General features: G+C 36.4%; 4 protein-coding genes across 7 annotated transcripts; 1 reads left to right on the plus strand and 3 right to left on the minus strand.

Annotated features, from left to right (window-relative positions):
- Positions 1 to 20,007: 20,007 nt before the first annotated feature.
- foxo6a (forkhead box O6 a) lies at positions 20,008 to 51,565 on the minus strand. The gene is made up of 2 exons (XM_051130534.1): positions 50,711 to 51,565; positions 20,008 to 21,717 (listed from the first exon to the last, which is right to left on the minus strand). The coding sequence occupies exons 1-2, from the start codon at positions 51,134 to 51,136 to the stop codon at positions 20,308 to 20,310; spliced, it is 1,836 nt and encodes a 611-aa protein (XP_050986491.1). The 5' UTR covers positions 51,137 to 51,565; the 3' UTR covers positions 20,008 to 20,307.
- An 18,945-nt stretch (positions 51,566 to 70,510) lies between these two features.
- med18 (mediator of RNA polymerase II transcription, subunit 18 homolog (yeast)) lies at positions 70,511 to 72,235 on the minus strand. Its single transcript, XM_051130616.1, has 2 exons — positions 71,803 to 72,235; positions 70,511 to 71,211 (listed from the first exon to the last, which is right to left on the minus strand). The coding sequence occupies exons 1-2, from the start codon at positions 71,873 to 71,875 to the stop codon at positions 70,658 to 70,660; spliced, it is 627 nt and encodes a 208-aa protein (XP_050986573.1). The 5' UTR covers positions 71,876 to 72,235; the 3' UTR covers positions 70,511 to 70,657.
- A 1,299-nt stretch (positions 72,236 to 73,534) lies between these two features.
- Positions 73,535 to 104,310, plus strand: atg5 (ATG5 autophagy related 5 homolog (S. cerevisiae)). 3 transcript variants are annotated; one of them, XM_051131532.1, is made up of 8 exons: positions 73,535 to 73,633; positions 74,719 to 74,872; positions 74,963 to 75,090; positions 78,526 to 78,604; positions 78,680 to 78,842; positions 82,235 to 82,329; positions 88,130 to 88,247; positions 102,837 to 104,310. In XM_051131532.1, exons 2-8 carry the CDS (start codon positions 74,759 to 74,761, stop codon positions 102,971 to 102,973), a joined length of 834 nt encoding a protein of 277 aa, XP_050987489.1. In that variant the 5' UTR covers positions 73,535 to 73,633; positions 74,719 to 74,758; the 3' UTR covers positions 102,974 to 104,310. The 3 variants fall into 3 exon arrangements, with proteins under 3 accessions (XP_050987489.1, XP_050987490.1, XP_050987488.1); XM_051131533.1 differs by having other exon boundaries at positions 73,544 to 73,696; XM_051131531.1 differs by lacking the exon at positions 73,535 to 73,633 and adding an exon at positions 73,647 to 73,804.
- Positions 104,311 to 111,840: 7,530 nt separating this feature from the next.
- On the minus strand, positions 111,841 to 121,623 carry prdm1a (PR domain containing 1a, with ZNF domain). Of its 2 annotated transcripts, XM_051130359.1 has the most exons (7): positions 121,478 to 121,623; positions 119,770 to 120,021; positions 118,272 to 118,391; positions 116,922 to 117,174; positions 114,083 to 115,047; positions 113,849 to 113,977; positions 111,842 to 113,749 (listed from the first exon to the last, which is right to left on the minus strand). In XM_051130359.1, the coding sequence occupies exons 1-7, from the start codon at positions 121,502 to 121,504 to the stop codon at positions 113,162 to 113,164; spliced, it is 2,334 nt and encodes a 777-aa protein (XP_050986316.1). In that variant the 5' UTR covers positions 121,505 to 121,623; the 3' UTR covers positions 111,842 to 113,161. The 2 variants fall into 2 exon arrangements, with proteins under 2 accessions (XP_050986317.1, XP_050986316.1); XM_051130360.1 differs by lacking the exons at positions 118,272 to 118,391; positions 119,770 to 120,021; positions 121,478 to 121,623 and adding an exon at positions 117,590 to 117,720 and having other exon boundaries at positions 111,841 to 113,749.
- Positions 121,624 to 144,179: the final 22,556 nt, after the last annotated feature.

Raw genomic sequence — 144,179 nt, forward strand, 5'->3', positions numbered from 1 at the left:
CTGGCACTTCTGACTAACAGCCTGTAAGTACCTTTCATATTCAAAGAATTTGCTACTGACCATTCAAACGTGAGTTTTGAGCAGTGTAGAGCACTGCTTAATTTTTGTCGTTTCTACGATCACAAATGCAGACATGGTGCGGCGTTGCGACGTGACACATAAAAAGACCCTATAAGTCATTCAGTAATTATGTTTTTTTTCCACTGGATGCAACAAATGCCTCATTTATAATGGGTTTTATTGTTTTTGTCTTGTTGCATGGAGACACTGCATCACAACATGGTAAGGCCCATAACATTTCCATCATACGCTTGAGGAAATGTTGGCTAGAGCACACCACACTTTTCAAAACGATGCACTTTGTAAAAATCGGCACATTTCAGTAATGTACAGTATGCGGAAAGTAATGTGTTTTTTGAACCGTAAATCACATAAACACATTGCATTACTCCAAATACACAAAATTAAGTTCTTTTTAGCAACATCATATGACCCCTTTAATCTGTCATTTATTCAAAGTAACTATATTCACTGCTCCATTGCCTGTTAATGAACCACTGTTGTCTTCTCACCTACTTTCCATCTCTGAGCCTTGCATTCCATAACAGAAGATCAGACCAACACTGCAAGCAGTATTAACACTGCCAACATAAAGCAAACAGCAGTGACAAATCCATCTGGTATCGTTCCAGTCAAGGACTGTAATAACATTAAATTTAATGAAACAATCCTTACATTACCTCATTAACATGCTGTGCTCCCTTACCCAAGATGATCGTCCAATAGAGGTGTACTCTATGGAATTCTGTGAGCTATCTTCCACTGTCTACCTTGATGATGTGGTGTTAATGACAAGATTCCATGCGGGCCTGGAAGAACCACAATATTACAAGATGCCTTGGGATACCAACAATTGCACCTTGTGGCAATATACTGTGTACTCTATGCCAGGGGTTTTCAAACCTGTCCTGAAGGGGCCCCTGCCCTGCACATTTTGCAGGTCTCCCTTATCAGACACACCCAATTCAGGTCTTGCAGTCTCTACTAACGAGCTGATGATTTAAATCAAATCATCATGCAAAATGTGCAGGGCAGGGGGGCCTCCAGGACAGGTTTGAAAACCCCAGCTCTATGCCTCATGTTCAGCCGCTCTGCCTAAGTTAAATCACCACTTCTCTCTCCAGTCCTGGGGTGCCCAGAGTTCACTCCAGAGTCTGCTCTAGTCCTGGATCACCCAGACTCCACCTCAGAGTCCAGTCCAGTCCCAACACACCTAGAGGTCACTTAGGAGTCCACTCCAGGATCTGCTCAACTCGCAGAACCTCCAGGCCATGAAGCACAGTCCAGCAAAGTGTCCAGTTTGTCCTTGATGGCTACAACCATTTTTTGTGTGTGGGCGGCATACACGGAGACTGATCCTATCTCCAGAATGTCTAGTTCCCTTGTCATAGCCATGTCTCTGGCTTCCTCATCATGGTCACGGAGGCTGATCTTGCTTATTCCTCTACTCCTTTATCCCTGCCGTGGAAGCTGTTCCTTGCTCCCTCATATGTCACGTATGTCACGAGTGCACTGGTCCTCCTTTACTGCTCTCTATCTCCCTATTGACATGCATAGTAATAAAGACATATTTATGTTGAGATGTGGACTATATATATTGAAATTTGCAATTATATACTCAAGAATTATAAATATACATTCTGATTTACAATAATATAGCCAGAATAATAACTGTTTATTCAGAGTTTACATTTATATATTCAAACTTTCAACTATATTTTCGGATTTGTGCTGCGTTATTTCATTCTATACATTCTATACATGGTTCTATACATAAAGGATATACATGATTTACATTTATATATTCAGTTTTGTATCTGTATATTGCAATTTAAATGTGTATATTCAGAATTATAACTACATACTCAGAAAATACATTTATATAACTATATATTCAAATTTACTGCTATTTATATGTGACCCTGGACCACAAAACCAGTCTTAAGAAGCACGGGTATATTTGTAGCAATCGGCAAAAATACATTGTATGGGTCAGAATTTTCGATTTTTTTTTAAACCAAAAATCATTTGGATATTAAGCAATGATTATGTTCCATGAAGATATTTCACAATTGTCCTACCGTAAATACATCAAAACTTAATTTTTAATTAACTTTATTTATTCCAGACTCAAGGTCCATTAGCAAGAGACACAATACAAACCAGTACAATACACATTAAAAAAGACAGTTGTACCAATACTTCCGCATAGAGGACTGATATCTGTCATCAGTAAGTCTAGGATTTGACAACAACATTATGGTATTATTATGTGAATCATTCAGCCGACAAATAAATGTATACATCAAATTTCTCATTAAAGCTGGAAATGATTGTACTCTTGCCTTACAGAATAAATCACTTGCACTGCTCCATCTTGGGTTTTTTAGCAGGATTCTCATACATTATTGTATGCAACCTGAATCTTACATAGGCTATCTTTCCTAAACTTAACCCACAAAGGAGCAGTATAAAAAGATGTACAATATGCTCTAAAAAGGTTAATCTTTACCTGATCTGAATACATATAAAATTTTCTCACCAACATATTTGCTTGAGCAGCTGTAGTACATACATTTAAAACTTGCCCTGATAAATAAAAATCTGGGAAATTCAGATCTCTATGTTTTTTGGTTCTGTATATCATGGCAACACTCTTTTTTGTATTGTATTGCACACCATATCTAATCCCATAAATACAAAAAACAACCAGGTCATCAGCATACATATAATGATTAACTATGGTATTACCAAGCATACAACCAGTCCTACAGTCACTTAATTCTTCTGACAATTCATTCATATAGACATTAAAAAGTAGGCCTCCTTGCTGCACTCTATTACTTTCTCTAAATGTACCTGAGAGACAGTTACTCCACTTAATCTGCATACATTGATTAGTGTACCAATATGTCAAAATTCGTAATATGCTATTAGCCCCTTTGTCTTAGTTTACTGAACAGTTTTTGATGATTAACTCTATCGAAAGCTTTAGAATCATCAATAAAGCCAATTAAAACAGTTGAATTTTGTCTTTTATACAGTTCTATTACTTCCTTCAGAGCATATACACAGAAATCAGTACTATGGTGAGCCTTAAAGGCAAACTTTGCCAAAGATTGTCTGTGGTATCAAGATAAATGCCTAATCGGTCTAATAGGATTCTTTCAAAACCTTTGACACAACACTCGCTAAAGCAATGGGTCTATAATTATCCAAACTACCTACCTTGCCAGCCTTATCCTCAATAACTGGCAACATGGTTACTGACAACATAGACTCTGGAAGCAGCCCATGTATCATAAAACCAGTGAAACAAATCGCAAGAAGCACCACAAGCCTAGGGCTTGCAAGTTTCAGGTGTTCAGCTGGATTCAGGTGATCTAAGCCACTCATGTTTGAACTGAATTATTGCTTGATATACCTCATTTGTTGTAATACTCCCTGTATCCAAACTAGAGATTGCCTTCACTTTACATGGCTCACTCTTTACACAGTTAAACAGAGTAGAATAATGTTTTCTCCACAACTCTGCTATATTCTCATCTCCAGAAACACCCTCAATAGAGCATGGTAATATCACATTGCTCCTGTTTGTTAATCTTACGTCCTTCCAGAAAGCATTCACATTATTGCTAAGTAGATTTTCCGCCATTAAATCAGCTCTATCTTCATCTGTAAGTTTGGACCAATCTAATTTTGCCAAAGCAGCCCTCTTACACCCATAATTCATCTCAGGTAGACTTTCAAGCTCAACAAGCATTAAAAATGGTACATGATCAGATAGATTCCCCATATACAATTTTCATTGACTGTATAGTATCATGAGCATCAGCTGTACTAATACAATGATCAAGCCATGAAGTTGTATGCCAGGCTTCACTTATAAGTTTAACTGTCCATAGGTAACAACAATTTACTAGATAACTTAAAATTATTATCAACGCAGAAATGCATCATATGTTTAGCAAACATGGAATATTTGTCAGTAAGATCTGCATTCAAATCACCAACTACAAAAACACTTGCAAAATTATTTTCATTAATAAAAATTTAAATATTCGTCCTCATTTTGTTAAGATTTAGTTTAGTAATATGCATTGCTTAGAACTTCATTTGGACAAATTCAAAGGTGATTTTCTCAATATTTAGATTTTTTTTTTGTACTTTCAGATTACAGATATTAAAATAGTTGTATCTCAGCCAAATATTGTCCTGTCATAACAAACCGTACATCAGTGGAATGCTTATTTATTTTTCGAAAAATTGACACTTTTGAGTGGTTTTGTGGTCCTGGGTCACATATATTCTGATTTTGTGTTATTATAAATATACATTGTGAAATCACTGAATGTATTTGGACTTTGAATGTATTCAAATACATTAAATGTAACTATATATTCAGATTTATTGAAACATGACACTATACACGTTAATCAGCATGTAACCCTGGCCCTCCCCCTAAACCTACCGTTTGTCAATACAACACAAGATATAACAGACAGATACAACTACAGTCATAATTTATTCCAAAAATATTAATATTTCAAGTCTTCCGATGCAAAACGATTGTTTTGTGAGAGGAAAATACGCGTGCAAAGCTAGTGCAGTCTATCTGTGGCTGTGTACAAATTAATAAAATGCCGCCAGTCTAGCCTTGTTTGTCAAATGCTATTGGCTCTTGTGTGTCTTGTGACAGATTGCGTCATTCTACGGGAGTATCTTTTTGAATGAGATGTGAGCATGTTAACGGAGCAGGATCATTTTCAGCAATTAAAATCTTATGTTTTACTCTCTTCTTCACAAAAACATACTGTATGGCTTGAAAAGACTTTGTAATGCTTTTATACTGCTTGTTTATAATCAGTTTTTGAAATAAATACCTGTCACTGTACTTACATTTGCCTGTTACGTGTTTTATATTGTTCAGAAGTGAGTAGGTTTAGGGTAGGTGTGGGGTTAGCTGCTCCAATGAAAGTATGCATTTATCTAAAATTATTTCTATTTTTTACAAATGCATCCAAACCATTAAATTAGGACAAACAACTGCATGTCAAAAAATTATGCTAAAGGGGTACCTTGAGCAGCAAAAATTGAGGATAAGTGGTCCTGACCAACAACTGAAAACAATGGAGAACCCTGCACATCAAAAAAGGTGACGAGTGAGAACGTGTTGACAGCGTGTAATCATTTTTATTCATTTCTTTTTTCATGTTGTATTGCATGGACAATTTAGTAGGACTTAGTACTAAACCAACTTCTTCTTCTTCTTAAAGACTTAAAAGTCAACAGTTGGGAAATTATTGTCCTTCATGGACTGGAAAACATACAAAACTCATTTTTCTTTTTCTTCTTCTTCTACTTTTTTTTAAATATTATATGTTGACCAGTTACAGTTTTAATGCTTGCTTCACTCACTGATTGTGTACCTCCAGCTTTGTCATTCTCTTTATGTGTGTTTGTGTGTGTGTGTGTGTGTGTGTGTGCGTGTGTCATTCCTCTGTTTCCCCTCAGGATCTCATGTATAATGCATGTGGGTTCTCATGAATATGCTAATTTGGCAGAATGCAGGGAGAGGTGAGAGGGCTTCCCCTGTTCTTTGCTTGCATCCATCTGATGAGAGAGAAATGTGCGCGAGAGAAAACATGCTTCACATATACAAAGATGGGAAGAGGATGTGAAAAAGAGAAATGTGAGGAAAGGTATAAAAGGGTAGATAGCTTCTTGACATGAATAAATTACAAAACACTAGTCAACAATGAAAATAAGTAAATGAATAAGACATCTAAGGAAATAATTAAAGAATGCAGGTAAAATGTCTTGAAGGTATGAGCAAGGAATAAATTAAAATGCAATGGTTTTCTGACAGATCATGACTAAATAATGCACAAGTTCTGACTCACAGATAACAGTGAGAGTCACATATATTTAGGGCAGCAAAGTAGAAAAGTAAAGGAGAGATGAATATGAGGTAATAGAAAATGTGTTTAAGGGTTACACTACATTTTGATTGTCCACTTTAAACATACTATTAACTGTTAGTAACTTTGCCTCTAACTAACTCTAGTAAAGTATTAATAGACTGTTAGGTTATGGTTATGGTTAGTAGAATGGTAACACTTATATTATTAGGCTATACACTAATAAAGTACTTAGAAATCATTAACGATCTATTAGTTTGTAGTTAATTCATAGTTTATAAACCACAGTTAATACATTAACGGCCTATATATAAATAGTACGTTTTTCATTCAGTCGCTGTAATTGATTTAAAGCACTTAATTAATGACAGTTTAACGTAACCTAAATTGAAAACTATGGTTAATAAATTGTTAACGAAGTATTATCTAACTCTTAACATATGAGCTTATTCAACATTTTTTTAATCAGTGGCAATGAATGAAGAACTTACTATTTGTATAGAGTCTATTGCTGTATTAACTACAGCTTATAAACTATGAATTATCTATAAACTAATAGTTTACAAATTATTTGTAAGTACTTTATTAGTATACTTATAAAGTGTTACCAACAAGATAAGTTGATGTGCAAAATTAATTGTGCTTGAAAATGTAACTTACAGCATGTTTCACTCTTGTTCTTCTCCAGAGCGAGTAAATAAATAAATAATTCAGACAACTACTATGTGTTTATGACTTTTTTACACATTTACTGAACGGCATTCAACTCAGTCACATCACTGAGTGTTGCACCTAAAAACTTATCTGAACAATGAACAATGCCTGTTTTATGGTATTATAAGCACTTCCTAAGTCGTTTTGCCTCTTTAGGACAAATCGCTTGACGTATTCCCCACTTGTAAGTCACTTTGGATAAAAGCGTCTGCTAAATGAGTAAATGTAAATGTAAATAAATAAATTGACAACATACACATATGCATTCACGTGCATTCATAAAGTATGTTTTTGACTTAAAAGTCATATGTTTGCATAAGAGGCCACCATTTTTTATGGTTTTACCAACTAGATAACTTGTATGGATTATGAGAGTGTTCCAGCACTAATAACAAAGGAAATCCTATAGTGTTAAAACCAGTATCATTGCTGAAAATTAAGTTAATCACAATTATGTAGTCACTTTTAAAGCCCAGTCTTTAAAAATACATTTCCACAACATTTCTGTTTTTCACCCCTCAGTTTCTGAAACTGCCACAGTGTGTATAAATGTGTTGTGTAGTCTATTGCAACGCATTACACTGTAGAGACCATATGGAGGAAACACAGAGAGAAACAAGTGTCAAGAAGAGAAGTGTTCAGAAAGAGAAACCAGGGAAATAGATAGGGATAGAAGAGCAGAAGAAGGTAAGCAAGACATACATGTAGACATGCATGTTCACAAATACACACAAACCTTCAGGCAAGCATCTGAGAGTCAGATTGCTCACTATCTCTGGCTAAAGGTTGTTGGTGGCTGGCAGGCACTGAGAGTGACCTGGTACATGCTCACTGAGACACTGCAGATGGGCTACAGTGGAGGCTGTGAGAGATTGGGATGTGTGACCTTCAAAGATGAGAGATCAGCAACCTCAGGCAAATGTGAAAAGTCATTTTAAGTCATTTATTGTTAAACAAATAAATACAATACAGACATATATACATGCTTCATTTAATCTTAACAGTTATTGTTTCCCAGTTTTGGTGCATAATGCTAAATAAGAATAAATAATATATGCCATACAGTACATCTGCATTTACACATTTGTTACTGGTACAGTCACTGTCTATTGGTTGATAGGAAATGATGTGACAGAAAGATAATAATTAATTAAAAATAATAATTAAAAACAATTAAAGAATTAAAGAACTCATTATGTTATACGTTATGAAACCCTCATATAACTTTTTCTCTGTAGCTCTTTTAAAGAAAAGTCACCAAAACAGTAAAAATTAGTTATAGTAAAAATTTTAGATTGGAATTATATGGATATTTGTGGCTTCAACGACATTAAAAGCCTTATCCTGAGGAACATTATTCTGAGTTCTACAAAATGCAGTTGCATTAGTACAACGTACTGTAAGTGGATGTTCTGTAAGAGCTTATAGCTGCACATTTATTAGCCTCATTTATTAAATCACTAAATAAGTGTAGGTTAAACCCCAGAAAACAATAAACTTGTAAGAGAGACACACTGCTAAACCTCATCACATCCACTATCACACACTGCCCAACATGTATAACCATTTGCATAATATTTTTGATACAGCAGAAAAGTGCCGATCATTGGGCACAGTCATGGTGTCTGCAGGTTAAATCTGCCTGTGGGTGATGGATCAAACTTTCAATTTGATGCAAATCAATTATTTACACACCACACTGACTTATACTCACTCAACCATGCCCACTTTCAACCTCTTCTATATATGCCCCCGTCTATGGTCATCCTTAAACATGAAGAGCAGATATACCAATGTGTCTTTCAGTGGAGTCACTGGAGTGGGGCATGGTCCAAACAGAGGGTGAAGGTCTATCCCATGAAGTAATACTGGAGACTGATGACTGCCCATTTCCAAACACTCTGGTTTTTTGTATACTGTACTTAGTCTCTCTCATAGAGAGCTTATGGATAATGTAACAAACCAGATGCCCCTTCTCTCTGACCACACCCACAAAACGACTGCAAAACGACCCCCAACTCTCAAAAATGGAGAGAGGTTAGGAGAGTGTAGCAATAACCAGCCACATGGTGCAGCCTAGTGAAAACCCCCAAACCGAACAGAAGTGTCATGAATTCATGTAAATCAAATGGTGTGGTGAAGTCTTTTTTTAAATGGGATTAATGTGTTAAAAGAATCTGCCAATATCCCTTATTAAAATTCAGTGTTGAATAACTGATTGAGCAACCTGAGGCATCATGTATGCATCAACATTTAACTTCAAATTCGGATTCACTACAATTATCAGGCTGGCCTAGTCACTGCAGGATTCACCTATTAACTCTATATCTAACTTAGCTTTCAGTTCATCTTGGATTATGTGTTTCCAGCAGATATTGTTAATTATGGACCTGTACTTCAGGATGTGGGGTTGGGGGGGTGTCTTGATGTGAGAGACGATATCTGCAAATTTCTTCTACAATTGGGCTACCTCTGTGAGGTTGGGATGGGGAGAGGTGATCACCACAGGGGACTGGGGTGTTGGATTGGCTTTTACATTCACCTCCGGTTTGAGCTCTTCCACTTTACAAACACCATTGCCACCTTTCATGGTTTGAGGTAAGTGAGATGGTATAGACGGTTTCATCGGATGCACGTGTCTGGCCCGAAGTTAACTTCTGGTGTGTTTGTTTATCGGTCTGACTAGTGGATAGTAATATGGCACTCACTACAAATGCAGTTAAAGTTAAAGTTAAGTTGTGTCTCTGAAAGAAACTGACTGTCTTCAGAAACTTTTCGATGTCATTTCATCTTGCCTGTGATGAGCGATGATGCAGCATTTGTGAGCGTAGCGCTGCATTGTCTACAGAGGAAATCTCTATTTCTGCCACTTCAAAAGCACCTTTTGCTGGCAGAGAATAAATTTGCATTTTAAATCAGCCTGTCTGCTGTTTTCGTTCAGACCAAATCAAACAATGTTTTTACGCAGGTAACATGCAGACCAAAGTTGTAATAGTGAACTGGTATATACAGGGGAATTGCCGCCACACATAGTGTTTAAATCTGTGGGAAAGACAAGGGGTGACGGCAAGCATGTATCACCACTGTGTGAAGAGATGCTTGGCAGCCAGGCAAAACAGTTTTAACTTGATAGCTAATGTAATTTACTTGTTATTTATTTTGCTTGTTATCAGAAAAAATCTACTCTAGAGGGAGTCTGTTATTATTGATTCTTTGCCGAAATCTACCGGAAGTTACTGTAAGTTTTAAGCTACAGTAGTTCTTCTGTGTGTTCGGACCAGACAAGCTAGCCCTTATTCCCCAAGTGCTTTAGCACCCACGACCCTGATCCTGGTTCACCAGTTGTCCTTTCTTGCACCATTTACCATTCAATATAATGTCAAGTTGACGTTGGACGAGACGTTGGACAGACATTGAAATTTGGTTGAGAATGAAATTTCAGGTTGACGTCAGTATTTGATGTCAATTTGACGTTGACTTAACGTTGGATTTTGGTTACACAACCTAAAAACAACAAAATATCAACGTCAGCTGGCGTCGCTATTGGATATCAAATTAACAATGATATTAGCCAATGAATTGACATTGAATTTTGGTCACCTGACATTGCAAGTGAAATTTGTGTGCTTGCTGGGTGCTCTGACCCAGTCAACTAGCCATCACTACTTGGTCCTTGTTAAATGTAACTTGGAGAGGGAGACGAGAGGCAAGCGGATCCAAATGCAAGCTTTTATTGTGGCGAGACAGAGACATAGTGAAAACAGGCAGGGTCGGAACAATAGCAAACAGGTATAGCGAAGGCAAGACGTGGGGATAGTCCGTGCAGCAGGCGTGGGTCGATGAACGCCGAACGTAATCCAGGGGGACAAGGAAAAAGGGGTATTCCGTGAAACAAGCGAGAGGTCCACAAGGCAGGTGGCGAGACAGATGAAACAAGAAGGCCAGGCAAAAAGGTAAACACTGGGAGCTAGGGAACACACGCGAAACAACCATCGAGAACACCACAATACTCGGTAAGATACGAGGGGAAGTCCAAGGCTTATATAGAGCGTCTGATCAGTGCGATGGGTGATGGGAGATGTAGTCCGGGGTGTAGTACAACAGTCTGTGTGATGTGAAGTGTTCGTGGGAAGCACAGGTGACCTCTGGTGGCGGGCAGACCAGACAGGAATCTTAACAGTTAAAGTCACTTAGATCTTTTTGCTTGCCCGTTTCGTCCCACCGCTCTAGCCTGGATTCTCTCAAGGTTTCTTATTCTCCTGCTACAATATCAGTAATTTTAGACCAGTTCAATGACAAGTTATGTTCACTTAGGACAACCAATCATTATTCATTAATACTTTTTGAGAACTGTTAATTCTCTCTTAAAAAAAAAGTGACCTATATTTACATGTTTTATCTGGGTTCGACCACGATGTGTGCCCAAGAAACTGTGCCCACTGATATATGCTACACAAAAAAAAAAAAAAAAATTGTGGTTCCCAATCCTGATCCTGGAAAACCCCCAGGCCTGCACATTTTTGATGTCTCTCTTATCTGACACACACATTTGAGGTCTTGGATTTTTAACTAATGTGCTGATGATGAGTCAAATCAAGTGTTTTATTCACATCTAAAATGTAAAGTGCATGGGGTTCTCCAGGACCAGGATTGGGAACCACTGATTTATACCACTGTTTCATATTCCCATATTGCCCATCTTTCATTACCAGCATAGTTAAGAACTACTGTGTTAAAATATTAAGTCATTATTAACATAACAATATGAATTTCTGTAATGTTGCTTTGAAACTGCTGAAAAGTACCAGGTTCAATACAAATACCAAATGTATATTCAAAACCCAGGTTTATTGTTAGATTTACACTAAGTGCTTTCACCTAGTTTTTCAGTAAAAAGAAAAAAGGAAGAAAGAAAAAAAAAGAATATTCAGAGAATATTTCAACTAAAGTCCTGAAAAAAGTAACAGTTTAATACTGACTGTGTTAATATGGTATCCTTCAGCCCACGGCTAACAACGTCAATCCATTCATTTTGTACAGACTGTACAGTGGTAACTTTCTAGGTGGGATTGGGGTTTTGAAGAGGATGTTATCAGTACTTCAAAAGACATTTAATAGGTATTAAAAGCACCTAATTGGCATAAAAGGCAAAACTTGAGTGCCATCAGCAAAAGCTCAACCTCCCACAAAATATTTAATCTTTTATTTTGAAGCTTTTACAACTACAGATCACATTTACATTCTGTAGCTGCTAACCAATACTCAAAAACATTAAAAAAAACAAACAAAAAAACACAGTGCACTAATTAGACTCAAGATAAAACAGAAGATTTATTGCATCTCTCTCCTTCTCTAGGATCCCAGTAATCCTTAGGTTATTTTGGCTTGAATTACGTTTGCGGTAATGTTAAAGCTGCAGTCCGTAACTTTTGATCTGAAATCAGTTTTTGACTAAGTACATAACCAGCCAGTGTTCAAAACTTTTCTAAGGTAATCTAATTATCTAAGGCATACACCACATATGTAAACATAAAGGAGTCCTGGCTAGTAGGATATTTCGCATGTTAGGATGCTGCTGGCAATTTATCATTTTGATGACAGTAAACCAGGAAGGATTATGTGTTAATGAAATACATGTAAGGGACTGAAATTAGATTGTAGTTTTAAATGTGCATCTGACTACAGATACATGGGATTACACAAGATTTGTATTTCAAAGAGACAGTTAAGGAACATTAATTAGCTTTTTGGGTTAAAAGAACAATTATATTTTCCCCTGTCTAGATCCTTGCCTGGTTTAACTCATCTTGTCTGTTGGCTGCCTGCCCTGGATTTATCGCCTGTTTTAGTTACCCTTTGTCTTGCCACTTCGGACTCTGTTCACCCCTCCTTTGGACGTACAAACTTACAGATTGCAGCTTTAAGCATAAATATGTGACCCTGGACCACAAACCAGACATAATGGTTAATTTTTCAAAATTGAGATTTAGACATGATCTAAAAGCTGAATAAACTTTCCATTGATGTATGGTTTGTTAGGATAGGACAATATTTGTCCGAGATACAGCTATTTGAACATCTGGAATCTGAGGGTGCAAAAAATCAAAATATTGAGAAAATAGCCTTTAAAGTTGTCCAAATGAAGTTCTTAATAATGCATATTACTAATCAAAAATGAAGTTCTGATATATTTACAGTAGGAATTTTACAAAATATCTTCATGGAACATGATTTTTACTTAGTTTCGTAATGATTTTTGGCATAAAAGAAAAATCGATAATTTTGACCCATACAATGTATTTTTGGCTATGGCTACAAATATACCCCAGCAACTTAAGACTGGTTTTGTGGTCCAGGGTCACATTTTTTTTTTTTTTTTTGTTTTTAGATTTTAGATAGTAGGTAGTAGGTTTTTTTTTTATGTCAATAATTACACATTTCATGTCACATAATCATGTTTTCCAGCACATGTGATTTGGTACTTATCAGATGTAAGAAAGTAGTCAAAGGATAGTGGCAGACTCAGTACTCTTGATTCTCAGTTTTCTGAAATCCAGATACTTACACAGAATTTCAAGCACAAGCTTAATGAAACACATATGATAACGACACCAGTTAAGTACTTCTTGGCCAGAATAAGCTAAAATAGAAGGTACTTTGTCAAAAATGTTACTCTTCTCTCCCAGGTATAGGTCTATTCTAACTATTGTCTCAACTATCTGACTCTGCCCAGCCCCCAACTGTCACTTCATAAAATTCCCTCTTTCTCCTCTAGCTGTGGGAACAATGTGCACTGGCAGCTGTGTGGTGAAGGAGTCTAATGAGACGTCTATCGCCTCAGTCTAGACCGAAGCTTTCAGCTCAGGCCACTTACTGCAGGGGAGCACAGTCACACCTTGGGAATTTTTGAGAGCCTCAGCAATGGAAGTGACAGTTGGGCTGGTGTGTGTGGCAGAGGATGGTGAGAGTGCTCTGTATGTATGTGTGTTCTCCAGGGTAGGGAGATGTGAATAGAGTGTGTTAACATTGCTTAAGGACTCTGTCATAGATGCCTTCACACCACAGCTGGATCCTCGCAGACTAAGATGGGGTCTGTTACAAATCTTAGAAAACTGTCTTGCTGCTTACGGCCAACATAGCTAGATGTTTTCTAAAGGAGTATCATGAAATCTTATAAGTGACTGATTTGGAACACTCTGCAGGAACTCACAAAATGGTACTGCTTTGTTTGTTCACTGAGCTTGTCACAATGGATTCTGATGGCTTCTTTAAAGGATACATGTGATGTTGCCATAATTTTTTTGCCAAAATAATGATGCTGCATTATAAAATTATAGCAGCCTTCTTGTCATTGGTCAGCAATTAAAGCAAATAGTGTGTTACTGTACACTCAACATATCTATAGGGTGTAGAGTAACCCTGCTGTAGAACTGCTCAGTATTCGCAAGAGACATTTTTACTGCTTATTTTCTTCTTTTAATCAGAATCAGTCATTCAAAGGCTTCTCTTCTAATCTACCAGCGATGATTGTAAACACTCAAAGGTAATTAAGGAGTCTGGAGGAATAAAAAATGAACCATGAACCAAGGCAGAATAAATAATGAGAGGCTAAAAAAAAGAATGTGAAGACCAACCAAAAAGGACCAATTGTGCATAATTATTGTATATAATTATTGTACTCATTCAGTACCATTACATATGTCAGTACCATGGTATTACCATTACTAGGTACCGCCATAAACACAGTATATGTAAACAGAGACAAAAATGTAAAATATGAAGAAAAAAAAAATCTGGACATGCCTTATGTCTTAACAATCTGGACTACAACTGTAGTTGTAGTAAATTAAACAGTACCATATCACATCACCTTCGACCACAAAGACCATCTACACAGGGGAGGAAAAAATTATAAATTAGGTATGGACTTCTAGGAAATAAGGTTTCTTAAAGTGCCCCTATTATGGAATTACCTTTCATGCAGTGTGTAACACACAGTTATTGCCTCTCCAAAGAAAGAGTCAATTCCAAGTCATTTAAACGAGTCGTTTTTAAAACGAATTCCAAGCTGTTTCATATTGACGTCAACATGAAACATTAGCATATTGCCAGCCCACTTGTTGCGCATTCAGACCCAGGAAAACTTGAACCCCCCCTCCCTCAAACACTGTAGCGGATTCAAGTGGAGAGTAAATCATAGACTGTAAAAAAAAAGATGGATGATGCACCTTCACTCTCTTCCATTGAAGAAAAGTGAAGCCGCCAATGTCCCAATAGGCAGCGGACATATTGCACTGATTTGGGACCAGAGTCTGCACAGTAGTGAACTCAGGACTCGAGTCTGTGCAGTAGCAAGCGAAGTGAAGCTGCATCCCACCCACACACATGCAGAGTCGATTGCATACACACACCCCTAATTTGCCTGACTGCTCCAATTCTTGTCTGCTGATTGCCATACAAGACGCTTGTGTTAAAATAAGGTAAATATAACTCCAATCTCCTCCCGAAAATGTCTGTTGGTGCCTCAGGTCACTCAGAGAAGCTGTCAATCTCAGCTGTCAATCATGTCACACTCCCGTTTTTATAGCATTGCATAACTAACTAAAACCAAACTTATTTAAAAAATGAACACTTGAACTTACATTAGCGTGATAAAAACTAGATAAAATGACAAAAAAAATTTGAAGTGTAATTTATGTATATAGTGTGTCTCACGTCCCATTAAATTACATGGAGAGGGCAGGGTTTATGGCCTATAGTGGCAGTCGAAACGTTCTGGCTTCACTTGTGTGACACACTTGGGGTGAATCCAGTTAGGGTATGTCGAAAAACTCCCATCTTATTTTCTTATCTTTTCAAAATGGTCCTACTTTGATCCAGAGGTACCAACCCAGTGTTTACAAAGTGATCGTGCAAGGAGGGTCAAACACCCTTTATTAAAAAAAAGGTAAAATAACAATGTAGGATGATTTTAAAGTTGGAGGACAAAATGAGATGGGAGTTTTTTGACATACCCTAAGTGTCTTGAACCTGAGTGCACAGAGTACATGTGCGGATCGCAGAGGTAGACAAGAACAGCATTTGTGGTTAAAAAGTGTATAAATATTAATATTTTAAAGAAAATGACTGATCATTTTGCTAGATAAGACCCTTATTCCTCGGCTGGAATCATTAAGAACCCTTTGAGGCTGCATTTTTAACCTTTGAAGTCCACTATATGGAGAAAAATCTTGGAATGTTTTCTTCAAAAACCTTAATTTCTTCGACTGAAGAAAGAAATATCTTGGATGACATGGGGGTGTGTAAATTATCAGGAAATTTTTATTTTGAAAGTGGAGTAATTCTTTAAAAATAGTTGCTCTCATGTACTCTATAGCATGCAAAATACGTATTTAGTTGTGCATGTTGTGTTTGCTCTGCGCAGCTTGTAGGTCTCTAGATAACTGGCTAACAGCAATATCTGTTTGCTCGCAATTGTCTAGAAATGGGTTGATGAATAGTGAATGTTTGTTGTTGTTATTGCTTGGAGTTCTGATAAAGAATAGAGCAATACGTTGGTGTACAAACTGCAGTGCTTTATCAATACATTTGTTTTGGGCTAACGCATATACCATGGCTTTTTGGGTGTTTAATGTAATGGTGATGGGCGTTCCATTTCCAACATGCACTGCATGCAAATGAGGGGAAAAATGAATCGCTGAGCAAATCGTTTGGGAGTCATTGAGCAAATAAGATGAAAATAATAATAAAAAAGACAATAAAAGTGTTTTTTGACCTTGCATGCATATCAGGCTGTTGTTGAGGACTCCCAAAACCAAATTATGAACCTTTCATAATCCATAATAGGGGCACTTTAACACAGTTAGAAAAGCATCCATGAATAGGAACTTTTTTGAGGAACATCTTAAAATATTTTACGAGTCTATTCTAAAAAAAAAAAAAAGAAAAAAAGAAAAAAGTTTGAGACAGGGGAATTGTGACTTCCAATTAATCTGTGGCATCTGACCAGTAGTGTAACAAAGGCTATAATAACATTTCTTAGTAGCAGTGGCAGTTTTACTGAACATTATTTTATCAGAAGCTGCAACTGATGCAATGACTAGAGCAGCTTAATCCAAAATTATTATTATTATTTTTTTAATGAATGGGAAAATTGTTGAATACTTATCCCCTTACCCTAAACCTACCCCTCACACAAAACTTTATGCATTTTTAAATAAAAAAATATAGTAATTTCAAAAATTTCCTTCTGTATGATTTTCTAAACTGTTTTCCTCATAAGGACCAACAAAATGTCCCCATGTCCCCAAATGTAGGCTTTCATTGATTTCCATAAAACAGTAATTGTAAATTCACTTATAAAATAATGTCTCAATGCATTGGGAAGTCAGTGGTGACCAAACATGCCTATGTAGACAGTAGACAGCAAGCCACTTCAGTAGATTTCGCTTGTTACTTGTACTTGTCAGCAGGAACCGTGAAGCGTTGTATAGTAGTTTCTACACTGAATCATAGGAATTGCCCTCTCACTCTGTCTCACTTTTTCTATCTCTAGGGAGCTGTTGATTCTGGGTAATAACAGTAAGTAACATTAGACTGCTGTCTGGATAAAAGGACACTATTCCTCATACATACTAAAAGCACACATACCTTCTTTGTTCTGTGTTGCTGTTCTCCTCAGTGTTTAAATCTCTCTTTTGATTTAAATAACTCAATAATGAAAATAATCATTATCATCATTTGCTAATGCTTTAAATTCATACAGTGGGTGGACTTTGATTTGTGTGAGAAACAGCCTGAAATTTAACTCACAATTAAACCAAAGACAATTGGTTCTCATTTACAGTACCGGAGATGCAAGTGAGGTTTAGAGTTATGGCAGAGTGGAATATTTTCAGTGAATACCATTTTATGGACTACTTTTGTGATATCCATTCCACTGAATGAAGAAGAACAGTGTGAACGTTCTTCAAACCATTTTCTAAAAAAAAACCCTGGAACTACATGAGGGTGCAAATGCATAGAAAATTTTTGGTTTAACTTGTATTTTAACTAATTAATTTAACTTACAATGCATAATAAGCATAAAAGCTTAAGACCCAACACCATTCTCCTTTATACTAAGTTGTGCACTGCAGATGTGGTAGTACACTGTAAAATCATACAAAAGTGTAGGATGTTGGCTCATTAAGTAAGCTAACAGGATAAATAAACAAACTTCTTCATATATGTCTCTCAGCTTGTCCCATTTTCCTACATATCTGAGTCTTCCTCTTCTTGCTAGTGAGGGACTGACAGCATTGAGTCAATTAAAAGCACAAGTCTCTGGCAAAAAGGGAGGGACTAAAGTTCCCTAGTGAGAAGACAATATGGCTGTACTGAGAGACACACTCCCTCTGTGATTTCCTCAGACGGGAGTATGACAGCTGTGACCAAACTCCAGCTTCAGAGGAGATAACAAGCCTTATTAGATGCTCACCACCCCACCCCCATCAGCTGCATCTCTCTCTCTTTCTTTCTTTCTTTTTCTCTCTCTCTCTCTCTCTCTCTCTCTCACACACACACACAAACTACCTCATCTACTCCCTTTCACATCACATTCTATTCCATCCATTTTGTTAACCATATGAAAATAACCTATTTACAGTAACACCAGCTTCCTAATCATATGTGTCTACAATCTTGTACACACAGAGCTAATGTGCTTGTACTGTATTTAGTTATTCTTTCTATGATTTTAATTCTTTGAGTGGTGCATGTCGGTTTTACATACCCTACTGAATGATCACACATACTGACATACATATAAAATTATCTGAGCATCTCAAAGCCCTGAATTATTATTGCAAAGTAAAGAGAATACCAAACTCATTCAGCCATGTAACAGCATTATCTTATCATTTATTTAGCGGTCAACGGATGAAAACATTCTCTTAAAAAAGAAATAAGCAATGAAATCAATAAACATCTTTTAAAATCTTAAAAACTGTAATACAATATTCTCAATATATTGTTTGTACAAAATAAGAGTCAGAATACAGTGACAAAACAATGATTCTATTTCAAACACAGAAAGCAACATAAAGTATCAGGACACAGACAGAAAGAACCAGAAAGAGTCTCTCTGATACATCAGTTTCATAGACTGTTGTCATTTATCATTTGTCTATAACAGCATACCAGTAATTTAGGAACATCATAGAAGAGATTCATTTTATAATTTTGTGATGCAGTGAGCTGGAGCAACAGAATATGGTCTGTGCTTGTGGGTGTAAATCACAAGAAGTTAAACTGGCCAACAGATAAAAATCAAATTAACTAAAAAATTAAATAAACTAAAAAGTTCCTGCTGCCACAACACCTCAGTGGAGAATGGTGTTTAGACATGGGGAGATGGAGTTAGATAAGTAATGAAAGTATGTAATTAAATAAAACTGACCTTTAGACATAAGTGCAGACCCCACTGATTTTCCACCTGCTTTACTCAAGAGGACACGAGACAAGTTTGGGACAAAGAACGAGAATCAGTAATCACTAAAACTCCGCAAACACATGGCAGTATGTAGCACCCATAAGGAATAGTTGGAATGCAAACCCTCAGATCAGCAAAATAATTTTTTTAGCCAGAAATTTAGTATTTAACCTTTAATATCCCATGTGGTCGCTAAGTTGAAGAAATTAAAAGTAACATTATGTGACTCTGGACCACAAACCCAGTCTTAAGGAGTGTGGGTATATTTGCAGCAATAGCCAAAAAAATTGTATGGGTCAAAATTATTGACTTTTCTTTAATGCCAAAAATCATTAGGATATTAAGTATCAAGTTCCATTAAGATATTTTGTAAATTTCCTACCATAAATATATTAAAACTTAATTTTTGATTAGTAATAAGCATTGCTAAGAACTTTATTTGGACAACTTTAAAGGTGATTTTCTCAATTTTTTGATATTTTTGCACCCTCAGATTCCAGATTTTCAAATAGTTGTATCCTAACAAACTATGCATCAATGGAAGCTTATTTATTCAGTTTTCAGATGATGTATAAATCTCAATTTCAAAAAATGTACCCTTATGACTGGTTTTGTGGTCCAGGTTCACATATGTTACTTCTATGAGCTCAGAAGTTCGCTATGTTTCTGGTCTGGTCTGCTAGAGTGTCTTTCCAGGTATTTGCTACCTTTGAGCCCAAGCATTTCTCCTTTCTGAGGGCAAAATAACAAACATGGATTTGTTTGATGTAGTTAAAGTGCACAAGAATAGTTAACTGAAGATCAAAACAATGCTGGGTAACATAGCTTAGATTGTCATCATGGTTCAGTCATTGGGACTAAAGGACTTTCACTCACAGCAAATGGAACAAAGAGAAACTGTAAGGGACAAAGCAGTTTTCAATACATGGACACACAACATATAACATGGACATACAAGCAGTTATAAACAGACAACATAAATTCAAAGTCGGTTTTCAAAAGAGAGATTTTGATCGATTTGATTTCAGTGTCAGCACAGTGTATTCACCCTGAATTGTGGTGGAGTGTTGGGACCCCACTGCTGGCTGGCATGTAGGTAGTTATGTCTTAAGAAAAAATTCTTTAATGATCCTGTAGCATTTATCCGGGGACCCAGCTCTGTTTGCTGTGGCTCTGCTGTGTGCCTGTAAATCCAAATCCCATGCCCATTCCCTGTGCTAGTGAGGAATCAAAATTGAAATCAATCTCTTCTGCCGAGTCCATAATGTCATGTAAGAGTATAGACTCCATGTCACAATCCAGGCTACTGTAGAATACATCCATATCCAGGTCTGGTGGCAGCCGCTCATGTGGGTAGAGCTGATGGGAGTGGTGGTAGTTGTGGTAACCTGTCCCCGTTCCCGTCCCCTGAGGTTGGCGGTACAGTCCATATGCCATACTGTGCTGATGTGGATCTGTGTAAATGTAGGGATGGCGTTGTGGGTATGGAGCTGTAGCAAGGTGGCAGGTGTCCTGTGAGATGCCCTGCAGGCCTGCAGGGTTTGGGGGAAGCGTGGTGGATGCTGGAAGATGTGTGTTGACTGGAGGACTATATAGGTAAGGGGCTTTATGTATGTACGACTGCATGTGTCCATCACTAGGCTGAGAGTGGACAGATGCAGGCTGATGGTCTTGGCTTAAGCTTTGAATGATGTTGTGACTGTGAAATGGTTTCTCACTGTGATGCAGATCTCTGGATCCTGCACAATTACCTTGAGAAACCATCATTGAGTGGACCCTATTCTCTTTTCCAAGTATCATGTCCTTGACAAGGAACTGGGGTCCTATGGTCAGCAAACTCTGGAGAGTGCTTGTGCCCTTGTAGGCCTGCATACTACTGGTGTTCTCCTCAATAGTCTGCATGGAGGAATGGTGCTGAAGCATGCCGACATCTGGCTGGCCATAAACTGTCTCGCAGCTGGAGACCTGGCTCTTCATGTCACTGGTGTAGTGGTATGGAGGCTGTTTGTGACATGGGGATTGGTGCTGCTGGCAGCTAATTGTGGCTCTGAGATCTGCAGGACAGTGGGAAGCAGGTGAGTGGGCACTGGAGGGACTGGGGTACAGGCGTGGAGATGCCGAACAGGATATCCTCTCCGCTTCGGCTTCACCCAATTCCCCCTCGGCTAGTATGGGTGATAGACGACCACTAAGAGTTGAAGCTGAAGAGCTGCCAAGTGAATGGAGATCTGTCCAGGTATCAAACTCCTCCTTAACCACCACTCCAACTGTTCCAGATTTCCTACTGGGACTGCAATGCTCTGGAGAGCCACAGAACCCCAACAATGTCTCAGTACTCTGCTCTGTTTTCACAGCCATTTTCTTACGGTTCACTCGCCCTTTGCTCTTTAAGTGCTTGGCGCCATTTTCCACTGAGACAGCTCTACGGCGGGGAGATTTCCCCGGCTTCCCTCCATCAGGATTCAGCATCCACCAGGAACTCTTGCCAGTTCCTTCATTCTGCACACGGATGAAACGTGTGTGCAGGGACAAGTTGTGTCGAATGGAGTTCTGGAATTAAAAAAAGAACAACATAGTTACAACAAAAAACCCAACCAAAAGTTTTCCTATGCATTATTAGCTTTAAAAATCCAGACACGTTTGAACCAGTATTGCAGTAGCTGAACAATTTTATTCTTTAAGCAGTAGGATAGAATCAACACAGGAACACAGGAATCAAATCAAAAGTGTTTTAAGTATTCTTTTAGATGCTTAACAGCTAGGTATTCATTTTTATACTGGGAATTACAGGCACGATATGTACGTTTTTGCAGCTAGAGGGCGCATATTCAAAACAAACAAAGAACCAAAGGCATAGTTTGATGACGCCGTGATTGTGTGTGGAATCACGAGAGTTGTTGTCTTTATCCCCATAGCCGATGCAATCCATTGGGACTTGGGCATAAATCATGTTCATGGATGAGCTAATGTATTAAAGACTTAAGGTCACTGTAGTATAAAGCAGGCTGGGACTGAAAGTCACGGAGGTGAAGCAAGGACACTGGAGCGATTGCTAATAAAGGACGAGCGCGATACATGTCTCGAAAGCAGTGGAGCTTTTATTATGCCACAGTCGAGTGTTTCAGCTCCTTCCGGTTCCGTTTTATCATACTTAATACATTTGAGTGTGTTGAAAGTTTTGTTATAATGCTACTCTGTGCATTCATCACCTGTCTGATAAAATGCATAGCATATTAAAGGGGCTTTTGGGGTTTCCATGTTTTCTACAAAATAAAACCGGAAAATCGAGGGTGGATGACATTATTGGCAGGCGATGCAAGGACACGGTCTGTTACACTAGTTAAAATTGCTTATTTATCTGGATTTAAACACTCTTGGAAACATTTGGGATAATGTAAGTACATAAGTCAACAAAATATATAACACTGTTCTAGTGGTTTTTGGATATTTAAATTAAAAAAAAAAAAAACTTACATATTATGATTTTTATGATTCATATTAGCAGGTTCTGTTTCATTCATGTATTCTAAGTAACCTTGTATGTATAGCATGTGCTTGAGTACATCCTCAAAGAAACCAATTTGTGTGCAAAATAAATAAATAAAAAATTAACAGTATAGTAAGAGTATAGTATAATTTCCAGTATAGGCCAAATATACTATGACTTTTCTGTATATTTATCAGTATAATTAAGTATATCTCTAATAAATACATAGAAAGTAGACAACAAATTACAAGCTAGCCATATAAATGTGCAGTGTGTGCTGTAATAGGGTAGATGTTAACTAATCTCTGGCTCAAAGCTTTGGGCTCTTTCCAGCCTGAGAGAGGAAATCTCTTCCACCCTTACATCTCTTCATCTCAAATATTCATTCAAATATTCATTCATTGCTTTCTTTTTACCTCCAGGGTCAAATCAGATAGATAAGGCCTAATACACTTCTCAGACTCAGCGTCAATCAAGCATTAGAAATGTTTAGTGGAAAGCTTATATTCTTAAGTACTCTTAATAGGTCTTACTGAATATACTGACTCATTTTAAGGTAAAGTGTGTCATTTTGTGCAGTTTTGTGCAGCACCAAGCCAAATTGGGAGAGAAGAAGAGAGTTTTCCTAAACAGGTTCAAACAGGTTTTCAAACATTCTCTCCATCTTTCATCTTTCATCTTAGTCAGATAAACAAATAGTCCCATCTCAAATTTATGTAATTCATTGAACCAATATTATCTGATGAGTCACTCAAAAGCACAAAGCGATGCCACAGTGTTTACACTATTTAGGCTAATTAATCTACTAATGGCATAAAAATCAACATTTTTAAAAGCCAAGCTTGTCTAACAGAGTAAGAACAAACTGTGACATTTGTTTTAAAGGAAAAGAAAAAAAGGCGATACTAGAAAGGCCATTGTAAAGTCAATAAATCTGAGCCTCCCAGGGGCCTCTGAACCATTCACAATAGACCTGCAGGTGGTTTGTGAAATTGTGATAGAAATGCCAAAATAATAAATATATATAATTTAATAATTTTAAAACAAAATATTTAAAATAAATAAATAAATTACAAATATAACACTGGTTATTTTAAGTAAAGAATTAGGTCTCATTGAGGTGCATGATCTGACACAAAAGGTTTCCTAAGGTAACAATACAAGGAGAGTAGCCATGGAAACATGAAGAATAAAAGAAAAGAAAAAAGAAAAGAAGGAAAAAAGTTGTCTGTGGTGGTTTTGGACAGACAAACAGGGAACCTTATTATTGAGCTTCCGTAAAACAGGGCAATTTTCAGATGTTCATTATGTGCATTACACCTCTAGAAACTGAAAATAACTGCCATAACTATCTGATATTGCAAATAATTCTCCTGGGTATTACACATAATTCAAGGCTAATCCTTATTTACTAAATTGGGTGAATAACTCACTGCCAAGGCAAAGATTGTACTTATTAGAAGTGTATTACTCTGACAATGACTTTGATTATGCGTTAGATAATTAATGGTGGTTAACAGATCATTCAATAATGGGATATCTTGAATGTTCATTTAGACAACATGGGAGCAGCCCAGAGGTAAGATATCATGCAGTGTCTCTCTAAGGCATTTTATGTCTTGTATACTTTCTCCCACCCCACCATTTTTCTGTCCAGTAGAGAAGAACTGCTGGGAGAGCTAACTGGCATTGACACTGTGTCTGCTCCTGTTAGACAAGAGAAGAGAGGCTGTGTCAAAGGCTGTAAAGTCAACATTTCCACTTTCTGCAGCTCAACTAGAACACTTCCAGGGACTTTTAATTAACCACAGACTCATGGTACGCCCTGAGAGCACAAATGAACGAAATACTTCCTCTTTTGTAAAGAAATATGTTACATTTCAGAACTTACTCAGTCTCCTTCCCCAATGCTTTACAAGAGCAACATATCCTCATATCGATGTACAGTAACCTAAACTTTTAGCTCTAAAAACCAGGGTAACTTTTTTCAGAGAAAGTAAACCACAGAATCTCAGTGCTAAAGAACTAAAATTTTTCTACACATAAACATATGTGACCCTGGACCACAAAACCAGTCGTAAGGAGCACGGGTTTATTTGTAACAATAGCCAACAATACATTTTATGGGTCAAAATTATTTTTATATTACTTTTATACCAAAATTCATTAGGATATAATGTAAAGATCATGTATCAAAACTAAATATAATAAATTGATAAATATATCAAAACTTAATTTTTGATTAGTAATATATATTGCTAAGAACTTAATTTGGACAACTTTAAAGGAGAAGTCCATTTCCAGAACAAAAATTGACAGATAATGTACTCACCCCTTGTCATCCAAGATGTTCATGTCTTTCTTTCTTCAAATTATGTTTTTTGAGGTGAACATTTCAGGATTTTTCTCCATATAATGGAATACTATGGTGCCCCGAATTTGAACTTCCAAAACACAGTCTAAATGCAGCTTCAAACGGTTCCAAATGCGATCCCAGCTGAGGAAGAAGGGTCTTATATAGCGAAACGATTGGTTATTTTCATAAAAATAATACAATTTTTATACTTTTTAATGTCAAACGCTAGTCTTGTCTTACTCTGCCTGGACTGTTCTTTTCCGGGTCATGACAGTTAGGGTATGTTGAAAAATTCCCTTCTCATGTTCTCCCTCAACTTCAAAATCGTCTTATATCGCTGTTTTAACTTTTTTGCATGCTCACTTTGCAAAGACTGGGCCGGTACTTCTGCAGTGATGTAGGATGAATTTGAAATTATTTTTGAAGTTGAAGGAGAAAATATGATGGAGTTTTTTGACATACTCTAACTGAACCCCAGAAAAAACAGTCCAGGCAGAGTGAGACAAGACGAGTGTTTGCCATTAAAAAGTATAACATTTTTATTATTTTTATGAGAATAACAGATCATTTCACTAGACAACACGCTTCTTTCTCGGCTGGGATATTTTACAACCGCATTTGGGATGGTCTGAAGCCGCATTTAAACTGCATTTTGGAAGTTCAAAATCGGGGCACCATATCAGTCCATTATATGAAGAAAAATGCTGAAATGTTTCCCTCAAAAAACATAATTTCTTTATGACTGAAGAAAGAAAAACATGAACATCTTGGATGACAAGGGGGTAAGTACATTAGTACATTTTTGTTCTGGAAGTGGACTTCTCCTTTAACTAAGAGATGGGTGCTGTTAATGCACCACTCATACTACAAAAGATTTGTTGTGAGGATGAGAGAGCTGTTTCCCATTGAGAAAGCTAAAATCTTTGGATTTCCTCCCTTTCTTACTGTGTTAAGTAGATTGCTATAGGACAGTTGGAGCTTATTTCCCCAGTCTTGTTTGTGCATAATTGCTGATGAATCTCTCTGCTCCTCCTCTCTTTGCTCTAGGGAATGTGTCCCAGGGGTGAGGTCCAGATACTTACAAGCACCACCATGAGACTCTACCATCCTGACACCATTTGTCACCCATCTGTTTGCTCCAGCCACACCCAGCCTGCATGTTCATTATGCTGATCCCTTGATGCTGCCAATCTTCACTGACCTGCACACTAGCCTTCTAAATCACAGAGTGCTGCACTAATGTAAAGTAGTTTTGTGGGCTACCTGGTTGGTGTGTAGGATCACTCTCGTTTTCCAAAAAAAGTTTGAAAAAGAAAAAGATTCTTACAAGATATGTGCATCATGATAATTAATTTTAAAGCTTAATTACAGTTGCCAGATGTACAAGAGCTAAACGTAGGCTCTAAACAACGTCACATCCATTGGGCTTCTAAAACCTTTTTCCAGTCGTGATTAAAAAAGGTCAGATAAAACCCATTTCTAGACTATTAATAAAAATAATTGGTATATAAATATTTTTAAGGCCAAATTTACTAAACAAGTGGTAAACCACAATTCCATAAAAGCGGTGATGAGAAGGGAAAATGTTGTGGGTGATTTACTGACAAGGTGCACATTAAAGAACACAGAGCAATCTCAATTCCATAATGACCAGCGCAATCTACCAAGAGCAGCGCAAATCACCGCCTGCTTTAAAGGGTCATGAAACCCGGACTAATTTTAGCAGAGGTATTTGTGTTGCACATCATAGATGACAATGTTAGCATCTGTTAATTTTAATTGTTGGAGAAAACTGGTTAATTTTGAGCTTTTTTGTGCTATTTTCATTTTCCGGGTTTAAAATCTACATTGTGTTGATGTCACAGTTTGTGACGTGGTAACGAACTATAGTACTTCGATGACGCGTTGGTGTCTCATAATTATGGCTGTGTGTTCTTATCCTATGAGAAGATGTTTTGCCTAATTATTCATGACAGCGTGTGTTGATTTGCTATGACAGACACTTCAGGCTGTGAGATTGCATATATTAACTGAGAGAAACGTTCATGGATCAAAGGAGAGAGTTTGTTTTTGCTTGCTTTGTAAGAGTTCGGCACAAACGCGCTTCATTCATAAAGTGAGTGTAATAGCGATTTTTACAACTCCTTGACGCAACCCATCAAAAAGATTATAAACGTCACAAAATAAGCTAATAAATAAGCTAAAAGTTAATAGAGGTGCAACGGCGCATTCGTATGTTTTCAATACAGAGTGCAAATGGCTGTGCATTTACTTGTGTTGTTATCTCAATGGGAGGGAAATGAAACTGTCTGAACCGTCTGAATCCGAAGATGACTCTCTCCCCTCCTCCCCCTCCGCTCCGCAGCGCACCACACCCACTTTTGCAGCATTTTTTAAAACTGTGGTGAGAACTAACCAGTGTTGAAACAGGGGGGTTTCATGACCCTTTAAAGGAGAAGTCCACTTCCAAAACAAAGATTCACATATAATGTACTCACCCCCTTGTCATCCAAGATGTTCATGTCTTTCTTTCTTTCAGCATTTTTCTCCATATAATGGACTGATATGGTATATGTGACTTCAAACGATCCCAAATGCAGTTGTAAATGATCCCAGCCGAGGAAGAAGGGTCTTATCCAGCGAAACAGTCAGTTATTTTCATTTAAAAAATACAATTTAAATTATTTTTCTTCTCAAACACTCGTCTTGCCTTTCTCTCCATGAACTCTGTGTATTCTGACTCAAGACAGTTAGGGTATGTCGAAATACTCCAACCGTATTTTCTCCCTCAACTTCAAAAATCATTTCAAAATCATCCTACATCGCTGCAGAAGTTCTGACCCAGTCTTTGCAAAGTGAACATGCAAAGAAGATCAAACACCCTTAACAAAAAAGGTAAAACAGTGATATAGAATGATTTTGAAGTTCAGGGAGAACATGAGTTGGGGTTTTTTTAACATACCCTAACTGTCATGAACTGGAACAAAAACAACCAAGCAGAGTAAGACAAGGTGAGCGTTTGGCATTAAAAAGTATATAAATCGTATTTTTTAAAATAAAAATAACTGATCGTTTCGCTAGATAAGACCCTTCTTCCTCGGCTGGGATCATTTACAACTGCATTTGGGATCGTTTGAAGCCGTATTTAAACTGCATTTTGAAAGTTCAAAATCGGGGCAGCATACCAGTCCATTATATGAAGAAAAATGCTAAAATGTTTTCCTCAAAAAACATAATTTCTTTATGACTGAAGAAAGAAAGACATGAACATCTCAGATGACAAGGGGGTGAGTAAACTATTTGTAAATTCTTGTTCTGGAAGTGGAGTTGTTCTTTAAGACATGCTTTTTTTGGACGTTAAATAATGGTGCACATATCATCGAATTGACAAGCACAAAAATAATCTCCTCCCATAAATTTACTGATTGGAAGGGAAAGGTAAGTCGCAGAAATAACCGCATCCACGCCTTTTCAGCGCTAATTTCCAAACAATGTAATTAGCAAAAGAAAACAAGGATGTACATTCTTGACAGATTTCTGTGACATTCTCATTAAACCTTGACAGTTTATGTGAGATTTAAAGAGCAGGTCATATTGTTTTCAAAAAATATATTTTTTGCAGTTTGTAATGTAGCTATCCTTCAATGTAAATAGTATGCACTCAAACACTCAGAGTGTCAACTTTGAACCGCTTTAACGAGTCATCATATTTTCGAATCTTCTGCCTGTTACCAATATACGTCATTGGGTAACACATTTGCATAATCCCTGCATGCCCGCGAAATACAAACAGTCTGACATGCCCACAAACACTTCCGCTAGTTAGTGTGTTTACATCATGTTGAGAATATGCTGCACAGTGAAAGCAAGTTTGCCGATAGATGATAATGTGAAGAATCAGTGGTTAAAATTAGTTTTTTCCCCACGATACCATAGCAATACAATTCATACCACATACAAAGTTTAAACTTGCCACTAAGAAACATCCTGATCAAGTTGTAATATCGATGCCATTTTCTTAACCTTATAGCATCTTTGTAACCCTCTGGAGCAAAAAATTAATTATGGTAATGGACGTTTCATTTCCGACACAAATTGTATATGGAAAGACCAATCGCAACAGACTTGGCCAGCTGACCAATCAGAGCAGCGTAGGCTATTGAAGGGAGGGGTTTACAGACCTTGAGTTCAGAAATACTTTGAATTAACTGTTTCGAAATCATTGAAAAATGATTCTAATATTAAATGTATATTCCGAGAAAATTACAATGTTTTCTGACCTTAGATCAGTTGTTCTCAATCCTGGTCCTGGTGGCCCCCTGCTCTGCATAGTTTGCATTTCTTTGCATTTTAATACAACTGATTGAGATCATCAGCTCATTAGGAGAGAGATCCATGAGCTGAACTAATGAGCTGATGATCTCAGTCAGGTGTGTTAAATAAGGGAGAAATGCAAAATGTCCAGAGCAGGAAACCCCCAGGACTGGAACTGAGAACCACTGCCTTAGATGCATTTAAACCTGTTGTAGGGCACTCCAACAGAATATTAGGACACTTTAAAATACCATATGACCTGCTCTTTAAATAAAACTGGATATACAGTTTAATATAAATAAATGCAATACAATAATTCATGACAATAATTTCATGAAGTAGTATGGATCTTCAAATAATTATGAGATTATTAAATGATAAATCAATAATAAATAATTAATTATTTATATCTTCTCAAGAAATTAAGATGCACTTCGATTTTAATGTTTAAAGTGTTTTTAAATGAATTGCTGGCCACAGGAACATAATCCTGAGATACTTTATGTAGCCTATTATAATAAGGCTATAAAAATTATACAGTGTCCCTAAGGCACTAATAAAAAAGTGTGGTTAAGATTTAGCACTAGTTGCACACCAAACAGCCACATAATACAAACCGTTTAAAATCTTTTTTTCTGAATTGCATGGAACCATAATAATATTAACAGCCCTAGAAGAGAAATGTGCTCATTCCAGTGTCTGCTGAAGGGGTAATGGAAATGGTGGGTGATTCTTGGCTTGCTGTGTGTTAATTGCCATGAGCAGGCTGTGTTTCCCGCAGGAGCTGTGGGTGTGGGTGCTAGTCAGCGTGGGTTAGGTAGTTATAAATAGTGCCACCAGATTAGCCGAGCATCTGAGAAGCAGACAGGAGATCGGAAAAAAAACAGAATCCTGTGCCAGTTTGGCTCAGCCTTATGGGTGCGACCTGGGATCCCCCTGTCCACAGTCCACCAAAATTGTCTCAAAATACAATACGTCATAGTCATGTTCAGGATGTTCATCCATATACAGGATATCTCATTATCTCAGAAAAAAAGCAAAAGATGTCTGAATCTCAGACAAGCTCAAATTGTGAAATAACTATATTTCTGAGTAGCATGGTGGTAGTGGATCAGCTTTTCTTTTTGTTCCTGCATTCTGAATCTCAAGCTCAAATTGGAAATATAACTTCTGAGGATCACTGTTCCTGGATCAGAAAAAATGACGCCGCCGCCACTAAACCTAGTAACTCCATTGGCTCCTCAAATTGTCAGTCAAACCTCATTATTCCTCCCACCTCTGCCTCTCTTGTGAATGAAGTGTGGCGCGCAGTTTGGAGCATTGCAGTTTGTTTGCAGTCTGAAGGTAAATAAAGAACTGTTGATTGAATAAGTACAGCATTTTCTTTACTCAAGAAACATTTTTAATGGCTAATGTCTTTTTGTATTTGAGGAGCGGCGAAGAGTATCTTAATCTAGCATTTGTTGTCAACTCACAGTAAAATAGCTTGTGTAAAGCGCTGAATCTTTTATAAGATGATACTTTGGCCAAATAAAAAAAAAAAAAACTGAGCGCCCACACAGCGACAGAAACCTGTATAACCTGCAAGTTCATGAAAATGTAAATGCGATGCTGTACTAGTAGCAGCTCCATTTGATGTGGCGTTAATGACAGAAAAAAACATTAGCTGGTCAAAATCTTCATACTTGACCTTGATTTTGGTGAAATGTCAATAATATAATGACACACGCAACGATGCAAATAAACATAGTCCAAGTTATCTGTATGCATATATATCTGTATGGTAACACTATACAATAAGATTTCATTAATGTTTGCTAATGTATTAACTAACATGAGCTTATACAATGAACAGTACATTACAGTATTTATTAATCTTTGTTGATGTTAGGTAATGAAAATACATTTGTTCATTGGTAGTTCATGTTAGTTCACAGTGCATTCACTAATGTTATCGAACACAAATTTTGATTTTAATAATGCATTAGTAAGTGTTGAAATTAACATTAATAAATGCTGCATAAGTATTGTTCTTAGTTCATGTTAACTAATGTTAACTAATGAACCTTATTGTGAAGTGTTACCATTTATATAAATGTATCTGTTTACAATAAAGCCACAATACCAATTACCAATAGGAGATTTCAATTTTATTGATCACTGAGAGAACACTGACTTGGATTTGATGTTGGTTCAATACAAAAATAATATTTAATAGCTTAGATGTAGTAAACTACTTTTGCCATGTTGCTGTAGCTTAGCTTGCTGCATTTCTCAGGGCTGTAGCTTTAGTGTAGTGAAGCTTCAGTTAATGAAGAGTAACTGTTAGCTGCTAGTATGTACCTTTGAGGTACCAATATGCACCCCCCTGGGGTAAATACGGTGTACTAGCTTTTGTAACTTTATTTCTGACAGTGTAAGACAAATGCAGGCAGTTCTTTTCATATTTGCATAATCTTATTCACAGCAATAAGAATCTTATTTCCTTTAGTGTAAAGGTCATTGCACATCTAATCACAATTTAATGGACATAATTAACTATTTAATTATATAAAAGCAAATATGCGAGGTTTGTGTTTAGCATGGAAAATGGAGAATTATCAACATGATGTGCACTCTTCTGTATGTAAATGGGAAACTCTTGGATATTGTACACTTGTACATTTTTCTATGTTTGGAAAGACACTGAAAAGTACAGTACCAACAAAAACAGACAATATCAACATAAAAAATAACATTTAATGTATGAACAATCTTTATGAATACTTCTAGGAAGCATTGAAGAATAAGGAATTCAGCATATAATACTGAATTTATGGAAAGTAACACAGTTAATACATTCACCTACTTCAAAAGTGGAAATGAAAAATGAGGGTCCCCCTGTCCATGTGGACATTGACAGCTCCCATAAATAAATCAAGCTCAGACACTTTAAAGGCCACATTCAGGCTGTATGCCATGCCCCAGTCACGCTATGCAGAGTAATAACCCGCACACATATGCAAGCTTGGCACACTGGGCACACTTGGAGCTATACTACTAAGCGACCAGTTGCTAAGGAGACCCATGGGAAAGGGAGGGTTCTTGTTGCCATAGCAGCCTTTTCTTTTTCTCCCAACCAGTTTCCCATCCCCGTGGAAGTGACATGGGTGAGTTTTGGGGGGAGGGGCTGGGGGGATTCACTCATGCATGATGGGAGAAAGCAAAAGATGCAGGTTGCTTGACTTGACTAATAGCTGAGAAAGGAATGATTTTGGGATTTATTTCAAAGGGGTTAACTAGCATGTTAGGGATTACAACAGGCTAAAACATGGGCTAGATGAAATGTGTTGCAGTAAAGCAATCAATGATTCATTTGTGAGCATAACACTAGCTCTAAACTAATGAGCTTCTGACCTAAACGATTCCAGACTATTTTAAGGCGCGGCCATGATGGTAGACAGCAACATTATTTGCATGCACCCCTGTAGTTTTATGCTATGAGAATCATAATGTTAGATTAGGAAACATGCTAAATCCAAAACATGAATATTTAAACAGTAATGCTTTTTTGTTTGTTATGGAGCTGCTGTCTATGAAGTGCATTCCAAAACATTCACTCACACGTTTGGTGGCCTTTTGAAATGTGCATCTCAATAAATTATAATGTCGTGGAAAAGTTCATTTATTTCAGTAATTCAACTCAAATGGTGAAACTCGTGTATTAAATAAATTCAATGCACACAGACTGAAGTAATTTAAGTCTTTGGTTTCTTTAATTGTGATGATTTTGGCTCACATTTAACAAAAACCCACAATTCACTATCTCAACAAATTAGAATACTTTATAAGACCAATAAAAAACATTTTTAGTGAACTGTTGGCCTTCTGGAATGTATGTTCATTTACTGTATATGTACTCAATACTTGGTAGGGGCTCCTTTTGCTTTAATTACTGCCTCAATTCGGTGTGGCATGGAGGTGATCAGTCTGTGGCGCTGCTGAGGTGTTATGGAAGACCAGGTTTCTTTGACAGTGGCCTTCAGCTCATCTGCATTTTTGGTCTCTTATTTTGTCATTTTCCTCTTAACAATACCCCATAGATTCCCTATGGGGTTCAGGTCTGGTGAGTTTGCTGGCCAGTCAAGCACATTAACACCATGGTCATTTAACCAACTTTTGGTGCTTTTGGCGATGTGGACAGGTGCCAAATCCTGCTGGAAAATGAAATCAGCATCTTTAAAAAGCTGGTCAGCAGATTGTCTAAAATGGTCTAAAATTTATTGGTAAACGGGTGCAGTGAATTTGGTTTTCAAAAACCACAGTGGACCAACACCAGCAGATGACATTGCACCCCAAATCATCACAGACTGTGGAAACTTAACACTAGATTTCAAACAACTTTGGCTATAAGCTTCTCCACCCTTCCTCCAGACTCTAGGACCTTGGTTTCCAAATGAAATACAAAACTTGCTCTCATCTGACTCTCATCAAAGAGGACTCTGGACCACTGGGCAGCAGTCCATTTCTTCTTCTCCTTAGCCCAGGTAAGACGCCTCTGATGTTGTCTGTGGTTCAGGAGTGGCTTAACAAGAGGAGTACGACAACTGTAGCCAAATTCCTTGACATGTCTGTGTGTAGTGGCTCTTGATGCCTTGACCCCAGTCTCAGTCCATTCCTTGTGAAGTTCACCAAAACTCAAGGCTGCGGTTCTCTCGGTTGGTTGTGCATCTTTTTCTTCCACACTTTTTCTTTCCACTCAACTTTCTGTTAACATGCTTGGATACAGCACTCTGTGAACAGCCAGCTTCTTTGGCAATGAATGTTTGTGGCTTACCCTCCTTGTGAAGGGTGTCAATGATTGTCTTCTGGACAACTGTCAGATCAGCAGTGATTCTGTAGCCTAGTGAACCAAACTGAGAGACCATTTTGAAGGCTCAGAAAACCTTTGCAGGTGTTTTGAGTTGATTAGCTGATTGGCATGTCACCATATTGTAATTTGTTGAGATAGTGAATTCCAAAGTGAAAGCCAAAATGATCACAATTAAAAGAGCCAAAGCCTTAAACTACTTCAGTCTGTGTGCATTGAATTTATTTAATACACAAGTTTCACAATTTGAGTTGAATTACTGAAATGAATTTTTCCACAACATTATAGTATATATTTTAGTAGAATTATAGTAGCATTATAGAGTCATTTTTAAATAATTATTTTTCATTGCTTCAAAAATTGTTAAGGACTATAATAAAGGACTCCCTCTAAAACTTTATCCACTGATGTGTTGCTGTTGGATATTATTGAGTCCTTTACAGATTATTTGATCTTGTAAGTTTTATTTTATTCTTTGTCCTCTAAGACAATGCCCTTGCAGGCTGACTATGTAGACAGATATGAAAGCAAAAAATATTTGTCATTTCTCAAAATCTATCATATTTATCACACATACACAGTCAGTAGTATAAGTTTCCTTACTCTCTCACCATGTTGTAGTCTGATTTGTACCTTTGTATCTTTTATTCAGACTCTTGCTCACACTTGAGTCTGTTTTCTGTTACAAATATATACAAATATACTGGGCTGCAATTTCCGAAGACTTCTTAAAGCTACGTCATTCTTAAGTTATACCTTAGGCTGTACCTAATCATTAATACATGTTTCCCGAAATGTTCTTAGTTGAGTTTACCTTCTATTGGCTAAGTTATACTTTCCTAAGGTTGATCTGGACCACTCTTAGCTATACAGTACCTTATTACATTTGACAGTTCACAGTTCTTTACATCTCAGTCTATACGAATATAATTCTTAATGTGTAATATGGCCAGTGTTGAATTATTTTAACCGAAGTGTTTTAATGGAAAAAAAAGGTCATTACATTACACTGATGGCCGTTAGCTTTTTTATTAGGCTATATTATCTGAGGGCACCTCACCTGGCAAACCATTAGGCAGTAAAGGCTTAGGAGTCTATTTAAAGGGAATGACTGTGGTGGAGAGTTTGGTCCAACTATGGCAGCAATACAGGGCCTGGCTGTGCAAAATCAAATACAGCACGGGTTGGGAGCCATAGTGAATATATGTACTAAAACTTCAGTCAACCATGTCAGAAGCAAAAAAAAAAAAAAAATGCCATGAGATCTTGTTGGTCCGATTTAGATCTTGTTGGCCCGAATTTTTCTCGACAGAGCTACTGTACCTACTCAGCCCTGAAATTCAGCTGCTGGTGGCTCTCTCTCTCTCTCTCTCTCTTCTCTGCTATAGTAGCTGTTGATTATTTATTTTGCATGTTGCACTTTTATATTGAGTAGCTCATCCAACAACAGAATTTAGAGATTTACACCAATAATGTGATGCTGGGCAATCAACCCTAGTTGAGGATTAAATGAAGACACTATGGATAATATATTATGATAATATAAATTACCCTTTTAAAAACCAATAAATGTATACTGCCATAATGATACACATGTTTGGGCATGAGGTTGCTGGCTTGAAATTATATAAAATGTTCAGGGTATTTAGTTTGCAAGCTGGGTTATTTTTCTAAGATCCCTGATAAATGCAATTTCAACTATTTCTGAAGTGCTTCTTGTTGGAAAGCACTCTTACCATGATTTTTTTTTATTTGTTAAAAGTTGTTAAATGATTAAGCAAGGTTTCATGAAGGCTTGTTTCACCTTGTATTTTATGTGATGACCACTGGGAGGTGCTCAGGGTATATATCTCTTATTTTTCTTTCGTGACGTGATGTATGTTGCAAAGCGAAAGCAAAAGTTTCACACAAATTCGCTGTGTTCTAACAGGAAGTAGCGCAGTGTCTTTTTTAAAATCAACATTTATTTTATAAAGAACACTGCTTTCTCACACACTGAAGCAGATCCTGCATAGAGTGAATAAATCATTTTTGAGTACCTGGTAATGTCACACATAAGAAGGTATCTTAAGAAACCTCCTAAGGTATAGTTCAGGGAACAGTCTTCGTCGACCCTTGAATATTTACATTAGGGACAGAATCATTCTGTGATAGAAATGTGTCACCTGGTAGAAATTTTCTGGTACAGTTATTCATAATCAACTAGGTTGACTTAACTGCTAAATAATCACTCAGCGTAAAGGCTTCATCATGACCACTGCAGCCCGATATGTTATGGATGCTAATGGACTAATTAATATAAAACAAAGCAAACAAACTGTAGCCTTTTATTGTACAGCTTATAAAGTCTTTATAAGTTAGGCTAAGATATAGAGTGGCAAAAACAAAAATAATAGTTATCACGAAATACAATTATTAAAATTGTGACATTCGATTTTGGTCATACTGCACTCTCCTACTAAATGTGCCTCTGAATTGTGATTTCATCTAACATTTTAAATTTTTATTAGAAAATAAATATCAAGAGAACATAGATGAAAACTGAGAAGAAGAAACAACATGCCGCACTCCTGATGTTAGTGGTAGGAAAGCTGGTTAATTACAGATGTCCATCCCCCTCACCAACTGCTAGCTATTTCCCGAAACAAAAAAAGAAGAAGAAAAAAACTCCAATTAAGTCGCTTTGAGTTAGAGTAAACGTGCACCAGAGAGAGGTTGAATAAGAGGGAGTAGAGAGTAAGGGCAGGCGCTTTCAGAGATGGAGAGGAGAAACAAATTCATCTCTGAGATCCTGGACACGGATGCTGAAATATTAATGTGCATTTCAGCTCAGACTGCTGAGTCCAGTGTCTGCAGTAAAAGCTCTAATAAGATCGAGCATGAATGGCTGATACATGTCTGGAGGAGATTTTGGTAGTGTGCGTTTAAAAGAATGTTGAGGCAGGTTGTGACCTTCTGGAGTCTCTAGAAAAGCAAAGTGAAATTTGATGTTACAGCATAAACCGGCATGAAATTAGGTAAATACATTGATTATTTTAATTTAGAAAAGTTATTTTTGCTAATCTGCTAACTTTACTTCCCAAAGGATTGATATATCCTGTGAATCCTGACTCCCTGAAAATTGCCAGCCAGTGTAACTGAAACTAGCAGATTATTTTGTGAGGTCTTTAATGTGAAGATTCTACATTATTTTAGCACATGCCATTATTGAAATCCTTTTATATTTCTTTTTTAACTTAGGTTCTTTAAAGATTCATTCACACACAGAGCATGTGTTTTAATTCCCTGACTGTGTCTGAAAGCTTATGTTGACTTTTTAGCCTTGCTGCGCAATCAGGCAACGACTTAATGGCCAGAATTTGTGTTTAAAGGTACATCCTGAAACTGTACATCCCGAAAGGCTTCAAAGGCAGCATAACAGCCTAGTGATCTACAACAAAACTTGCTGCGCAATCAGGAGCTTAATGGCCAGAATTTTGTTTGTACATCCTGAAATTACATCCCGAAAATATTTCACCTAGTGATCTACAACAAAACAGAGAGAGCTTTGTTGATAACTAATTGAATATTTCACCAGGAATTAAAACAAGTGGAGTCAACCGATTAAAAAAAAAAAAAAAGGAAGACAGCAAACAGCAGTGTTGTAGAGAATAAGCCATTGAACCCTGTATTTTATTTATTTATTTAATTTTATTTACTTATTTATTATGCATAACTGAAACATTCTGGATGTCATAGAACAAACAAATTGCATCTAGTAAAAAGTGGCATGGGAATTGTGTTCTTCTCCATCTTTTCCCCCTGTCTCTCTTTCTCTCAAAAAAAAAAAAAAAAAAAAAAGAAAAAGAAAAAAGGGTAAGGCCCCCTGGCCACAAACTCTGACCTTTAATGTAAGTTGACTGCCACAGTGAAGCAGCAACTGTCATATTGTCAACCGAGCCAACAATAAGAGCACAAGCACCACACAGACACTTACTCAAGAAGTAAACCCTAGACAGACTCTGTGGTGAGAGAAAGAGAGTGAATCACTAATGAGTACCAAGTTGAATGACTTGGGCGAATGACAGTGAATATCTCTCAGAAGAAAGGCTAGGTTTAGGATGTGTGACTCATATGCAGGTATGAGAATTATTGTTTAAAAAAAATAGTTTACCCAAAAGCAAAAACACTTTTACTCAACTATTTATGCACACTAATGTCATTCCAAAGTGGCAAAACTTTCTTTGTTTGTTGAAAGCTGCAGAAGCAGACTAGGTTTAACATGAATAAGACCTGGGTCATTCTATAATTGTGGGTACATCTCATGTCTGTGAAGTATATTTTTTTATATACTTTCATCAATATATAGCCCTGATACTTAATTTTCTAGTACACAATTATATTTTTCCCAATCACACTACTACATGTTAAAAAAGCCATATCTTTTGTTCAAAAATGATGTTCATATCACATACAACCCTGGTATTCAGCTGTCCGATTTTGTAAAGTTGCTCATTCTACTCTGCATTTAAGCATGAAAATTACCTCAAATATAAATTAATTTCATAGTTTTGCCTTCACTTAGATTAGGTTATCAAGACATTTTGGTGTGTGCTTATTTGTGTTTATTTGTGTCCAATAATCCATTGTCAACTAAGTTACCCACTAGAAACCCCCCCTCAAAAAGGAATGGTATGTCCCATTCTCGCGTAATTTGCACAGCATGATGATGATGATGATGAGATTTCCTTTAGAAGCACATGGATGAAACACTTACAGTTCTGTTCTCTCTCTTTCCCCTAACATTGGTTAAACTAGCAAACCTGTGTCAAGAGTGGATTAATTGACTGTCAACAGTGTTACACAAGTATTATTGCTGAAAATGTAACAATATATGCAAGACAATTTAACTAAAACTTATGTTTTGGTTATGAAAATATATTTCTAAACATACCATATGCTCAGTAGTTCTAGGCCTTCATGTTGAGTATAGACCCAAAACTCTAAAAATGTCAGCTAAGTTACCTGTCAACTGTGTTACCCAGTAAAGGTAACAAGGTGGACAGTAACAAACATAGACGATATTTTATGCACATATTCCTACAGATCACCTTTATTTATATAGCACTTTATACAGTATAGATTGTTTCAAAACAGCTATGTAAGGCCATGCTTGGGGTTTTGGCATACAGGAAAGCTTTTTTCTTCACATTGTCAAATTCTAAATGTACCCCTAATTATAGAATGACCCACCTAAATTTTAGCCTGTACCTCAAATTAAACCAACTGTGTGACCTAAAAAAAATTTTGTAGCTTGTTTTTTGGTCACAGGTCACAATCCACTTTAGTTGAATGGAAACAAGCAGAGTGAACATTTTGCAAAGTTTAGCAGAAGAAAGGAAGTCTCTCGGGTTTGGAACACATGTGGTGCATAAATGACAACATAATTTTCATGCTTGTTTGAGCTATTCAAGCCACATACATAGTGACAGAAACAAGATTGAGCAATGACTCAGGAAAAAGTTTGTGAAAAAGGCAGAATTTAAAAAAAAGGCAGAATTTTGAATGTGCCCATGAGAGAGAACAGTGAATAAGTTTGGGAAAAGAGAGATGAAGAGAACAGACGGAAGATGGAACAAAGAGTTGCATAATGGTAGAGATAAAGAGGATGAGTTCATTCGGGGCTATCTGCTGGCTCCGTGCTCAGAGTTTACATGGATGGAATAGCAAACATCCAGCCTTCAGACTGACCTACTTTCATCAAACAGCACACGGCCACATCTCAACCGTGTATACCTCCCTTAGCACCTCAATTACCCCTGCTGAACACTGTGTACATCCAGTTCTTACTGCTGCAATTCTGGGCAAATCATTTCTAGCGCTATGGTGTCGTTCCTGTGTTTTTGGATTTGTTTTGACTTCATATTGAGCACTTGGTTATTAAACCCTTTCCTGATCGACTTTAGATGTTGCCTTTTGGATTCACAAGGGCTCCTGAAAACCACACACTGTAGATTTGAATCCCCCATTTACTGTATGTCAGAAAACCCAACTCAGTTTTCACAGATAATATTCTTATATCCATTCTTATAGATCTTTGACTACCTGTAGCATTTCCTGTCTGTCTGTTTGTTTGTTCTGCTGCTCTGCTCTACTGCTCAGCTCCTGACCACATTTACACCTGGAGTCATCTGGACAGTTTTGAGATTAAAGAATCAGCACACGCATGCTGCATCAAAGTGAGTTTTACTTTGGCCTTGTTTTAATGTCCTAATGCCCACAACACTTGTTATCCTCACTGTCAGGTAGTTGTTTGCTATAAAGTGTACCAGTGCAGGCTTTACAGAAGGGTGGATAGTGGCTGCAAAGGGCGCACTTGTGAACACACTCTTGTATCATAAAATAACAAATGGGGCACTCTATGTTCACATGGACTTAACAGAAACATAAAATACTAAATCAAGTGTACCATCGGCACTTTTGTTCCATATTTGTGACAGGGCCTATATCAGCCCTGCTTCCGAGGAATCATAATGAGTCTGGACCTTGGATAACCCCACCAGTTTAAACAGTGTGTCGGCTTGTCAGCAGTAACTGTGAGTGGTGTGAGATATAGCCTCTCTCAGACATCAATCACCACAGACGGCTCATAACCCAGCAACACACTGCCATGTCACAGACTCTAAATCAGTCTGTGGGCAGTTCAGTATGCTCTACAAACACCACCACAAGTTTCACTTTTATATACTCTGGATACTGCGAATATTAACACACCAATAACTGCAGTAGCCAATGGAACACTTACAGCCTGCTGAAACTAGCCTGCTGTAGTAGAGCAATACTAGGAGATAATTGCGTAGTAGAGCAACCCTTACAAAAAAGACGTTTACTCAAGTGTGCTATTAGCATACTTCTTTTAAACTAAAAATAGGAAAGTATACTTCGTCTACTTTTTACGTACTTCTCAGAAATGTGCTTTACATATTTCTCAGATAGGCCTATATACTTAAAATGACATTTAAGTATACTTGACTTATATTTAGAAAAAGTATAAGTATATTTGAGCTATACTTGTCATCTAAGAATCTGTATTTTCATTATTAAATGCTAGCAGCGCTAGTGCACATCTTCTGTACAGAATTTCCAAAACACAAGTGAAGAAGAACCAGAAACAACAATCGTCAGACATAAAACAGCATCAAAACCATAGTTATGTAAAACTGTGCAAAGTTATGGAATAAAATGTCAAACTATGAAGCGATAATAATGACTGACAAGCTTTGGGGTGTTGATCAACTCCATCTATGTTTTGATTATCATGAATAGTCTTTTTTAAATAATCTATTTATTTATCTATTTTAGCTTACCCACATTCAAGTATTTATAAAAAAGAACGCATGAAGCTAGAATAAAATGTTTTTATTTTCAAGCAGATGCCCTGTTCTTTCTTTTGATGTTTTGCATGTTCAGATATTCATATAACAAAATATATACAAATGAATACCTAAACAGGGATATAGTAGTATACTTAAAGTATGATGAAAAGTTTACTTAAAGAAAACATATGAGTATACTTGCAGTATAAATCTACTAAATTAGTAGTTTACTGAGACTATACTTCAAAGTGTACTAAAAATGCATAAAAAGTATTCAATTATTAAACTATCAGTATAGCTATAAGATCGCTTTTAGTATACATGCAGTACAAACTGAACACATAGATGTAAACTAGTTGTGTACTCAAAGTTTACTGCTGTTATACTTAAAGTATACTTAAAAATATACTTTTATATACTAAAAAGTGGACCAATTTAGTTCCAAGGAGTATTGAAATATTACACTTAAAAAGTATACTACTGATACACTGATATTTGTATGCTTAAAAATATAATTGCACTTTACTTAAGTATACTTAATAAAAAAAAAACCCTGTAGCAGTGGCTATGTAAATTTACACTAAGTGTAAATAGCAATTAGATGCTATTCACACTAAGTGAAAATAGTGTATTTTCTTAGTGATAGATGCTATTTACACTAAGTGCAAATAGCTATAGATTCTATTTACACTATGTTAAACTAGAAGGATTCTCTGTTATTAATACAACTTATGCTAATAAGCCATACAAAATGATCTGCACCTCAGTATTGTAGTACATCATAAAACAGCATGAATTAACATTGAGTGCAAACTATAATTTTAATTCAAACTATTAAATGGATTCCACCTCATTGGGACAATTAAGCTCTCCCTACTCTTACTACCCTACTCCCTACCCTATAGGGTATATAGTTATAACTCTACCCGATACTTTATTTTCAACTTTTTGATTATTTCCTTCATTTTATTGAAAATAAATGCCTTTCCAATGTGATGTGAGATTTGAAAAGGGAGAAAAAAAGTTCAGTGGAAGGCGGATTCAAACTCGGGTGAATTGTGTCAAAATGACTATGGTACATGCCTTACCAGCTACACCACTGGAGTTGATGTTTGACAATTGTCTTTTGTAGTGTTGACTAGACCAATCACACATTGGTGGGCGGAGTTAGTGTATATAGCCTCTGCCAAGAAAGCAGGCTATTTGCACTTACTGTAAATAGACACTCCAAAAACAACAACAACAAACTACTGTCAGTATTTACTAAATTTCCTGTGCATTTTTTTTATAAAAAGAAGAATATTTAAATAAATCATGCAACATATTTGTGCAATTCTGGTATTTGTGCAATTATTTAACAGAAATAATTGCATGTCTTAACCTTTGGTAGACAGTGCTGGGAAATGATCCAGCTGTGTTGGGTCTTTTTGTTTGCTCATAATCAACTTTCTGCTCCCGTCTAATTTCCCCCGTTTCGTAAATCTGGTCCTATATCACTTAATGAAATATATGGTTATAAAAACCTGTTTACACCAGGAACAATAACTTTAAAAATAACTACTATACTATATTACAGTCCACACCATGCATGTTAAATTTGTTTTTTATAAGCATGTGCTGCAGTGCCATTTGCCTCAAGATTTTAAAAGCAGGATAGATACTGATTGGCTGTCAATGTTTATCAGCTGGGAAGTGATTCCAACAATGTCATTACTCTCTGCCATTAGCTGTGGTGTTGACTTAGCTGTTCTTTGAAATTTAGAATGATTTTAAAACTATATCAATATCTATATTGTACTGCTTGTATATGCCATCGTAAAATAGCTGAAACATCATCAGCTATATTTTTTACAGTAAATGTCTGGCAACCACAATTGCCAGTTTCATTATTCTGGTCCTTATAAATGGTTTTAGGGCTTCCTTTGATTAAAGTGTATTGGATGTATACATACATACATACATACATACATGTGTATATATATATATATATATATATATACATACATACATATATATATATATATATATATATATATATATATAAAGGATTTATCTCAAACACTTGCCAAATGTCCTATTTGAAACTCAGTAATAATAAACCGGCAATAAACTGGGAAAGGAGGAAGTATTTTAACAAGTAGAAAATTATATACATACGTGTGAAAGATTACACTACATCAAACTTCACTATGGCTTGTGACTTGTTAGAGGTTTTTAACAATTAACATCTGTTTGTCTCGATGAGGGAGTTATTTTTACTGCCTCTGAAAGGTACATGAAGATTAGAAGGCTGTTTCATGTGTGTTCAGAGCTGAACATTTAGGCATACATGCTTTCATGAGATACTGAGCAGAACAGACTGCCTGCAATTAAGATGAAATCTGCACTTCCTTGATAATAAGCCATGTCTGAATTATTAACAGGAGCTGTTCCCTAAGGACTCAGTCTCCAACTGAGTTCATCAGCACACACACAAACACCCAGCACACACTGTATGTACATTCATGCTCACAGACAGCATAAAAACACTAAAATGCAAAGATCAGACATGACGACAGGCATAAATTTATACATTAAACACATGCATGGATACATGTTATTGATTAACTTGCAAATGTAAGGTATCCACCAATCAACAGGTTGTGAGATGATGCAAATTGAGGCCTGTCCCCAATTCAACTCAATATTTAAGTGCAAATAACATGTTTGTGTACAAAGTCAAAATCTATAGTTCTACCAATTTTGGATTTTCTGACATAACATATTAGGGCTTACAGTGCATAATGATTTGATAAAATGTAGCTTATTGTTTAAAAAAACCCCTCTTGAATTCATTAAATCAGCAGATGGTGAAGGTTTTCTGAACAGTCACCTTCAGAGTGTTATAGAACTCTAAAAATAATATGTAAGATATTCACCAAAATATATGAAAGCTGTCAGTGCAAGGATGTATTTAATATAAAAATATTAAGAATAAACATATTCTGTTGTTGCAGAAGTGACATTTAGCTTGTTATTTCTCTATTGTCTTCATAAATCACATTTCTCACATTTTATATTCAAATTGCTATAATGGATTTTTATAGTTTAAGAATGACAAAGGTAAAACCATAAAACTATATACACATAAAATGCATTTAAATTGGTTATGTATGTATGTGACCTTCATATAAAAGTGAGCACAAAAACAGCTGAAATCTGTTCATTAAAAAAGTCCTTTGTAGTTACTCATTCTTTTTCTCTTGGGAAAATTATTAGAAATATATATCGGATAAATAAAAGGAACTAGCATGTTTGTGTGTGGTTTATTGCATCTAAAACATATCAGATATAATAGGATGTTGATAAATATATCAAAGGACAATACACAATACTTTAAATGCTGTATTTCTGTGGAAGCGTTTTTTTTGACAATTTACGCTTGGCAAATGCTTTTATCCAAAAGTACACAATAGAACTAAATCCATGACCTTGGTGTTGCTACTGCCATGCTCCTCTGTTTGAGCTACAGGAATCTTATTTTATAGAAAAAAATGCTGCTGCCACTAATTTTTCTTCCCCATACATAAGATTTTCCACATAATTTGTTTCAGAATATAGTCATGCAGAATTGGTGCTTTAGAAGTACTAACAAAGAGCCAATATGTTAATAATAGGCATGCTAAGAATGGTTCCCTATTTTAAAGTGTTACCTTTGTTTCCTATACTCTATTGCACTATTGCAAAGAAGCTATTTATGTTTACATGTTCACCGAATCGAACTGGGGTGCATTTCCCAAAAGCGTCCTTAGCTACCTATGGTCGTTAGTTCCACTGAGCTCTATTGGTAACAGTGGAACTTGCTACCATGGTTGCTTTTGGGAAACACACCCCTGATCAGCAAATGAAAATTTCTCAGCAGAAATCTCTAGTGTTATGATATTAATCATATACTTTGTGTCAATATTCTACAGTCTTTTACACGTGTGCTGAAAGGAGCACTTCGCCTACTGGTCTCCAGATGATGCACTTTGAAATATCTCAAATAAATATCAGACAACAGATGTTATAACTGTTTTTGTATTTATATATACAAAATGTGAACTTGCTTGCTCTCTCTTTTATTTCACTGTCATCTCTCTTTCTCTCTCATTGGCTCCTGACTCTTTGCCCTGCTGCCTTGCACCATTAAAGACCTTAAAGACATGTTATAAATAACACTCTAGTCACTTCACATTACAGTCTGACTGACTGCCTGGCACCCGCACTGACCCGCCGCGCAATACCCTGGCAGCACATTACCAGCCATCACACACTGACACACACACACAAACACACTTTCCTTCCCTCTTTCAGAAAAGAATATCAACATGACATTCTTTCAAATGGTAGATTAAAAATTTTGTCAAGACACACGAACCCTAATGCACACACCCACAAGGGCATTAAGAACATTAAAAAGATACATTAATGAGGAGAGAGTCATTTTCTGTTGTGACAGGCAATCACTCTTATGCATATCCATCAATAGACCAACATTTTGCCAAAGACAGTCTAATAGGAAGATGATAAAGCTTAATAAGGTTTTTGCTTGTTTTTGTACAGAAATCATTCAGAGACTGCTTTCAAGGAGCATTTTGCATCTTTCTCTTTGTACTAAGTTTGAATTAATTAAATCTCTAATGCTAACCAAAGCTGCATTTATTTAATTAAAATAAAGTAAAACAGTTGTTGCCTGCTCAATATTTTTTTTGTGGAAACTGTGATTCTTTTTTTTTTTTTTTTCAGTATTCTTTAGAGGGGTCATTGGATGCCCATTTCCCACAAGTTGATATAATTCTTTAGGGTCTTAATGAAAAGTCTATAACATACGTCGGCTAAAGTTTCTCAATGGTAGTGTAAAACAACACCCTTTTTACCTGGTCAAAATCAGCTCTGGAGAAATCAGCCCATTTTGTTGCATGTTCCTTTAAATGCAAATGAGCTCTGCTCACCACTCTGTTTACTTTAGCCGCATTTAGCTGCGTTTAGCCGCTAAACTTGCTAACTAGCGTGTTATTAGGAAAGGCAATTGTAAACATTCGTAAAAAAACCCTTATACTTACTCCTGCTGTAAGTGAAGCTGGGTCACGAATGATTCGCACAAACATAGACAGATATATGTGGATCGGGAGGCGCATTCCCTTCACAAGCAAATGTAATCCACTGCATCTTCAGCGGCTCAGATGTCAGGAGTAAATGACGACCACTATGTTCATTATTACATCCAACAACAGAACACCTCAATCTCTTAGGAGCCATTATTGTCTACGTCCCTGCTCCGGCATCGAAACAATGGCGATTGGACTGTTACAGCTCAATCAGGGCGGGTCTAAGGTAAGATGCCAGTGTCAATCAATCTATCGTGGGAGCAGCCTCTGTCGGTGTGTCGTCACACAGAGAAGAAGATGAGAATGGTTTTATTTGAAAAAAGTTTTCAACATTAAAAATAATCTGAAATGTTTCCTGGCACTAGGTCAGTATAGTAGACTGATTTCTGAAGGATCATGTGAAACTGAAAACTAGAGTACTGGCTGCTGAAAAACTGTATAATGTTTCATAATGTTACTGTTTTACTGTATTTTAGATCAAATAAATGCAGCCTTTGTGAGCAAAAGAGACTTATTCTAATTCATAATTTCTTTAAACTTTCACATCTATCCTCTCCTTTAAACATCAAACTCGTTTACATTTTAAGAAAAGATTTAGTCAAGCCAACATGAAGTTTATCTTACAAACTTTTTAAAATCTAATTAACGTGGATTAGAGTCTTACCTAATTCTGCTATTAATTTCCATGATCAGGATCTTCTTGATTTCATTAAAAAAAAAAAAAAGTCGATATCCGTGATAAAAGTGAAGTGTGCAGTCGGAGAATGAAGAATTGCCTTTTTAAGTACAATAAAGATAAGCAAGTAAGTAATCATCACACCACTAGAAAATAGTTATTATTGTTAACATAAAATAAAGAGAATGTGGAAAAGAATAAGCCAATCCCAGACATCTTATCCTGATAAATTATGAGTTCTCAGAGGACCACTTAGTCATAATTTTCTGATTCATGAATGAACAGAACAGAACATGTTTCTGATTAATCAAAAAAAGAGTTGTTTGAGTCAGTGAAGCTGACTACACTGGACATGTGTGTATATCACACAAGGACAGCTTATAAAAAGATGTGTTTTCTTGCTATAGTTTTGTGGTACACTCTTTTTACGTCATCACATTGAAGCCATCTGTTCCTCACACAAAACTATTGTACAGGGTGCCCAAAAATCATTGTTTTACTGTTATTTTTTTACTGTTTCAACAGTCAGTGAAATGATACCTAATGAGGCAAGACAGAGCAATAGAACTTACTTACTCTGTCTCTATCATGTGGGGTTTGTTTAGTGCAACAGAGGGCGCTGTTTGCTGTACCATCTTCAAGTCATATGATCATTTCTTTTCAAATACTGTTTTGCAACTAGACCACAGAGTGAATCACAGTCAAGAATGAGCAAAATAGCATAATTTCGTCCTCATTTAAGAGTACTTGAAAGTTACTCTCAGCAGTCTTTACAGTATATAACTGTGCTGATGACTGATTATTTAGAAAGTATGACTGTTATATTCTAGTTCATCACAGTAATAAAAACTAACACAAGCCTAATTTCTGTTTTATAATTGGATGCTGACACTACAATTATTGTTTGTCGTTTTGATTTACACTCATTCTGTTAGGACAACTTTTACATTTTTGATAAAACAAAACAACAACAACAAAATAACTAAAAATAAATGAAAGTTATTTAAAATATTTTTTTTTTTATCTTTTCATTTTGTTCGTTTTTTACTTTCATTATAAATCAGTAGGGCTGTGTCAACAATTCCCACAATGGGACTGGTTGGCACAACATATAATTTTTTATTAATAAATAATAACTATGGAACTTTCAACGATATATTGGCAGCTAAACATGAATCGCCCATGTATTTAATTTCAGATGGTCACTTACTATATGATTCACTTACTATATGACTATATGAAAAAAGAACTTGATGAAATTTGAAGAAAAAACTATTGTAATACAATCAACCATCCGCCTTTAATGCTTGTCTGTCTTCTTTAAATTTTCCAATTGCTTTGCATCGTTTCAGACAGTACATGCATTTGTCAATGTCAGGTAAGAGCTAAGAAAGGCATAAAGATGGCCTTCATCATGTGGGTCAGGACGTGTCTCAACAGGTATAAAGATCTATGGCAGTGGCTGATACTAAGATAATGCAGCTAATTCCCTTTCAACACACCTCTGAAGAGCTCATTTTAATGATATGGGCTTACATTTGTCCTGAACTATGAGGGCTGAGCAGACTGAGGATCCATTGTGAGGCTGTTATCTCATTCTTTTTTTAGCTCAATCCAAGTGGCAAACCATAGTACTGATGCTATCTCATTAGATCCTCAATGTATCTTTTGTTGACACACAATTCAACGCAGTTAATCTAAGACAGTGTGTTTCTGACAAACAGTCCTTTTGTCATATAATATTTCAACATCAGGGTGTTCAACATCACTGTTCCCCCTCACAATCAAGGCAAAACAAATAGTTAGGAGAGTTTTAAAATTAAATATTTTATTGTTTACATGTCACTATGAATATGATTGGCAATAGGATTCAATAGGAGCCCATCCAGGGTGTTTCCCTAAATATTGCCCAGACCACAGATTACTCTAGAACAAGCGGTTAGGAAACTGGATGGATGGATGTTTCAGTAAGGTTTAACTTACCTCTATAAAGACTAGATTCTGAGTTAGTATTTTTATTTATTAATTTATGTAAGTATGTATGTATTCATGTATATATTTATTTTTAAATAAAACGTGAACAGAACAGAGTTGCATTTGTCTGAGGAGGTATCCACAGTACGCTGCTCAAATATTTTCTGTTAGGATCATTACTGGATGAAACACTGAACCAACAAATACTATCAAGTACTACGACTTTAGTACTATAGCTGACCATTTGGATTGGGTTACATAACAAAATATGACTTGAAAAAATTCATGCTTTGAAGTAATGCCTAAAAGACCTTGCCAAAAGTGCCAAAAACCTTTCTCATTGAAAATCCTAACTGAAAGGCATTTACTGTATCATTTGGATGCTGAATGAGACCTGTATTTGTCTGATTACTCAGCAACTGTTTTTTTTTTTTTTTTTTTTTTTTTTCAAAGATTCATTAACACTAAGCGAGACAAACATAATTCTTGACTGAGCTATACAAACATTTCATATATTTTATACTGGTCCTACCTTGGATAATGTGCATAGATCAAATAAGAGCTGAAATTACAGCATGAGGTCAGATTTTTAAGACATCCCTGAACAAAGACTGTGGTAGTTCTCTCCAAATAGAAAATAAAGGACCGTTTTAAGGTGAGCTGTTTCAGAAGTTCAGTGAAGTAAATAATACTTGTTGTTGTTATTCTTATTGTTATTGAAATCTGATGCTTGTAACTGTAAATTAATGAAGTGTGAAATTCAAATCTGAAATAAAAGAAAATTACATCGGTGTCACAGTGAATCAAGTGTTTGGAATGAATCAGTCTGATTGCAGAGTATTGGAGCAGTGGGATACTGATAATGCATGATTACATTATGCAGAGGTTTTCCTCCTAAAATGCTTTGTCCTCCATCATCATCCACTTAAAAATACTTTAACAATTTTATGTGTATTATGAAATATGCATTGTATTATACCCATATATTTTGCATACATCCTTTCTTTTTGACACCCACATTTTTCTTTGCCCATTTTTCTCTGAATTAAATAACCAAAGGTTAAGAACTAGACTATGAATCTATCTGAAATGAATAAAAGCTTCAGCAATATATATATAGTTCTAAATACAGATGAATATACAATATGGTAAAAACATTTTAATTTGCCCACTTTATCTAATATGCACACGCAATTTATTATATATTGTGTATACAGTATTATGCATATATACAGTACATATTAAATACTAAAGGCATATATTGCATTTCATGTAATGTTATGACAAATTCAGGTGGAGTGTTAACTATTTTTAGAGCAAATCGCCAAGTCAAGAACCTTGTAAGTCTAAGTTGACCAGCAAAGGCGAATTGTCATTGTGTGCATGCATGTATCATGTGTTACCTTCCATCCGGCAGAGCTGTTGCTGTCTCCTTTATCTTTGAAATAGGGCACATATCGGACCATCCAGTCGTAGATCTGAGACAGGGTGAGTCTTTTCTCGGGTGTGCTCTCGATGGCTCGAGTGATGAGCTCCGCGTAGGACTGGTTTCCCCACGCGTTCCGCCGGGAGGATGCCTTGGTTTTGCGCAGCGCAGCTCCCGTCAAGTCGTGAAATCCTCCGGCATCCAGCATCATCATCCTCCTCCTGCACGCCGGTGATGGAACATGATCCGAATCTACTTTAAATATGGAGAGATTAAGCGACAGATCCGCGTTCACCTCACATGAGAAGTCGTTCGTCCAGCTGCATGAGCGAGGTCTGCTGACCAAATCCGACTCCATATCCACCTGATGAGCCTCCGCTTCATCCTCCTCTATCATCATCATCTGTTCTTAATAAGCCGATGCCAGGTAGATGTAGTCAGGTGATTCTGTATTCTCAGAAACGCCTCAATGAGTCCACCTCACAGAGGAGGAGAGAGGAGGATGGTGTAGACGAGAGCGCATCATGTTGAAGTGAGTCTGGCTTGCTGAAATAATGGATGCATGTGTAGAGACAGCGGCTCATATTCAATTTCCATCCCGGTTTTTACTCACTCTGACCGCAGCAGCAGCATCCTCCTCCTTCACGATTCCGGTTATTGCAAGCGAAACTGGAGCAGCAACAGATGAGAGATCTTCGCATTGCACTGCGAACTAAAAACTTCACAGTGCATAATGAATGTCGTAACACTGATGTATATTTGGTAATGTCATCAACATGTTCTGTTTTACTCACTCATGGCTTGTCGGCTATTCTTATAGTGTTATTCAGAATCTGTTAATTTTTCAGTACAATGTAACCGATTATTTTTAATTAAAGAAGTTCACTTCCAGAACAAAAATTTACAGATAATTTGCTCACCCCCTTGTCATCCAAGATGTTCATGTCTTTCTTTTTTCAGTCCATAAGAAATTATGTTTGTTGAGGAAAACATTTCAGGAATTATCTCCATATAGTGGACTTCAATGGTGCCCCCAAGTTTGAACTTCCAAAATGCAGTTTAAAAGCAGCTTCAAATGGCTCTAAACAATCCCAGCCGAGGAAGAAGGAACTTAACTAGCGAACGACCTGTTATTTTTTAAACAAATTGACAATTTATATGCTTTTTAACTTCCAAATGCTCCTCTTGTCTGTCTTCGTGAACTGTTTTTTTCCAGTTCAAAACACTTATGGTATGTCGGAAAACCCCCATCTCGTTTTCTTCTTCCCCAATTTCAAAATCGCCCTTTATCGCTGCAGAAGTACTGACCCAGTGTTTACAAAATGAACATGCAAAGAAGATAAAATGCCCTTTACAAAAAAAAAAAAGGTAAAACAGCAATGTTTTACAATTTTGATGTTGAAGAAGAAAACAAGATGGGAGTTTTTCAACATACCCTAACTGTACTGACCCGGATTACATAAACTATGCATGCGCATCGCAGAGATGAGACAGGATGAGCATTTGAGGTTAACAAGTATATAAATTGTCAATTTGTTTCGAAAATGACTGCTAGATAAGACCCTTCTTCTTTGGCTGGGATCGTTTAAAGCCACTTGAAGCTGCATTTTAAACTGCATTTTGGAAGTTCAAACTTGGGGACACCAGTAAAGTCCATTATATGGGGATAATTCCTGAAATTTCTTTACGACTGAAGAAAGAAAGACATGAACATCTTGGATGACAAGGGGGTGAGTAAATTATATGTAAGTATTTTAACTTCTCCTTTAATAAGCATACTACTTTTTGGTTCATAGTCAGTATTTGCCAGTCATTCTTTAATCAGACTTGAATCTTTATTTGTGCATAGGCTGAATAAGATCAGGGCTGTGCTGACTGAGATTCAGACAACCAAATCCAGTCCGTACTAATTACAACCCAAGGCACAATGACAGACTAAAATTTCCACAGCCATTTCACAACAATATTTAATTTGTTATATTGGTTACTATTCAATTTGGTACTAGAGGGCTTTCATTTGTTATAGTGGTTATTACCATGGCACTACAGTGTCCAATATCAAGACATAATATTTCAGGTGAATGGAACCTGTTATAAATGTTGCTTCAAGGAAGTCACTAAATCAATAAATTGGACTTGATTCATTCTTTAAAGTTGTGCTTTCATTTTAACACCATAATAATTCACTTGATATCAGGACAAAACTGAGTTTAAAGGAGACTCGGTAACCCTCCTCAGCATATCTAACAAAGATGACTTTCAGGGATAAAATCAAGTCAGACTATTTCACTTTACACTCTTTTAAAGCCCTCCTATTAAAAGTGTTAATAAGTACCATTTAGGTATTGATATGTACACTTTAGGTACTAATTTGTGCTTTGAAAGTACTAATATACACCCTTTAGGGGTACAAAGATGTACCTTTTGAAAGGGTACCACCCCATGACAGCTTTTGTATCTTTTTTTTCTGAGAGTATTGGTGTTTGAGGTAGTTGGCATGTTCTACCTTATATTTTATTAAGGACTATTAAGGATAAAATAATGATGATCAAATGAATTCATTGTTTTTTCAGTTCTTTGTTTTGGCATGACAGTTGTGTTCATTCCAAATACAGTCTGTTTACTAAAGATCAGAGAACAGACATGTTTAACATTACAGATCAGTCCTGCAAAAAGGATAGAATTAAAGGATTGAAGGGTAGAAACACAATTAGACATTCCAAGAGTGACATAATTTACCACAATCCAAATCCTTAAAACATCCACATACAAGCGTTTTATTGTCTCCACCCAACACAGCCACATTCACATTACACAACACACCCACAGAAACCAAGAAATGTGCACAAATAACTGTGAGCTCACACTTATCATATTATCATGCTCTACACAGAGCGTATTAATGGACTAGGGCATTGTATTGATTAGTACTATCATTAACTTGTTGAGCCTCTTACTGTATTATCAGTACAAGAAAAACAAACGTGTAATAAAATAAATGTTAATAACAAAAGATAAACAAAAGTAGTCAACACAACTACTAAATGAATGCCATGAATGATAAAGAAATAGGAAGCATAAAATGTAATTGCTATGACAGTGTTATGCTATCTTAAGGAATGAGAAACTGTTTGTTGGGTGAAGAACCTTATTATGCATCAAACAAATAAATTCAAGATTATTTGTTATTAACTATAATCAGCTGTCTGATGTAAATTAGAAAATTATATACTGATAATATACAACAATGCTAAGATATCTTGAAAAAGGTTTGTTTGAGTTGCTATTTATCTTCCCCATAGTCAAGTGAGCAGTCTTTGGTGACTTTTTCCACTAGTTGTGTGACTTTTTTGGTTTTGTGTGACTTTTTCCACTGGTTGTGTACCAAGGGAGTAGATTACAACCAGATTACAACCAATCCTAGACCTGCAAATTTTGAACCAAGATGTTCAAGAAGCACATTTTGACGTGTTCACCAACAGGATTAGTTTTTTTCAGTGACAGCTCTGGAGGACGGGTATTTCCATGTCTTGAGTTTACCTTGACATTGTGTCTTCGGTTTGCTTTCAAGGGTCACGCATACCAGTACAAGGTCCTCCGCTTCAGGTTGCCCATAACCTCGCATTTTCTCAAAAGTCGCAGAGGCTGCTCTTGACCCTTGGGCATCCACATTCTCAGTTTGCTTGATGACTGGCTAATTCTAGCTCACTCTTAAGATCTATTGTGCATAAACAGGAAACTAGTGCTCAAACACCTTAGCTAGTTGGGGCTTCAGGTGAACTAGAAAAATAGCAAGCTCTCTTCAGTACAAAGCATCTCTTTTCTTGGGATGGAGTTGGACTTCTGGAGTTGGCCATGACAGTGTGTCTCACGAATAAATGTGCCTAGTTGTTCATCTAGAACAGGTTTCCAGGCATGTTGTTGTCATCACAACAGATGCATCTGAGTCAGGCTGGGGCACCATACAGTATGAAATGGGCACACTGCCTTGGACTCCTGGACAGGACCTCAACTGCACTATCATATCAATTGCTTTGAGTTGCTGGCAGTATTACTGGCCCTGCAAAGATTTCAGCAGTCAATTCAGAACGGACAGCTGTTACAAGATCAGAAGGAGGTCAACACATAGTTGCATGTGCAGGTGATTAGAACTCTGGTGATTCAGATCATGTGGGAGGAGTTTGGGCTGAAGACCACCACAGTGGCATTGGAGACCTTAATGGAGCACAGAGTGGTTAGTAACAACCTCCTTAGTTGTACAAAAAGACACAAAATGTCAGCTACTATCACTGGAAGGGCAGCAAATGGTGGAAGAAACTCTGAGGATGCCGGGTATGAGAGTGATGAGGCTGCCAGGTTTAAAAGCAATAGGCCACAGAGATGGGGATGCCGGTGGTCCATACCGACATCAAAGGAGACAGAGGAGCTCTGCATCCGATGGAGCTTGAGGAAGCATGCTCCACAAATTTTCTCAAAAGTCCCTCAAAGACCAACACAGGATAGTTGTATATGTAGAGGGTCATTCAGTGCAGCACGAAAAAGGTTATGAGAGGTTATTATAGGTCATTACACACTCCTCCCAGTGTCGATCAGGAGGACTATAAAAGACGCACACTTGCTCACCCTCATCACTGAGTATTGAATGTATCAATGCTTTCCTAGTTTCTGTGTGTTTCTTGATTTCCTAGCTCCTAGAATCTCTCAAATCAGCGGTATCCACTCCAGCTCCTCCAGAGGTGGCAGCTTCTGCTGCAGAACCTCCAGAGTCAGCGGCGTCCACTTCTGAGCTCTTTGTCTGTCCCATCATGGCCAAAGGGGCTGTCTTCGAGCTCTTCGTCTGTCCTGTCATGGCCAAAGAGTCTGTCTCCAACCTTTTTGCCTGCCCTGTCACAACCAAGAAGGCTGTCTCCGAGCTCTTTGCCTGTCCTGTCACAGCCAAGGAGGCCGCCTGTGAACTCTCTGCCTGTCCTGTCATGGCCAAAGAAGGCCGTCTGTGAAATCTCTGAATGTCTGGTCATGGCCAAGAAGGCTGTCTGTGAACTCTCTGATTGTCCTGTCATGGCCAAGGAGGTCACCTGTGAACTCTTTGCGTGCCTTGTTATGGCCATAACACCTGTTCCAGTTCTGCCTGATCTGCCTTGGTCTGCTGCACCATCACCTCCACCCTGGTGGTCTTCAGCTCTGCCCTGGTGCTTTTTTGCTCCACCCTGATGGTCTTTAGCTCCACCCTGGTGCTCTTCAGCTCCGCCAGCTCCACCATGGGGATCCTCGGGCCCGTCTGCTCTGTCCTGGTGGTCTTCGGCTCCGCTTGCTCTGCCCTGATGCTACTCAGCTCCACCCTGGCTCCCGGAGTCTGTCAGCTCCACTCTAGCTCCCCACTCTGTTGGCTCCGCCCTGGCTCCCTGCTCCTCCGGCCCTGCCTCAGTCTCTGGGTCCTCCTCCCGCACATGGACCTGGCCCTTCGTCCCTCTCCCTGTTCCGTCTCCACTCCACTCCACCACCCTCCTGGACTATGTTGTTTTGTTTAGGAGCATCTGGAAGGCACTCCTTAAGGGGGAACTCTATAACGACCTCTAGCTGGAGTGCCCATGAGCTCCTCCAGAGGGAACTCCATCTCACTCCTGCCTCGGAACCAATTACAGACTCCTCCCAGTGTCAGTCAGGAAAGCTATAAAAGACACACACCTGCTCACCCTTATCACTGAGTATTGAATGTATCAATGTTTTCCTAGTTTCTCTGTGTTCCTTGATTTCCTAGTTTCTGTGTTTTCCTAGTTTCCTAGTTTTGCCCTGTCTATGTTTTGACCTTGGACTGTTTACTAGTTTCCTGATTGTTTGCTGCCTGCCCTGACTTTTGCCTGTTTGTGGATTACTGTTTTGCCTCTGCCTTGGATTATCCTGTTTGCTAGAGATCTACCCTGCCTGTTTTGACCACATTTTTTATAACAAAGGCTTGCATTTGGATCCCCTACTCAAATTGATCTTGTTTTTATATTTTATTATTTTTTTATGGTCATTACAATTGTTTAGCACTTCAGATCTACTCTTTTGTGAAAGTGCTCTAAATAAAATTAAATTACATGAAAATTTTGCTGTTTTTTAGTAACTCTGGATTCGTAATGACTATAATAGAAATTCATCTGAACCATTCCACAAATGTTCTTTGGAAAAACGTTTGGGCCTGTATATTTTGAGGTGTGGCCCACAAGGCCTAATTGGCCTTTTTTTCCCCTTGCAAACACAACGTACAAACTTCACAAAAAGTGGTATATGTAAAAAAAGAATGTACATGTAATGAATTTCCGATGCTAGGGATGTAACAGCAGTTTAAAAATCATCACTCATTATATCAATGTGAATGACAGAAAAGGGCAGTCACACACTTTTAAAAATAAATGGAAAACAACATTTCTTAACACACCTTTGTGTCTGGATATGGACACATTCTGTGTAATCAGTGTCTTATTTGTTTTAACACAGAAAGTGTGCTAAAATCTCTAAAAGCCTTGTATAGACCCTTTTCACAAGACTGTGATGACGCGTTTCAACTGTCGTCATCATCATCATAAAACCTTGAAAGTTTTTCATATTTTGTATTATATCCCCTTTTCATCAAGTTACAAAAAACTAGTTAACGCTAATGCCAGGGTGTTTCTAATGTCGTGTCTATGGGAGGGATGGTAAATTTGACATTGTTCCCTCTTCTGACTGCCATTATCAGTCTCTCTCCATGTTTCTGCTTTGACTGAAAGTCATGAAAACACTATCATGGGGTTTTTCTTTTGTTATTTGTGCAAATGGGAATGCAAAAAATATATTTGTGGTACTCTCCCATTCACTGATCTCAGATTTCACCCAACTATGACAACTTTCGCAATGAGAAACCTGGAAATGTGAGAAAGGTCCATTGCCATGGCCTATCATTCTGAGCATTTTCCCTACTGTCTTACTTGGTTCTGTCCCAATTTGGATTATTGTTCTCTCAACCCTAGCAGTTTTCCCTTTTGACCACTGGATTATTGTTTCTGTCTTTTTGTTGCCTGCCCTGATCACCTGACTGTTACACCAAACTCCTGGGCCCTTTTTTTAGCTAAGAACAGACGATGAGCAAACCGGCATTAGTTTTAAGCAAAAGATGTATTATCATATTTATTGTACATTACATACACATATTAGAAAGACTTGCATACATACTAGAGAGAAAAACATTATTATTTAATCAACAGCTTGACTCTGCTTTACCTCAGTTTTTAGATTTTCAGCCAAACAGGAGGCATGGTGAATTTGAAGGTTAATCAGCTGTTCATTGTGGAGCAATTACGTAGGAGACATGTTGAGGCTTTCTTCTTCCATCTCTGCTAAAAATTAAACAGTTTTTGTTTACATTCTTATAGTATGTATTACATAAATATCAATTTACGTACAAAGTAGCAAAAGTAAAATTCAATGCTTTTTGTTCATTGCTGTGGATTGCACAGTTCATCCATTCAGGGAGTCTAGATTTCAAAGATACCGCTGGAAGAAATGGCTGCAAAGCAGAATTCACCCAGGTCATTAAATATGTTGTAAAAATAAATAAATAATAAAATAATTCAAAAATAAAATAATGTAGTGCTCTCTGTTTTTATCAATTCTTTTTTTCTGTTGTGTCAAAAGCCTTTTAAAAAATGTTAAATAACTTCCAAACTTAAAATAGATTCTTACTTTTTTGTCTTCTCTGTGATAACATGGCAAACAAACCAAGTCTGTATACTGTATAATCACATTTGTTATTCATGTAATAAACATTACTTAAGTTGTAAACGTATATTCTGTGCATCATTTTGAAATGAAAGAAATAGGGAACAGATTATTGACATTCATGGGATGTAAAATTGCGATGCATTAATGCATTTTGTTTTAGAAATTGCATAGTACCTTAATTTTCAGATGTGAATCTGAAATTGTTGTTGATGCAAATGTGCCTTTTAGACACAACTTGAGAAAGATAAGAGGAAAGCGGGCACAGAGAAGAAAGTCCTGACAGTAACATGATGTGTGTACCACAAAATGAATGTGTCAGTCATCAAGGCCACAACCTGAGGACAGAACAAAATTACATGTAAACTGCATAATGGAATTGCACTACATTCCATTGCTCATAATGCTTGTTTGCATGTTTATGAAAATGATTATGAAAAGTAATAAAAGTGTTGGTTCGGAAGCAGTTCCTTACATTCTCTCTGTTGCAGTTTGCGCAGTCTGATAGTTTACAGCCTTTAGAGCAAAATATGAAAATACATTGTAAAAAAAAAAAAAAAAAACAACAACATATGTTCAAATGTATGTTGTGTATTTGAACATCTACATATCTTAAAGGGGTCATTGGATGCCCATTTTCAAGTTGATACAAGTTGATATGATTCTTTAGGGTCTTAATTAAAAGTCTATAACATGCTTTGGTTAAAATTTCTCAATGGTAGTGTAAATAACACCTTTTTTACCTTGCCAAAATCAGCTCTGCAAAAATCATCCTGTTCTGATTGAGGTCGCTTTAAATGTTAATGAGCTCTGCTTGCCCCACCCCTCTCTTCTTTCTGTGAGTGACAAGCCTGTTTACTCGCCACTTCGTGTTTAGCCGCTAAACTTGCTAACCAGCACGTTATTAGGAAAGGCAATCGCAAAGATTCATTAAAAAAAACAAAACAAAAAAAAAAACCTTATACTGACTTCTGCTGTAAGTGAAGCTGGATCACGAATGATTCGTGCGAACATAGACTGATATATGTAGATCAGGAGGTGCATTCCCTTCACAAACAAACTTAATCCACTGCATCTTCAGCAGCTCAAATGTCGGGGGGTAAATGACAACCACTACGTTCATTATTACATTCAGCAACACAACACCTCAATCGGAGATATTCTTGTCTAACTTACATCCCTGCTCCAGCATCGAAACAGTGGAGGTTGGACTGTTACAGCTGATCTGAGGTAAGATGCTCATGTCAATCAACTATCATGGGAGCGGCCTCTGTCAGTGTGATGCCACACCGATAGGCATCTGAGAATGGCTTGATTTGAAAAAGGGAATATTATTTTTACAGATTAATTAAAAACCACTGCATAGATTTTTATCATTACAGGGTAGACGTGTACATACATGAATGTTCAAACAACATGTAAAAGTGAACTTTGCATCCGATGACCCCTTTAAAGGTTATACATAACATCTTATGGGTGACAGTTAAGTAATAAGATAAACAAATAAAGAAAATTATTAAAAACATTAGGTAAGCATAATTGGTGCATAGGCATGGCTGAACCTTGAAGACTTCTGGACTGTTAGTCAGTTTTTCTTGTGTGTGATTCTGTAATTAGCCTAACTGGGAATGGCTGCATAACATTAATACATAATGTGGCAAACTTCAATATATTTCATGTCACAGAGTAATTTTTTAATCTTCAGATTCTTACCTGTTTTGCCACATATCAGTTTGCCATTTAATCTAATGTGTACGGCCTCTGCTGTTTTTCCATTTCCTTCCTGAGGGAGCTATTGAGTCTTGTGTGAAATTACAGACATAGTGAGAACATAATGGATGTCCTTCGTTTGGCACAATGAGTACTGGCTTGACGAAAACTCTCTATATTTATTCATTTTGCTACTGCAGAATAACAAGAGAATCCAAGTCTGGGATCAGTTTCGGGCTGCGTAGTCTCTGTCATACGATGAATACCAGTCAGATGTGTGGACGTGAAAATTAGTCCATTAGTTTGAGTTCTTCTGCATCTTTATTTTCATGCTGATGTTGATCCACTCAAGATTTACAATTAACTTTTCTGCAGCTGCCAGCAAATTATTGGTGTCCATTGGTGCACACACCCTTCCATCATTTGGCTAAAGGTTTCTTCTTTTCTGCCACCAAAATGGTTATGTGTTATATTTAACACCATGGGTGCAGTCCAAATGTAACACTCCACCTGTGTGGAGTACAATAACAAGAATGACATATTAGATGTTTTCTGCAGAGATTAGGGTAATAAAACATGAAAAGCAAGAAAATGTCCCTACAAAAAATAATGTACATGACATTGTATAACAGTACATTACATTCAGCTTTTTTCAGCTTTACAAACATTTTAGGGTAAACCTACTTAAAAAGGAGAAGTTCCTCCAGCCTATTTATAAAATCTGTTTGTGAGCCAGTTGTTGACACTCCAAGACAGCTGCATGTCTTCACCAGGTCTTCTCTTTTGTGTTGTGAAGAAATTACTATCTATTAGTATTGTTTATGGAATAAAGTTCATACACTGTCAGAAAAAAGGTACAGTTACGTCGCTGGGGCGGTACCCTAAGGTACAAAGTAAAAAGGTACATATACATACTATTAAAGTACTAATCTGTACTTTTAAGGTACGAATAAGTACCTTTAGGGTACTAATATGTACTTCCAAAGTACTAAAATGTACTTTTAAGGTACTAATATGTACTGTTTAGGGGTAGGTATCTTTTCACTTTTGAACCTTAGGGCATTGATTCCCAGCCATGTTCCTGGAGGCCCCCCAACACTGCACATTTTGCATCTCTCCTTTGTCTGACACACCTATTTCAGGTCTTGGAGTCTCTACTAATGAGCTGATGATCTGAATCAGGTGTGTTTGATTAAGGAGACATGGAAAACATGCAGTGTCGGGGGGCCTCCAGGAATGTGGTTGGGAACCACTGCGACAGAACTGTACCTTTTTTTCTGAGAGGTTAGAGATCTGCTACCCAATCCAAACCCCAACGGATCCCGAAATTCTCACGGGTTTTGGGTCGGGTTTGGGTTAAAATTTAACGAATAGCTTCATACAGCGCAAACACAGAAACACTGTGGCGCAGATAAACTTTTATTAATAAACAGCTTCAATACTGACTGGCTACATTATATTTCTCAGCAAGCTGTAACTAAACTCAGCTTCATTGTTTGTAGAGAGAGAGAGAGACGCACAGATGCAGCTAATCGCACATTCAACTTTCATTCCCCTCTCACTGGCTAATTAATTCAAATAAATGTTATAATTCATTCAAATAAATGTGATCTTACCAAACTTCATCTCTGTGTTTGATTTAAAGAATACAGAATGCTAAAACGAGCCATAACTGACAGAAATTATCATAATTTTTACCCTTTGCTTCAGTTTCGCGAATCGCGAAATACAACATATTTAAAAAGTTTAGTTATTATATAAGGGGATGGATAGAAAAACTCTTTCGTTGGAGTTCTCAAACCAAGTTTCTGCAGACAGGACACTCCTAAAGTCCTCTACACACTGCATGATTTTCGACTGTCCCAGACGAAAGATTGGCATCGTGAAACAATGGTGACGATTTCTGTGATTGTGGCTCCTAATCTGTAGTTCTGTGTTGTACAATGAGAGAGATTCAAAGATGGCTGTTATTACTGTCTTGTGAGCAAAGATAGCCTACGATCATTTTCTGACAGTGTCAGAAATTCAGCCTGATCTTCACACGGTATGTGTGCTGCCACGATCCACGTTTACTGACCAGCCAATAAAAATGCGTTATAAAAATCAATGCGACATGGCGCTAAAACTTAAGCTTAAGAGCTTACCTTAAGCTCTTATTCTTTCCTCTTTCACCAGTTCCACTTTTTGTCAGCAAACATAAAAACTAAAACTGCCAAAGTGTGATTCATTATGCTCTTTTTGTTTAGCGCATTCTGATGACCTTATATTTTTCTATAGTAACGTGCGCCGTAGTCTACGAGTCAATAGGTGTCATCGTTACACACTTTACATGCAAGTCGTACCCAGGTTTATTAGACCCATGTCGCACAGTGTGATCAGCAATAATCTTATAGGATTGCTAAAATCGTGCAGTGTGTAGAAGTGTCATGAATCCTGTCCGGTCTGCCCGCCACCAAAGGTCGCCTGTGCATCTCAGTGACATTTCACACTAGACAGACTGTTGCACCACACCCAGGACTGCGTTTCCCACCATCCTTTGCGCTGATTACTCGCACACACCTGTATCCAATCAGACGCTCTATATAAGCCCCGGACTTCACCTTGCATCTTGCAGAGTATTGGAGTATTGTATTGTGTATTCTGTTTGTTGCGTTTAACACTCCCCTAGTGTTAGCAGCCTTCACGGAGCCATTCCCTAGTTCCCTAGTTTCTCTGTGTTTAGCTTTCTCGCTTGGTTATCTTGTTTCGTCTGTCTTGCCCTTTTGCCTAGACCCTTGAATTATGTTCACTGTTCATCGACCCTCTCCTGCTTCACAGACTACTCTTGTGTCTTGCTCCTCATATACCTGTTTGCCACTGTTTGACCCTGCCTGTTTGTGACCATGTCTTTGTCTAACGCTTTGCATTTGGATCCGCCCACTTCACATCTCCTTCACTCCGTTACAAGAAGGCTTTAGACAGGACACTCCTTGGACAGCACTCTTTCAACACCTATATATATATATAGATTCCATTTGTTCATGTACATGATTAGAACAGGAAGCAAATAATCAAGTCAATAATCTAATCAAACAAACCATTACAGAGCTCATTTTACCCTTAAAATATTCTTTAAACTGTTGCTTGTCGTGGGATGAGTATTTTGTTTTCAAGATCTAGAAGAGGACAGTATGGACACTGTGTGGTTTAAATTTTTTAGAAATGTTCTTCTCTGTTGTGGTTAAATCCACTGGAAGCTCCTCTGGGATTCTTTTTGAACTCCAAAAGTAGTTGGTCTGCGTTATGACATCACTACTTGAATGTTCAGAATGTTGGTTCATGTCATCAGCAGCACATGTCATCTTCTCCTCCATTTCTTCAGTTTCCTCATTTGAGGTGTCCACTGCATTTTGTACCAGCCACCACAGAGATAAGTATCTATGAATACAGTTCATCTGTTTTTTGTACCTCTGCACTGACAGTGCCATTTACCAGCTTTACTATCAGTACAGAGTGTTCTTCCAGGCTTACACCAGTTGTCCTTTTGACCTGTATACTGATACAAGTATATGTTTTGCTGAGAGAGGCTACGCTCACCCCAAAAATTAAAAACAGTCCACGTCCTCAGAGCAAGTATTTTGGTAAGTCTTTTGGCAGTGCATTATTCTTGTCTTGATATTGAACAAAGTCATTTTTCTAGCAACTCCTGCAAAGACTTATTGTGCAGTGCTGGTGAGGGACTGTATGATGTTGCTGTCCTGGTCCTTGAAGAAAGAATGTGAAAACATTCTTTCCCAGGGTTTCCCCTACTCACAGCTATGCTCAGGAAATCTGTGTGTGCATCCACTTAACAAGCAAAATTTAAAACTCAAGACTTGCATATGTGTCTCAACTTATGAGATTCTTTCTTTGCCACATATATTCTAGGGGTGGGCGATATGACCAAAATATTATGGTATTCATGGTAACAGGTAAGGTAAACATCACTGATGAACAAACTGCAGAAGCAACTATGAATGTGATATTTTCCTTTTTATGGTAGTTGCTGGTGGCAGTGTGGTCAAAACGATCACAGTGTTGGAAATCCACTCTGCATTTTCAGCGGGTATCTCAGGGTCATGAACGTTTTGCCCCTCAACCTCTATGCTTCACCTGAGTGTGATAGTGAAGACCAAATCAGCCTTCACCTGCAGAAGGTTTCCAACTGCGATCTCTCATTACCACAACCACCTTGAGCTAGTCTCTGCTGCCACTGCTATCTCCCTGGTGGTCTTCTTCAGTCATTTAGGTTCTACCCAAACCTTCTTTAAGAAATAGCACACAGATGAAGCTGGGAAGCCACGGCAGCCAACTTCAGCAGGGATCAAGGCAATGCATGCCATCCTTTAGTAGAAGCCTTGTCAATCAGATCTTTTTTCAGCTCAATATAGTTATTTTTGTTATTAAAAATAAGAGTAAAGGGGGGTGCTTCATTGTCGTCTTCATGTTAACAGCTATTTACTCCTTGGAGCATTACTGCCACCTAGTAGGTCTAAATTACACAGGGGACGGCCCGTGGCATAGGCAGAATAGACAAATGCTAGGGGCGCTGCTGATCCCTAGGGGTGTCAAAATGCGAGTTTTGTGTGTTTTTTTAAAAATATCTTTATATTTATTACCAATACTATTTCATTCCTATGAATTTAAAATTTTACAAAAAAAGCGATCTCACAAAAACTTAACTATTTTGTTGCTCTCCCGACTCACCCCGGTTCGAAGCATGATCAATCTTTCCCCGCACAGCCGCACTTCCATATACATCAGTTACCTGATTGTGATAGTCGCTAATATACGCATTACCAGTATGTCAAAAAGACAGAAGCCCTGATCTGTAATGAATGATGATCATATATATATAAAATAATAATATTAATTATTATTATTATTATTATATATATATGAGGTAAAAGTTTGTGAACAAACTTTATGTTGGCCTAGTCTAGAAAGCCTAGTCTAAAAGTCTGAAGTAGTGTAATAACAATGTCTGGAGTTCCAGAGATTCAAGATTTTTTGTGTCACATGATAACACGTTTTAATTATATTTTTATGTTATAGTTGTGTAGTATTTGGGTATTTATGTATTTTTAATTTGAATTGGCTAATTTAGTAATGTTCGTATATAACTGGGCTTAATAAAAATAGCAACATTTTATGTAAAATTCACTTTAAAGAAGTATGTTTCTCAGTTTATTTCGTAGTGATAACATTAGAAAGAGCTATAGTTTAGTAGAAAGTTGCTGCCATCTACTGGAAATTTAACATTTCCACATTCTGTATGAATGTTTGAACACAATGATTATTGGTGGAATGGGCTGTGAGGCAAGGGGCACCCAGTAATATCTCGCCTAGGGCAGCAAACTGGCCAGGTCCGGCTCTGATATTACACGTTCAACTCCTCCATCCTATGCTATATCCCCACACAGCCCAAACCTAGGCATTGCACCATGCTGCCATGGGGCTGTTCTTTAACTAGCCCACTCTTGGCCATAGCGCTTGCTTTTGGTCACACCACACACGGGCACCTGATCTCATCTGATCTTGAAAGCTTACAGGGTTGAGCCCAGTTAGTACTTGGATGGGAGACCACCTGGGAATACTAGGTGCATAAGCTTTTGGTTATCCTCCTTTAGATAGTTAATACACTTCCCCGTGAGTCAGGTGACCGAAGGTGCCGGAGTCATCATGTATTTGCCAGTTAGTTTTTTTCTAACAAAAATCGCCAGACTAGGTGGAGCTATAAAACAATATACTGCATAATAACCATAACATTTGCATTTTAGTTTATAACTTAGGACTTTGTTAAAACACCTTGTGAAAGACTTTTGAATGACAAAATTTTGCATATTGGTACAAAGTAACTACATGAAGCTGAGTGCTGTGCTATATTTGGTGAGAACTAGTCACAAGTCACTGCTATAATGTAAAAAAAAACTAGATGTGGGGTTAGCATCACTTTTTAACCTGGGTTTATGTTTTCGCAGTGACAGCGACACAAAACCCAATGGCGAAGGTCAAAAACATCTATTTAGAGCATACAGCAACAATTAAAATTCAGTACAGTGGAACACAAAAATACAGCCCTTAAAGGGATACTTCACCCTTTACACCCTCATTCCATATCACATGTATATGACTTTATTTCTTCAGATGAACAAAGGCAAACAAACACATACAATTTGAAACAATACATGGCAGTTGTATCACTAAATCATCTATATTACTGCCTGCAACCTGATGACTACAGGATGCAGCAATATTTATTGTTTTGTATTTATTTATCTTTACTTTATTAATTAATTCATTTATTTATTTGAATGTGCTTGTTGTTGAACAGATACTGTTATTAACATTATTTAAAATGAATTTCAAACAAAATTGGGTTTTGGAGCCTTTGGAGGTCAAAGGTCTTTTATTTTGCAGTGGTGAGCGCCCCGAAAGTGACGCTCTGCTGCCCTCTTTCGTTTGGATCCAATATTTCAGTAACTTGATGCTGTGTTACCCGGAGTGATGTAAAACAATAAATAAATAAATAAATAAATAAAGTAAGAAAACCTTTGACTTTTCAGCCTTTTCTTTCTTAACTGCTGGTAAAGTGATTAGATGACATGCGTTTATGATCAAAACAATGACAATGTAGATCAAGTTTACATGCAGGAAAATATTTGAATTCTCTATAATTAATTTGTTTATTATTACTTATTATTATTATATTTTAAATGGCAATGTCACAGACATACTGCTGGTACTTGATCTGATCTGTACTTTAACATTCTTCTACTATTATGATGTCATATTATAAAACAGTAGTGCTGCTGTAATCTTTAGTTAGTGTGCGACTAGGATGACAACATGCAATCTCTCTTCCAGTGAAGGTAAATCGTTGCAATAATACATACAACAATCATTAACTTAAGTTGAAATTAATATTACAAACAAAAACATGTTTCTTAAAAGTCTATAATACTGACCTTCTCTGTTTTTTGTTGTGAATGACTCCTCCAAACCACATACTACTGCTGAGTCACCTCTGACAACAGGCACCGTGACCGAACCGAAGATCACCGAATACCAGTAAATTATTAAGGCAAGTTCGGTAACTTAAGTTTTTACTACTGAATGTTATATCAATATTGGAGTGTTGATAGGTTATAAGTAGACTGTGTCTAAACAGATGCATTACATTTACAGTACAGTACAGTATATATCAGATACTTTTATTCGAAGCACTTTGTCACAAACCCAACAACATTGGCAATACAATAACACAAATCTACAGTATCTTCCCATTATTTTGTTGCCTCTGTGACAAATTGTTTCTGCTACTCTATAGTAGGTTGCCATGGATAAAAGCATTTTCTACAAGTAAAAATGTAAATGCATATGTGCAGATATGCACATAAATAGCCAATATTTATACTTCTGATTTATACAATATTTACTTAACCCAAAAAATGTCATCACAGACAATTCTGAGCATGTTGTTGTATCAATCTTTTGTATAATGAAGCACTGAATGGCATTTCATTAGCAGAAACATATTTTTATTCCAAAATCTAATTTAAATGCACTGTTCAACAATTTAAAACTCAGTCTTGTCCAAACAAGGAAAATGTTCTATATATAGTGGTATTCCTGGATTGATTGATGGATGGAGGTACAAATGTGCAACTACATTTTTTTTTTTTTTTTTTTTTTTTTTTAGTGCAGACTGGAGGATCTGGAATTGAACAATGAAGAGCACCTGGAAATTCACGTTTCTCACACATCTTTTCAATATCATGCTGTTACATCTTATTAATTTTATATCCTATTAAAATTCACTTTGTCCTTTTTGGTCTTCCAATTCATCAGAGCAACATCATACAAAAGCCGGACGTGTTGCTGTCCTCTTTCTTCCCGAGAATGGCACTCGGCTGCTAGTCCTTGGTGTCATTAATGGACCAACCTCTGGTGGCTGTCTTCCTACCTCCCGGAAGACACCCCACAACTAGCCACTGCTCTTAGCAACCTGTTTTCATCCTCTGCTCCCACAAAAACTGACGTCTCTCTAACCATCCAGCCACCTGTCCTCTAGACTGAACCTCCTGACAAGACATTTTATTTTCAACAAGACTGTATGCTCCCCCACATCATCTAGAGCCAGTGAATTTCTGCCGCCTGGTGGTTCCACCACAATGAAGTAGATAGCTAACTTCCTCAACCTTCATTCGCTTCTATTCATTCTACTCCTGACCATCGCTACCTTCAAGAAACAGCTGAAGATGTGCCTCTTCCTCAAGCACTTCCCTTAGACATCAACTTTATTTTAATGGACTGTGTAAATAACAGTGCTTCTACCGCTTGGATCTGAAAACCCAAAACACGGACGGGACATTCTGAGGATGCATGCCAAGTTGCATCAAAATCTGCCCACAGGGTTTTCACTACTAGCGTAACTCTGCAATTGTTTGGCAACAAATGAAGCATTAGTCCTTGCTTTGGGTCACTGTGTATTGTGGATGGCAGGCAGAATGGAATTTGTACATTGTACTGAATTAAATATTTGTTGTCAAGAGAGTTTATTGATAATAAACTAATTTATAAATGAACTGGAGTTATGTATGGATTATAAACAAAGTAGTGTATGGCGATTAAACTATACTTTTTTCAAAAGTATAGACGTGATGTTAACATGATTTTTGTATCAAAAAATTGCCTTTTCTGTGTAAAGTTATATACAGTGTTACAACTTTGTTGTCACAGCAACAATGCCTAAAACAAGGATAACAACTCTTTAGCCCAAATAAAACTTATAAAACTTACAATTAAGTGCTGTTATACTGCTGTTATACAATACTGTTTTTTTTTTCCTAAAAATGATTAAAAACAAAACACTTCCTCAAAGACTGTGCTAATGGGTCACTGAGAAAATATTAGGAGCATAGCCGTTGCATGCTTATCTGTCAGAGTACTTCAGGAAATCGACTGACAACTACATGTGCTCAAAGTTGGTATAAACATAAGAACAATACAAAACTTAAGCTGCTTACTAGCAGTGTTGGGGAAAGTTACTTTTAAAAATAATGCATTACAGTATTGCATTACCCCCTAAACAGTAACAAATTATGTTACTTGGTTACTTTTTATGGAAAGTAATGCGTTATGTTACTTTTGCGTTACTTTTCAAGTCTGAGCTGGGCTTGCTTGTTTGTTTTTTTATAAAAAAAAATTCTATTTTTGGTAAATGTAAATGCTTTTTCACACCAAAAGTGACATGAATAAGCCTTAGGTTGAAGGAAAAAAAATTCACGTCTGTACAGCAGAATGCAGAATAAGAAAGTTTAACACTCTTCAACAGTAAAAAAAAGGCACATATGTTAGTTTATCTAAAGTAATCTGTCAGTCAATAAATGGGAAAACAAGGTGCCTTGCATTACTTATTTAAAAAAGTAACAGAATTTTTTCTGAAATCAGAAATACTCTTGTAAATGAAAAAGTAATGCGTTACTTTACTAGTTACTTAAGTAACGTAACTCGTATTACCTGTAATGCATTTCCCCCCCAACACTGCTCACTAGTAATTAGTGAGTAGCCCTTAGCACATTAAAATGTACACTACTGGTCAAACTACAATTGAATCAAAATACATTAAAACAATAATATTGTGAAATATTATTACATTTTAACATAACTTTCCAATTGAATCTATTCTAAAATATAATTTATTCCTGTGATGTCAAAGCTGGATTTTCAGCATCGTTACAGACTTGCTGTTTATGTGCATTTTGTAGAATTTTGCTTTCAACAACCTTTTGCAAGTTATACTGTGGTACCATTTTAGTTATAAAATCTTAATATAAAGACTTTAAGTTAAAAAGATACTCAATTGAATGTATCCTCGCTGAATAAAAGTATTCATTTCTTTTTCTTTTTTTTTTTAATGGTTGTATATCACAATTTCAAAAAAAAAAAAAAAAAAAAAAAAAAAGCTAAATAATAATAGGAAATAAATAAAAATATAAAGGAGCAAAAAACGTTTCTTAAGCACTAAATCAGCTAATGAGAATGATTTCTGACACTAAAGACTGGAGTACTGACTGTTGAAAAGGAAATCATGAAAGAAATTGTAGGCTTAGACGGATTCTGTTGAAATGCCAACTGTTTGTCATACCAGCTGTTTGAGATCAAAAGCAGCAATTCATGCAAGAATGAATTTACAAATGTTTACACAGATTGATTTTCGGACTCAAGAAGCTATTTTTTTTTAAAATGATTAATAGTTTAAGAATTCATAAAGTAGTAAAAGAGAGGAAATTATTTAAAAGAGAGGTTTATTTGTCACATTTTTTTATCATCCATTTATGGACTTTTACTTGCTTACAAAAAATAAATGTTTTGAATATTTATCAATCAATTAGCATAAAATACCCATCATCATCAAAATACAAGCGAAAGTCTCCACTGAAATCAAGTCACACTACATGAGTCTTTTAGGGTCAATTTTCTCCAGGTGCACCAGAGGTTTCAGCTGTTCGGCGAAGCTTCGCATGTCCTCAGACACAGTGTCCTGTCCTGCAGGAGCCAGTACGCTCAGCTCAACAAGATACGAAAGAGACAGCGGCTCTGTGTTCTCTGTGTTTCCTGACGCCAGGACACGTAACAGTTTGCTCACTACCACCTTCATCGCTCCTTTCCGGAACACTTGACCCTTGGCCACAAACTCATGGTCCATGCGGAAACCCATCTCGTTGAGAAACTCCGGTAAGCTATGCGAGGCAGCCACATCCACACAGTTTCGGACCAAAGCGTGACGGCTTTTGTCGCCCACCTCAGGCTGACCTAGATAGCGCAGATGCCAAGGGGCCGTGGGGTGAAGAAGGGAGCGGCGCGCACGCAGCATGAACGGGTTGCCCTGCTGACCCTTCAGCAGATACACCAGCTCATGATCAGCAAAGCTCTCAGGCTCCATGTTGTCACACAGACCTCGGAGTCGATGTAAGAGACTCTCCAGTGACTGATCCAGTACGCTGCCTGTGAAGAACAAATCAACAAAACAACACAAAGTAAAGTCAGAAGACAAAAGTTTACAATGTTACTTAAATGTAAAAACCAGAACAAATGTGACAACGTGGGAAGCCCTGCCTTTTTTTACTGCTATGAAATAAAAAATAAAACAAGCAACTGCAGCTTTTTTCTCACAATGCTGACTTTTTTATGTAAAAAAAAAAAAAAATGTTGAGGTACAAAAAAAAGCAAAGTGTATATATATACAAAGAGTTCAGATGCAAAAGGCTGAAATTTTCTTCTAAAATTAGCATTTTTGTCAGGCTCCTATATTTATGTTCAGTTATTTCACTTTAATTGTATAGAAAAGGACCTATACCTTGCCACTGGAATAAAATTCCTGAACCTAAACATAGGAGCCTGAAGAAAATGCTCGTTTTAGATGAAAAACTTTTCTTTTAAGAATTTAAAGTTTATATAAGAAAGTCAGAATTATAAGATTTAAACTCAAAATTACTAACCTTCGATCAAATCAGTGCTAATTGTTCAGAACAGTATACGCTTTAAGACTAAAGCGTATAATAATATTAATGAAGCCATAATTAAAAACTAATTTACCTTGAAGAAGATACTCCATCATATTTATGGTTCCACCCGTTACGGGCATTACAGTAACCGGCGGAGCCTCCATCACTTTATAATTCTTCTGAACTCTATTAGGTCTTTTAACACATCTAACAGCCAACTTAGTTACCAGTGGAAAGTTATAGCTGGTTAAACAAGAACTTTAAACGAACCGCACGGTAGATCAACTGCACAACAAAAGACCTGCAGGGAAAGATATTAACAAACACCGCCAGCCACTAAAATACTCTGAAAGATAAAAGCCAAATAACATATATTCTACTTCAATTCAAAAGCAAAAACGAAACGCCTGGTGTTTTTTTTGACTAAAGTACTAACAGCAAATAATGCAACTCCACTCAACTGGCTCTATGTGCAAAACACGCACGCGCAGTGTCAAGAAAGTGTACTGCGCCTGTGCAAACGATCTTCCGGTCATTTAGCGCCATCTATCGGAATGAAGGGATCTCGTTATCATTCTAATATTACATTAATGACTCTATTGTTACATTAATTTATTTATTTCTTCAGATTTTCTCATTTGTTGCAGCTCTCGTTTTTATTGGGACATTTCTTTATGGATTTTATCATTTTACCCTTCCATTACCTTCCATTTACCATCAACAATTTTGCTAAATTGCATTATGTAGGCCCGTTCATGGCTGTCTATGCAGAGTAATAATAACAGACTCATTTGAGACTTCTACTAACTCAAAAGATTTTTTTTTAAAATTTAAATAACGTTTGTAAAATAAAATTCTATATATGTACATCAATTCAAAAAGTTGGGATCAGTGAGATTTGTAATGTTTTGTAAAATAAATTTCTTATGCTCATCAAGACTGCGTTTATTTGATTAAAAATACAGAAAACTTAATATTGTGAAATATTATTACAGTGTAAAAGTTTTTTTATTTTATTTTAATATACATTAAAATGTATATCCCTGTGTTCAAAGCGGAATTTTCAGCATCATTACTCCGGTATTCAGTGTCACATGATTCTTCAGAAATCAGTGTAATATGCTGCTTTATTGTCATTTATTATCAGGATTCTTTGATGAATAAAAAGTTAAAAAAGAACAGCATTCTATTTAAAATAGAGATCTTTTTTTAGCTATACACACTACTGTTCAATAGTTTGGGGTCAGTCAATTTTTATTCTTTATTTAAAAGAAATTAATTATTTTACTCAGCAAGTATGCGTTAACTTGATAAAAAGTGATGCAAAAAGTGAGCAAAGACTTATATTACTAGAAAAGATTTCTATTTTGAATAAAATGCTGTTCTTTTTAAAATTATTTTTACTTTTTATTCATCAAAGAATCCTGAAAAAACTATCACAGGTTCACTGGAGTAACGGCTGATGAAAATTCAGTTTTGCATCACATGAATAAATTATATTTTATAGTATATTAAAGTAGAAACTATTATTTTATATTGCAATAACATTTCGCAGTACTACTGTTTTGTCTGTATTTTTGATCAAATAAATGCATCCTTGATGAGCGTGAGACTTCTTAAAAAAAAAAAAAAAACATTGATCAAAACACTGATCCCAAACTTTTAAACAGCAGTGTATTATCTGTTAAAAAAAAATAATAACAAATAAATAAAATAAAAAAACCATGTCTAAATCTGTAATGATCTGTCAAACCGACTGACTGCGACTTTTCTTGTGAAAAACACTGAACTCACTGTGACGTTTGTTTAATAACATGTAGAGACTTTTAATTTGAAGGTCCGTGCCATCTTAGGGTTGCATGACATCGCTGGGTGTTGAAGATGAACTCAAGTCCAATGCTTCCTGTCGACATCTAATGAATGTAATTTATTATACTGCTTTCTCTGTGTTATTAATGTTTGGTGCAGTAGCTTTCGAAAACAAGGTAATTTTGGTATCGTTAATAGCTCCAAAGGTGTCTCATCGTGTGTAATGTTGTTCTGTCAGTGCTAGCGTTGTTTACACACATCATCATACTTACAGCTTCAGAAAGGCGAGTAAATATCACTAATACTTGATTTTTGGAGGTCGTTTTACAGTTTGTTGATTTAAAGTTTTAGTTATTCTTGTGTTTGGCATACGTAGTGTTAAATTCTAACAGTAGTCCGAGGTTAGCAGAGCTAATCTTTCACTTATCAAATCTGATGTTTACATTTAGTTTCTTCTATTAATTAAAAATTTTGTAGTCGTTTAGATTAGAAGGTGTTTTCTGTATTCTTCAGAGCATTTGATGAGATATGAAACGAGGTTTTTATATGTATTCGTGTTTATGCCACGTCCCAGATCATTTTATGATGTTTATTACTGTATGTTGCTCTCAACCTGAGAAGATATCTAGCATATTTTAAAACTTGGATTGTCAATAGAGAAAAATAATTAAGGGTGTCGTGTTTTAATCAGTATTTACAAAGCAGAATGAAACATCAGTAGTATCAAATTCATTAAAAAATATTAAAACTTATTTTAATAAACATTTCAAATTAACAACTCTGACAACCATAAAATAAAACCCTACATTTTTATAAAATCCCTTTCTCCCTCAAATGTTTAATAAAAACATAGTTAAGTTTGTAAAAATTAAAGTGGTTGATTACCAAGCACACATAAATGCATGGCCATATGGATATGATACTGATTGGGCTTCTTAGGTTACCTCTAAATGTTGATTTTCTGTTGTGTTGTGCTTGTTACATTTGATTTTTTCTGTTCTTATTTGAAATGTGAACTGTTTACTTTCTGATTTGCAAAAATAATCACTGTTCCACCTTTCTGCTATTGATTGGACAAACAAATAGTCCCTCCCTAAACTCCACCAGAATATTTTATTATATGCAAGTTACTGAAGTTACTGTCAAAACTGCTTGATATCTTGATGTTATGACATATTGAATTCTTTGTTCTAAACAGCTCAGTAACTGAAGACATTATATATGTTACCTGGAGAAAGATGATAATGGCAGATGACAAGGATGTGCTCCGAGATGTTTGGTTCGGACGGATACCGGCCTGTTTCACATTGTCTCCAGAGGAAACCACAGAGAGAGAGGCAGAGCCCTACTATGTAAGTTAAGATGACACACTTTCTTTCTGCTGTAGAATGATTTGTTTCTTGTCACTTGACCTGTGCTGTTTTTCTCTGTCAATCTGTCAGCTGCTTCTCCCACGGGTCAGTTACCTGACGCTGGTCACTGATAAAGTCAAGAAACATTTTCTCAAAGTCATGAAGGCAGAAGACGTGGAGGAGATGTGGTTCGAATATGAGGGAACGCCTCTCAAGTGGTATGTTTAGTTGACTGTGTTTTTTAATGACTTTCATTTTCACGTTCATGCATTTTGCAGATGCTTTTATCCAAAGCCACTTACAGAGCTACTCAACTAATTGAGGTACAGAAACAATTAAGGCTTAATGCAAGCCACAAAACGTATATTAAATATCAGTGTCACTCTAATATAATATCACTCTATTTTTCCCAATAATATGTCTTAAGCAACCTTTCCACTATCTCCGACAAGCGACAGAACGGAAGTCATTCATTTCCAATGGAGAATAGTGCTGGAGCTGCGTGGAGTTTTGATCATTTGCGTATGCGGAAATTTCGGATCCGATTTTAGCTGCGAATGCGTTCAAATATTTGAACTTCTGTGGCTAGACCGCATGCGACCGCATGAAGCGTAAGGTTAGAATTGCTAATATTTTGCTCACTTAAACATTATTCTTCAAACACTATTTCTGTAAAATGGTGCTTTAGAATAATTATGGCAGAAATAATTTTATAATTATTATAATTATTATTTACATTGATTAGCCCCATAAAACCTACAGTTTTTGTTTTAGGGGTCATTTGTTTTGTGACGATACATTCATACATTGATTATATTCATTCACATAATTAATTTTGCTAGGGCTGCACGATTAATCAAATGTATAATCATGATTACAGTTACAGATAGGCACAATAAAAAATAAAAATAAAAAGCCACTTACATTATTCTGCTTGCTTAAGATGTAGGGGTATGTGTGTTTTTCCAACATGTTATCTTAAGGTTTTTATTTTTCGTAGTTTTATTTTTTACACTTTTATATTTAAAGAAGAAACTATACATAAAAAGGTGGCATGCAGTAGTGTTGCACGGTATACTGGTACTTTAGGAATGCATTTTAATTAGAGCCATGTTTTCTGTGTGTCTGTGCTAGTGAATGGCGCAGACACGCAGTTTTGTTAACTACACACATACGCGTGAAGCTTGCAGTGTTTTCAGCCTATACTGAGGCGGCAGAGTACATGTACACATGAACATAATATCTGGAACTGCTCTGAGAGTCACTTCATGAGCATTTTACTGTTCCTTTTGTGGAAAACTATCATCGTATAATATACAAACAGAAATCTAAAGGTCTTCACAGCAACCCGTCAAAATGAAAGTTATTAAAACATATTAAAACATACAAACAAAAATATTATTAAAACAATGTTTAAGGAATATTCACCAAAAATAAATAAATACATATATAAATAAATAGCCTATAGTAAATTAATTCTTAATTCTCATAGGGCCTTAAAAACATGTAATTTTTGTTAAACTTTTAATAAATTGCTGTTAAATTCTGCAGGTTTCATGATTTCAATTAATTAGACATGTTTTTTGATAAATGTTGTTTTAATGTAACCACTAAAATAGAGTCTAGAAAAATTAAAATGGAATTTAGGAAAAAATAAATCAGATTTCATAGGGCCCTATTTATTTAATTTGTGTTTTTGTTTTATTGTAGTCCTTTAGTTTGTTACTTGCATCTAGGTTCCTATTATTAATAACAAAAATAAAATAACAAGAAAATGACAATGTCATGATATAAATTGTTATTGTGAAATAAAATTACTGTATCATATAATAAGATTTGGCTTTATCCTTTAAGGTAACTTACAAATATAGCAAAGATCTCTACATACCTGTAGGCTCGGTAGTTCTTCTGTGTAGTGACACTGGCATTTGATTATTATTTTTTTTATTTAAATTTTTTTTTTTTTTTGGGGGGGGGGGGTGCTTTGTTTTAACAGATAAAATAACTACGATCTCCATTTGGATCATCTGTTATTCAGTTACTTTCCTGTTGTTCAATGTTTTTTTCGTAGTATAGGTTCAGTAGTAGTATCATGGTATTTTAGTCGGGTATCGTAGCGAAGTCAAAAGTTTGGTATCATGACAACACTAGCATACAGTGCTTCAAACAATGCCATATAAAGCCATTGAAAACATCATTAAATGTAAACTGTGGAAATCATAATTAATAATCGCAATTATAATTTCAAGGGAATAATCAACCATTATGATTTTTGTCATAATCGTCCAGTTTGAAAGTTCTGTGCGATTGCCACTAGGGGGAGAAATGCAACAGTCGTGTCCAGATGTTGTGTGCAGTGAAAAGGCAGCTTAAAGGAGAACTCCACATACTAAATGCGGCTTCAAACAATCCCAAATGCTTTTTAATGCCAAACGCTCATCTTGTCTCACTCTGCCTGGACTTTTTTTGTTCCAGTTTATGACAGTTAGGGTATGTCGAAAAACTCCCATCTCATGTTCTCCCTCAACTTCAAAATTGTCACTGTTTTACCTTTTTTGTTAAGAGTGTTTGATCTTTTTTGCATGTTCACTTTGCAAAGACTGGGTCGGAATTTCTGCAATGATGTAGGATGATTTTGAAATGATTTTTGAAGTTGAGGGAGAAAATACGGTCAGAGTTTTTCGACATACCCTAACTGTCTTGAGCCAGAAAACAAGGGGGTGAGTACATTATTTGCAAATTGTTGTTCTGGAAGTGGACTTCTCCTTTAAGCAAGATGAAACTTAAATGTTTCATTTTATGATCGGAGGTCTGTAGTTTCAAAACATATAATGCAACACCTTACGTTGATGAGTGATATACAGATATATGTTCCTCAGAAGATCATATTTGATCATACTTACATTATTTCTAAAATACTATTTCTAAAGAAATTATGTGTGGATAAGTCAACCTACAAAAATGATAATCAAGTAAATATATTTGAATCTACTGAAAATCATGTATGGATAATTAAGTAAACAAATTGTTCCAGTTAAGTAAGTGTTCATCTTGAAATGTTTACTATAAATGTAAAGGTTATTTAAAGATAGTACAGATTTTACAGCAAAAAGACATTTGTACCACAGTCTATAGGTGGTACTAAAAGGCCTTTTACTTTCTACAGACATTTTAAGGGGTGGTCAGTCAGCTATTTTCAAAGGCTTGGTTGTGTTTATGGGGTGTACTGTAACATGTACATGCTTTGTTTATAAAAAATCAAATTATTTTCCACATATTGTACCTTTATTCTACACCGCTGTTTCCGTTTCTCCTAAAAATGGTTTGTTGACTTCCTGTTTCTATGAAGCCCCTCAACATACACTTCTTTGAAGCCCTGTAAATCTGGTTTATTACTTTTTATAGAGTTTTATATTCTCAAATCCTGGCAGCTTTCTATCTGTTGGTGTGTTAATGGTCTGAGTTGAAGGTGTACTTTTATCTTGTACCACTAGGTGGCAGGATGAAACAAGGTTTATAGATAAGATCTCTGCTTGCTTGAGGAATGAGAGCTGTTTGATTGTTGCCGTACTTTGAGTAACTCAGTGATTGATTTTACTAATTTCTTGTATTTACTTTATGGACTAAAAATGTGTTACTTTCATTGTTTTAAGGCACTATCCCATTGGTGTGTTGTTTGATCTCCATGCTTCAAATTCAGCTCTGCCCTGGAATGTCACAGTGCGCTTTAAGGTGTGTGTAGACCGATTCATTATTTTTTCATGATGTTATTAATATGCCACAGTTGTAATTTCCTTTATTTTGCAGACTTTCCCAGAACGTGACCTGCTTCACTGCCCATCAAACTCTGTGATAGAAGCGCATTTCATGTCATGCATTAAAGAGGCAGATGCACTCAAACACAAAGGCCAAGTCATCAATGACATGCAGAAAAAAGACCATAAACAACTGTGGATGGGTCTGCAGAATGGTAAGAATGGAGCTAAGTTCATATGTCCTGTTTTGCTTGCACTCTTCATATACATACTCACTGTTAAGGCAAGACATTACAGGTTAAAAGAATGGAAAATTTTATGAATATGAATTAAATATATTTTTAAATATTTTAAGTATATTTAAATATATAAAAAAATATATAAAATAAATATATAAAAATATATTTTACCCAGTTGAATAATCATAGTACATTGAAACAGTGGTTTTGTATTATAAGCGTTGTGAAATGTTATGCTTAAATTATGCAAATTAGGCATTATGCACTAATTTGTGTAGATTCCCAAAAGAGATGTCTGAACATTAGATAAAGCCAAGTTCACAATTCTTGCTTTATTTTGTTCAAGGTTTTTGCGTATCTCTTTTTATCCCTCCATAAATCAGAAATACTGTCAACAGCAACCAAAAAAAAAAAAAAAATTACCTTGTTTTTAGGAATAAAATCATGTATAAATCAGGCAATGAACAAAGTCTTCTGTAGAGATGTTCAGAATATAGATAAAACTATAGAATTTGGTGTATGTAAGTGAGATTTCTGGCTGATTGCAGGAGAAAATACTCATTTTGAGAGAACTTCCTTAAAATTATGTATTGTATTAAAATCTACAGATCAAAATAGATAAAGTGTAATAAAATAAAGACTGAAATGTGGATGTTTTCTTTCCACTAGTGTTAAAGGAGAAGTCCACTTCCAGAACAACAATTTACAAATAATTTACTCACCATCTTGTTATCCAAGATGTTCATGTCTTTCTGTCTTCAGTCGTGAAGAAATTATTTTATCTTATTTTTGAGGAAAGCATTTCAGGTTTTTTTTTTTTTTTTTTTTTTTTTTTTTCTCCCATATAATGGACTTCATTGGTGCCCCGATTTTAAACTTCCAAAATGCAGTTTAAATGCAGCTTCAAAGGGCTCTAAACGATCCCAGCCGAGGAAGAAGGGTCTTATCTAGCGAAACGATCAGTAATTTTTTTGGAAAAAAAAAATTGTATGCTGTTTAAGCACAAAAAGTATGCACTACAACACTACGAATTGCCCAGTTAGTCTCTTGCCTTAAAGAGAAAGTTCTGTGATCATTTACTTACTATTTAACTACTATATGGTGAGTTGACAACATTTGTAGAAAGCCATAGCCAGTTTAGAGATTTTTAGCTGTCAGTATTGACAGATTTCACAGAAATCACTTAGTGTATAAAAGGCACAGACTCTGAATTTTTTTTTTTTTTTTTTTTTTTTTTTTTTTTTTTAATCTTTAGACATTAGAATATTGGAATTTAAAATATTAAATATATTAAGATTAGGGCTAGCAATTTAATGTGTTAATTAGTTAATTACAGTAAAAAAAACAAACAAACAAAAAAAACGGGTTAAAACTTATTCAGTGCACTTGCCCCGCCCCAGACCCACGTGGGTTATCTGACATTTCATACAGTTGATTGATGACAAATATGAGGCAGGGCAAACAACTCACTGTGTGATGGCGCCTAGAGAACAAAGTTAGAATGTCCCTAAAATTCAAGATATGGGGCAAAAATTCCCCCTGTTTTTGTCTCATATTTACATCATATAGTTAAGCAATATCACATGAGCAATAGGCTGTGCTGTGCCCTAATACCAGCCCTAATTAAGATATTAAAAATGTTTGATATTTTGAGCTGATTTTTAGAAAAGAAATTCTCTTCATTTGTCATGTGTCTCCTAGCAGTGAGTTGTGATTTGAGTGGGAAAGAGTAAAGAGTTGTAAAGAGAATGAAGAATTTGAAAAAAATTTGATTTTGAGAAATTAAGCATTACATCACTTGCCTGTCAATGGATCCTCTGCAGTGAATGGGTTCTGTCAGAATCCAAACATATAAAAACGCTGCAGTAATCCACATGAAACTAATCAGTCATTTAATATCTTGTGCACTGATAAGCTGCATGTTTGTAATGAATAAATCAATTTTTAAGGCAAGTCCTCCATCTATAATATTTCTTTTTCCAGAGGAAATGTTTTTCTTGTCTCGTCTGTCTCAGTCTAAGCTTAATCAGGAGAGAAATATGCACAGATTAAGTGCTGCTTAGAAGCCAAAACAGCTTTTTGAAATATGTAGGTGGATTTTGAGGAGGAGGACATTTTCCACTAGAGAAAGTGTTATTTTGAAAAGTTATAATGAACTTTTGAATGAAGGTTTAATAGTGGGTTTATTTCCTACAAACACACAGCTTTTTGCTTCACAAGAAGTTAATTGATGGACTGAAATCATGTGGATTACTTGTTAATTATTGTGATGTTTTTAATCAGCTGTTTGGACTCCATTCTGACGACCCCCATTCACTGCAGATGATCCACTGGTGAACAAATAATGCAATGCTAAAAGTCTCCAAATCTGTTCAGATAAAGAAACAAATTCATAAATATCATGTCCTGAGAATGATTACATTTTCAGCAAATTTTCTTTTTGGGTTGACTATTTCTTTAAAAGTCTTTACAAGTGTATTCCAGCCTTAAGCTGGAAGTTCAAGTAACTTCAAACCCATACTTTCATCTGAGGGTTAGTGTGCATGATGTGGGCAGTGGTTTCAGTAGTTAATTTAAAGGTGAAAATGTGAAGCTCTGCAGATAAACTGAGAGGTGTAAGTTTCAGAAGCATAGATGTTTTGATAACACACTGTCACAGCTGTCCTGTTCTCTGATGAGAGTGTGTGAGCAGAGAAAGTAACAATTTCTAAGCGGATGTTGATTTTCACCTGCACATGTGAGAACGCAGGCAGCGTGACGGCTCAGTTCAGAACTCTCATGCCTGTTTATTCTAAAGTTACATGCAATAACTATAAAATTTCAATAATCATTGTAATTTTCTGAAAATAGGAAAATCCACATCACAGCTATAATGTTAATGACACAGTGGAATGATATCATTGGAAACACTTTCAGAATGTTTTTTTTTTTTTTTTTTTTTTTTTTTTTCCAGCTGAATAACAATAAATACATTGGCTGCCAGTCAGAATCTGCCCAACTTTGAAAGTGCTCAACCATTTAAAGTGGCAGATGACAGAAATGCATCGCATGTTTGTAATAAATAGAATGTTATTGTCTGCTGCTGTGGATGCTAATATAGTTATAGTTATTTTGTATTTATGGTTCTTAATGTGAAAGGGCCTTTTCTTGGACTCATTTTGTTCCAAAACTAAATTGTTTTCTTTCTTCTGTGGAGCACAAGATTGGCACAAGGACTGACTGCCTTAGTCACCTTCACTTTCATTGCATCTTTAATCCAAACAGTGAAAGTAAATTGTGACCTCTGAATTAACCAAACTGATCAAATTAAAGAGAATCAACATTAAACATGAGTTACTGTCATTGATTAAAACAATTTCTTTCCTCAGATAAATTCGACCAGTTCTGGGCCATGAATCGTAAACTCATGGAGTACCCTACTGAAGAGGGAGGCTTCCGCTATATTCCCTTTAGAATATATCAGGTATTCTCTCTCTCTCTCTTTTTTTTTTTTTTTTTTTTTTAACTTTCTAAAGACATGTACAATAGCAGAAATGTTAAAAATATGACTTTATATCATGCTTTATGACACTTTTGTCAACATGACACTTGCTGAACATGTTGGTTTTAGTGAAAAACATTCCAGAAAGTTCAGGAGAGTGATACAATTTTTTGTTTTGTTTAATATTTATTAATGAAAATTAATAATTAATTAATAAATTAATCTTGGCAGCGACAAAACAAGACACGTGAAATTGCAATTAGCTTTTATTTTCTTTTTTAATGCATGAAAGAAGCGATTCTTGGAAAAAAGTCAGAATTTCTTTTACTCTTATGTTTTGTTGTATCCTGTGTCCACCAGCATTCTGAGATTATTTTATAAAAGCTTGAGTGTCACATGGACATCTAGCATTACATTCTGTAAATTCTACCTTTTTTGGATTTATGTTGTAATAAGTTGTAATAAATTGTAAATGTGTAATGGTCTAATAGACATAGACTAATTAGCATTTTGGCACGTGGAGAGCAAAAGAAATATAAATATATATATAATATATATATATATATATATATATATATAAATATGTAAGTAGAACTATAATTTTGCCAAAAAAAAAATTGCATTTTCACTAATACCATTTTACAAACAGACAAACAAATAAATTAATTAAGAGATGGATTACGGAGGTTAAAAGAGAGAAACACATACAGTCAAACTTACAGTTACTCTCTCAGCAGCTTTATTAGAAACCCAATCAGAGCATTGTTCAGTAGATTATTACTGTAAGAATGCAATGCATCATCACATTGATACAGTTTGATAGCTTTTGAATTTACCTAACTGGTCTAGTGTAAGTCATTAACAAATTTGATGGCAAGATGTAAATAAATAAATAAATAAATAAATAAAACATCTGAAACCACTCTTTATGAATACAAACAACATTGTTATTTTTGCAAAATGCATTTTTTTCTCTCTCTTTTTGTCAAGCCTGTCCCTATTAAAATAAATCTCATTCCAAAAAAAAAACCCCCAAAACAAACAAACAAAAAAAACATAATAACATATCTGTTGTAACATTACCACCTATTGGCAAAATGTTAAAAGCAATTGTTTTTAATTAATTAATTAATTTGTAGTTTAATTTATTTCAAGAATGCTATATTTAACAAATTCCCTTGTTTTAATTCTGCAGTCAGCTGTTTTAATGTTGGATTTGACAGTTTGAACATTCAGTTGATTCCAATTTAAATATTTAAATATTTGAATTGACAGTTTGATTGTTTTAAATTTACAGTGCAAATATTTGTCTAAATATTTGAATCGATACAGTCATTTGAATATTTATTTGATTGTTTGAATTCATCGTTTGAATATTGGAATAACAGTTTGGTTATTTTGGATGACATTTTCATTTTTTTTTTATTTGAAATATATATTTTTTGTATTTTTTTTTTAAATTGGTTTATTTATTTATTTTTTGTTAGATTTTCCACATGTATATTTTAATACTAAAATTCAAGTTTGATATTTTTTGACTCATTCGAATATTGTTTGGACTCATCTGATTAAGGCAAGACTCAGCCTTCCCTGAGTGACTTACTTTGTGTTTTACAGTCAGATTATTGCTTAAAGAACCTATAATTATCTGCATACTCTAAAGAGTAGAGTCAGCCTCTGATCATGAGCTCTGAGACCTCCAAGCATCTCTTTTCTCTGGCCTCTTGCTTTTGGAGAAAGGCTAATGATGTCTGTCGTGTGGTTCATGTGCTGGTTTGCCAGCTAGGGTGTCAGGGGAGTTGAAAAGAAAGTGTCGGCACCCAGAGTATCACACTTCTCATCGGTATCAGGAGCCTTTTGGATAATGCTGAGGTCAATAATTAATGCTGCCGTTTAAAAATGCAACGAAGTAGCTGTCACTTCTCACACTCTCTCTTCTCTGACTATAGAGATGATCTTGGTGCAAGTGAGCAGTGAGTCAGTTTTTCTGGTAACCTGACCGAGGCCATAGCATCCTGAGACACCTTCTCTTCCTGAGACCTGAGGGTGTCGGTGTCAGCTGGACTACCTGAGCCGTCGTGTCACCAGTTTCCTTTTCACAGCACCAAGATTGACTCCTATTGTTTGTCAGGCCGCTGTTTGTCACCACAGGTCCAGATCTTACAGAATGATACCCTCTATCACTGACCACATGCAAGTTGTGTGTGAAAACTGGATCCTGTCCAGCATTCGACACCTCGCTTGCTCGCTCAAGGCCAAAGGAAAGACTATGCCGTGACTGCCGGCTGTTAATCCACTTAATATCTTATTCAGTAATTCACAACATTACACCCAACTTTTGTGGGTTTAAAACAGCTGCTAACTGACAGGATATTAACAAATGAAGTATTTGTTGTTAGCGCTTCTGGGTTGTGAAAAGTGGAATGAAATGACACAGATGCCATTTCTTGCAACTGTAGTCATGTATGCAGACTGGCTAAAGATGACATAGAAAAGGAAATTTAGAAAGCTCAAAGGAAAGGAAAAGTGTACTCACTTGAGTGTAGGTGGTCGGTGTATGTAGTCATTGTGTTATTCTGTGCTATATCTGCGTCACTGGACTTGTTGTTGTTTGGTAATCTGAGCGTTGACTGCTGTCCAATGTTCCAGTATATACTGTACGTCATGCTCTACAAGCATGCTCATGTTTGATAATCTTAATTAGCTCTTCATGAATATTAACAATTATTTTATTATTTTTATGAAATGCATCTTTTTTTTTCAGGATGAATAATGAAGCCTGTCCCTACTCTTAAAAAAAATATAATTCTTACATTCCATTGTTTTTTTGTAAAAAAAAAAAAAAAAAAAAAAAAAAAAAAAAAAAAAAGTTTAGTTAAAATAAATATATATAAATTTGACTGTTATGTGCTTGTGCACATATCTAGAAAGCACAGAGATGTAGGTAATACAATTTAACAAAAGCAAACAAGAAAAAAAGCTGAATTACTTATAATGTTAATAAAGTTTTTGTGCAAAAAAATAAAAAATATATATATTTTCAACCCTTATTCTGACCCTCTGTCTAAAACGACCTGTTTTAAAGAGTGGGTCCTTTAAGGCTTCTCAGTAATCAGCCATTGTTATGATTGGTTAATGTCATTGCATAGGAAACAGTATCAACATGCTATTGCATGTGAGTGTTTTGACAACATTATCAAAAAAATTAACTAAAATAAAAAAAACCTCTCATTTCCAGACAAAGCTTAATTAAATAATTTACTGTTTGTAATGCAGCTGCAGTCAGATCTAGTACTGCTTCATCTTTCAACAAATGTGTCTTTGTGAACTCTCAATGATGATGTGCCTCATTTACGAAACAAAATGCTCCGATCAATCCTCAAACACGATCCAGGATTCCATTAAAAATAAACTATCCACTTGTTTAAACCAAACGCGTCAAAGCAAACAGACTGAAGTGCGAGGACTGTGTCAGAAAGCGAATGCGCATCAGTGTAGACAAGATAGCGGCAGTGATTGTAAATTACTATTTGCTTTTGATGCGACGTGACACTCACATTCAGCGTGTCAGCCGTTACGTGACTGAACACCAGTGGGCGGGGCCTATGGTGAGAAGATGACTATTTGTCGATGCCTTGCTCTGGAGGCGGTATTTATCCAAAAAGATCAAAGTAATTTTGATTTCTCGTGCCATGACCTCTTTAAGTAGCAATCTTTTCTTGAATATACCAATTGTATATCCGAGTGAAATGGATTACTGAAAAACAAAACAAAAATGTCAATTGGTTACTTTTATCTAAGTTTTTGATTGTTTGGAGGCAGACCTGGATGTTAGTTTGCATTTGATATTAAAAAAGTGGTGTATTTAAAAATAAATAAATAAAACATGCATGGATGAATTATTCACAATAGGAAAGTTGCATTTAGACAACAGAATATTCACTTCATATTGACTTGGAACTTTCTGAACTTTTAACTTTCTATTGATAAGGTTGATGTTTATTTTGGAACTGGCAGAAAGATAACTTTTGTAAACTTGCCAATCAAGTACAATCATTCAAAATCTTTTATTTATTAGGGCGCGAGCACCGATGGTGCTCAGATGGTGCTCAGATGGTGCTATTGGAATTGCTCAGATTCTTCTTCTTCCTTTTCCTATCCAAAATAATAAATGTGCTCAAAAACTCATGAAACTTTGCACACGCCAAAAGTGGTGAAAATTTACATCTGGTATGTGATTGATTTTCAATCATCTGAAAGCTGAATAAATAGGCTTTCCATTGATCTATGTTGGAAACGTTTGTTAGGATAGAACAATATTTGGCTGAGATACATCTATTTCAATATATGGTGCAAAAAAATCAAAATATTGAGAAAATCACCTTTAAATTTGTCCAAATTAAGTTCTAAGCAACGCATATTACTAATCAAAAATTAAGTTTTTATATATTTATAGTAGGAATTTTACAAAATATCTTCATTGAACATGATCTTTACTTAATATCCTAATGATTTTCGGCATAAAAGAAAAATCAATAATTTTGACCCATACAATGTTTTTTTTGGCTATTGCTACAAATATACCCCAGCGACTTAAGACTGATTTTGTGGTTCAGTGTCACATATGGGTTTCAGAAGTGAGTGTGGCAAAATGGCTCGATAGCGCCACCTATAAAATGTCAACAAAGTGCCTCTCGAGCTGTGTTTCACATACATGTAGAAAATTCGGTACACACATGCAACACACCAACACCTACAAAACAGTTCCCTGGTACGAAGTCCGAAACCCAACAGGAAGTGTGTTATTTTGAATTTTCTCAGCAGGTTTTGTGCCATTTTTGCCATTTACAGGTGTTGTATTTAAACAAACTCTTCCTAGAGATTTAAACAGATCAACACCAAATTTGGTAGGTGTAATCTAAAGCGCTTTGTGATGTTAAATTGCTTCGATGTTTCGCCATGAAAAAAGAAATTGTTACAGTTCAGACATACAATGTCTGATCTACACCAAACTTCACATGTTTGAGTCCTGCCCTGAACACATGCCCATGACCATATTCAGTTATAGCCATAGCGCCACCTGCTGGCAACAGGAAGTTGCATGTTTTCTCATAGATTTAATGACATTATCATTACATTTGACCTTTGCAATCTAGATCTTGAATTTTCGTTGAAGGGCGTTTATTTTTGCATATCTGTCAGTCTGAGATGTTTTTGCCATTATGCATTGCTGTGGGTTGTGTGTGTCTTGCTCAAACACGCTCAAATTTCATTGTCAAAAGTGGTTTGGTAATTTCCCAGTTTTATTCGTAAATTTGTTGAAAACTATATAGACAGTCTGTTTCCACTTTTTTTCCAGCTAAAATAGAAATCACATTAATTGAAATTAGTGTTTAGTTTACTGTTATTTACATACGTGATACTGATATACCGTTTAGTATTTGATAAAACTTTTTTTTATTTGATCATAGTCAGTTAAATGAATCCCAAATGTCAGTAGACTGTTAGGTAAGAAACAAGCAAAATGGTGATGGGAAATTTCTTTATTACATTATCATGTCACTAATACAAACAAATGCCATGAAAACGGTCAACCACAATAAAACTATCCACAAAATAAGTGTAACCAAAGTGTCAATTTTTTTTTTTTTTGGTGAATAGACACATTCTTTCAACATTTTTCAGTGACGCAATTTAGATTTTTTGCATTTCTTTGAGAACTTTATACTGTGATTCTACTGCCATAATCAATCTCACAGGTTTTATATTTGTCTAATTTTAGACACTGAGTGACAGACCGTTCATCCAAAAACTCTTCCGACCAGTGTCTCCTGAGGGCCACGCGCTTACATTGGGAGATCTGCTGAAGGAGCAGTTTCCTGCTGCCATATGTGCGGAAGGTGAGCTGTGATCCACAGGACGAAAATAATTCACACAGATATTATTTGATGAAAGCATGTTTGCAGTTTAGACTTATCTCTCACGGGAGGTTGAAATCAGAGATGAGAGGAAAAGACATTAGAAGAAAACAAATCTTAAACATCAAACAAAGAGATTTACAGAAGAGATGAGAAATAGGAAAAGAAAGGAAAAAGACAAATCAGGGTTGCATGAATGAAATCCACAGCCAAAACAGGGGCGGTCTTGGTTTCTCCTGAGAGGAAGTAGATAAGCAGACAATAGCAGTGACAAACGTAGCACCTGCTGGCGGAGATGCCTGCATGACGGAGCACATCTGTGCTGCTTCTAGCCCAATTCATGACCTGCTTGCTTTGTCTGAACGGCCTGGTGGTTTGGTTAAAGAGAAAGTGGCACTTTGTGCTTCTCTTTTTGTTATCATCCTGCCTCTTCCATATATGTGGGATTTGCTTTGACAACGGTGCAGAGCAAAGTGTTGAGATTACAGGGAAATACATGTCTGCTTACTCAACCTGGGAAATACCTTTTCTGTCTCAAGATGGTCTCAAATCGTATTTGCTTATCACAGTGTCTGCTTGATTAATCATTTATCAGTCACACATGAGTGAAAAGCTACATTTTGTGACTTTAAATGTCTTCTTTTTATCAGCAGATGAGGTTTTCTGTTTTATGAAAGGCTTTGATGGCATCTTAATGCCACAGATGATTTACAGTACTGTTATGGTTGCAATGAAATGGGGTTTCCCACAAATAAAAATAAAAAGCATCTGCTTTATCCAGACTGACATGTAATGACATGTATTCTAGCCAACTTTATGTCTCAGATACCCAGCAGAATGGAATCAGTTGCTAGATGTTTACCACTTTTGGGGTAAAAATGGAGACATGCTCAAACGGTGTGGTCTCTCCTACGCTTTTCACAATAAGATAAAGATTTTATATATCGAAACGGCAATACATGGTACTCTAAAATTTCCCCATGTTCTGCTTTAGAAGTCGGTCAGAATAGTGAGAGGTTTTATAGTGAATAAGAGGGTGTGTGGTGGTATTATTTCAAATAAATGAATTGCGCAGAAAACCCCCGCCCATCAGCCCTTCATGTCAGCCCACGCTGCGAGTGGGGAAACCTCCAGCTGGCCCACCCACCTCCATTACCACCAGTACGTCTCACTACTCTACTTTCAGTGGCTGTCATAACATTGTAATGTGGTAACAGAAAAAGGGTCAGTGACTCACAAATTATGAACTGTATGCAAAATGATTAATTTTTAAATTAGCAATCAGTGAGCTTTTCAGAGACTTAGATTGTAAATTCTGTATTTCTGGGTAGTTTATACAGTGTGTTAATGGATTGCTTTTAATCAAGATTTTTAGATAAACTATATATGAACGTATAACAAAAAGCATATACATTAGATCACGTTTTGCAATATTTTTGCAACTTTTTTTTTTTTTAACCTTAAAGGGAGTTCACACAATATTTTTAAATGGTCATAATTTAAACTTTGAGTTAATTATGACGTTGTAGAAGTAATTTCTATTATATATGCCATTTAATCCAAGTCTTCTGAAGGAGATATGACTCATTTGGTCATACGTAAATTATGCGTTTATTTACATATAAACATTGATCAGTGTATATAGATAGAACACATCAAATATGGTAAACGGAAACTCAACTGTACTTGTGTGACATGAGAACAAATCTTGTTAGTTCTTGCAAGTCAGGCAAGCATATTTGAGTTTCTATTTACCACATGAATGCAAGTAGAAACTTTTTTTATGAAGTGCGCTCACTCAGGGATTTTACCAGAAAAGATTTTAGATTATTTATCAAATGTTAATGTAAAAAATCTTGTATAATTGTAACTGTGTTTGCTTGGTTTTTGTTTTGTGTTTATTTAACTTGTGTATTATTCATGCTCAGTTTTTGCCATGAAGATAGGCTTAAATGCTGACATGGCAATAAAAATAAATAACTGCTACTGCTGCTGTTTACAACATGTTTGGAACGATTTGAAATTCAATCATTTCTGGCAAACTGTAACCAAAAGTTGATATCAATTGATTCTGCAGTGCGACAAATTAAGTTTTTAATATACAAATAGAGTAAAAGAATGTTTACAAAGTATTTGTGTCAACTACACAAGCTAATCTTACATTTAAATGAGTTTTCGTGGTAGTCAGAGCATAACAAGTACCCTAATAAAGGGGTAATTCCAAAATTTTTTCTAGTGATAGTGAAGGCAATTATGACAAAATTAGTTTGCTTTAATGAGTCAATAAGATGGAATTTTGTGAATTAAATGTTTACAATAATTAAAAGGTTAGTTCACCCAAAAAATGAAAATTATCCCGTGTTTTACTCACTCTCAAGGCATCCTAGGTGTATATGACTTTTGTCTTTCAGTTTCAGTTTTATTAAAAATTGTCCTGGCTCTTCCAAGCTTTGTAAAGGCAGTGGCCGGGTGCTTCTGTTCAACAGTCCAAAAGAAGTCCAATAAAGTGCATCCATACATAATAAGAAGTGCCTCACATGGCTTTAGAGGGTGAATAAAGGCCTCCTGTAGCAAAGCAGTGCGATTTTGTGTACAAAGGTACGGTTTACAAAATCGAAATTCCTGGGTACGGTTTATTAATCCGTGAGCACGATTAATGGGGATGGATTGCAAAACCGTTGCCACGGATAGTTTTTGTTTCTCCTACAGGTGACTTTGCGGGCTCCGTACGTATGCATTGCGCCTTCGCCACTGAGAAGTGACAAACGTGGAAGCGAAGAGAGCAAAACAAAACACCAGTCATGAATTAGAAGTACAAAAGGAGGATTTGTAAAGAAAAATGTCAGAGGATTTCTATATAAGCCAAGAGGAGACTGGTTTTCCTTTGCTAAAGTAAGGAAACGTTGCTTCCTTCGCTCCTGTAAACAAATGGTTTTCGCGAGATCAGCGGCGCATACACAACGTCAGCATCCTGCGTTATCCGTCCAGAACAGCTTGCGCATATGACAGTTAGTGCAAGTCAGAGAAAAGTGATTTACGTTTTAAATTTGGATATTTTTTATTGTAAAAACACATTGATTCGCTACAGGAGGGCTTTATTCACCCCCTGGAGCTGTGTGAAGCACTTTAAATTATGGATGGATGTGCTTCATTGGACTTCATTTGGACTGTTGAACAGAAACACCCACATACTGCCATTATAAAGCTTGGAAGAGCTAGGACAATTTTTAATATAATTCAGATTGGATTCGACTTGAAGAAGAAAGTCATATACACATAGGGTGGCTTGAGGGTAGGGCTGGGTGATTTTTCTAATAAATTCGAATTTAATGTTTTGCCAACGATTTTATTTTTTAGAAATTGAGGAATCTCAATTTTGAATAGAAATATTACCAAACGTCAGAATTAGACAGTTTGGCAATATGCCAATGAAAACACTAAAAATAAAAGAACGATCCAACCGCATGTCGGCGCACATAATTAACCCCTAAGATGGGAGTGAACTTCTTTTAACTCAAACTCCATGTTTTTTTAGAATGCCGTTTCATGCATTAGATGCTCCAAGAGGTGCAAATGCAACAGTCAAACATGTCCATGTTTACATAGAAAAAACAATGGAAAAGCAGCGCAGCTGAGTAAAAAAGCCTGTAAAGAACTACTACTGATATTTCATGTTTGCATGATGGTGACTGTTTATTGTTTTTACAGAACATTTTTAGTTAATAATAGTCATTTTGAATTTAAATTACCTTGACTTTTGAGATTTTTTTTTATGCATTTTCCTATTTCTGAACATATAATATGTATAAGGCAAGTTTGGACAAGATGCAAAAATATTTAACAAGTGATTTGTTTATCATTTACATAATGTTGACAACATTGTGTGGTGCACTTGGAATAGAATTTCCTTTAACTAGAGGGTTAATAAAGAAAAAAGTTACATGAATCATGTAGTTACATTTTCAAGTTGACAAGTTAAATAAAAAAAATTAAAAAATCGAGAATCGGTCAGATGTTCTAAAAAAAAAAAATCAAGATTTTCTTTTTGCCATATGGCCCAGCCCTACTTGAGGGTGAGTAAGGGTGTGTTCACCCTTGTAGTTCGATTCGTTTGGTTTATTTGGTCTGGACCAAAAAGGAAAATTATACATTTGGTCCTGATCTGCCTAGTGTTCACACTGGCATTTTTGACAGCGAACCTAAAGGAATAGTGATACGTTCACAACCTGGTTGGTCGGGTTGAATGACGTATATTTTGTGACTGAACTCACTGAACACTCCAAACAAAAGGAAAAGTTGCGTTCCACTTAAAGCAGCGTTGCAGATACATCAAAGTACCCGCTTACTGATCGGTCTGCTCATCGCCGCTGTAAGTCGAACACACACAATGCCGTCTGCTGGACTAAGCACGTCATTTTTGCGTGCGTATGATTTTATTTTCACCACCTGCAAACTCACAAAGAGCTCATAAAAGGCACTTTACCGCCTCGCTGCTCTACGTTTGCCCTCTGCTTGTTTTATTTTGGATACACTGCTTGTTCCCTTTGTGAAATCATGTCGCATAGCATCACATCTTGTCATTACTTCCTGTTTTTGGTTTGTTTAGAAGTATTTGGCCCGTGTTGCGTTCGTATATAATTCGAACTGCACCAGAGTTCATTTGGAAGCAGACTGAGACCCATATTTTTAGCCGTCTCGGTCCGGTTGTTTGGTGCGCACCAGGGTTCGGATAAGCAGTGTTCACACTTACTCAAATGAACCACACTAACAGAGCAATCGCACCAGGGGTCGTTTACTCTAACCAAACATGACAAGTGTGAACACACCCTTAATCATGGGCTAATTTTTATTTTTGATTGAACTAAACTTTTAATGTGTTCATGCAATGTTAGGTTATGTATTTTGTCCTTTTAAAATAATTAAGGGAAAAATACTGCACAGGATGTTGTTACAGAAACCTGTGACTAAAGATGTGTGATAGTATTATTAAAGGGATGCTTTACCCAAATATGAAAATTCTTTCATAATTTGCTAACCCTCATGTCATTCCAAATCTGTATGCATCCCTTTTGTACACAAAAAAAAAGATATTTCACACAATGTTGGACTCAAAACAACAAGGAATAATCTTCCCTTTTTTATCTTCCTGTTTTTAGGTGAACTGTACCTTTTAAAAGTTTTCATTAGCAGCTTTTCAGTTCTAAGAGCCGCATATTTAAAATGAATGGTGTCTAGTGCTGGGGGTAACTCTTTCGAAGCAGCTCCCTGTACTGAAATGTTTTTTCCCGCCTTTTGTCTGCCCATTAAAAACGTCTCTAACCTGAAAGAAGCCAAGGGTGATATGATGTAATAGGAGGATTGATGGAATATACGTTTTTGCGTTTTCGTTATGAGCTTTAAAAGAAGTTAGTCTTGGTTGAGTGAAATGCTCCAAAGCGACAGAGGTCCAGAGCCGACCCACGGTAGGGCTTTTGTGTGGGCGTTTGTCATAACTCAAGTTGTGTTCATTTACTATATGAGTTTGTGTTGTTTGAATTCCCCTCGCATCATTCTGAGAGTGACACTGGGGACGCACCCACCTTACACCCTTACAAACTCCACGGGGGCAGACACACACACAGAGGACTTCAAGGAATGAGTTAACTTCTTCTGCTCATCACACTATTACTGTGTGACTTTAAAATCAGGGTCAGTTGATTGTTTAGTCCTCTCTATTCCAATAGCCCTGCAACTTAAACTAGGTACAAGTCAGTTCCGTTATTACGTGGATGTTTTGTTCATGGAAGTGTGTGTGCTTGTGTTTGAAATGGTCATCATGTTTAGTCATATTAGTTTACCGGAACTTCGACCCGGTATGTTTGCTTCTTCCATGTTCTTGGTATTTGTGGGTTTTAATTTTTTCCTGTTGAGCAAAAGACCATGCTGACTTACCCGAGGAACTAATTAACATCTACGACTGTCACCGGTTTTGAAGGATACACGCAATGAACACTTGCCAAAACGCTCATTTGTTTCTTGTTAAGCTGATTTTATTAAATGAGCTATTATTCACAACATGGTTCATGGAATCTTTTTCTGTCTTAATAATAATAATAATAATAATAATAATAATAAATAGTTAATAAATATTATTATTATTGTTATTAATTATGATAATAATAATAAACCTAACTACCACTAATCTTATAGGGACAACAACATATTTATACAAATATCAAAATACATACAAAATATAAAATATTTTAAAACATCAAAACAACAAGAGTTTAGTACAGATTTAAATGTTCATTTTTAGTAAATCATACATTAACATGTGTCCTAGTGTTTGTCCTGTTTAATTTTTTTTTTTTTTCTAAACAAAAACTTGTGTAACACAAAAAATGTAATTCTGTGTAACAATAGTTTATATACCATCTTAATTATAATTTTATGTTTTAATCCAGTATTTATAATGATTTTGCCACTGTGTCTTTGAAACTGGTAAGGTTTACCCATTTGTCAGTTTTAATTAAATCATTTAAATAATATAATAATTTAAAATATAATCAAATTTCGTATGATCGCTTATTCTTTTATATACACAGTATCTCACAAAACTGAGTACACCCCTCATATTTCAGCAATCATTTTAGTGTCATAGTATCTTGATTTAGTATATAGTATCTTCTCAAATGACAATACTATAGAAATGAAAATTGGATATGTTTTAGAGTAGTCAATGTGCAGCTTGTATAGCAGTGTATATTTACTGTCCCCTAAAAATAACTCAACATACAGCAATTATTGTCAAAACAGCTGGCAACAAAAGTGAGTACACCCTAAGTGAACTTGTCAAAACTGTGTCCAAAGTGTCAATATTTTGTGTTAGCACTGTTGTTATCTAGCACTGCCTTAATCATTCTGGGCATGGAATTCACTAGAGCTGCACAGGTTGTTGCTGGGATCCTCTTTAAATCCTCTATAATGACATCACGGAGCTGCTGGATGTTAGACACATGGTGTTTCTCCACATTCCGCTTGAGGATGCTCCATAGGTGCTCAATAGGATTCAGGTTAGATCACCTTCACCTGCACCTTCCTCAGTAAGGCAATTGTCATCTTGGTGGTGTGTTTGGGGTCTTTATCCGTTTGGACCAGTTTCTGAAGGGAAGGCATCATGTTCTGCTTTGAAATGTACAGTACATAATGGAATCCATGTTTCCCTCAATGAACCGCAGCTCCCCAGTACCAGCAGCACTGATGCAGCCCCAGACCATGATGCTACCACCACCATGCTTGACTGTAGGAGAGAGACAGTTTTCTTGGTACTCCTCACCAGGGCATCACCACACATGCTGGACACCATCTGAGCCAAACATGTTTATCTTAATCACATCGGACCATAGGACATGGTTCCAGTAATTCATGCTCTTGGACAGGTTGTCTTCAGCAAACTGTTTGCGGGCTTTCTTGTAAGCCAGCTTCAGAAGAGGCTTCCTTCTCGAATTACGTCAAAGCAAACCAACTTGTTGCAGTGTGCAGCTTATGGTCTGAGCACTGACAAGCTGACCTTTTACTTCTGCAATTTCTAAAGCAATGCTGGCAGTACTCATGCATCTGTTTTTTGAAGCCAGGTTCTGCACTTGACGCACAGAATGAGCACTCAACTTCGTTGATCGACCCTTGCAAGGCCTATTCCGAATGGAACCCGTCTTGGAAAACCTCTGTATGACCCTGGCCACGGTACTGTAACTCAGTTTCAGGTTGTTATTGAACCTCTTATAGCCTAGGCCATCTCTGTGGAGAGCAACAATTCTAATTCTCAAATCTTCAGAGAGTTCTTTGCCATGAGGTGCCTTGTTGAACATCCAGTGGTCAGTATGAGAGAATTGTACTCAAAGCACCAACTTTTAACTGCTCTAATACAAGATACACAACTTTGTATGGTCCTGTCAAGCAGACAAAAACATGAACAAGAACATGAACATTGCATGGTTAAATGACATACTGCTGTTGTCACTTAGGGTGTATTCACTTTTGTTGTCAGCTATTTTGACAATAATGGCTGTATGTTGAGTTATTTTCAGGGGACAGAAAATGTACACCTCTATACAAGATGCACATTGTCTTCTCTAAAATATATTCAAGTTTCCTTTCTGTAGTATTGTTCCTTAAGAAGATATACTAAAAACATTGCTGAAATGTGAGGGGTGTACTCACTTTTGTGAGATACTGTATTTATAATTACAGGTAAAAATAAAATATGTTGTTTCATTTTTACATCAATATATGTTAAGCTGAATGATGATGGAACATTATTTCACCCATGCATTGACATTTTATTTTCACAAAAGTTATTTAAAGCACTAAAGCAGATGTTTTATTTGCATTTAATATGTTTTTTTATGTATATAAAATCACTTTTATAAATTTAATTTGATGTGGATATGGGACACCCACATGGGACACCTTGTCGTTGACCCATATACACACACTCCCGTCCAGCAGTTAACATCTTATGATGTGGAAATCTGTAAAGACATAAAGTTGCGAAACTAATTTGGTATTTTATAAAAAATAGCTAAATTAAAAAAGAAAAGAAAAGAAAAGAAAAGAAAAATAAAAATAAAAAGTATGGCACATACAGATGGTCTGACAGTAGCCAGATGGTGTTTGCTAACATTGATGCAAACAATGATGATTATTGTGGTGTAAAAGTATTTTCTCCAAACCTTTTCTTTAGTTGAAAGGTGGAGAGATTTACTTGTTTCATGCCGAAATAGAAAATACTTGTATTTTTGACCTTATTGACAGCTATGCCTAATGAAAGCGCAAATGATGCATGAATCTAGTTAAAGATAATTGAGCTGACAGCGGGCAAAGGGAAAGCTGAGGCCATGCCTTTTTGACCACTCATTTAATAAACAAAAGAATGCATTATTACGAGGAGTTCCTTCCTGCACCCACGTTATCTGTGTCCCCAACCTCTCCAGCCCTGAGCTACAACTCATCAGACTCATGATAAATGGAGTAAGTGGAGTAGACATGATGAATTGCTTTTGTGTGTGTTTGAGAGAGAGTGTTTATTTGTGCTTTCTGTATCCTGCAGTGAAATTTTAGGATTCGTCATGGGGAGATTGATGCAGGGAGATTTGGTGTTGTTTATCTAAATGTTTTTAGAGGCCAAACAGCAGTTGGTTACTGTATGCTTGCATGCAAATGATCCAGAAGGTCATGATGCAGTTCAGTAGTGTGAGAAGGTCATCCAGCGCACATGCTGATGCCTAAACCATCACTTGCTGTCAAACTGAAACTCCTTCCCTCCAACTGCATTAGCCATTTAACCTCCATGGGTCAACAGGGTAATGTTACTGCCTCTAGCGTTTCCCTCAATTTTCCAGTCGTATGTAACTAGCTACGCAGCGTGAACTTGGTCAATTTGTTCTGTGCAGGAGATGATGCAGTAGTGTAGAATAGAACTAATTAGTAGGCTGTGGTTTTTCTAACAATAGAACCTCTCATAAGATCTGATTATGTTCTTTTCACATTTCTTGGAATTATAAAACAATTGTTAAAAAATGTCAAGAAAAAAAGGAAGAATGTTTCTCGTGGTCGCACAAAAATTAAAATGAAAACCTGAAAATAGACTCACTCTCTGACCATCCAAGATGCAGATGAGTTTGTGTCTTCATTTGAACAGTTTTGGGGAAGTTTAGCATTAAGTCACTTGCTCACCGTTGGATCCTCTACAGTGTATAGATGCCTTCATATTAAATCAGAATCCACAAATAATCCTGTTTAAAAATATGAGTCCATCATCCATAATAACGCTTCCTCTAGTTAAAAAGTCCATCTTCTGTTGACCACATCAAAATCCAATGACGCATTTGTTTAGAACTATTTTGGACAGTTTTCAGTTGTGAATGTGGTTTAATCTGTGCATTTCTCTCCTGATTCAGACAAGACAACTTTCTCACTGGAGAAACACGTATATTAGCTGGAAACAACAGTTTGAAGTTAAAACATCTTGCTGAATTTGTTTCTTACAAACACACAGCTTTTTGCTTTAAGTTTTTAATTGATAGACTGGAATGGTGTGGATTACTTGTTAATTGTTGTGTTTTTATCAGCTGTTTAGTCTTGGGTGATGGCACCCAATCACTGTTCCGATGTAGAAACAAACTCATCTACATCTTAGATGGCCTGAAGTTGACTACATTTTCAGCAAATTTTCATTTTTTTTTTTTTTTTTTGTTGAACCATTGCTTTAAAAACATTTTGACTTAAAGGCTTATGCTTTAAAGAGGTCATGAACTGAGAAACCAAAATTCCTTTGATCTTTAGACATATATTAGGTCATTGTGCTACAAAACATCCTATAAGTTTCAGAACTCAAAACTTTTTCGTTAGTCTAAAAACAAGCTTTATTGAAACCAAAACAGGTTGTGGAATGTGCCACTCTGATGTAATAGTGTGGCTAAACGCCACCTCTGCAGAAGATCAATGCATGCTTATATCGCTGCCTATTTAGCCCCGCCCACCAATTCATGCATATAGTCTAAATAATGGGAGAGGCAAACGCAGGTCTGTGCAGAAACCAAACGATAAAGATCACTCTGAATGCAAGAAGACGCTGTGCAGCGCCAAGTTAGTGCAAAGTAGGGATGTCACAATTCTCAGTATAATATCAAACTGTTTGGTATGACATCCACGGTTTAATACGTGCTTGTGAATTGCGTTTTTTCGGTTTTGCTTTTTAAATAACTTCCTTGTTTTATTTCTCTCGGAATTTGCTGTATTTGTATGCCTGCGATTTCACATGCTGAAATGAAGAAACGCTTCCCCACTTATATTTGAAAAAGCAACACACGCAGAGCATCTTCCATTCTAATGACATGCAATGATAAGCCTTTCTAAACCTGTTGTCCAACAAAAGAGTTAAAAAAACAAAAGTTATAAAAAAACATTAAAACTTGTTTTTAATTCACAACAACAGTCGAGTGTTTGAAATTACTTCCTTATGTGATCTGATGTGGGTTTTTATCACAGAATAAGGCAGACAATAAATAGCTATACTTATATTCTATGTATGTCGATTAGCAATGGCTTATGAAAATACACGAGATGGCTTGAAGAACACAGATAAACCAGATATTATTGCAGATAATATTGTGTTTATTTTCCTTACATTTCATCATTCAAAACGTTTAGCGTTGTATCTTGTTTTTTTTTCAGTTACAGCAATAGCGATGCCTTTATCCACATTAGAGAAGCTGGAAACGTCATCAGTGATACTTTGATGCATATGTGGATTTTCTGCATGAGGGCGCCCTCTGGCGTCCAGTAGAAATGAAACCTATTCTATTTTGCGTAAAAAAAAAAAAAAAAAAAAAAAAACCTCTCTCAAAAGAAAAATTAAGCAGACATATACTAAACCACGCTTTTTCTAATGCACAGAGGTTTACGGGAGTATTTTGTTAATTTGTTGCAAAAAAAAAAGCCACACTGAAGTGGCAAGATATCAGAACCGAACCCGAAAACTGGTTAAAAACCGAGGTACTTATTGAACCGTGGACTAACTGTATTGTTGCATCCCTAGTGCCAAGTAAACTTTATTTTTAATGAAGTTTCAGACCACGTCAGTAAGAACTTGGTCCTTTGTTAATTTAATTTTATCGTGGATAAAATTTACAAACAAGGAACTATTCGATGCAGGGTTTTCAGAAAGATTGAAACTAAAAGACAATGCATGCTGCGCCAACTACATAGAATCCAAAAGTAATGTTAACTGTTTTTATTATGTGGTCACTAGGGATGTCACGATATAATATCGAACCGTTCGGTACGTCATCCACGGTTCAATATGCGCTTTTGAATTGTGGTTTTTCGGATTTGCATTTAAATAATTTCCTTGTTTTATTTCTCTCGAAATTTGCTATGTGTGTGCCTGTGATTTCATGTGCTGAGATGAGGAAACGCCTCCCTGTTTATATTTAAAAAAGCAACACTTGCAGAGCATCTTCCCTTCTAATGAAATGCAATGATAAGCCTTTCTAAACTTGTTGTCCAACAAAAGAGAACATTATAACTTATTTTTACTTCACAGCATCAGTTGAGTCTTTGAAATAACTTCCTTTTGTGATCTGATGTGGCTTATCATAGAATGAGGCAGACAATATACTCTATACTGTATGTCGATTAGCAATAGCTTATAAATATACTTAATCATTATGAAAATACCCGAGATGGCTTGAAGAACACAGATAAACCATATATTATTGCAGTGTTTATTGTCCTTACATTTCATCATTCAAAACATTTTACGTTATATCTTGTTTTTATTCAGTTACAGTAATAGCGATGCCTTTATCCATATTAGAGAAGCTGGAATGGAACATAATCAGTGCTACTACTTTGAGGCATATGTGGATTTTCTGCACGAGGGCACCCCCCTGGCATCCAGTATGAATGAAACCCATCCTATTTTGCATAAAAATTCAGAAAAATAATACCTCTTTCAAAAGAAATATTAAGCAGACATATAACAATCCACACTTTTTCCAATGTACAGAGGTTTACATGAGTATTTTGTTGTTAATTAGATGCAAAAAAAACAAAAAAAAAAACACACTGTTGTGGCAACCGAACCAAACCGAACTGAAAACCGTGGTTAAAAACCAAGGTACATATTGAACTGTGGACTAACTATATTGTTGCATCCCTAGTGGTTACTATTGCTTTGTCTGATATTATAGATAGTTTGATATGTACTGAGTATTTATTTGTTTTAACCTAAATCAAACCAGCATCTATCTATGAAAGATGCAGGCTGTGAAACATATGCAGCTGTTAGCCAATCAAAGCAGTGGGCGTTACTTCAGAATTTACAATCTGCCACGCCTATTCAAACAGAGCGTTCTGATGACGGGGGTTAAAAACAGGACAGAAAATAGCCTATTACTTCTACATTATGATCTTTTTTGATGTAAAACATTAAAAGGGGATCTCAGAGAATAGTACAAAATAATTAAAAAGGCAGTTCATGGCCCCTTTAAATAAGTATTGTTGACAAATTTGGTCTCTATCTATCTATCTATCTATCTATCTATCTATCTATCTATCTATCTATCTATCTATCTATCTATCTATCTATCTATCTGTCTGTCTGTCTGTCTGTCTATCTGTCTATCTTGAGGGTAAAGAGCTGCAGTTTATGTAAAGGATGGCTACTTCAAAGAAAGATTTATTTTAAATTCTGAACTTGCCAAATTTCATACATATAAAATTGTAAAGAAAATAAAGATTAAGTAGGCGTGCCCAAACTTTTCACTGGTAATGTATATCTTTCAAATACTGCAATATCTTAGAAACTAAGAATTCCAAATGTACCAGTTCAAAACCAAGATCATACCAAAATATAAATATAAGTTGTTATATAGTTTTAGTGGTATTTACTGTGCAGGCAGTGAAATATAATACCGTATATATGTATATTAATATACGCTATGCTTGCATGGCTTTGTAATGATCCTGGAGTATCCAATCATGTAATTTAGTGGCAACAACTATTAGATGTTACACATACCAGGGGGGGTTCAGGCCTTTGACCACTTCTTGGGCACAAGTCTCACATCAAAATGTAAAAAGCATGCTCATTTTCTAGAGGTTATTACAAATTATGGTGACTGGGAGCTGCATTTTAACATTTTCTTAAATGCCATTGTTCAGTATAAATGTTAACAAAGATAAATTCCAGAGAGAAAGAAAAAAAAAAAAAAACATTTACTTACATTTCGCAGTTATGTTGTTATGCAGGTATTTACATTTTGTAGAACAAAGTGCCTTAACAGCTTGTGAGCTTATATGTGTCCTTATTTGAACCTTCTCATAATCACGGTGCATTTTAAAAAACATTGTTAGCAAACTCGGTTGTAGGTTTTGTCATTACCAACATAATTCAACAGTTCTATTTTTCCTGAAACCATAGTTCCAACAAACATTCGCAAACAGCGTTGCAAAGTTGTGTGGTTGGAACTGCAGCTTTTGATCTGTGGTTAGAAGCATGTTGTTAGTATGACATGCAGACCTAAATAGATCAAAATAAGCAAGGTAGATTACAGTATATTTTTTATTCCATATACTGTACATGCAGATTTCATTGTGTCTTTTAGTTTGTCAAGGAAAAAAGTACCTGGTGAAACCCCAGAGTATGACAGTAGAGGGGACTCACGATTGAAAGAAACATCTTTAAATATAGAAAAACAATGACGAAGAAAATATCAAAGTAGTTCTTCAAGGCCATATTGTTATTTACATCAGTAATCTCACATTGATTCTCGAACTGATTGAGAAGCTGTAACCATCTCCATTACATTATTAACACTTCTATGTTGTTAAATTAAAATGATTGGATCAACAAAGTTTCTGCAGTTTTGGGAAACAGTTGTGACTAACTAGTTCATATAGCACCACTGTGTGACAAGCTTTAACGCACAGTAGAACATAACTTTTTTTTTTTTTTTGGACATGACTTGAATAGTACTTTTCTTGATGCTTCGTTGTGACCTTTTCTCTCATTCACACTCATTCCAGACGAGCCAAAGAGATTCCAGGTTATGATTCACGGCATTGAACCACTGCTGGAAACACCCATCCAGTGGTTGAGCGAACACTTGAGCCACCCGGACAACTTTCTCCACATCAGCATCATCCCAGCACCAAGTGACTGATTCCAAAGGATCCAGCTGTCCGGTGATGGAGAATTAGCGATAAAAGATCTGCAGAGACGTTCTGATGGCGCACCATTTCTTCCTGATTTCTCATTCTCATCCTTGCAGTGGCCTTATCGAGCGACGGTCATCAAACAACAGAATCCTGTGCACTTCACACGAAGGAGACGCTCTCAATACGACTCGGTTCATTTAGAGCTCTCAGATGGGTCCTGTGTTCTTGCTGCCTTTAAAATTCTTACATTCATACATTTGCACAAGCTTGATGTGATTGTACTCCCACATTAACTCCCGTTCCACTCTCTAATTTGCAAGTAGCATACGCTTAGACTCTCAGATCTGTTAATTATTAGGAGGAATTCTGTTTGGTGTTTAATGAGGCCACTAAACTGCTGTACGTACTACACGACCGCCATGGGGCTTGATTTATCAACATGTTTTATGGAAGCATCTAGATCAGATGAGGTGTAAAATGAAGATGGAATTTTTGCATAAAAACTAAAGCAGGAAAAATGTTGACTTGGGGAATCGAGGGACAAATATCGGTGACTTCATTCACTGGATTAAATGTGTCAGTGTCTGGTTTTGGCAGCAGTGTAGGGGGTCACACAGCTCAGTGGAGGTGGTGATGCCACGAGTTGATTAGTCACAGTCCCAGACAAATGTTAGTGGGATATAGCACAAGTGAAGCTCTCTTTCCCAGACACTTTTATGGGTCACTTTCTTCTAATTTTCAGGGGGGTTTCATTTGGTTGGAAAAAGGTTTTTATTAAATTTGAGCAAATATTTGATCTTTGAAATGGGTTTGTATTCTACAAAAAGTTAATCAGAGGCCATACAGATGCATTATCATATCACACTGTTTCCAACAAATTAACCTTACAGTATTTTTCCCCCCCATTTATTTACAACCTGTAGGCAGACTGGCTGTCTGTGTTTAGGGGGATGTGGGGACTGTAGATCAGTGCTGCAGACGACACACAGCTGAGAGTGATTATTCGTTTAGAGGAATCGGTGAGTGTTTTACCCCAGACCGAGACAGAGAGACAGCGGGCAAAACCGCAGAGCTTACGCCACCACCAGGCGACTTCTCGGCAGACTGTTCTTGAGACAAAGCTGTTTGTGTACAAACTTTCAGATGTTTATATCATTCCTTGTATGACTCTGAATAATTACAGAAATAAAGATGCTGCAACTCCTCACTACTAATAACACGGTTAAAATGGTAATAACATGGTTCAAATGTGCATTTTCTTGCGTTATTTTAATTGCGGTGATTGCTTTTCTGTCTTTGCTAGATTAATTCAGAATGCATTTAATTAAAACAATATTTTATAGCTATGCAGTGTTTGGCTCAGTGTTTGTCCTTTCATTTTTCTGAATGAAATTGAAAATTCACCCTGTGTATTCTATAAAATTCATATTATTGATCTTATTGTAAACTATTTATCTCCCTTTCTTTTAATTGAAATTTGATAATCTTCCAGTGAAATGGCGGATTTCTCTCTGGTGACATTCTCCAATCATTAAATCTGCTTAAAGGGATAGTTCAACCAAAAATGAAAATTGTGTCATTAATTACTCTCATGTCGTTCCAAATCCTTAAGACCTTCATTCATCTTCAGAACAAATCAAGATTTTTTGTTTTTTAATGAAATCCGAGAGCTTTCTGACACTATAGAAAGCAAGGGTCCTACCACGGTCAAAGCACAGAAACGTAGTAAGGACGTCGTTAAAATAGTTAATGTGACATCAGTGGTTCAACCGTAATTTTATGAAGCTATGAGAATACTTTGCTTGTCAGCAGCATCATACACATGCGTTGTTGTGCTCTCAATAATAGCAGAGGACTTTCCCAGGAGAGAAAAAATTGTTGAGTAAAGTTATTTTAGTTTTTTTTTTTTTTTTTTTTTGGCACACAAAAAGTATTCTTGTAGCTTCAGAAAATTATGGAAGCTATATGGTCTTGTAGCTTAAGAAAAATACACATATTTAAAACATAATCACTTTAATCTAGCTTGTGCTGACAGTTATACACAAGCAGCTACGGGTAAATAACGTAGGATGCATGCGTTGCGCATGCGCCTGTGAGTCTCGTGAAAACCAACATTTGTTTACAGGAGCAAAGGAAGCAAAGTTTCAAAAAGTAAGTTTTTTCCTTTGACTTTTTTGTTTACAAATCCTCATTTTGCACTTCTAATTTGTAATCGTTGTTTTGTTTTGATCTCTCCACAGCACATCCGTGTTCGTCACTTCTGAGCGGCGCGTGTGCAATGCATATACGTCTTATGTCGTCAGCCTGGAGCTGCTTCCGTGTACAACTGTTAGCGATATATGCAAATATTAAAGTGATTATTATGTTTTAAATATGGATATTTTTCTTGCAATAATGCATTTATTCGCTACAGGAACCCTTTATTCACCCTTTATAGCTGCATTTTGCAAGTTCAAACTCAGAGGCACCATAGAAGTCCACTATAAGGAGAATATTTCTGAAATGTTTTCCTCAAGAAACATAATTTCTTTATGACTGACGAAAGAAAGACATGAACATTTTGGATGACAAAGGGGTGAGTAAATTATCTGTAATTTTTTGTTCTGGAAGTGAGCTAAAATGAGTGAATGAACTGGTACAGTGTGGACATGACTGAACTAAAAGTAGCAGTTTTACACATAGCCAGAAATTTGGTTTTTGCAACCTAGTCTCACTCTAATTTGTAGGAAACAACGTGGTAAAAGGCATCTTTGATATTCCTCTAAACCACTAGATGGCACAAAAACGTGGCGTAGCACTTTCCAAAACATCTGCCTTTCAAGATACACGTGCAAATGTGGCTGATTCTTGACACGATCGCGGACAGCGGCGCAAAATGTATTCTGTAATATTTGATATTTTTAAAAATGTATATTTAAATAGCAACTGAGAATCGCTAAAATTTTTGAATATATCTTGAGACAAAGGTCTTTATGATTTTCAGTTTTGTTTAATGCAATTAAAACAGCAGTTTTTAAATAATGAAAGAATACGTTAAAGTATGGTATTTGGGGTTAAAAGCGCCCCTGCTGTTGGGGCTAAAAGGCACAATAATTAACATGATAATTAATAGAAGGCTGACTTTTCCATTTGTTGACATGACATTGTTAGATTCAGATGCCAAATATATCATCTATTATGTTGGATGTCCATCTTAGAGATAATCACCATGCTTAGAATGAAACTATCATATTTAAAAACATGCTATTAATCATATCATATAATAAAATATTAATTGTTGTTACTACTGTAAATCTATATTAAATTACTATGGGATCTCTTTCTATGCTGTCAGAATCTTTACATTTTAAAATGATTTAAAATGATAAAATGTTTTCTATTAACATATTTTAGTTACCCCATGTGTGGGGTAAAGGCCCACCTTGCCACCTCATACATTCATAAGATTTTTAAACAAAATAAACGACTTGTATGATTCATTTTCACACAAAATCTGTTGCTCCATAAATGTTCAATGCAAACATATATATTTTTCTGCAATCATACACTTTGGGCACAGTGAAAAGCACATTTTTTCCTAGCGTGTGCCTTTAGCCCCATTGTACCCTTCATATTTAGCTAAATTATACATATTTTGTAGAGTTCCCCAATTCCTATGAATTCGTACGAATGACCTACCCCTAACCCTGCCCCTAAACCCACCCGTCACGGAAAAGAAAAATGAGACAAAGTGAGGTTGTATGATTTTGTACGAATTAGCCACTTTGTAAAATACGTACAAATTGGTCATGAAATGTTAATGGCGAAATTTGACAATTTGTAGATTAACAAGAAAATAAAACTCAAGGACTAAAGGGTTACAAAACAATAGCTCTGAATTTATCATTTTTGTAAACAATTTCCTGTGTATATATATATATATATATATATTTCTTTAACCTGACCACAACACTGAATGAGACTGAACTCTTCTTATTCAGTGTCATGGTCTTCAGCTGGGGGGCAGGGGCGAGTGCCATTAGTTTTCTCAGGCACAGGAAGAAGGGTGGGAGGCGGTCTCTCCTGTGTGGCGGCGGAGTGGACATCAAAGTGAAGCCGAGCACTCTTCATGTGTTCATTAAATAAAGAGCTGTCCTAGACCCACTCGCTGATTCCAGTAAACCCGTCACTTAAAAGATCAGAGGAGCCACTCTCCTCCTCTGCGTCTTCCTCTGTCATCTCTCCTTCAGACATTTGTTCTGATGCATGTCGTAAGAGCAGTAAAAAAAGGGTACTGCTTTTTTTTTATAACTCATTTCTTCATTTCCTTCATTTCTTGGTTTCCTCTGTGGGAAGTAGGTGAAGACTTGACCGTTTTAGGCAGTGGGACCTCTTTGAAGTTAATTTAATGAGGAAGTGGACAGGGTTCATGTCTCCTTCAGCTCTCTCATATGTGTTTTTCACCCAGTTTTACAGACTTTATCCACATTACTCTTGTGTCGTCCACTCCCCTACGCTTGCTGATTAGGATATTAAAGTAAAACTCGAAGGCCATAACTCAGCCAGGCCCTGTTAAGTTATATGAGGTGTCAGAAGACAACTTTCCCCTCTGTCCGATCAGAACGACCTTCTCGTACCCGGAGTACACCTGGAACTGAGCTGCTAAGTGGAGGGAGGGGGTTGATCACTGAGGAACAAACAACAAAACTCTCTCTTCTCTAACATGAGCTGCCCTCTAATTTTCTTCAGACCCCCTTCACCCTCTCGCTCACGTAGAGCCAACCTGTCATTAACCTCGGCTCCTAATGGACAGGTGCTGAGGGACCCCAAGGTGCTGTGATCATTTAGGGGACAATGATCATCCCTACCCCACACCACCACATCAGTTTCTTCCCTCTTTTCTTTTCTTTTCTTTTCTTTTCTTTTCTTTTCTTTTCTTTTTTCTATTCATTTCTGTTTACAATTACTTTTTTTTTTACGTGTATTTTTTTGTACGTTGTTTTTCTTCCTTTGATTTTCAGTTCCTGTTTTCTTAATTGTTTCTTTGTTTGTGTCTTTCTTTCTTTCTTTTTCTTTTTTTTTCTCAGCACTGACAGTGTATTTAAAGCAGTCCTGATGTGTGGTTTTCTTCACACTTGTTGTGTAAGGACAGAAAGTAATTTGTTATTCCAATTGTCACTAAGACCACACTGACATAAAAGCAAAGTCCGTTTGAAAACATCAATAAAACTTTTTAGTATATAGACATTTTTCAACTGAAAAAAAAAAAAAAATACAAAAAAAAATAAATACATTTAAAAAATGGCTTACTGGGAATGATATTACGTTGCTTCTTACAGGTTTTGCGACAATTTCAAAGTGCACTGTCCAGTGAGTGGCGCTAAAAGCATGTTCAGTAGGGATGGGCAATACCGCTTATTTTGTTTTCGATACGATACAGACACTTTTAAGGCCAGTTTCATCGATATTGATACCGATACGATACCTCTGAACTTAATTTTAACTTATTGAATTTATTAAATTACTAAGAGTAAAATATATAATGACACACCCTTAACTTTATATTTGAAATGCATTTTAACATTTTAATATGCCTTAATTGCAACTTAAATTATATTTATTTATTTTTACATATGGATAAATATGTTTACTGTAGTGGTAACTACAAAACCTATAGTTGAAAATACTTTAAGTATACTAATACTTTGAAAATAGTTTCATAAGGGGCTGCCAGTGACAGGCTGTTGTACACATAAAATGCAACATTTTTATTCTGACAGCGTATAGTTTATATTGTAATTACTAAAAAATAGAACATGGTCTGTGAACTTTAAACATTAATTTAAATAACAATATCAGTTTGTTTATTGTGAAATGACTCAAACATAAGTTTTTTTTTTTTTTTTTTTTTTTTCTTCTGTCCTCTGATAAGCATTGTTCTGGGCTGCCATTCCCAAAAGCATCAATGCTTTCTTATGATACTTTCGGGAAATGCAGCCCCGTTTGAAAGCACTGTCTAAAGTGAGAGAACGCTTGTAATTGATTGGTTCTGTCTTGCAACATTTGCGTGCGTTCAGATGAGCAAGAAAATAGTTCTATGTTGCACAGTTATTTCCTAACATAGGTTATACGTCTAATTCAATGCATATTGTACGCATTATTTTTTGTTAAATAAAATCACTGGTAAATAAAACACACCTTAGTATCGATGTTTTTCGATACTCGCATCAGTATCAGTAATGTTAATTTCAACGTTTTATTACGTTAGCTGTATGTTCCACGGCAGTTTAAAAATGAAATGTCCGGTGAGCGACCCTAAAAGGCTAATATTAGATTGTGTTTGAAAATAAAGTACTGCCACCTACACTAAAGTTGTTTTGATATATTTACAAAATAAAAAAATGTACAAAATATTTTTATGAAACATGATCTTTACTTAATATCCTAATGATTTTTGATGAAAATATTTTGACCCATAAAAAATAATTTTGACCCATACAATGTATTGTTGGCTATTGCTACAAATATATCCGTGCTACTTACGACTGGTTTTGTGGTCCAGCATCACATTTAAGCTGGAAATTACAGTTATTTTTATGTATAGGTATACTGTAAAAAATAAAAAAAAACACAATTTGTTGAGTCAGCTTAAAATAATTTGTTACCCTGCTGCCTTAAAATTTTAAGTTCAGTCAACTAAAATAAGTTTAGTCAACTTGAAATGTTAAGTCGTACTAAGTAACAACTTAGATATTTGTGTTTGCGAAACTTAACAGATGGGTAAGTAACCCAACTGCCTTAAAATTTTAAGTTGATTCAACTCACATATCTAAGTGGGTAACAAATTATTTTAAGTTGACTCAACAAATTGTTTTTTACAGTGTATGTTTTTGGAGTTGCAGGTAGAGGCTCATTTTTCCAGTAAGCTTTTGTTGGCTTTCTATATTTATACTTTTATAGGTTTAAACAGTATGACCACGTCAGTAGATTCTTGCTGTTCTGTTCATTCACTTTTGTCAGTGTTCTGAAAACAACCTTGTTTCTGTAACTGTGTGTTTCCCGTTTTAGCTTCGGTGATTCAGACATCATCTTACAGCGGGAAATGAAGAAAGCCAATTATCATATAATCCACATGCTCACATGGGGCCTATAAATGTACAATTTGGGAAGAGCTGAAAGGGATTCCATTTGATATAGTCAGCGTTCTCAGAACTGGATTAGGAAGAGGACACGCATGAGCCAGAACTACATAAGCGTTGTATTACCACATCTGCTTAACAATGAAAACGCATTCTAAACAAATTCTTACAGTAAAGTTTCACAGCCAAGATTCGGTTCTTTACATTTGCATTACTCTCTAGATTTCCTTTGAAGTGATCATTCAAACAAGGTTTACGTCAATAGGCTAAATTTGGCTCTGTCAGATTTTCGTTAAAAAGAAGAATGTTTTAAAATGAACCTGCATGGTCATACAGCTAGACACACAATCATTTACACTAGTAATAGATTTTAATCTTTTTTTTTAAAAAGAGTACACTGCTGTACACTGCATGCTTTATGTAATCATAAACAAGCTTCTAAAACATCACACATCAGCAGTCTGTCAGAATACGTTGAATTGGCTGGTATTTATATGTATTTCATTACTATAGTGATGTAGTGTGTATGTGTATAGTGTGATATATTTACAGGTCTGTTGTGGTGGTATTACTAACAGTGTCATGATTTGTGTGGTGTGGAATTTTACACTTTGGATTTGGTGACTGCTTCTTTTGTCTACCTAGTCATAGATCTATTCATCGGAAGTGCAAATGAAGCAACTTGTAATTGTGGGGTTGTTGTGTTACTGACTCTTACCCTGAAGCTACCTGTACACCCAGAGTCTTTAATGCACAGGAAAGGATAGGTTGTTGTATTTTGAAAAACCTAAGAATACATTTTACACATTTTATTTAGCTAATTATTGCATAAATGAATGCTTAATAGAAAAAAATTGTCATAATAATGAAAAATAAATAAATAAATAAATAAATAAATAAAGGTTGATAGCTTGCCAAATAAACATTTTTTATTAAACATTGATAAATTTGTTTGTTTAAAACAATCACTTCAACTTCAGGTTTTTACTCTTTTCTTTTTTAATTTTAATATTGTAGCATAATACTGAACGTTTTAAAGGAGATCCCATCATAATTTAATATGGCTTTACAGAAGTGATAATAAATATGATGTTTTATAACAGGCTTAATATATAACTAGTATCATAGTTTTAAATATGTTTTCATTATAAATATTGTGATTGTGTGTGTGTGTATATATACATATATATATATATATATATATATACATATATAAACTGTTGGTTTAATAATTATATTTTTTAATTGTATCTATTCTCATTTGCTACATAAAAGAGATCCCATAATAATTTAACATGGCTTTACAGAAGTAATAATAAATATGATGCTTTATAATAGACCTAATATATAACTAGTATCATATATTTTTATTATAAATATTGTGATTATCTCTAATATAGCTCTAACATCTCTAATTATGCCTTTAGCACCAAAAGAGCACTTTTATCCCAAATACTATACTTTTACATATTCTTCAGTTATTAAAAAAAGGGGTTAAATAAATATATTCAGTAATTGTATCTATTCTCATTTGCTACATAAATCTATAATATTTAAAATAGATCAAATTAGTGCAGAATCATCTTTGTACTGCCGTCTACGATCACATCAAGGATCCACCAAATATCACATGATGTGGCTCTCAGATGTTTAGAAAAGTACTGCAGTGTGAATATAGTTGTTTAGAGGACAATAAAACAAATGTGCCTCAAGCCCCATTTTAAACATATAATGAAAAAACACGCAAGTGACAAAAATGCATTAGATCAGTGAAGATTTATATTATAATTTACATTTTGTCAAAGCTGTACTTAAATAGCTACGTAAACCAGTATGTAAACAAAGACAGTTTTTTCTTTAATTTAAAGCTGAAGATGAGGTGTAGACTTTGGTCATACTTTAGGACAGAAAGTGTATGAGATACTACTACCTCACAGCACATGTTGCTGATAAACTGTCCTACAGATATCGCTGGACAAAATCATATTTAAAAACAAAGAAAAAAGTACAAACATAAGACAAAAGAAACCAGTGCATACAAAGGCCAAAGTGATGTGGAGTGTCCGTAAACATCACCACTGACCCGCAGAGCAGACAGTTGCAGCAGCTCACACTGCATTTGCACACATCTCTGAAAATAAAACGAAAGTTCACTTTGGTTAACATTTCCACATTCTCATTTCTTTATCATTTTGGTTTCAGTAAGTAAGAAAATGCAGAGTCAGTGTCAATCTCACAGCCTGTGTGTGACAGCTAGACAGACTGCGATTCTTTGGACCACATGTAGACCTGCACATTGGGACATTTGATTTCCTCTTCAAGTAGCAAAACAAACATCACATATTCCTCTGACGTCTCTCAATTCAAGCACACACCACACACACACACACATACACACTCTGACATTTGAGGTAACAGTTGTTGGTAATATACAATATGCCCTTTTTGTACTCATTATATCGTGTAGAGCTCAACATTAAGAGAATAAATGTTATGTAAAACACGTACACATAGATATGTAACTTCTGACCCTTCTCCTAAAGTAAAAAAAATGCCTTCAACAAAAAGGTCTACCTCTGACTTCAGCCCACATTAAAAAATAAACCTGAATGCGGTGAGCTCTTTGCAGTCACACATGAAATCACAGTCAACTGGGACACTATTTACAATTACTATGCACAAAAGAAATATAGTCAAAGAAAATATATAAAACAGTAAATTACAATGAATTAACCAGTCATTGTAAACATTATTTCCACGTATTGGTTGTGAAAGATGACGCGTTGAACAATAAATTAAATAGATTACGTAACAAACGAAAATAAAAACCATGAAGAGCAAATAATATTAATAATAATAATAATATTAATAAAAGAATATGATTGTCTCTTTAAATTGTGTAGGACATACTGGACCACTGATGGATTGGATCAATGTCTGTTAGCCCTGAGTACTTAAGTCCCTGAACATAAAGGCCATAGCCTGATTCTTTGAGAAGAATTATGTATGCTTGTAGCTGTCCATAACCTGGCCTAGAGAGCTAGTCAGGCAAACGGTCAGCAAGCCTCTAGTTGGCTAAGGTTCCATGGCCTCCTCTGTCTCCTTTTTAACCTTGATCGGTAGGAGCTGGATGGGGCTGCTGCAATGAACCTTGATGACAGAGGCCTCACTGCCATGCTCGTTCAGACGATATGTAGATAATGCAGGTGGTGGGGGGTGCAGGTCTCCTCCAGTGCTACCTTTGTGATAAGACGCCTTAAAATCCATCTCCTGCCAGAGCAGGCCAAAGATCTGTTTCTCTACCATGCTCTCCACATCAAATCCCTCCATTTCTTCCAGTCTGTCTGCGTTATCGCTGATGTCAAAGCGTTCAATTTCCTCATTGACCCGGTTGAGTTCATCCAGGCTGCAGCTGGGAGAAGGAGAGACTGCTAAGCAGTAGCCTTTGAGGTGAAGCCGCAGGCTGCTGAGGTGAATGTAGTTGCGGTGGCAGTGCGGGCATTGGTGTGGACGTTCTCGTGTGTGCAGCCGTTTGTGCAGTTTGAGGTGGACAAACTGTGTAAACTTGGCCGGGCAGATCTTGCACTGGTAGGGCTTTTCACCAGAGTGCAGTCGCAAATGGGTTTTCAAGTTGCTAGTGCTGCTGAAACGCTTGTGACACACCTGTGAAGTGAAAGCAGAGTTTTAGGATCTCATTCTGATTTGAGTAGACATCTTACAAAAGTCCTCAGAGATGGTTCTAACTGAAAGTGTTGTTATTACCTGGCACTCGTGGGGTTTCTCTCCTGTGTGGACCAAATAGTGTTTCTGCAGGTGGGCCAGCTGAGTGAAACCTTTATTGCAGGTCTGACACTTAAAGGGTCGTTCACCACTATGGACACGCAGGTGCACCTGAAAGTAAAAACAGGTAAGCTAGGTACTACCAGGAGTGTTTCTAACAGATGTGTAGAACACATATGCTTTTTATTACAAGGTAGATGCAGTTCTCCTGCTTACCTTGAGGTTGGAAAGTTGACCAAAAGTCTTGGTGCAGACATTGCACTCATACTTGATCTTCCCATTCTGCTTCTTAAGTGGGTAATCTAGACTTTTGTAGCCTGTGGAACCTCGTTTCATCTTGCTGAGATTGATCGCCTCATCCTCTGAGCGGCAGGTACTCAGAATTGCTGAGGTAGGCTTGGTAGGAACACGGCCCGTTGAGGCTGCAGAGCCGGCTGTTGGAGACCCACCAGCAGGAGCGTAGGGGTGCCCATGCCCATGGGCTGGTTTGTCTTTCAGAGACGTGGCTGCAGAAAAGGCACTGGTGGCCGCTGGAAGCAGGATGTCCCTGGGAGCTGGAGAGTCGGGTGGAAGCAGAAATTGCCGACTACCCTCTGACGGAAGCATGCCAGGTGGGAAGGGTACATGAGGGGGTACCAAGCTACTATAAAAGGGGTACATGTGTGGAAATATACCACCCAAAGTAGGTGGCCCACTTAAACTACTAACAGGGTAGTGAGGCATGAGGTAGCGTGAGTAGTGCGGGTTCGGGTAGAATGGCATGGAGCCTGCTGGTGAGTAGCCTTGGTAGTGGTTCAGGCCACGACTGTAGAGTGCTGGAGAGAAGGAGAGAAGGCTGTCTCTTGGCTCAAGGGATGCTGGTGTGGGACTGCTTTCTGGACTGCTTCCAGGACTGCTGTGTGCTGAAGGGCTGGGCGTCACTGAACACTGTCTGTGAGAACGGTTCGGGAGGCCAAATACTGTGGTAGTCTTTAAAAAGTCTTCATTTAGGGAGGGGCGGAGCGGATAGACAGCACTGGGGTAAAGAGGTCGGTCTGGGCTGTTAGGGCAGCGGGGACGGGTGGGAAGTGGTCTGCTGGGTTCTTGCAGTACATCTTTCAAAATCTCTGAAACGCTGTGCTCTCTTTTGACTGGGTGCTTGACTTCAGTCGCTTGCTGCTTGGCTTCAATCAGGCTCTGCTCTGTTTACACAGACACACAAAAAAGCAATGTGTTAATAATGTTCTCACTTTACAATTTACAATCCCAATCCCAATTCCTGACCAATTCCAGTCAGTGTTATTTTGAGGGACACAGCAGTTCCATTGTCCCAGGGGATACAGCTCTTCTTAAACCAAATTTCAACAAAGCACCCCAGTGGTTCACTTAGTGTGACAGTTTGACAAATTATCCCATGTTAGGGTCTACAGACAGGATGTGAGGCCTGACAGCCGCCCCGGTCAGGGTGGGATGGATGCACTGATACTATCTAATGGGGTTCACTGAGTGGGTGTGGGGGGACTGATGGCGTCCCGCTAATAGGCATCTACAAGCCTAGATCTCTCCCTTTTAGTGTCCACAGAGACCGCGGATGGATTTTATTTTGTGAGTGATCTTAAATGAGTTCCCAATTTTCGGCACAGCCTCAGACTTAAAAGCTTTCACAGAATTCATGTTTCAGTGAAATATGAATAAAACAAACATGGGCAATTACTCTTCTCAAATGTAGGCTAAATAGACTCATTATAAACCAGCCTGAACCTTCCACCCACTCACATTTGATGAAAGGTGGAAAGCTAATTAGAAAATTACTTTCCCATATATCTTAAATACTTCACCGTTAATCTCTTTAAAAAGGATGTAAACAATTAAATAACTTCCTGCTTCCTGTTCACTGAACTTTCACGGGGTTAATTGTGTAGAATTCAAGTGTGAATATGAGTGTGTGCATGATAAGTATCCCTTAAAAGATGTACCATACTCCCAACTCCCCTATCCTTCTGTCCCGGCAGCTACGTGTAAACAAACCGAGAGGTTATCAGTTCTCCCCCTCCCACCTCTCTTCCACAGATAGTACCAGTTCTGTTCCTCCCTAGAGAGCTTGCCAAAAACAAACAGCCGGCGATCACAGAGATATCAATCTGTCAGCACAGCCCTGCCGCCAGGAAGTTCAACTAGTCAATGGAGGTTTTTTCTCTTGTGCGCGCTCTTACTAGCCTCTCCTTACTCTTAAAGTGGCAAACAAATGAAGAAGTTCCTCCCACACCTCCTGAGGCAGGATGACAAAGGAATGAAGGGACTCCAGATACAGGTTGGCTGAAAATGTGCTGTCATCTTACACCAGACAGGACTAGTGAAATAGAAAGTCAGTGTCTAAATCAGTTTCATGTGGGAGGCTGTCTCAGTCAGATCAGCCCATTCTATTAAATTGAGTCATATGCCTGGTTTCTTTAGGGTTGCTGCTGTTCTGCTTTGAGATGCAGGGGCTATTATTCCTTCTTCAGGCTGCAGGTAGAGGGGCAGCAGACATGAGTGAGTAGGTGTAATTACAGACTATGCGTCTATGTGTGTGTGAGGGGTCGGCTACATCCAGTGGCCCCAGGGTATGCGCATGACTCTGGGGAGAGGAGTCACACTGACTGGCCTGTTCACCTTCCTATAATCTCCCCCTCTCCTCCGTATCAATCTTTCCCTCTGTCTCGTCTTTTTAGCTTAGAGACTTTTATTGCCGGTTTAGTATGTTGGGCAAAACAAACCTTAGTCTGCACTTTCATGTTTAAAGAACGTCCTCAAACACCAATGGCTGCAACATTACACTCCTATTCTTTGTAATTAGTCTGAACTAAAACATCATAGAGGAAGAAAGGAGAGAAATAGAGTAGTTCAAAGAATTCCGATCTTAACAGAGATGAAAGGGAAGAAGCTGGTGTGTTTGCACAATGCTTACAGGGTCTATCTCTATAGTGGGAAAGGCATGTCTTTCTTGACTTAAACTGAGATAACAAGGAACAAATATCTGTCCAGGTCTAGGCAAACTGAGAGACATAAACAGTATATGTATTTGTTATGAACTTACTGAGTTTTTGCATCATGATCTCTCCAGAGGCAGGGTAGTTGAGACGACGGGCGAACTCGGGGCAGTACCACACCAGTAGCTCCTGGTCTGCAGGAATGGCCTTCACGGTGTAGAAATAGATGTTCATGCCGTTTTGGCAGGCAGCAAGGTTCTGTTCCTGCTGGGAATGAGCTGGATTCACATAACGCATCCAGTTACTCTTCTCCTCGTCCAGTCCGTCCACAAAATGATGGAACTCTCCATTAGAGTATATCTACAAAATATAATAAAGACAGTTAGGACCAAATATTTTCTTTTTACATTACAATAACATTCGTTGTCTTTATTACAATGTTCTATTCTCTAGTCCTCCAGTGTGGTTCTCATGTCTTTGAGACAGACGAGTGGGGTTTGCTCTTATAAAGTCTCACAGTGAGTCAGCAAACGCCCCCACACTAATATTCACAGTCTCAGAGTATCTCCATCCAGCTCTCTGGTGCATTCTTAGGTCTCGTCTGAAGTATGGTAGGGGGACGCCTGTCTCAGTATGTTGTTTATACTAAGCTTGCAAGTTCCAGGAACACTTTCAAGACGTCACAAACAAGGTTTCCCTCTGAAACGTCAACACTACACTTCATCTAGCACTTTTTCTCTATGCTTGAAATGCTAAACAGTGACTCTGTAATCACCTGGCCTACATGTACAGCAAGGACTGACAGTAACACAGGAAAGAATGATATCAGTGCTGTTTCTGGTAGGTAAAGACCAGAGTTGTTCCACTTGGGGATCTTCGATTTGGCAGCAATATGGAAGTGACAGAAAATAAGTCAACACAAAACCAGAGCGGGTTGACTTTGCACTTTCTCCGTGACGACAGCTGTAGACAACAGCTGCAAGTCACAGATGAGTGACAGAAAAGTTTTGTTTTAATTATAGTGGCAGTTAATGCTAACTGTGATGTTGCAATGTGATTTTTTATCACTTTATATAACTGCAATGACACAGATGATCTGCAAAGATGACATATTCTTAAGAAAGATATATTCACAGTAGCAGAACTGCAGAGTCATTCGGCACTTCCTGTCCCACACTTTTAGAGCGCTGCACAGTCAAATAAAGATTACACTATATGGAACGTATCAGTGCACTTCAGTCATTCAGCACCGATGCAGCAATGCAGTTCCCAAAACAGCAGGTCTTTACTCAGCAGTTTCTAATCGCTCTGAGAATATAAACTCACTGCTTCTACATAACCATCTAGCCCATGATGTCACACAGGAAGTCAGTCAGTGGAACAGGAAGTGACCTGGTATTTTTTTTTTTCTTGTCTGCTCCTACTTTATTGAAAGATTCTGAAACAAAACAACTCACCCGCCAGAAGTACTTCCTGTTCGCATCTTTGGGGACATTTTCTGCAGTGTAACTTTCTCCCACAAGGGGGCCAAACCGTGTGCCTTTGGGGATGTATTCTCTGCTTACTACACCAACAACCTGGTTCAAAAAAATAGGAAAACAGGGTGGTTAGAAAAAGAGGTAGATGATGTTTACAGCACTGTATTTTGCAGGTATCTTTAAATTAGCTTGACAGAGTGTGTGTGTTTGTGTGAGAGGGGTAATTAATTGACAGTCAGCCAGATGTGTGCACTTGAAAGACATGGAGCCATGCCTCTCTTCACCCGTCACCTTTCCTGACAGCCACAGGAAGCTAAAGGTCATCAAGGTTGTGTCCTAAGGCTGAGAGAGTCTATTCTATTCGCTTGTCCCGCTTCACCTCTTATTAACCGCACAGGAGATCACCTAAGCCTGACCTCTCTTCACAATACTGAATCATACAGGTGCTTTATTTGATAGAAACATTATTATATTTAGGGCCACACAGAATTTTTATGGATTTAAATAAGTACAATTTTAAACACCTCTGTTTGGATCTAAAAACTACTACAACTCAACCCTGAAGATCTCCTCACCCAAAATCCTGCAAAAAGCCCTTTTCAGCTTCTTCCCATCAATACTCTCTCATCATCATAATCTTCCTCTTTAAAACACATGACTTGACTCACTCTCTTCCTGTTTGAACCTCAGGTGTTTCTTGAAGAAAGAGGGTAAACTCTTTATCACCTCATAAGTACGTGCTCATAAAAGAGGCTCGCTTTTTTCCTCACAGGAAGAGATAAGACAGAGAGAGCGACTGATGAAAAAATCTATAACCCTGTTTCTATTGATTTATAAACACTTTCAAAATAGGGGAGGCTTAATCCTTTTCAAAGCTTCGGCCATCATTAGCGCTAGAAAGGTGGAAAGTAGTGTGTTTGTGGATTGTCATGGACACAGACATGGCAGTCTGCCACAGATAAAACAGGTTTGATAGATGGCACTCTGGAACTTTTGCACTCGAGTGCTTGAGGAGCTTGTCTTGTGGTGCTCTGATGTATGGATGTTTGTGTTAGCTGAGTAACAATGTGAGCTAGAAATTATTAAGCACACGGACATAGACAGGGACTTTTTTGTTCAACAAAGCAAGTTTAAAAACTGGCCTGACAGTGCTGATAAAGAAGATTAATACCAGCTATGTGATCGGTAGGTGCGGCTTTATGGAGATGCTGTTTAAACAAGAATCACAACCATCCAAAGTTCCAAAGCTTAAACCCGCTTCTTGCAATTCGATAATGTGACGCTCTGAGGCGGGTTTGTAAATTTACTGTCAGTACACTCATACAAGCAGACAACAATTATTAGCAGATGGCACGCAGGACTGCAGTTGTAACCCGATGAATCTCGTGGCACATTTCAAAAAGGAAGCCTCGAGGCCATGAGTACATCATGCGTAATGCCGTTGCATATGTGATGGAGTGTGAGCGTCGTGTCATACCTCTTTAGAGTCTGGTGGGTGTTTGAAGGCCAGGTTTCTGGGTAAGGATGCCTCGGCCCGGGTGAGTTCTGTGTTCTCCAGAGGACCTTCCCAGGTGTGGTCCTTCACGATGTATGTGCATTTCTCCTCAAACTCTTCCTCCGTCCATTTTGTCATGTCTACATCCTCTACATCCATCTTGAGCTCCTCATCGTCCACGGTGTAGGGTGCTCCCTCAGTAGTCAACATGGCCGAGCTGTGATGAGAAGCAGCCTGACAAAAGAAAAAGCGTTAGAATTAAAAGTTTTGACCCATCAGATAGTCTGTGAGAAGTACAGAACTAAACATTATCTAAGTAAAGGGTCAAATTTAAATTTAAATTTCGTTTTGCACAAATGTTCTTTTATACCAAAAACTATAATTAATTAGAATTGAAATATTTTTGACCAAATTAGACCTTAATTGTTTACACGGCATTAAAAACTACAAGAAGCACAGAGAAGCTGAAGAGCTCTTCAAGTAAATAAAAGACAACAGCTGTCCCGACCCGTTCCTAAGGTCAGAACTGATCACGGTCTCTCTTCTCACGTCCTACACTTCATTTCGGTCTATCAACATGCGTCTTACCCTCTCCCTGTTTTCTTCCCTGAGTGAAAAAATAGTCACAAATGGAGGAAAACAGAGGAAGGAAGTCCCGTCTACATCTGAATGTAGCTAAAATTGGAATCAGAGTGGCAGAGCAACGGAACCATCAATCCATCCCAGAGAATGTGCGTGTGACAAATAGAACCAAAAGAGGAAACTTTTTCCATCGGGATACAACCAATCTTCAACCAGAATTCAAATGGTAAAATATGCAGTTACCTGTTTAGGACTAAAACTAAACTGCTCTGAGAATGTTTTATTATACCTCTTAAAATGATTTTAAAAAGTGTATTAATTTCATTTAAAACTACATTTTTGTTTTTATAATTACAAATGTTAGAAGTTATTTTTAAAGTTTACAGAATTAATAAAATGTTACATTCCAAAGCAGCCAAGTAAATTGAAATGTACAAAGCTATAATGTTAAAAACATTGATTTGTGATTAATATAAATTGTAGTTAAGCATTTTATATTATACTAACATTTTATATATGTATATTATATACATAAACATTTTTTTTATACAAAAGAAGATCAGAAAACAGCTATGTTTTTTGTTAGAAAGAATCGTCTGCGTAGGACAGCTGTAGAACCAAAACTCATATTGAAACTGAAAAACTTCACATTAACAAACATGGAAATCAGATGTATGCATACTAAATATACAAGCATAATATAAAAAAGTATCTTATGTTTAAAAAGGAAGGGAAAAAAAAGATTTTTAGGTGAAATCTTTAAACATTAACTTTAAACATTACACTGAATAAAACTATAAACTACTAAATACAGAAATACTTTTCTAAGAATTGTTTTACATTTAACTAAAATTAACTAAAATAAATGGAAACTTTAAACTGAAGTTTAACTTGAAAAACTAATAAAAATAATAAACTAGAAAGCCTCAATAAAATGTTTTTCTACCTCACGATAAACAATCACACCACATGTAATTAACAGCCACTAAATAAGCACTAAATATTTCATTTATGAAATAACAGAAACAATCAGTTCCGTTTTAAAACACAATCTCTGCTTTACACAGAAATAAACGCAGAACACAGAGTTTAGAGAAATGTCACTTACCAGGACGCTCTGGTCCCAGCCACACATAGAGGCTGTGTGTGATCTCTCCCCTGAGTGTGTGTGTGTGTATGGGACAGGTGCAGCTCACAGTTCTCCTGTCTTGTCCCACTGCTAGTCCAGATGGTAAGTGACTTCTCCTGCAAGTGCCTGAGATTGACTGACTGCCTGAACATGTTTGTCTGACTTGTTGAAGGCACTTTGGCCCTGCCCACTATCTCCTCCCACCTTAGTGTCACTGACTCCGCCTCCGGAGTACATGATCTAACAATTACTCCACTGCTACACAAACACACACACACACTGAAGAGAAATCATTACAAATAATAAAAAAAGTGTGCATTAACCACCCAAAATCTCTGAGATTCATTTCAGTTTTCTTTCTTTTGACCTTTTGACCTTTCTATTAAAATATATTTGTATTAAAAAACTTTTAAAAATCTAAAAAATCCTTGTATAAAAATCAATTCTAATCAGTGTGCGTTTTCTTTTTTAATTATATGACATAATTGCATTTTATAATAATAAAAACAGAAATCCAAAACTATTCATTTTTGTATTCGATTTTTCATTTGTATTAATTATTATTGTTATTATTATTATTATTATTATTATTTTTATAAAACAGACCATCACAAAAGAAAAAAAGCGACCAAAATAGTCTTTGAATTTAGAGACGTGCAACACAAGACTGTTTTGACCCAAACCGCCAGAGGTAAGGTCTTGTTTGAAGAGGAAAGTGAACATGTTGATGCGTCTTCCCCTCGCTCTCATCCTGTGAAGGAAGGACGTCCTGTGACGGTGACTCAATGACTAATGCCGTTTACTGGGAGCTGACTGACGTCCCTGTTCCTCTTTTAACTCCCAATTCACACTCTTTCCCACAATACTTACCGTCTCCGGTGCATTATTCATTCTTAAGAACGCTACTACAAACTCACAGGAACGTATTTTCTGGGTTCTTACATGCTGATCAGCCTAAAAGTCAGCGAACCTTCTCTAGCATACATTTCTGAATATGAAGTATAAATGGAAGCTGAAGGATTCTTGCTTGTCCCTCAGCAGACATACGTAAAAACACTCATTACACACAAAAACACTCTCACCCACCCGAAATTTGGCTGGTGACAAAGAGCTGACCACATCAGTCGCAGCCTACTATTTCCTGGCAGCAGACTACCCAGAAGATTGTTGTAGCCCCAAGGGCTGCCCAGAACCCGCTCAGCCCACAGCCCGCCCCAATCTGGTCCACAGCTGTTTACACTGAAACCCACTCAATAAGAAGTCCAGGAAGGACCAGCACCGAAAGGCTGAAATTCACCTTCAAACAAAAGAGCTGAAACGGGGAGCTGCCAGCAAGCCGGATCCTAGAGAAGAGAGTTTGTCCCGGCCAAGGCCATCCCCAATAAGATCCGCTTTAGGAGACATCAAGCCCATAAAAGGGCTTGAACCCTCCAGGGCTTGATCAGACACCTTCTCTTTCTCTGGACGAGCTGAGGCCAGGGGGCAGGGAGGACTCTCAACTCTGAAGTCAAATTCAAATGGACCTTTTTACTGTCTATATAAAGGGTTTAATGTGGCCTGAAAGAAAACCAGCTAAACAATAGCGGGCAGAGGAACATCAACAGCGCTGTTAGTTTTACAGACAGCTCATAACATCCCCACACCGCAGAGGAAGAGAAGAGGAAGATATGAAGTGCAAAAAGTTCTTGCAGCATAAATAGAAATGTTCCGATTTGAAATTAGAAATGACAAATTTGTGCAGTGTAATTGCTTACATCCTTAAAGCTGCAAAGTTGCCGACAACCACATCCAATCTGCCGCTAGTCCTCAGCAGCCAGAGACTGCTATGTGAAACCAATTGTGTTTTTTTTAATCTAATTTCCTTCTTTCGACCAACAACACATCTCTTCTAAAACAGTGTAAACAATGTTATCTTCTTAAAAATCGTTTAATCAGGCTTCTCTCTCTAAACAGAGTGATTACGTAGTTAAAAGAAAGCTAGTGTACATTTCCTCTGCTTGTGCGTGTGTGAATGTTATTCTAAGCACATCCCACCACAACTGAAATATTAGGCAAAGCATATTGAGCCACGGCACCTGGATTGGACCGAGTTTGAAGGTTCGAGCATGTGTGTGTGTGTACACACATGTGCTACAGAGAAGCTGATCTGCACGTGTGCCGCACGTTCTGCAGATGACACCCCTCCCAGCCCTTTTCATGTGGGGTAACGGGGCAACAGAGCTCTAATCCCTCCGCTTCAACTCCACTTCCTCAAACCAGCCATCTGGAGATATGTCTGTCTCCTTACAACATTTACCACAGAGGGGGCGGCGTGGTGATTAATACTATGACCAGACAGAGACTATCTACACTAAAAGAGGACCATGTTAAATTTGGCACATGTGTTATTAAGCTGTTTTTATTAATGATTAAATTCCTGCAGCTCATCTATGTTACATTAACTCTCTACAGTAGCTTGAGGGTTTGCTGACATGACACGCCACTTAAGTAGAAAAGAGTTTTGGCCTAAAAATGAGAATTCAGAGTAATGTTACTGCTTTTCAGACAGATAGGGTGGGAAAAAAATTAACTGACATTGAATAAATTTATAAAAATCAGATTGTTCATTCCATTATGATTATTACACTTAATACAGTTGCTACATATACATGGAAATTGTACTGGAAACTTGAAAATTATAATGGAAGTTTGGAAATAAGTTAGACCACTGACAGAAACATTAAACTAATATATATGTATATGTGTGTGTGTATATATATATATATATATATATATATATATGCATACATTATGTATGTATATATAGAATATATTCTGTTATTCTACATACTTTCATAAAGTAAAATGAGGATATAAAAGTTCTAAGAGTCTAAGAGAATTATAAAAGTTCCAAGAGAGGAATATATGAAAAGTTTATCAAGAGTATTTGCAAAAACAGATAATTCAGGTTTTTTTTATTTTTTATTTTAAAAAGCATGTTTTATTATGTTATCATGTTTTAATTGTGTTGTATTGTATTAGTGAGCTATATTTTTTGTCATTTTTTTTACCTAATCAAAATAACCCAACTGCAGTTTGATTGAGAATAATTGGAATGCACAATGAAAAAACATGATTTTTTAAAATTGTGAAAACATGCAAGAATCATTGTAAAATTAAGACTGCACAAATTAAGCCAAATGAAATAATGTTTTGGATTTTTTTTCTACACTTCTGAGAAACGTATTTTAACAACTAAATTAAATGTTATAGACCATATTTAGACATTTTATGTGATGAAAATATGAATTGAAATATATGTACTTTTTTGGTGGTAACAAATCAAGAAAATAAAAAGTATTCATCTCATGATTTACTGATGATTAAATTTAATATGAATATTTTTTGACTAGACACAAAATAAAATAAACACAATTATAGATATATACATTTTAAGTACATTTATAATTAATGAAAATATGTTTGTTTTACCTGCTGGTTTCCATAAATGTCTGTGAATGATAGCGATGCTTTAATCCTACAGATATACACAGAGTTCAGAGATCTCTGTTCACACACACAAACCTCCACCCAAATCAGCCTCATTAGGATTAACTGAAGACATTAGGAAAGCAAACAGTTCAGCAGGACAACAAAATCCAAGGTAAAGTAAAAGTTTTATAGGCATTCTTTTGCAGGTGTAGAGAAAATAATCAAAATATTGTCAATACGTGGTATAATGTATTAAACATTACATATAATGTTACATTTTTGCCTCTACCTTTGCGTAATATTTCATTTTTGTTGTTGTTGTTATAATGACAGCCTATTTAAATCCAGCCAGATGACCGGATTTGACTGTAGTTAATTGAAAATTGTTTGTTGTAGACACACAAACATTCGCACAGGCATTAACTGCAGCGTTATACTGAGCTGATAATAGAGTCCATGTTGAATGAGTTTGCCCCACCGGCACACTCCCCCTCCTCTCTGCGTCTCAGATCTTTACACGAAACAGACATAGTGTTCCTGACCACCCCCTTACACACACACACTCAAACACTCAAATATCTCCCCATCAAAGCAGCAGAGAAAAGTGTGTAGGATGAACAAAGTCAGACACACTGTAAGCACACATGCTCTTCTCTTTACTCTCAAGTGACTTCATCAGCATTCAGGGGAAAATGCTTTAAGAAACCATTTAACCTTTAAATAAGATCTGATTAGCAAAACATGATCAGAAAAAGACCTGCTGTTATCTCCTAGCATTTATCTGAACACACACACACACACACACACACATACAGTGAGTAGGGAAGCCCTTTGGCCCGTCAGCACCCTGTGAAGTGCTGTGAATGTTAGGAAATATTTAGTTTGTATCTCTGCCACAAAATCTCACAAAAAGCTACCAGAAGTACTTCCAGCTATTAAAAATAACAGTTATAAACAACAGAATTCATAAATATAATAACTGAGATATATTATAGTATTGGAAGCATTGTGAATTGACCTGTATTGGATATATGAAAAGAACAGCATCAGATAAGATATCAGGGCGAGGTACACAACTATAATAAAGCTATTTCACTTTTAAAAGATTCAGGGACACTGCCTGTGTATTGTAGCTCAAATAATAGATCCATGTGTGAGAAAACACACATCACTTGTTATATGGATCAGGTGCCTTGAGACAAATCCTTATGATAACCAAATATGAACATATGATGGCATATACGTGTATATATATATATATATATATATATATTTCTTCAACCCATGGAAATGAAAAACAAAAAAGTAGACCAATTCCTTGGGAAAACCGCAGACTTGGCAACACTGGTCAAAATGATCAACTTTTCTTTTATGTCAAAAATCATTAGGATATTAAATAAAGATCATGCTCCATGAAGATATTTTGCCAATTTCCTACCATAAATATATCAAAACTTAATTGTTGATTACCAATATGCATTATTAAGAACTTTATTTGGACAACTTTAAAGGTGATTTTCTCAATATCTTTGATATTTTTGCACCCTCAGCTTACAGATTTTCAAATAGCTAGTTGTATCTTGGCCAAATATCATCCTATCCTAACAAACCATATGTCAATGGCAGGCTTATTTATGTGTAAATCCCTCTCTCTCTCAAGCAGTCATCACTGACTACGTTCGGAATAAATTTCCTGGAAGTGAGTTGCGTGTGTTGCGTTCAACATGCTGACTATTTAATGATACATAACTGTTACTCTCCTGGTGTAGATATTAGTGTAGATAGCATTAATCACCTTAAAATGACATGATGAGGGTTTGGGATCAGAATTGTGTGTTAGTGTGATAGATGGAACAAGCGATGGATATGACAGGTGTGTGTGTGTGTGTGTGTGTGTACTTGTTTTTGCTACATTGTGGGGACCAAATGTCCCCACAAGGATAGTAAAACCTGAAATTTTTGACATTGTGGGGCCCGGCCTGCGGTCCCCACAATGTTAAAAAATTATTAGAAATAGTAAATGATGTTTATCTGAAAGTGTAACGATGCAAACATGTTTTCTGTGAGGGCTAGGTTTAGGGTTAGGGTTGGGTTAGGGGATAGACAATATCGTTTGGTCAGTATAAAAACTATAGAAGTCTATGGAAAGTCCCCACAATTCACAAAAACAAACGTGTGTGTGTGTGTGTGTGTGTGTGACCAGCAGCCATGCTTAATCAGCACGGTCAGAACAATGAGTCCATTTAAGCCACTGCTGGCCCCTAATGAGAGATCACTCACAAACACACACACACACACACACACACACACACACACACACACACACACACACTCATCAACTGCATGTCAAATCACCAGCTCACTGATTAAGGATTTGTTTAATAACATACAACAAATTAATTTGCCAATATAACTGAATTTTTTGCTAATGATATACTGATAAAATAATGTTTTTTTATAATGTCCCCCCCAAACACACACACATAATGTAGGAAATTCATAATAACACACACACACACACACACACACACACACACATGACTTTCCATAGACTTCTATAGATTTTGTAATGACCAAACGATATTGTCTATCCCCTAACCCAACCCTAACCCTAAACCTAGCCCTCACAGAAAACATGTTTGCATCGTTACACTTTCAGATAAACATCATTTACTATTTTTAATCATTTTTTAACATTGTGGGGACCGCAGGCCGGTCCCCACAATGTCAAAAATTTCAGGTTTTACTATCATTGTGGGGACATTTGGTCCCCACTATGTAGCAAAAACAAGTACACACACACAAACAAACACTCACGGACCATGTAACATTGCAAGACACCAAATTCAGTGTTTTGATGGCAGTAAATAGACTAACCCTAACTGTATTCAAATCATTAGCACAAGCACTGTATATGTGATCAGTCACTGCAGTGATCTGTGTTTTGAACCAGTCTCCATCAGCTTTGTTCTGCTTGACAAATGTTTATTTTTGTTCATTCTTCTGGTAAATTTCTGTCCGAGTACATATCACAAAAGCTTCCTCTTGTCGAACTTTTATAAAAGGTGAAATCATTATGGTTGAAATTATTCTGTCAAACACATTTTGACCATTTTTGTTGTGGAGGAAAGTGGCTCTTTTGGAGGCTTAAACTCTTAAATATATAAAGAACCATTTTGGGTTCCCCAAAGAACCACTGAACAGTACATAAAATATAATTTTCTTTACCAATTGTTAAGAAAACTTTAATAGTCTAAAGTTTATTCTAGGCTTTATGAATGTTATTCGTTCTGCATGGAACCAATGATCCTGCAGTATTTCATACCTGTGTAAGGAGTGTCAAAAACCTGCCAAAGGTGTCATTGTACTATGTGGAATAAAGTGTAAAGAAAGAACATTTGTAGGCACTATATATCAACCAGGTTCAGCTTAAATCTTGATTCATTTATTTTGCAAAAACCCCAGGTAGAGTTAGAATAAACATTATGCCCTTTGTGTGAAAGAGTTTTATAACAGTAGCAAGCATTGAACTTGTTCTCAAATATCTGGGTAAAGTTTGCCAACATCAGTAAGAATGGTTTTAGGCGTTGTAAAAGAAAATCAGGAGGAACCAAGTGACATGATGGCCATTAGTATGGTATTGCTGACCTATCGTTTCTTGGTCAGACTTCATATCCTTTCTACGGGTACAATGGAGCTCTTGTGACATTGTCCTTTGATTGGCGCTGGTGTAGTAAATATTTAGAGGGCATGCAAAGGAACTCTCATGTCACCATATAGACAGATAGCTGCTATCCATCAGCTGCTGATGCTGTCTGGTGTGGGTGGTCAGCGAGGGTCTCTCTAAGTGCTGCGTGGAGCAGTGGGGTGTTGATTTACCCCTCCATCCACCTCTGGATGCCCTCTTTATGACCCGACAGGTCACCCGCAATCATGAGCATCTAGCGGGCAATGGCAGGAAAAGAGTTCATTGATACAAACACACACACGACACAATGGCGACACCCGTTTGTTGCCCACTTCTTGCTTTGTCCTTAATCTGAACCCATGTTTTGCAGAAATATATTTCCTTCTCACGGCCACAATAAAATGGGATTTGTGAAAGAACACTGCAGTGAAGCAATCCTATTCAGAGGTACAAGCAGAACGGCTGAAATATCCTCAGTGTCGCAGTCTTGGACACTTCTGATGAACATATAACAGACTCTTTTGTGTGAAACCAAAAGACAGTTCACTCTCCTCATGAGAAAAGTGTTTCTGCAAACCTCAGTGGTGAACATTGTAGCAAATTCGCCACAAATCAGCTCCCAGTTTGTTGCAAATACATAGTTTTCATTAGGCTAAAAAAAAAGTTTAATAACCTGTATTACATGGAATGAATGGGATATTGGAGTGAATCCTAGAAATAGTATGTGATGAAAAATATAATACCGAAATAATGTTTCAATTATTAAAAAAAAAGAAAATTACTATATTATTTTACATTTTGACTGGAGAAAGTATTTATGCTATAAAACACATGTTTGTTTTATATGTGAAAAAACAACAACAACAACAAAAAGGAACAGTTCCCTCTTAAAGAACTACCATTCATAAAACAAACTCGACATGAACATGACTTCCTCATGGTGATTGGTATCTTGTGAAGTCAGTACACATAGTGTAAAAAAAAAGAACAAAATTGTGTTTCACTTTGAATCTGAAAGAATGATTAGTCTAGGGACATTTCATGACTGCTCTCATAAGTTTTCCCTTGTGAAAAAGAGGTATTGTATTGATTGTGCACTTGTAGTGTACTTGAAATGTGTTTTGAAAAATATATTCTTAAAAAACTGTACTTTCATATAATATAACATTAATAAAATTAAAGGCCACTGAAGTGTACTTAATAAGAGTAAACTTTCATGTTTCTTAACACACTTCACTCTTAAAAATAAAGGTTCTTTATTGGCATCAATGGTTCCACGTAGAACCTTGAACATCCATGGAGCCCTTCAAATTCAAAAAAGATTCTTTAGATTTTAAAATGTTCTTCAAAATGGTTCTTTTAGGAACTGTTCACTGAAAGGTTCTTTGGGGAACCAAAAATGTTTTTTTTTTTTTTTCAATGCAAAAACACCCTTTTGGAACCTTTATTTTTAAAAGTGTTGGGTAATGTAAAGATTATATGATATTAATGTTAACTGTTGTTCAATATAACATTTGAAGTTAATATGTGATCCTGGACCACAAAACCTTTCATAATCATCTGAAAGTTGAATAAAAAAGTTTTCCATTGATGTATGGTTTGTTAGGATAGGACAATATTTGGCTCGAGATACAACAGATTGAAAATCTGGAATCTGAGGGTGCAAAAAATTTAAAATATTGAGAAAAATCGCCTTTAAATTTGTCCAAATTAAGTTCTTAGGAATGCATATTACTAATCAAAAATTAAGTTTTAATATATTTACTGTATGCATGATTTTTGGCATAAGAAAAAAATATAATTTTGACCCATATAATGTATTGTTGACTATTGCTACAAATATACCCATGCTACTGGGTTTGTGGTCCAGGGTCACATATATTTTAAATATAATATCTTCATCATTAAATTGTCTAATTAGAAATATATATTCAAATACATGACATACAAGTTTAAATAGAAATGACATTAAATATATTTTAGTTTACCATAAATGCTTGTCAGTACATTTAGCAATTCACTTTAACCATATATCAGACAAATGCAGAAGTATTTTTCTAAGTGGGTCAAAATCACTTTTAAGTTCAGTTAACTGCATTTAATATAAATGTAAACTGTTAACATTACATTCGGTTTGCACTTGACGTGTACAGTTTCTTTAATAAGGACTCTTTTCAGAAAGTGTAGCTCTTTTTCAAAGGTTAGTAGGTATGAAATCTGCTTAAAGGAAACTTCATATATGACCACTTTTATTCCCAAAGCTATCACGAGTCTAGTAAGAGTCTGCACTATCAAATAGTTAAAAATATCTGTTTGTGTGTGTACGCCTTTGCTGTAATGTATGCGTGACTATATGTGTGTATGTGTCAGAGAGTGCGACTACGATCCCCATAATTTGTTGACAATTGACATCAGACCTATAATTACAGCAGCACTCCAGATCACACCGTAAGCCGTGAAGGAGGACACACGGTTGTTTCTGTCACTGTCCCTTTAAAACTCAATTAACCCGGACAAACTCAATACAGCACAAGAGGAAAATGTGAAGCACACAGCAAACACACACACCCAGAACAACAGTGCATGAACTCACAATCACAGCAAGAGGCCTGTAGTTAAAGAGGAAAATGAGTGTAAGTGTGTTTGAGTGTTGATTGCATTGTTGGAGGACAGCCTTTGACAAACACATGGAGACTGTTTGACTGGCCGCCGCAGCTCCCCTGTGTTTAACACATCCTTCTACCTGACTCCGAATGAGTCACACCTCACCTGAACAGCTCAGTGACGCCACTCATCTGAGACAAAATGACGACTTACACACACACACAAACACGCTGGTGGTTGGTGGCGATTTAGCCGCAACCTAATTACACAGGAAGTCAAAGGAGCAAAACCTGTAATCATTAATGCAACTCCTTACAACAAAGAACAGAGAGAAGTCTGACCTCTGAGACAATAACACACAGATTCTGAACCTGCGACCAGTCGAAAACAAAAACACATGCACACCCATTTTATCTCCCGTGAGTCAGTGGCTCAGACCTACAGCGACATGACTCATGAAAGCCTGATAAAATGAGCACAGAAATGCAAGCTCGTGGTCACATACACAAAAACACAAGCTTACAAAGATCCTTTTACTGAAACAAGAAACAGAGTTGCCTTTGACCTGACAGCTGAATTGGGTACATATTGATGCACACTGCATTACAGCTCATCCTGTTCAGACAAAATTCTTATTTTCCTCCATAACACAGTGGACATTTACTTTATTTACATAAACTGTAGCTTACATACACCTTGCATAATCTGCAAAATGTTAATTATTTTACCAAAATAAGAGGGATCATACAAAATACATGTTGTTGTTTTTTTTATTTAGTAGACCTGAATAAGATATTTCACATAAAAGATGTTACATATAGTCCACAAGAGTAAATAATAGTTTAATTTATAAAAATGCCCTGTTTAAAAGTTTACATACACTTGATTCTTAACACTGTGTTATTACCTGAATGATCCAGAGCTGTGTTTTTTTGTTAATAGTTTTTTGATAGTTGTTCATGAGACCCTTGTTTGCCCTGAACAGTTGAACTGCCCTCTGTTACAGAAATCATTCAGGTCCCACACATTTAAACCCTTTCCAACTGAGGGACTCATATGCGCCTATTACAGAAGGTTCAAACGCTCACCGACGCTTCAGAAGAAAAAACAATGCATTGAGAGCCAGGGGTGTAAATTTTTTTGTGTACATTTTTCTTATTTTGCCTAAATATCATATTTTCTTCATTTAGTACTGCACTTCAGAAGCTACAGAAGAAACTTACATGTTTCCCAGAAGACATCATAAGTTAAATTAACCCTTATCCTCAAATTCCAAAAGTTTTCACCCCCCTGCTCTTAAAGCTTTGTGTTTCCTTCTGGAGCATCAATGAGCGTTTAATCCTTCTGTAATAGTTGCATATGAGACTCTCAGTTGTCCTCAGTGTGAAAAGATCATACAGTCATTGTTGGAAAGGGTTCAAATACACAAAAATGCTGAAAAACCATAGGATTTGTGAGACCTGAAGGATTTTCCTGAAGAACAACGGCCAGTTAAACTATTCAGAACAAATCAAAATTCTTTTGTGGAAATGTCTTTACTGTCACTTTTGATCAATTAAATGAATCCTTGCTGAATCAAAGTAGTACTTTCTAAAATAAATAAATAACTTACCAACCTGTTACTTTTGAATGGTATATGTTACTAATGTTTTAGCAATGTAAAGCACTTAACCGGTCAGTGAAGCTAACTGAACCTGAGAAATCTGAGAAATCAGAGAGAAAAGTGTCAGAAGCAGCACAGAACCCCACACACATAGACGACAACTGCCCCACACACTGAACAAAGTCATTACGCCCTAGAATAACAGCAGCCTGACACACTCCGGCAGACAGTCAGAGTCAGGGTGTGTGTGTATGATGGGTGGCAGAATGCCGCTGACAGCTGAATTTACAAATTGATTCTAATTGACAAACACAAAGAGGAACACACAAGTTAAAGCAAATGGTTACAGAGAACACACACAGAGATTATTCAAAGGCTAAAGATCAGAAATACAGATATTTCATGAGTTTTCATATTCTCAGATGTGATATGGATGTGCTGTCTGTAACAGAGGGGCTTGAGAATGTGACTCACAAGATCCTTCAGTGGACTGATTAAAGAAAGATAATATGAAGAGTTCAGATGCAAAAACCTCTAAGTACGTCTGATGTTTTTCTTTAAAATAAGCATTTCTTACTGACTACTACAGTATGTATAGGTTTCTATGTAAGTACTGGTACTTCTGAATGGGTTTAGGCTGGTATTTAGTGCATTTGAAGTGAAAGTACTTGATTAACTTATAGTATGTGTGGAGACCATTCACTCAGTATCGTTATCTCATTTCTGTCGAAGATGGCTTTCAGAGGCTTTTGCATTGGAACTCTTCATATACACTCTTAAAAATAAAGGTTGTTTATTGGCATCTGTGGTTCCATGTAAACCCTTTAGCATTCTTAGAACCTTTCCATTCCACAAAAGGTTATTTGGATTATTAAAATACTTTTTACACTAAGAACAAAAATGGTTCTTTAAGAACTGTTCACTTGATGATTCTTTAGTGGCATTGTTAAGGAAACCTCCTTTTTGAAACATTAGAGCGGGTATTTCAAATAAAGGTAGAGTGGGAGAAGTGGAGAAATCTCAAAAGAATAGACACATGAATGAGAAACGGCTGCTTAATAGTTTTGAGATATGAACAAACAAGCTCCTCTCAAACTTAATCAAAATGCTTGAATCGTCATAAAAAAAAAAAAAAAGTAACATACTTATCTGCCATAATTTCCGAGAGTGAAACTCTCTCAGAATAGCATGTAGGTGTGTCTCAACATGAATACACACAGATAAGGAGGACTGGAGGCTCCGCATGTTTTGGCATAAAAAAACCTCATTCACCCCCTGGTTTTCCCTGCTGAGAGGTGCGGTAGACTTGTGATAATGTTATCACTAAACGCTGTAGTATTCACTGGACGACTGCCAAACAATGGTGTGTGTGTGTTGAAAGTGAGTGTGATTTTGCTTTCCTCTCCGTAGGCCAGTGGCGCATTACTGCAGTATGCATGTTCTTATGTGAACGTTTATATTTTTAGCATGTGTTGCCGTGCTTGTAGAAAGTGTCGTTCCGCATATGTGTGTGTGTGAGCGGTGGTTCTGTCCTTGTGCGTGAATCTTTGTGAAACATGAGTCACTCCAGCTATCCCAAACTGGCAAACGTAAGCAGCGTCACCTGTCGCCCTGCGGCCCGCAGACAGCCAGCTCCTCAGCAGCTGAGGGTCACTGGTTCAGCGGGCGTCTGCCACACACTTGCCACATTCCCTTTTAACGACCGCCATTGTTTTTCTTTCTCTTTTTTCTGGCCTTGTGTGCTGTAACTCAACTCCTTCACAGCTCTCATCTTTTCATTTCAATCCTCTCTCTCTCTGCTGCTATCCCTCACACACACTTTACTGGCAGTGAAAGCTGTGCACACGCACACACCTTTCTCTCTCCCTCCCTCTCTCGCTCTCTTTAACCATTATGCACCACAGTAGGGATCAACTTTCAATTTAGCGTGTCCTCTAGTTATCACTACAGAGCTCAGATTATAAACACATGTAAATACACAAATATACACTAATGCGGATCATTGTGGATTATTACAGTAAAATATGTAATCAGTAAGATCAGACTGGAAGAGTGGTATTGTTTGGAATGGTTAGCACAGGCTGGCATATATTTGAGTAAAACTTAGCAATTATCTGATTTTATGGTAGTGACTATAAGGTACACTCTATCTATGCCCGTTTAACAAAATGTCATTGTGAGTTGAGTCGCTCACTGATGTACCTGGTGATTTTTGAATAACTTCAAATGTGGTTTATAATCTCACAAAAAAAAGAAAGAAGGAAAGAACAAAAAAATAGTGATATTGTTTGGAATTACCAGAACAGATTGGAATATATTTGAGTAGAGTTTTGAAATAAATCAAACTTACAACAGCGATTAGTGAATTTACAATTATAAATCTGCCCAGTTGTCAAAACGCTGAACAGTTGACATGTCATAAATATTGAATAATGTGTAATGGACACTTTTTGCAAATGGGGTAAATAATGGGTGTTTTTTTAACTAAAGTAACAGTGTAAAATACAACCCAGGCTCATCGAAAATACATGCCTCTATATACATTTCTGCAACACTGTAATTACATACCTTACTGCATGTTTCGCTGCAGTTTTTAAAGAGAAATTTCCAGACAGTAGCGCAAAAATACACGTTCAATGCATGACCGTGCCACCTTTTTATTACACTGCATGTATTGCTGCGTTTTTATTCCGCCGCTTCGTACCGTATTGCGGCTGTTCAGAATTCCAATATCCAGGGAGTGTTGCTAAAAGTTAATGCTCTATCGTGTTGGAAATATCCCCTTCACCAAACCCAACTCTAAACCTAACCGATAGTGTCAACAAATGCAAAACACATTTGTTGATGCAGCCGTGCTATTTTAACTTCCTTATGCTGATTTGAACTGTTTTTCAACAGAACCATAGTTAAGTACATCTCTGTACTGCGTGAGCTACCAAACAAACCCACTGTCTATAAAAATCCACAGATATAAAGCTGTATATGTAATGACAATGTTCAAAAGTATGAGTTTTCAAATCGCGCAGGCTGTTAAAATTGTTTTGAACCCGCAATATAATATTCTGTATGTAACTGTGTGAAAATTAGGCTTTATTAATCAAAACTTCTGTGGCAAGAAATAACAGTTGTCAGAGTTTTACTGCCTCTAGTGTTAATTTCAACTGGAAACTGCAGTGATTTGTACTTATATCCACACAGCGATTTGATTGGCTATTTGGGATATCAGTTCATTAAAAATCACTTTTTAATAACATTTTGAAAACCGTAACAAAAGGACGTCCCTTGCCAAGACAATCCATTTTGTAGCAAACTTTAAGTTAATTTTAGCAAATGTTCAACAGAAATTTGCCACTGAAGCATTTCCCTTCTAAAAGGATTAGCATTAGTGACAGATCATCATTTAATTTAACAACTATTACTAAACACCGAAAAAAAAAAGGACAAATGAAAGTACCACATTACAACCACAATGGAAAAATGCCACTGTTCTGCTGAGCTATTTGTGGTTACCTTGTGGAATTATATTCCAAGTTAATTTGTGGCAGATGTTTTTTTACAATGTGTTTTTGCTAAAGCACCAGTGATAACACCCTCTCAAGGTAAATTCAGGCAAAATTCTGAGACTTAAACGAAACATAACTAAGAATTTGTTTTCACAGTTATAAAACTATTGTGTAATGTCTGAGCAAAAAATAAAAATTATTATTATTATTATTATTATTATTTATTTTATATATGTACCATGGTAATTCAGATCTTAAATGTGACCCTGGACCACAAAACCAGTCGTAAGTAGCATGGGAATATTTGTAGCAATAGCCAACAATACATTGTATGGGTCAAAATTATTGATGTTTCTTTTATGCCAAAGATCATTAGGATATTAAAATCATGTTCCATGAATATATTTTGTACATTTCCTACCGTAAATATATCAAAACTTTTTTGATTAGTAATATGCATTGCTAAGAACCCTCAGATTCCAGATTTTCAAATAGTTGTATCTTGGGCCAAATATTGTCTTATCATATGATGTATGGATCTCAATTTAAAAAAAAGACCTTATGACTGGTTTTGTGGTCTGGGGTCACAAATACCATGGTATATGAATATGGCAATCATTCAGTACCATTGTAATACCATCTGATGCCACTTTTTTAATGTTAATACAGCGATTTTATGGATTTTTACCATTTAGTCAAAAAACATAATTTCAAAATAAAAGAGAAAACCTTTAGCATAGCATGAGCACGCTAGTGTGTTGGTCTACCAGAAGCTCACAGAGACAATAGAACTGCAATACCTGACCCTTGACAGGCGCTCTATTCCTACCTCATTGGTCAAAGGTCAGCAGCCCTTCACACCAATTTTAGAACCAATAAAACTGAAACCAAATCCATGACTCAAGGTGAAACAGAAAAAGGCCAAGGAAGATGACAGAGATAAATGTTGACAGTTCAAAACTCTTCGGCTTAAACTTCTGTTGTCTTTTTAGTTGTGAATCACTGACACCTGTGCCAGCAACAACTGCTCCAGGAATCAATAGCTACTAGTTTTGTTGGTATGTGCATATGCACGTATATATGTACGTGTGTATTACAATGTATGCATGTGTGTGTGTGTAGCGGGTGTCTGTGACTCACCACATTGTTCTTCTGCTTGGTATTTCGGTCTTGATAGAAGCTGCAAACTCGAGCCAAACAACTGTGTCAGCAGCAGCGTGTGTGTGTGAGTGTGTGTTTGCATTTCATACAGGGATTCATCATTCTCCAGTGATGTGTGTGTTCATTGGCCCTGTCCCTGCTCTCCTTACAGAAACTCAGAAGCCATCATGACGGATGCAGGACATGATGAATGTTTCATCTGTATCCCAACTGTCAAGAGGAGGTCAGACACACACATATGGACACACACACATTGGCAGTAAAGAATTTGAGGAGGGGAGGGTTTGACACAACTAATATAATCTCTAATATAATCTTCTCACAGCAGCAATGTATTATCCTGTCAGATTTTTCAGAAAATCATCCACGAATCATACACACACACACGCTGTACACATATACACCACTTGGATGCCAATCCTTATTTGCAATCTGACAGCTGTTAATTACCCCTAATTGATAAAGTCACCTCACTGCGAGGGGGTCTGAAGTCTGATTAGCCGGCAACAGATGGGTCTGCAGTTATCATGGCCGTATTGACTACTGTTTGCATGTATGTGTGTGTGTGTGGGAGGAACATCAATGATGCTGTATTGCTCCCCTAAGGAGTTTATCAAGGCAAACACTGCACCCTGGGGAAATTTCTCTTCTCTTCTCTTCTCTTCTCTTCTCTTCTCTTCTCTTCTCTTCTCTTCTCTTCTCTTCTCTTCTTTAAAATGCCAAGCATGACCAATAGTTCATGCAAAAATGAAAACTGTCATTATTTACTCATCCTAATGTTGCCCGAAACCCTCCTTCTGAAGGTCGTGCAAGCTGCTCTTTTCAATATAACAAAAACAAACAATCAATGGGTAGTTAAGTTTGAAAATGCATTACAAATCATAAAATCATTAAAGTATCACAAAATAAATGTTCATTTCATTAAATCTGTGTTAGGACCAGACCAAAGTTTTGGTTGTTATTTACTGAATATTTCTCCACTATATCTCTCAAATATCTGAAGCCCATGATCTGCAGAAAAAAAAAAAATATGACTATTAAAAGAAATATGAAAAAATATGAATTTGTCTCCATGACTTATTAATTTGTGACCATGGTTTGTTATTTTGTTCCCTTATTTTAGAAATTTTTTTGGAAAACAAGTCGCAACAGGTCAAAATTGGATTGTTAAGAGGAAAAAAAACACTGATAAGTTCCATTGGTGTATAAATCAGTCACATTGTATTATTATATTAGAACAGAACATGAATATAAAATATAAGTATAAAAACAACTGTGTTGTATAAGTCACTTTGAAATATAAGTTACAGCATGTTTCAGATGATTCAAACCAGTCTTAAGTATCACGGATATATTTGTAGCAATAGCCAACAATACATTGTATGGGTCAAAATTATTGATTTTTCTTTCATGCCAAAAATCATTAGGATGAAATCAGTAAAAACCATGTTCCATTAAGATATTTTGTAAATTTCCTACCACATATATGTGAAACCTAATTTTTGATTAGTAATAGGCATCGCTAAGAGCTTCATTTGGACAACTTTAAGGGAGATTTTCTCAATATTTAGATTTTTTTGCACCCTCAGATTCTAGATTTTTAAATAGTTGTATCTTGGCCAAATATTGTCCTATCAGATGACGTATAAATCTCAATTTTAAAAAATGGCCCTTTTGACTCTTTATGAAGATTGTGCAAGCTGCTCTTTTCAATATAACAAAAGCAAGTAGATAAGTTTCAAAATGCATCATAAAGTCACCATAAAAGTGTCACAATACTATGTTAATTTCAATAAATTTGTGTTAGGACCAGACAAACATTTTGCTTGTTATTTACTGAATATCTGTCCACTACATATCTCAAATCTCTGAAGCCCTGCACGATATGCAGAAAAAAAAAAAAAAAAAAAAAAAAAAAAAGAAAAGATTTTATGGCTATTAAATGAAATATAAATTTGTCTCCATGACTTTTGTGACCATGGTTTATTATTTTGTTCCCTCATTTTAGTTCAACCACGGCTACGCTATACTAATTTGTTCCCTTGATTTTAGTCACCATATTTGTCGGGAAAAGAAGTCGCAACAGGTCAAATTTGGATTGTTAAGGGGAAAAAAAAAAACACTGATAAGTTCCATTGATGTATAAGTCACATTGTGTTATAACATTAGAACAGAACATGAATATAAAATATAAGTATAAAAATAATTGCATTACATAAGTCACTTTGAAATATAAATTACAGCATGTTTCAGACGATTAACAAATACAACTTATATTCCACAAAATACATTAAGTCATGGCTATGTTGTACTAATTCATTCCCTCACTTGAGTTCAATCTTGGTCACATCCATTCCCTTGTTTTAACTGAACTAAAATTAAATGTAGTTAAACTGTGACAATGATTTAGCCACAACATCTTTCTCTTCACATGCAAAGCAAAAAAAAAAAAAAAAAAAAAAATTATTAACTATTATTATTATTTTTTTTTTTTAGTTATTAGAAACATGAAAACCAAAGGTTTAGGATCATTAATATCAAACTTGGAGCAACAAATCTGCAGCATGTTTGAATATGCACATGTACAACAACACTTAAAAATAAAGCATCTTTACTGACATTGATGATTCCACGAAGAACACTTAACATTCATGGAACCTTTCCATTTCACAAAAGGTTTTTTACAGTGGGAAAAAAAGTCTTTAGATTAAAAAAAAAAGTTCTTTATACTAAATATAAATGGTGTATATATATATATACATATAACATTCTTATGGGGTAAATTAACCCTTTAATGGCATGATAAGCCTCAAACATGGGATTGTGCATTTAAGACTAGGAAATTAAATTTCAGCGAAAGAAAAGAGAAATGAAAGAAAGAAGAGAGAGGAAGATAGAGGAGAGGAGAGAAGAGGAGAGGAGAGAGTGATGGGGCGAGTCTTGTTGACCTTCAGTTGGAGTGAACCTTTTCATTAGTGCAAGAGACAACTCAAGGATGGAGTCTGGGAGATGAATTAGGACGAGGGGCCACAAATTTGTCCAGGACAAGGCCTTCCCTGATTAAAACTCATCTGAGTAACATCACCTCTGAAACACCCCAACCTTCCCGACCGCCAATCTGTCTCCACACAACACATATGTGAGTTAGTGTGAGTGTGTTTGCGTGTTATGAAGGAGAAAGAGATTCACAAGAAGGTCACTATATTTGAACCAAACTTTTAGGGACATGGACCTCATGTGGGGATTAGTGTTGGAGAAGCAATGATAATGTTCGAGAGAAACAGTCATCAGGTCTGTGATGGGTTTTAGGGTTAATGTGCTTGGAAGGTGATAGAGGTCACAGGACCTGACACTTACGGTCATCTGCACCCCTTGAACACAAAAAGCTTTGTTTTGCATTTCCATACAACACACACTAACAAATTTCCCTAAGAAATGTAGCTACTAAAACCAAATGGAAATTAATTAATTAAACCTGATAATAACTGTTTAGCTAACATTCACACTAGACGCTATTAGAATTTTACATAGACAAAATACATATTAAAATCATACCAAATATTAATAGAAATACAAAGAACCTGAGTCGCAGAATTAATCTCAATCACAAGAAACAAAAGAATGGATGAGTTATTACGTAAGAAGACCCATATGCTCCGGCTGGCCCCATGTGGCCCCTCATTGTCATGAGGGACGGTCGGATTGAAAAAGAGATCTCTGCTAAGCTGCTAAGGGGCTAAAGCTTACGGAGAGAATGGTGACCATGAGCGTGTTAAAGCCAGTTACCCCACAGACCTATACATTAGAACCTAATGACCTAAACACCCACAGATTAAAGCATGAAGTGTGTAATCTGCAATGTCAGCGTGTCAGTGTCTTGTGTTCTGCATTTGTGCATGACTGAGTATTAAAAAAAATATATAATAAAATAGAGAAATTTTGAAAGTTAAATAATTACTGGAGCAGATTTTAGAAGAAAATACTATTTGAGTCTTTCTATTCAAAATTTCATGTTGAATTGCTGTTTCTTTGTAAGTAACTGTAAAATGTACTATCAATTTCTGAAAAGTTTTCTTTTTTTATATTCTTATATGAATAAATCTCACAAAACTTTTCATGAAAATGACACATTTGGGTTACATACAAGTGCAAAAAAAAAAATATAAATTATGCATATTTTTGTTTTTAGTACAGTACTTTTTTTTCTTTTTTCATTCCAACTGCAAAAACCATTGCCTTAATACTAGTTTTTTGTTGTTTATTTGTTTTTGTTTTTTACATGTAAGAATATCTGAATATCCAAGTTAAATTAACCAATGAAAACTGTGTAAGACAGTACTAGAATAAGGGTATATTTAAGCACTTTTATATATGAAGAGTTTATATGCAAAAACATTTTTTTTTATTATTATTTTTGTTATTTTTTGCTTAATCAACAGAACCCAACTGCAGTTTGATTGAGATTAATTGGAATGTACAATGAAAAAACAACGGACCAAAAAACATTAACATGCTACTTAAATGCAAAACAAAAACAAAACAAAACAAAACAAAACAAACAAACAAAAAAACCCCAACTCATTATATTTATTATATTTCGTTATTTAAAATGCATTCAAATGTACTGCAATACAGCTATAACTACACCTGTTGATAGTATTTGTATTACATTTAATTTATGCTGAATTTAATTTTAACAAATGTGTGGGAAGGGTTTAGAATATACTAAAGTGTTTTTAAAATAATAAGATTAAAATAATCATAATGGTCCTAAAATAGCCTTCATTTATCCATCTTTTTAAATATTACTTAAATGATTTCGCTGGAAAACAATGGTCAAAAAAACTTCCTAATGTTTTTTTTTTTTTATTATTATTATTATTATAAATTATGTTATTTAAAAATGCATTAAAATGTACTAAAATACAGCTATAAGTACACTTGTTGACAGTACTTGTATTACATTTAATTTATGCTGATTTAAATTTTAACAAATGTGAGTTTGAAATGTGCTTAACTAAATTTTTCCATTATTTTAAATGTATTATTCTTCTTTATAGGATTCACCTGGACAGACTGGTTTAGTAATATATATGTAAAACTGTGGTTTATCTCAGAGAGAGAGAGAAGGATAATTTATTAAACTCCTTTCTTTTCATCTCCAAATTTCAATAAATGAGATGTCATTTTGTTTGCATAATGTAGGAAATGAACAGGGCCTGTTCTACAAACAAATCCCAAATAAATGGAGCAACTGGAGGAAGGAGAAGAGAGGAGAAATGGGGGGTGGCGTGACAACTCAGATACATCAGATAAGGCCGTTCATCCAGCAGGGGCCTGGAGGCGCACCTGAGGGCCCAGAGCTGGAGAGGTAGAGGGTTTGGGGTGGGAGGTAGAGGAGGTTGGGGGTGGACGGGGGCAGCATCATTAAAGACGCAGCGAAAAGTGAAGCTTGTTGGGAAAGGGTGTGCCAGGAATGAATCACCACCATTACCATAACTTTCTTTGAGGTTGAGAGACTTTTGGCATCTTGTTCCCACGCTTGTTGTTTGTGTCCTCCTGTGATAATATCTAGCACTTGTTGCTTGTTCTGGCATTTCCTGTCCACATTGCATCAGACTGAGAGGTCAGAGGTGGTGAGGTTGTGATTTCCTTTTTTGTGTATGTCTAATAAGGAATAGTTCATCCAGAAATACAATTTATTTCATTATGCATGTAATTTCACGGCTTACTTTCATGCACAAAGGAATTGATTAAAAGTGCAATGCTACTTCTCTACTGAACTCAATGAGAGATAGGGCTGATGTCAAGATTTCCAGTGAACAATACCTTAAAGGAGAAGTTCACTTCCAGAATAAAAATTTCCTGATACTCACCCCCATGTCATCCAAGATGTTCATGTCTTTCTTTCTTCAGTCGCAAAGAAATTAAGCTTTTTGAGGAAAACATTCCAGGATTTATAGTGGACTTCAGTGGGAGCCAATGATTTGAAGGTCCAAATTGCAGTTTCAGTGCAGCTTCAAAGGGCTCCACGCAGTCCCAGACGAGAAATAAGTGTCTTATATAATGAAACAATGTCATTTTCTTTAAATGTCCAACATCGTTGTTTGAGGCCGTTTGACTTTCTTTGCACGTTCGCTTTGTAAACACTGGGTTGGTACTTCCACCAACATGCGAGACCTTTTCAACATCATTACATAATGTACAAGGTCAGGCTGGTGAGCATTAGTGGTTAAAAAGTATATAAATTTTTATTGTTTGAAGTAATTGACTGATTGTTTTGCTAGACAAGGCCCTTATTTCTTGGTTGGGATTGTGAAGAGCCCTTTGAAGATGCATTGAAACTGCAGTTTGGACCTTCAGACCATTGGCCACCACTGAAGTCCATTATATAGAGAAAAATATTTTCTTCGAAAACCTTAAATAAAGACATGAACATCTTGGATGACATTGGGGTGAGTAAATTATCAGGAAATGTTTATTCTGGAAGTGAACTTCTCCTTTAAAGGATAGTGCACCCAAAAATGAAAATTCTTATTTACTGACCCTTACATCATTCCAAAGCCATACAGTTGAGTGTAGCCATTGCTTTCTTTTTTTCATGCTATGGAACTCAATGGCTACCAGCAGAATTTTAATTTTTGGGTGAAC

Source organism: Labeo rohita, chromosome 16 (genome assembly GCF_022985175.1).
Source record: "Labeo rohita strain BAU-BD-2019 chromosome 16, IGBB_LRoh.1.0, whole genome shotgun sequence".
Taxonomy (NCBI): Eukaryota; Metazoa; Chordata; class Actinopteri; order Cypriniformes; family Cyprinidae; genus Labeo; species Labeo rohita.

Excerpts from the sequence above, each read along its gene's own strand:
- prdm1a (XM_051130359.1), bottom strand. The coding sequence starts at position 121,504 with ATGTGTGGCTGGGACCAGAGCGTCCTG. Across the intron at positions 120,022-121,477 it reads GCTGGGACCAGAGCGTCCTG|GCTGCTTCTCATCACAGCTC; the intron begins GTAAGTGACATT and ends TTCTTTTGTCAG. Across the intron at positions 113,978-114,082 it reads GTCAACTTTCCAACCTCAAG|GTGCACCTGCGTGTCCATAG; the intron begins GTAAGCAGGAGA and ends TTTTACTTTCAG.
- atg5 (XM_051131532.1), top strand. The coding sequence starts at position 74,759 with ATGATAATGGCAGATGACAAGGATGTGCTCCGAGATGTTTGGTTCGGA. Across the intron at positions 75,091-78,525 it reads GAGGGAACGCCTCTCAAGTG|GCACTATCCCATTGGTGTGT; the intron begins GTATGTTTAGTT and ends CATTGTTTTAAG. Across the intron at positions 78,605-78,679 it reads ATGTCACAGTGCGCTTTAAG|ACTTTCCCAGAACGTGACCT; the intron begins GTGTGTGTAGAC and ends TTTATTTTGCAG.
- med18 (XM_051130616.1), bottom strand. The coding sequence starts at position 71,875 with ATGGAGGCTCCGCCGGTTACTGTAATGCCCGTAACGGGTGGAACCATA. Across the intron at positions 71,212-71,802 it reads GATGGAGTATCTTCTTCAAG|GCAGCGTACTGGATCAGTCA; the intron begins GTAAATTAGTTT and ends TGTTCTTCACAG.
- foxo6a (XM_051130534.1), bottom strand. The coding sequence starts at position 51,136 with ATGATGATGATAGAGGAGGATGAAGCGGAGGCTCATCAGGTGGATATG. Across the intron at positions 21,718-50,710 it reads ACAGCTCTGCCGGATGGAAG|AACTCCATTCGACACAACTT; the intron begins GTAACACATGAT and ends TTTTAATTCCAG.